The following is a 144179-nucleotide window of genomic DNA, read 5'->3' on the forward strand; positions in this document are numbered from 1 at the left end:
AACAGTGTAGAAATCACTTTTCCATAGATCACATAGATAGTGAATTTTAGGATCAGATATATGGTCCTAAGTTACAGGACACAATTTCCAACTATTTCTACAATATAGTCTGTTTAACAATTTTCTGTATATTATTATCATATATTCTCAATTCTATGCATTCATACATTTTTATCCCATAATATACAGCAAATTCTATATCAAAAGGGGGGAATTAGGCCATTTCAGGAATATGCTTAATTTAATAGTTTCTATTGGAAAGTAATATTAGAATTAATTTTTTTTAGTTCATGCTGATTGAGCAATCTGCAATGACTGTACATAAAGTATGTAGACTTGCATTACAAATAACATAGCAAATATAACTATGAGAGGTGGAGCCAAGATGGCAGAGTGTAGAGTGGTCTTTGTTTAAACTCTTCCTGGCTTTCCTCAGATAAATACCAGATAAAGCCTTGAACTGGTTTTGGAGTGACAGAATCCACAAATATTTGGAGTATAACAAATTTCCAGCAGAAGATATTTAAAAAAAAACATCAGGAAAGGTCTGTTTCAATGGGGAGGAAGGGGAAAATGGCACAGTGCAGACACAGTATAGGGACATAGGAAGGAATGACCTCCCCATGCCAAGGGAAATCTACTGGGAGACTCTTAGCCAAAATACAGCAGTGTTGACTACTCTGTCCTGCTTCAGAAGTCAGTGAATCAGCAAACCAGCTGTGAGACCTCTAACTCAACCAGAATGTAAGAGTTAGCCACTGGACCCAAGCATAACACAGGACTTGGCCACACCTACTCAGCCTGAGAATGAAGCAGTGTGAAGCTGCTGTAGCCTAAAGAGGAAGCTTGGGACAATTTCCCCTTTGCCCTAAAAGTAGACTTCAACTTTTGAAAAAGAATAACCATAGATAGTTTTTATGGAGACAGGGAAGAACAGACCTCAAACCCTAAGGACATTAAACGCAAAATGATTCCAGATAAAGCTGCAAAGGGTGATATGAATTCATCTCCATCTCACAAGGGTCTCTTGGAAGAATTCAATAAGCATCTTACAAGAGCAATAGAAGAAAAATGGGAAAATTAAATGAAAGCTTTGCAAGAAAATTTGGAAAAGGAAACACATAATTTATCTGCAGAAAACTCCTTAAAATATATTTGGTGAAATGGAAAAAGAATATAGCAGGAATATAAAATAAACTCCCACAAATCATTGACATTTTTATATATTACTCATAAAATTCATCAGCAAGAGATAGAAAGAGAAATTCTATTTAAAATTACTGTAGACACAATAGATTAGATATTTATGACTTATAATCAATATGATCAAAACTTATAGCAATATAATATTGATTATTTGATTAAAAATTTCTGGGAAAACTGAAAAATAATATGCCAAAAAATTGGCACAGACCTACATCTCACATCCCATACCAAAATAAGGTCAAAATAAATATATGAAATAACAAATTAGGAAGGCAATAATTAACTTACCTATCAGATTTTTGGAGAAGAGTTTATGACTAAAGAAGAGCTATAGAACATTATAAAAGATGAAATTGACAACTTTGATTACATTAAATTAAAAAAGTTTTTTGCACAAAACCAATAGGAACAAGATTAAAAGAGAAGTACAAAGCTGGGGAAAAATCTTTACAGACAGTATTGATGATAAGGGTCTCATTCTAAAATATATAAAGAATTGTGTCAAATTTATAAGAATACAAAGTACTCCCAATTGATAAATGATCAATGGATATGAACAGACAATTTTCAGATGACAAAATTAAAGCCAATTAGTTATAAGAAAAAATGTTCTAATTATTGATTAGAGAAATGCAAATTTAAAACTGTCTTTCAATTTGGTTAAGATAAGGAAAAGATAATGCTAAATGTTGGAGGGGTACACTGTAATCTTCCACAGAGGCTACTGGTTGCCAGAGACATATATACCAATCTTCCCCGGATACATGTGAAGACGAGCCAGTGTTAAGATGCCAAACAGTCTTTCTTTATTCGAAATCTCAGCAAGGTTTAGCAGGAAGCAAGAGCAAGTATATGTATGTCTCTGCATCTCTCTCTCTCTGAATCTCTGAATCTCTATACATCTCTGCCTCTCTCTACTTCTCTCCACATCCTTGCCTATGGACTCAAAGCTGGTTATTTATATTTACTTTCTTCTGGGATTACCCCATGCCTACCCTACTCAGCATTGCATACATGGATCCACAGAAGGGAGACACCTGAGGTTAATGCTTTGTCCTAAGAAAAGATCTAGCAAGAGGACACACTCCTTTCATGTCAAGGAACCTTTAACACCTGTAAGACACAACTTTCTGCTTCACAGACCAAGCCCCTTTTTACTTCCACTCTACTAGGTGACATGGCATAAATGGCAATTCTCAGAAGGAAAATCCCTAATGCACACTAATGCATTGTTGGTGGAGTTGTGAAATGATCCCATCATTCTGTAGAGCAACATGATACTATGACTAAAGGGTTATAAAACTAGGCATACTCTGTGACCCAGTTGTGCTATTACTGGGTCTATACCCCAAGGAAATCCTAAAGGAAGGAAGAGGATTCCCATATGCAAAAAATGTTTCTAGCAACTCTTTTTGTAGCAAAAAATTGGAAAAGGATTGGATGACCATCAATTGAGGAATGGCTGAATAAACTGTAGTACATGAAGGTAATGGAATATTATTGTTGTATAAAAAATGATGAATAAGATAATTATAGAAAGGCCTGGAAAGATTTTAATCTTTTTTTTAATTTAAGCTTTTATTTTTCAAAATATATGTGTGGACAATTCTTCAGCATTAGACCTTGCAAAATCTTGTGTTCCAATTTTCCTTCCCTTCTCCCACACCCTCCCCTAGATGACAAATAGTCCAATATATGTTAAACATGGTAGAAATATATGTTAAATCTAATGCAATCATATATATTTATACAATTATTGTGCTGCACAAGAAGAATCAAATCAAACCAGTAAAAAAAAAAAAAAAAAAAAAAGCAAAATAAAACGCAAGCAAGCAACAACAAAAAGAGTGACACTGCTATGTTGTGAACCACAATCAGTTCCCACAGTCTTCTCTCTAAGTGTAGATGGCTCTCTTCATCACTAAACAATTGGAACTGGTTTGAATTGTCTCATTACTGAAGAGAGCTACACCCATCAGAATTGATCATCATATAATCTTTTTGTTGCTGTGTATAATAATCTGTTTCTACTCATTTCACTTAGCATCAGTTCATGTAAGTCTCTCTGGGCCTCTCTGAAATCATCCTGCTGGTCATTTCTTACAGAATAATAATATTCAATAATATCCACATACCATAATTTATTCAGCTATTCTCTAATTGATGGGCATTCATTCAGTTTCCAATTTCTTGGCACTACAAAAAGGATTGCCATAAATATTGATGCAAAAATTTAAATAAAAACATATTACAAAAGAGATTACAGTAAATTATCAGCAGGATAATACACTATGACCAAGTAAAATTTATATTAGGAAAGCAGGGCAGGTTCAAAATCAGAAAAAGTATTGCTATAATCAACCACATCAATAACAAGAACAACAGAAAACCTATGATAATCTCAATAGATGAAGAAAAAGCTTTTGACAAAAGTCAGCACCCCATTCCTATTAAAAACATTAGAGAGCATAGAGATAAAGGAAGCTTTTCTTAAAATAACAATCAGTAATTATGTAAAACTGACAGTAAGAATTATTTGTAATAGAGAGAAATTGGATACATTCACAATAAGATCAGGGATAAAACAAGGATGCCCATTATCACCACTATCATTCAACATTGTAAGAGAAATGTTGGCTTTAGTGATAAGGAAGGAAAAGGAATTACATTAGGCAGTGAGGAAATAAAATTATCACTCTTTGCAGATAAAATCATGATAAAATTAGAGAATCTTAGAAAATCATCCAAAAATCTACTGAAAACAATTCAGAGCTTTAACAAAGTTGCATGATATAAAATAAACCCACACATAGAATTAGCATTTTTATATATTACTGAGAAAGCCTATCAGTAAGAGAAAGAAAAAGAAATTCCATGTATAATTACTATAGACAAAATAAAATACTTGGGGATATACCTACAAGACAAATTCAAGAATTATATGAATGTAATTACAAAACACTTCTCATACAAATAAAATCAGATGTAACCAATTAGAAAAATATCAATTGTTCATGGCAAGGCCTAGCTAATATAATAAAAATGACAATTCTGCCTAAATTGGTTTACTTGTTCAGTGTTACAAATCAAACTTGTTTTTATTATTTTATAGTCCTAGAAAAAAATAATAACAAAATTCATCTGGAAGAACAAAAGGTCAAAAATATCAAGGTATTTAATGAAAACAAATGCAATGAGTGGTGGCTTATAAGTACCAAATCTAAAACAATATCATAAAGCAGCAGTCATCTAAACTATCTGGTCCTGGCCAAGAAATAGAATAGTGGATCAGTGGAATAGATTATATATACATGATACAATAAGCAAGACCTATAGTAATTTAGAATGTGATAAGCCCCCAAACTCCAGCTTCTGCAATAAGAACTCACTATTTGACAAAAATTGCTAGGAAAACTGGAAACTAATATATCAGAAAATTGGCATAGATCTCCATCTTACACTCCATGCCAAAATAATATTAAAATTGGTACACAATTTGGAAATAAATGATACCATAAACAAATTAGGAGAACAAGGGATAATTTGCATATAAGATCTTTGGAAAAGAGAGGAATTTATGACCAAATTAAGAATTTAAAAACATTTTGGAAGGACAAGTATGATTACATTAAATTAAAAAGTTTCTAAAAAGGTCTCATTTCTAAAATGTATGGAGTTGTGTTAAGTTTATGAGAATATAAATCATTCCACAATTGATAAATGGTCAAAGGCTATGAACAATTTTCCAATGACAAAATTAAGCCTGCTATAATTATATGATAAAATGCTCTAAATCACTATTGATTAGAGAAATTCAAATTAAAACAACTCTGAAGTAACACTGCATACTTCTCAGATTGGCTAAGATGACAGGAAAAGATAATGATAAATGTTGGAGGGGATTTTGGAAAAGTGGTACATTAATGTATTGTTGATGAATTATGAAATGGTCCAACAGTTCTAGAGAACAATTTGGAACTATACCAACAGGGCTATAAACCTGTGCATATCCAGTGCCAGTACTGTTTCTATATCTCAAAGAAATCTTAAGGGAAGGAAGAAGATCCACATATGCAAAAATGTTTGTTCCAGCTCTTTTTTGTAGTAGTAAATAATTGGAAAGGATTAGATGCCCATCAATTAGAGAATGGCTAAACAACCTGTGGTATATGAAGGTAATGGCATATTATTGTTCTATAAAAAATAATGAACCAGCTGGTGTTAGAAAGCCTGGAAAGATTTACTTGAACTGATGCTGAGCAAAACAAGCAGAACCAGGAATACAATGTTTATAATAACAGCAAGAATGTGTGATGATCAACTGTGAAAGTGTCCCTTCTTCTCAATGGTTCAGTATTCCAAAGAAATCCTAACAGACTTTGGACAGAAAATGTCATCAGAATCCAGAAAAAAGTACTAAGGGAACTGAATGTATATCAACACATTCTATGTTCACTTCTTTTTTCTGTTTTTTTATTTGTTCCATGATTTTTCCCTTTTGCTTTGATTTTTCTTTCCCAATATGATTCACAAAGTAATGTGCATTATAACAAATAAATTTACAAGAAAAAAAATAAAAGTTCAATTGGCCAAATGCAAAAGACGATAAGAAAGCTAACTAGAGAAAATAATTCACTAAAAATTAGAAGAGAATGAATTAATGAGACATCAAGAATCAGTTACACAAAATCCAAAAAATGAAAAAAATGGGAGAAAATGCAAAATACTTCATCAGAAAAACAACTAACCTGGAAAATAGATACAGGAGAGAAAATCTAAGATATAATGAACTAATTGAAAATTATGATGAAAAAAAGCGCCTAGGCAACATCTTCCAAGAAATCATCAGGGAAAATTTTCCTGTTTTTCCTAAAATTGGAAGGCAAAAAAGCCATTGAAAGAATCCACCAATCACCTCCTGAAAGAGATGTGAAAATGAAAACTCCAAGGAACATTCTAGCTAAATTTCAGAATTATCAGATCACGGAGAAAATACTGTAAGCACAGAAAGAAATATAGAGGAGCCACAATGAGGATTACCTGGGACCTAGTAGTTTGGACTTTAAAGTGTGAAGAGCCTGAAATATGGAGGGCAAAGGAGCTTGGGCTACTGTAGAGGGCCAATGAAATTTGGCAAATGTATGTGACTCATTATAAATCTTTTGATTATCTGTCTTTTATCCATATTGTGGTAGACACTTTTCAGGATTTACTTTTTCAATACCAGCAGCAAAATGGTGACTGAGTGTTTACTGAATTCCTTATACAAGCTTTTGCAATTATGGGTGTGCCACAAGCAATAAAAACAGATAATGGACCTGCATATACTTCTAAATATTTTGCACACTTTTGTGCACTGTTTCAGATTTTATACACTACTGGCATACTTTTTAATCCTCAAGGACTGGCAATAGTAGAGAGGAGAAATAGAGACATCAAGACACTCCTCCAAAAAAGAAAGGGGGGAGCTACAGGTAACCTTAGAGAACTTCTAAATTTAGCTCTCTATACTATTATTTTTTTGATTTTTGATAAAGATTCATTGACTCCGGCAGACAGGTTTTATAACCCACTTGAAGGATAGTGTCCAATGTGAGCAGCTCCATTATTTTCAGATGATGTGGAGAGATTCAAAAAGTGATGAATGGAAGGGACCAGATAGGTTAACTGCATCGGGGAGAAGGTTTGCTTGTATCTCTATAGATGGAGAAGGAATCAGATGGGTGCCAATGAGTCATATTCGCCTTGTCCATTGGAGAGAAATGGCGAAGACTCTTGAAACGAAGGGTGACCCAAGAACCATTAGATGGTTCCATCGCTGATTGTGCCCCCCACTGAAAGAACCTGACAGTTATGGCATTTGACTCATGGGCATCAAAAATTGTTACTGAGACTAATACTGGTCTTTAAAACCAGCAGGAATCATTGGATTCCCTGATATGTGAAGTAATGAACAATAGATTGGTTTTGGACTATCTTTTGGTTGCTGAAGGGGGTTGTATGTGTGATTATCATTTATATACCCTCCTTCTAGGACTTCTGGACATGTATAATTCTTTGTCCATTGATCAAAAGATGGGTCAATTACTGGTATTAATACACTTAGATTGGTTAATCTAGATTATAATCATTTGGAGGTTGTTTTATGCTCCAAGGTCACCCCACCAAAGACTATAACTCAGTGGCTTATACAGTTTGTTCGGGTGGGTTGGATAGTAGTATGTGTTGAGTTATGCGACTTGTTGATTCATATTATTTGTTACATCCTTACTAACCTGTGTTATATTACTATGTGCTTGTGTAACACCACCCATGCTGATGGATTTATGTATACTTGTTTCAAATAAGACCCTTTAGCCTGGAGGAAACCTGCTAACAATATCTGGTTTGGTGTTCTCATCTTTCTGAGAAGTCAGGGAGGGCATGATCACCTCCTTTTTTCTGTTTTCACCTCTCTTCCTGAGAGAGAAAGAGAGGTTCTCTAGTTCACATATATGCTTAGTACCTAGTATGTGATGTAATGGTTCTCTAGTTCACATATATTCAATATGCTGTAATGATATAATTGAAGTAAGGTATATAAGGGCTGAGAAGGACTGAAAATTCATTCCATTTTTGACCAGCCTCATGGTGGCTGTTCTGCCTTCATCACTTCTTCACTAAGACCAAGGATTTGGGCTGATCCTGAGGACCTCCAGAAAGCTATCCCAAACATTAAGACAACATTCAAGAATCAACTATCTAGCAAAATTAAGGCTTGTTTTTCAAGAAAAAGAGGGATATTCAATGAAATAGGTGAATTTCACTTATTTTTTGATAAAAAAACTGGACTGAACAGAAATTTTATCTTCAAATGCAGAACTCAAGAGAAGTATAAAAAGGTAAAAAGGAAAGAAAAATTTATGTTTTTTAAAGGTTAAAAGTTTACATCCCTATATGGAAGATGGTATGTTTAATTCTTGAGAACTGCATCTTTATTAGGGGTATACTTACAAGTTGTAGGTATAATTTGAATTTATTGTGATGATATAAAAAAGAAACTAGGGGTGAAAAGTGATTATACTGCAATAAGAGGAAAGAGGAGGTAAAATATAAAAAATTATATCACATGAAGAGATAAAAAAGATCTATTACAATTGAGGGAAAGAAGGGATAGGGACAAACATTGTGTGATCCTTTAATATTAGATTTAGCTCAAAGAGAGGCATATTTAATTTGATAAGGAAACTTATCTCACCCTATAGGGAAGTAGAAGGGGAAAAACTGAAAAGAAAGAGGGAGGCTAATAGAAGGGAAAATAGAAGTGGAAGGGGAAAAGGATAAGAAAAGGGGGGACTGTAAAAGGTAAGGGAAGTGTTAGTCAGAGAAATAACTATGAAAATGCTCTTTTTATCTGCTGCTTCATTATCCTTTGTTTGACATTTTCTGTATAGTAGCAGTCCAGTAATATTTTCGTGTAACCCTTTAGTAAAGGACTCTGAGATAGCACACAATGTTTGTGTTTTTTTTAATGCATTGAGGGATGTTCCATATATCTGATATAACCCAGAATATCTGGGCACTTCATTATAGGATAGCACTTTACATTTTATCAATTCCCATTGCAAAGACAAAGGTAACAAAGAGAAAGAAAGAATAAATACTACTATTTCTACTACTACTACTACTACTACTACTATCAATCTATCCTCTATCTATAGTAAATATCTATCTATAATAATAAACATATCTATAGAATAAATATAATAATAAAAAGCAACAACAATGACCTTTTATTAAAGCTTACTAAAAATATCAACAAATGACAATGTGCAAACTATCTCTACTAATCCATCTAGCCTAAGACATTTAGAGTTCTGTAGTTTATAGGACTCTCAAAAAATATAATGTTCTTCATAGCATGATATTTATTATGGCTCTATGTCCCAGTAGAAAACAATCAACTTCATATTTAGCTCTCTCTAGTTTTCAGCTTTCCATATCAGTCAATCTTCAGTCTTACTGTTCTCCATTTGGTGTCTTCCTTCCATGTCTTTTTCTTCAGTTCTTCACAACTGCCAATACCAGGTGTAGTGCAGGAAAAATATTCATTTGAAGCCCATCTTAGTATAGAAAGAGGTTAACATTTCAGAGTTAGCTATCAGTTTTGTTACAAAAAAAGCATGATTAGAAAAAAAAGATCTTTACTCTGAAGATTTTTTTCTTGTTCCTTGCATTTTATTTACATCTGGCATCAAAGAAAAATTCCCACAGTAAATCCATCCTATCATCTTGGAATAGGGCTCTATCATTGACATTTGTTTGTATCAGAATAAACCCATACTCTTTTTTTCCCTTCTTAAGTCCATGGCCTGTGGTATCCAAAAGTCATCCCTTTTTAAAGGTCTAGAAACTTGGTAAAATACTTCCATTTACTCTAATTCTCCTTTTAATATGTGTGTGTGTGTGTGTGTGTGTGTGTGTGTTTTGATCTGGACCTGTGATTTTATTTGTGTGGGGAAATTTGGGTAAGGAAAATTCCTCAATCAATCCAGGTCAATATTTATTCTGATTATTATGTTCCATTGGGAAGTTTGGTGCTTAGATAACTTGTCCAGGATAACATAGCCAAAATGTCTGAGGCAAATTTGATCCTATATTTGCTCGACTCAAAGGTAAGGTCAATATCATATTATTTGATTTTCTCTTTACAGAATATGGTGATTACAATGACAGAATCTACTTATAATTAACCAATAAACTTTCCAGAAACATTTATTAAGTATATGTATCAGTTACTGTGCTAGGTACTTATACAAAAATAAAAATGGATTAACCCTATCCTAGAGGAACTTGCATCAGACTGAGATATATAACTATATACAGGACCATATCAAAAGAGGAAGTCAGATACCCACACTTACTGTGAAATGTTGATGTAAAGGGGGTAGGAAAAATTTACAGTCTCTGCCTCATGTTTCATTTAATAATAATAATAAAAAGAATTAACAGTCCCTGTAACATTTGTATCTTTGTAAATTTGACTAATGTTTCTAGAATTCATTATTCTTTTCTCATCATTTTTCTGTACTGTCTTATCCATATATTTGTCTTATTGTTGGTTTAATTTGTTCTTTTAAACAGTAATGTGTTGGTGTTAGTATAAGATAATTTGTATTTTCACAAGGTAATGGTCTAGCAATTCAGGACTCAGGTTTAGATAATTATAGAGGTAGGGTCATAGTGTAACACCATTTTGTTACAGGAAGTATTCATGAAAATAAATATATTTTTAATGTGGGCAACTTTGGTGAAAGAACTTTTGACCACAAAAGCCTTGGCCTGTCTGAACCTCAGTTTCTTCATTTTTAAATGGAAATCGGGAATAGATAATCCTAAAACAATTTGTTCAGATATGGGAGTCTAGTTTTCTTATATTCCACAGATTAGGCAACAATCCTTTTCATTCTTTCATTATTCTGTCAACTGCTGTAACTAGGTAGTAGCAGGTTTATTGATTTCAGTTGATTGCACAATAAGTAGGAGCTGGAATGTGCTTTTGGTATATGTTAAAAGGCCTAGGCAAAACTTCTTAGGATCTTGGGGAAAGTAACTCAGACCTTGTAAAAAGTGTCCTTTTGAATTCACACAACAATGCAAGTCTAAAGTACAGTCTGAAGTGTAAGTGGAGAATGCCTTTTCTGTGGATGACTATGTTCAATCTTTTTATAAAAAGTGATTATATTCCAGTTTAGGTAATTATATTCTCTTTAGTTACATTCCACATGCAGATTCAATTTAGTCCTTCATTCTTTTTAATTTCCTGTTTCAAACTTTTGAATAGGCTTATGTTTATGAATAGCTTTGGATGAGGTGATCCTTGCAATGCCTGTGGTGACTCGAATCACTTGTGAAGAATGAAAGAAAACATATATCTAATTACTAAAAGGATGCTTTAAATCACTTGGGTCTCATAATATTGTTTTTCCATCTTGTTTAACCAATTTTTCTTCCAGATCCTATAAGCCTCTGGAATCTTTTTCCCTCCTGGTAGTATTGGGAATGAAGCCAAGTCTACTTGTAGGAAAAAAAACTACCAAACAAGCATCTTCCTGTCTCTTAAAATTAAGGTCTCATCATTCTTGATCTTACAAACAGGGTTTCTCAGAAAATGACAGAAGTTCCAAAAGTGAAAGGGAGATGGATGAGAATGTTGAGAAAAGTGACATTTTTTCCTTAGAAGATGTGGGAGATTCTGATCAAATCCATCAATGAAAATGGAGTGTGGGCCAAAAGGAAACACATGAAACTATCCTGATAACACTCTAAATCACAGTGATATCTGAAACAGCAGGCTTCACACAATTTAAATCAGAAACTTCCCTTAACACTAGGCAAATGTTATTTAGTGAGAAGATATTCAGTCTTTCTTCTTTTTATGAACTCTTTTGGCAGAAAGGCAATCAAGAAAGGAACTTGATGGGATACTATATATAGCAAGAGAAGATACTGAAAACTCCCACATTGCCTTCCTTTCTTTCTCTTCCTTTCACTTTTAAATTGTCCTTGATTTTGTCCAAGGTGGAGAAACAATATAAGGTAGTAGAATGTATGCTTCCTCTGAAGTCAGAATATTTAGTTTGAACGCCTAAACGTACCTCTTATTTGGGGGGTTTGTAAAGTACTTTATATGTATTATCTTCACATCAACTCTATAGGGTGGGTGCTATTATGATCCTCATTTTATAGAAGAGGAAACTGAAGTTTTTAAAGATAAGATAACCACCCACACTACTAGTAAATAATTGAGACAGTCAATTATTCCTGACTCCAAGTATGGAACTGTATTGATTATACTACCTAACTAGCATTTAATTTGCTCTGGGACTTAAATTTCTACCTGGAAAATTAACTTGTATATTTGGATTCTAAGTTCACTTCTAGTTACAAATCTATAATTCTAATATTTATTTCCCTAAAATTTAACTAATAAGAGTATGCTTGCTTATTCTTTTCAAGAAGATTAGACCTAAGGATAAATTCTGGCTTGGTGTCAGCACCAAAGAAGTGTGATCTTCCAGTTGCAACATTCTTGGAATAATTGTTGAATGATAGAATGATTGAAAATATTCCCTTTTCCAAGATGATTGGTATAGTAGGAAGTTCATGACTACCAGACATTGGAATTAAAAATTTCTTCATAAGAATATCAATTATAAGTAGTTTTGAATATTTGTAGAAAACAATAGCAAAATAATAATTTACTCAAGTAAAATATAGTTTGCTCTTAACTGAAAATATGAATTATAAAATCTTCAGTGAATAAATGAAAAAATCTACTTAATAGGTGACAAGGACTATGCTAAGTTCTTGTAACACAAATAGAAAAAAATCAAAAGAGCATTCTTCCCATAAGGAGCTATCATTTTAAGAGGAAAAATAATACATATTGCATATTGGTAGCAAGAAAGGAAGTTTTGAACTGGGAAAGCATGTGGATTGTGAGTCATAGGGCAATTAATTGAGAGTCCTCTCTATGAATAACTTTTTTTGATTGGATTAACATTTCCAGAAGATAGCTGGAATATAGTATGATGAATTTGAAGCTTGCTAGATATAGTGAACTCCTTTAATATGCAAAATGTCAATTATAAATTCCTGTTTAGAGATACTATAAGGGAACTATGATATATATATAGATAATTTGAAAAAAAAATGTACCTAGTTCTATAAGGTAAATGTTGGCAGAGCATAAATGAATTGAGACCAAACCTGATATCCACCACTGGGGAATTCTTGGTAGATTCTAGGAGGTACTTGAATTTGGAAGGAAAAAAATGCATTGTTTTTCTAATTTTTGGTCTCCTTTGAAATTCTTTGTATTTTATTTCATACATTTAAAATATTAGTTTCAGAAGGAATCCTTAGGTTGCACAACATTATCAAAGGGATGCTTGATGTGAAAAAAAAAAAGGCTAATAAATCCTGAGCTAAATGGTCTTTTGAGAGAAACATCACTGGGTAGAAAAAAAAGAATAGGGATATAAAATGAAAAGCCCTGGATCCAGCTCTGGTTTTATCACAAACATAAAATTTGACAAATTGTAAAACATATCTATCTGTGTACACAATCAAGTTTTATATATAATTGAGTTGTTTCATAAAGATAAGTAGCAGTAAGAAACAACTAGGTGGCACAGTAATGGTCCTGCAGTTAGGAGGACCTGAGTTCAAATATAGCCTCATAAATTTGACAAGTACTAGCCATGTCACTCTGGGCAAATCACTTAACACCAATTGCCTCACCAAAAGAAATAAACAAACAAAAACACTAAAAAAAGAGATTAGTAATAATAGTTGTTGTTTTAAGTAGTGCTAGTAGTACTTATAATAGTAGCAGTAATACTAAAATCCTTTTAGTCTGTGGGAGGAGATGCCAAAACCTTTTCCACCACTCCTCCATCTGTACAAATCTGAGATTAGAACTTTATTTTAATTGTTATTGTTCAGCTTTATCCAACTCTTTATGACCTCATATGGAGTTTTTCTTGGCAAAGATACTGAAATGCTTTGTCATTTCCTTCTCCAATATGTCAATGCAAATAAGCTAAGTGAGTTGCCTAGGTTCACACAACTAGTGAGCGTGTGAATCTAAATTCACACACTCAGAAGCAGATCTTCCTGCCTTCAGGTCCAATGGTCTATTAGGTTCCTTGGTAGAAATAGTTTCTCAAGTTATAATGTTTCTTTGTTTTGTTTAGTTTTTTGTTTGCACTTTATTTTTAACTTCATATGACTGATCTGTTTCATTGTGAATTTGGATAATACTTAAAACACTTTACTTACCAGACCAATGGACAATAAAACTTTTTTTTTTTTAACAGTCCTTGAAGTGTGCTTTTTAAGAGAGGGAACTTTTGCACTTTTAAAAAGCATTGAATAATTAATGTAACATAACACTAAAACATTTGTAGGACATGAAATCTAGTACTCAAATGATCTTGAATGAAGTTTATAAAAGTGGGGAAATCAGTTCAATCTGACCTTGTCTCTTCAGAGTTAAATGTTCTAAGCCTTAGAGTCAGTATAAATACATAGGCACAAATAATTGTCACAAAATGAAACCACATAAAAATTCTTTCTTTTTTAAAATAATTGATACAACCATAATAGATAGAAAAATGTGGCAAAATTGTGTCTTTTTCTATTCCCCCAAAACTCTCCATTCTAATCAGTATAGTAAGTTTGTTAATATACACATAGAGTGTGTATGTTTGTATTTTAGACTGAAATACGCTTTATTTATTTTTTTTTAAATCAGGAAACAATGCTTTTAGGTCTTGAATGTACTGTAACTTTTAATAATCAATTACATGATTAAATTATCTACTATTGGGAATCATTTGTGAAAATCTGACTGTTTGCTTCTTTTATTTTCTTTAAGGCCAGTTTTGGCAATGACATGAATGTTGACAATAATCTTACTTATTATTATTTTTTTTTAATAAGGAAGCAGGCATAGAAATAGGTAATGTTCCTATCTTCTTAATTGTCTATGTCTCTTTATCCATTTATAATCATTTTCTCCTAGAGATAATCCTGTAAAAAGATGTTTTACTGTTTTTAATAATATGTAGTTTTCAACAGAGCACACATTTTCTGTACTTACACATATCTTCTAGCTACTTTTTCTGATTTTTAATTTATATAATAATAATCATCTGTGATTTAAAAAAAAATCCTTTTCTTTCAAGGAGAACAATGAACATTTTAGTAGGATCCAGTTAAACAATATTCCATCATGAATGAGAACTTCCTAAGTATTTTTATAGTTCTGGTTCTGAATGGCCACCGGGCATAGTTTTATTTAGAAACTGAGGCTCCCTAGTCTTCTAATCTGAGCTTTTTCCTATTGAATTGTTAAAGTTTAGAATCAGGTGGATAAAATCAGCAGTAGTTTAACCAAACACTTCAAATAGGTTCAGGAAAAGTTACCAATTTTATATTTGTAGGATTACAGTATTTTTGAAATTTTTGTACAATAATTTGTTTCATTTTTTTCTTCCTCTAAAGTTATTTGCTGAATTAGCCCTATCTGAGCCTAATTTTAGCCATGATCTAGATAATAATAACTAAAACTGAAAACAAAAGCTCTCCAACCATATAGCAATTCCTAAATTTTACCTTACCTTCTTTTCCCCAAAGACATACTTTTAAGCAACAACAGAAATACTTAAGAGGAGAGAAATACTACAGTCTTATTTTTATTTTGGCTTGATATGTGATGAATCAAGAGCCTAAGAGACAGTTTCTGAGAAATTAATAAGCAATGTATTAATTTGGCTAGCTAATAATCAATGTTGATAGTCAGTGCTTCTCTTGGAAACCAAATACATGAATAAATGGAAAACTTATCATACTTTTGGAAAAGAGGGTGCCCCTGACAGATGAAAATCCACCCTGATTGGTGAAAATGTAATTAGAAAGTTGTTAAAAGTCTTCAATTCCAATTTCTGAGAATGTAGGTTGCTCATGAGACTCAGCTGCATCCAGCAATTGGACCAAAAAAATCCATTTTCTCCTAAAGATAATTCTGTAAAATCATGTTTCACTTATGTGAAACTCATGAGTATGTGTATACACATGGCATATGTGTATACTCACATTCGTTTTTTTTTTTTTTCTCAGATTGGGTTTTTTTCATCATGAGCTCCAATGGCTGGGTGCAAGGGCATAGGCACATTGCTTTGAGGCAGGAATTAACCTTGATTAGATTCTTTTTACACTCTAAACAGAAGTAAGGCCTAGTTGAATGGGGTTCTGCCCAAGATCTAGGACCATGTACCCTGAATATTAGGGCAATTTCATCTATCAACCATGGTCTTCAGAGACTGGCTGACTTACATATAGAAACTGATTCTTGAAAAAGAAAATAAAAAGCCTGAATCCTAATTAATAATTTGTTATTAATAAGATAAAAATAATCATTTTTCTCAGATATGATTTTGTTTGGAGACTGGAAAGGAAAGCAAATGTTTAGTCACTTGGATGTGCTAATGCTATAGGGATAGAAACCCAAAATTTTTTCTATCATAAGGAAACAAAATAATGTTAATGATTTTAGGTCCCACTTTAATTAATTGCTCTCTTCATCACAAGATCATTGAAACCGGTATGAATCATCGTATTGTTGAAAAGAGCCATATCCATCAGAACTGATCATTAGATGCTTCTTAATATGCCTACTCCTGCATGATAGTAATTTATTTACAAATCTTAAATTTCAGAAGGCAAAGATGTGATAACAATGATATTTGATATTGTTTCCTGGAGTGAATTAATACAGAATTTTGTTAAGGGTGAATAGATTTGAAAATTAGAAACATTTTCCTAGCCAAAAATGAAACAAAACAAAACAAAATCCTAACTGAATGAAATAACTAATCATTTTGATTCAAATGGTAATATCATGGCATAGAAAAATTTATTTCAGAATCACAAGTGATATTTTCATTTGAATCAAAATGGTAATTTTATCATATTGGTAAATTAATTTTGCATTTATTAGTAATCATTTTGTTATTAAATTAGACAACTATTTTAATTGCTTGTCCCCTTCTGAAGAATTGTAGATTAATGCTTAACTAGTAATTATTAAAATGGCCCTAGATACCTGACCTTGCATTTAACAAGGGTTATATGCAATTATCATGTGGAAGAATCTGAGTATTCATTCCTTTTGTACTCTTCAAAAGATTTTCATTAAAAACCTGTTCATTTTAAAAGGACTTGAATATAGATATGCTAATAATAATAAAATAAAATGATTTAAAATCCATTGGCATTATTATTTCAGTATCTATCTATCTATATATATATCTGTATATTTATGTATATATGGACATTCACTATGTATATGTATATGTGTATATATATATTTATATGTGTGTGTGTGTGTGTGTGTGTGTGTGTGTGTATACACATACTCGTGTATTTCTCAGCATATATATACTTGCTGTGGTATTTCAAGGTATTCTTATAATCATGTAAATTATCTCACTATCAGATTCACAGAATACTTCTGTAAATCCCCCACAGATGATTTATTCAATACATTAAAGGCCTTCTTTTAAAATAAGGGGTGCTATTTAATCTTTTTTTGTTTACTGAACTTTTCTGGCAGTCCAGTGAAGTATAAAGACTCCTAAGTGCAATATGTTTGATTTTTTATCCTTATTAAAGGACAAATTGCTAGATTTCAGTTAAATGTTTCCTTTTTTTTTTCTCATCTGAGTTTACATACAGATCCACCGAAATCTATCCAGGGACACTTACTGGTCCATTGACTCTGATTAAGAATTTCTGCTCTAAATATTTCATACTATAATGAGTTAAATTCCATCATTTAGAGTTGCCATCTGTTCTTACTTGCTATCTGGATATGTAGTCAATTTGGTTTTCCTTTAATGAAACCTTAAAAAAGTACTTGTTGAATTCAAGTAATTATTAGTCATATCATAAATGTTAATTCATTATATATCTTTAATTATTGTGCTTTAGGCCATATACTATTTTGATTCTCAAATCTTTGTTTTTTATGATTTATAATTGTGAAGATTCACCAGACAAACCTGTTGAAAAAAGATGAAGCTGTTTGTTAGTAAATACCTTAGGGTATTTGAAAGTAGAAGGCTGCACCTATATCTATTGAATAATTATGAATACTATTGACAAAGTTCATCACAATGTACATCTTTGATGATTATATATATATTCACAAATATCTAAATACACACACATATCTATAAAAATACATAGATACATATGACTATATAATACTTTGTAGTTATTTTTTTATTAGATCCTTACAATCAATCTATAAAGAAAGTAACATCCATTATATGTAGAGAAAAAATAATATCATAGAAAAGAAACTTTCTGTTATGGAAATTATAACAAGTCTGGAAAACAAGTCATGAATAAGGATTGAACAGTGATATGCAACTTTATTCAACCATCTCTGCAGTTCTTTTCTAAAAACAAACCAGAAAGACCAATGGCAAAATGAAGAGATAGCAGTGGAGATAGGACTGGGAGAGTAGAGATGGAAGATTTAACATCATGTTCCATTAAACATAAATACAAAACATTAACATTTTCAGAGAATATAAACTCCTTATAGGCTAATTTTTGTCTATCTATATGGCATCTAGCATGGGACCTTACTCAGTGTTTGTACATGAATTTATTATTCTCAGTCTTTAGAAATGTGATATCAGATTGCTCCTTTTGGGAACTAAAGATTTTTCTCCAAATTATTTTTAGCATAATGTACTCCAAGTGATCCCATTGTGCAGTAAAAAATGAATGGCTTTTAATTTCTAGAAATCTAAAAATACTAAGAACTACCAATCACAGTACATAAGTACATAGAAATGTATCATTTTTACATTATATTTGCCAATTGAAAACCATAAACATCTTTGAGTGCTAATTATCTTTTTTTCTTCCACTTTGCAGAGCACACTTGCTGGTCATTCTTGAGCAAGGATGGAGAAATGAATCTTGATATATTCTCCTCTCACATAGCTCAATGCATCTGTTCCCTTCAGTCACACCTTTGTTTATATGGCTTTCAAGTTATCTAGACATCCCTACTGAACAATGCATTAGCAAGAGAGGCAACTTAAATAAATAATAATGATGATAAAGAAATACACAACATCTCGATTTCATTTCTCTGAGTAATAAAATTTGAGAATTTGAAAAAAACCTAATGACCTAATTTTTTTCCTATCCTTTATGTGATGATTTTCAGGGTGGGGTCTCCACCACCTCTTGATATAGTGCATTTATTTTTAGATTTTTACTTGGTTAAGATTTTTTTTTTCTGACATTAATACTCAATGTGCCTCCTTGCCTCCTTTATCTGTTGCTCCTGGTCCTAGTCCTTCCTCACATAGTAACCCTTAATACACTTAAAACACTTGAAAATAAATAATTATTGCACTGTCTTCTGAGTCTGCTCTTGTCTTGGCTAAGTATTCCCAGTTCATTAAGTTGATGCTCACGTATTGAATTGTAGTATCTTTTTATCATCATAATTTTTCCCTTCGGGATAGCGGAAAGCTTGCCAATATTGTTTTTAAGACATTGTACCTAGAAGTGAATGAAAATAATATTGCAGATGAAGTCTGAGGAGGTCTAGATCACAGATTAGATTAATTGAGAACAGGATTGTATTGTTGATTCAAGTGGAACCAGTAATCCATTAAAACTTCCAGATCATGGTCTTTCTAAATACAGTCATCTTGAGTTTTATCTTGCCACTGAACTTTGATGACTCAGGAGGAGATTGAGGTTGATGACTTTGAGCATCTCTGCTTCACTTAAATTCAATTCATATACAAGTCAGAATTCATACTCTTAATGTCATTGATTCTCTTTGAAGACAAAAGGATAAACAACAATAACAACAATAAAATAAAACTTCCTGATCTTTTTCTCTTGTTTATTCTTCCCCACCCCAGATCTCATACTTGTGCAAATTAATTTTTTTCTATCCAAATTCAAGATGACAATTATCCCTATTTTATTTAATTTTATTGGATTCAACCCAATATTTCAACCTGTCAAGAGTCTTTGGTAAATTCTCTTATCCATTATGTTAGCTATACATTTCAGCTTAGTATCATCTGCAGATTTGTTAATCATACCATCTATGGCTTTACCCAAACCATTGATAAAAATATCAAGCAACACAGAAAGCACAGATTCCTGAAGTTCTCTGGATGGAGATCCTCCTGCCAAAGTTTAACATCTACATTTTGAGTCTGACTTTTCAACCACTTCCGAAGCCATCTATATTAACACATTGTCAATAATTTATAAAGGAAATTTGAAATGTTATATTAAAATATTTCACTAAAATCTTGCTGTATTATATTCATAATATTCATCTCATTTGCTAATTTAGTATTCTTGTCCAAAAAAAAAAAAAAGGAAATCCAATGAGTCTGAGATGACCTGGTCTTGATGCCATACTAACTCATTATAAGTGCTACTTCCATTTATTAGATGTTGCCCAACTATCTATCTCTTTACAATTTCCTTATAATTAAAGTCTAGTTCACTATTATCTGGTTTGTAGACTATTATTTATTTTTTCTTTTTGAAAATTGAGATATTTGTCCTATTATCTCATGGTACATCCCCCATTTTTCAAAATTTTCAAATATTGATTTCTCTACATTTAAGATCATAGAATACTGGTTCAGAGCTAGATGGGATCTTTTAAATCAGTTAATCCAATCTTATCTTTTTATAGATATGGAGTTGATAATAATAACATGTCAATTATTTAATTAACATTTACTTAATACCTATTATATGTTAGGCACTGTACAAAATGCTAGGGATACAAAGAAAGGGAGAAAAATAGTCTCTACTCTTAAGGAGCTTTACAATCTTATGGAAAAGACAAGATACTGCTAAGTGTCAAAAAGATGGAGCTTTTTATTTAAATTTTTATTTATTCATTTATTTTTTATTTAAACTGAGGTTCTTCAGTTCCTAAAGATAATTTTCAACATTTATTTTTTAGTTTTTTTTTTAATTAAACATGTACTTTTTTTTTTTTTTTTTTACATATTTCATTTGTCATGTTGGGAGAGAAAAATCAGAACAAAAGGGGAAAAGTATGAGGGGAAAAGTAAGGGGGAAAAGGTGAAAATAGGAGGCTTTAATCTGCATTGAGTCTCTATAGTTCTCTCTATGGATGTGGATTACATTTTCCATCCTAAGTTTATTGGAATTGCCTTGGATCACTGAATTGCTATGTACAATGTTGTTGGGTATAATGTTTTTCCTGGTTCTGCTTGCTTCACTCATAGCAGTTCTTGTAAATTTTCCCAAGATTTTCTAAAATCAGCCTATTCATTATTTTTCATAGAACAATAATATTTTTTTTACTTTCATATACCATATCTTACTTAGCCATTCCTCAATTGAAAGGTATCCAGTCATTTTCCAATTCTTTGACACCACAAAAAGAACTGTCACAAACATTTTTGCATATGTTGGACTTTTATCCTCTTTTATAATATCTTTGGGCCTCAGACTCAGTAATGGAGCTTCTGGATCAAAGAGTATGTACAGTTATATAGCCCTTTGGGCAAAATTCCAAATTGCTCTCCAGAATGATTGCATCAGTTTACAACTTCGCCAGCTGTGCATTAGTGTCCCAGTTTTTTCACATCCCCTTCCACATTTATCATTATTTTTTCCTGACAACTTAACCAATCTGACAGGTATGAGGTAGTACCTCAGAATTGTTTTAATTTGCATTTCTTTAATCAATGGTATTCAGAGTATTTTTATATGACTATAGATGACTTTAATTTCTTCATCTGAAAATTGTCTGTTCATATCCTTTGACCACTTATAAAATGGGGAATGACATATTCTTATGCACTTGACTCAATTCTCTATATATTTTAGAAATAACGTCTTTATCAGAAACACTGGCTATAAGTTTTTTTTCCAGCTTTCTGCTTCTCTTGGTTACATTTATTTTGTTTGTGCAAAAACTTTCTTTTAATTTAATGTAATCAAAGTTATTCATTTTACATGCCATAAGTTCCTCCCTTCTCCAAAGATTTGTTAGGTAAACTATCCCTTGCTCTTCTAATTTGTTTATACTATCACCCATTATAACTAAATCATGTACCTATTTCAACCTTATTTTGGTATGTGGTGTGAGATGTTAGTCTATGCTGAATTTTTGACATACTATTTTCCAGTGTTCCCAGTAATTTCTGTCAAATAGTGAATTCTTATCCCACAAATTATAGTCTATGGGTTTATCAAACAGTAGATTACTATTGTCATTGATTATTGTGTCTTTTGGACCTAATTTAGTCTATTAATCTCTCTGTTTCTTATCCAGGTTTTGATGATGACTACTTTATAGATATTTCATTTATTTTATGTATTTATTCATTTATAGATATTTTATACATATATACATATATATACATATATATGTATATATGTATAAAATATCTATAAATGAATAAATCAGTATCAGACATCTACAAGTATATATATATATATATATATATATATATATTTTTTTTTTTTTTTGAAAGAAGAATCATAACAAAAGGAAAAAAAACAATATGGGTAAAAAAAAGTAACAAATTTTAAAAAGTGAAAATAGTATAGTTTGATCTGTATTCAGACTCCATAGTCTCTGCATATGGATGCCCTTTTCCATCACAAGTATTTTTTGGAATGGTATTGGATTACTTAATTTCTGAGAAGAGCTAAATTTATCATAGCTTGTCATTGCTCAGTGTTGCTGTTGCTATATACAATATTCTCCTAGTTCTGTCACTTCACTCATTATCAATTCATGTAAGTTTTTCCAGATTTTTCTAAAATCCTCCTTCTCATCATTTCTTAGAGCACAATAGTGTTCCCTAACATCCATATTTCATAACTTATTCAGCCATTCCCCAATTGATATACATCCCCTCCATTTCTAATTCTTTGCCACCACAAAAGAGCTGCTATACATATTTTTTAAATCTAAATCCTTTCCCCTTTTTATGATCTCTTTGGAATTGTGATTTAGTAGTCCTATTGCTAGATTAAATGACATGCATAGTTGTATATATATGTATACATACATATTATGTCTTATACAGTATTATGTCTTTATATATATATATATCTTAAAACATAAATACATAAATATATATATATATATTTTAAGACATAATTCCAAAATTTTAGAATTTTAGAATAAAGATAAGAACCTTTAGAATTGTTGGATCAGTTCATAATTCCACCAACACTGAATTAGTTTCCCAGTTTCCCCATATCCCCTCCAACACCCAACATTTTCCATTTTTGTCATATTAACCAATCTGATATGTGTGATGTGGTACCTCAGAGTTGTTTTGATTTGAATTTCTCGAATCAATATTTATAGAGCATTTGGAACTATAGATAGCTTTAATTTTTTCATCTGAAAAGTATCTGTTAATATATTTTGACCATTTATCAATTGAGGAATGACTTTTATTCTTAAAAATTTTATTCAGTATCTATTTTAGAAACGAGACCTTTATCAGAAAAATGGCTATAAAAACTGTTTTTCATGTTTCTGGTTTCCTTCAAATTTTGGTTGCATTGATTTTGTTGTGCAAATCCTTTTAAATTTAATGTTATCAAAGTTATCTATTTTGCATTTCATAATGTTCTTGATTTCTTGTTTCCCCATACATTTCTCCTCTTTCCAAAGATATTTCAAGTAAACTCTTCCTTGCTTAGCTAATTTGCTTGGAGAATCATTCTTTATGTCTAAATTGTGCCCATTTTGACCTTTCTTGGTATAGGGTATAAGGTATTAGTCTATATCTACTTTCTGACATATTTCATTTTCCCAGCAGTTTTTGTTAAATAGTGATTTCTTAGCCTAGAAACTATAGTTTTTAGGTTTATCAAACCTAGTAGATTACAATTGCCATTTATTACTGTGTCTTGTGTCCACTGGTCCACCACTCTATTTTTTAGCCACTTCCAAATGGTTTTGATGATTGCTGTTTCATAATGTAGTTTTCAATACGGTGTAACTAGGCTATTAAGGCACTATGAATAAGGAAGACTGGGAAACAGTTCTTGAAGAAGATGAGACTTTTACCTGAGGCTTGAAGGAAGCTAGGGGAACTAGGGGCAGTTAGGGGGCACAATAGAGAAAGTATAGGGCCTAGAATCAGGGAGACTCATCTTTCTAAGTTCACATCTGGCCTCTGACATTAACTATTTGTGTGAAGCTGGACAAATCAATTAGCTATGCTTTTGTTGATTGCTCATTTGTAAAATGAGCTGGAGTATGATCACTCTAGTATGATTGCCAAAGAAATCCCAAATGGGATCACAAAGAGTTGGATATAATTGAATAACAACACTGGAACTAGGAGATGAAGATTAGGAGAGCATTTCAGATGTGGGGACAGCCAATGAAAATGGTTGGAGATCCATCCATATATAAGAAGAACAAGCAGTCAAGTGTAAACAGATTATTAAATACATGAAGGGAACTTATATATAAGAAAACAGCTAGATAGAAAGAGATCAGGTTATGAAGATATTTGAATGCCAAATAAGATTTTACAACTGAGGGAACAAATTGTTAAATAGGAACATAGAATGTTGGTCACACCTGTATTTTAAGAAGGTCAATTTGACATGAATGGTTCATGTTTAAAAAGATTTTTGAATGCATAGGATAAAGTAGAAATATTTATATTTAAGTTATAATATAAATATCAACATTTTTTATAAGATAAAAATTTCCAAGTTTAGAAGCCCTGGTCTATTTAATGTCTAGAATGTTATCTATTAGGCTATGAGCTCCTTGAAAGCAGGGATTAAGTTTTGTTTTTCTTTATAACCCTAAAGTTTAGGGCAATGTCTGACACTTAATTGGTGCTTAATAAATGCTTCTTGTCTCCAACATTATTATTCTTTTAGCAACCTCTGTGAAATCAAAATGTGTATTCATAAGAGCTTGGAATTTAGAATTAGAGGAAACTAGAGAAATCCTCTTTAATTTTTTATAAATCTTACATTTATTAATTTTCTTTTCAACTCTATCCTTCTAAATAGCACGTATGTTGATGGAACCTTGGACTATTCTAAAGCAATGCTCATTCTCCATGTATTAGAAAGGGATAGAAAAGTGAAGGGTAGGATTAAGATGAAAAGTCATTATCCTACCTGAAAGGTAGTTAGTGCAAGTTGCAGCTATAAATAAATAAGTAAACAAAAAAAAAAACAAATTAATTAAAGTAAATTAATTTTTTTAAATTAAAAAGCTTTAAAGCTGCATACTTCCAGTAATAAAATCCCTTATGGGACAGATAATAGATGTTTCTTCATTAATTTCATTTTCCCGGCTACTGAACAGACTGAGAAGATACATACAAAAATGTGTTACATTCATTTTATGAGAATGCACATTCTTGAATTTCCAGTTTCCATCATATTAATGAAACATAAAACCAGAAGTACATTATTAACAAAAGATATTAAAAATAGATTTCATCTATTTAATTTAATAACAAAGGGATATATTCATAGACATGTTTGCCATCTGGTGGACATATTATTTAATAGCAATTCATTTAAAAAATGCTGCAAAATTAAGAGTGCCCTTAGTGTAGATGTGTGTGTAGATGCATTTTGAAATTTTGAATAGCTAGTAAAACATCCAAATGTCTCATAATTTTAAATAACCAAAATTGAACTATATCTTTACAAAATACACCCAATGAATTCAAGTCTTGCTTATATTTCGACATTATAAAAAAAATCTGTAATTTTCTAATTGAGCATGATTAAGATTGTAATCCCTTAATCTATGGTACAAGGTTTCTAAATCACTAGGGTAGAGAATTTCTGCAACCAAAATATCATATCAACTATTCTGCAACTTAGAATCTTGGAAGGTGGAATGGGACATTGAGATGGTAAATGACTTTCACAAAATCAGTACTCAATATGGGTCAGAAGCAGAATATGAATCAACATATTCTCAAATCTAAATCTAGCTTTCTAACAGCTATGTCTTCTTCCTGTGATTACGAATATTTATTTCATTTAAGTGTCTTGAAAGGACAATGTGTTGATTTGATAGTTTTCTCCTATTTTACAACTATGTATGCTATCTTTATTTTACAGATACAATCATTTGATATGGGTAAAAGGTTTCCTACTCTTATAACTGATTAAACTTGACCCAAGGATATTATCCTTTAAAGTGATACAAAAAAGAAGAGTGATCATAAAAGTATTACCAATTGAAAAATAATTGATATAAAATGATAATACTTCCTCCTCTCAATATTTGTTTCCTAAAGTATGATAAAAACAAAAAGTATGCATTTGAAGTTAGCAGAACTTGAAATAAATTTTAATATTCAGAATCCTGAAGTCAAGGGAAAGACAACGGAATAAAGGATGTTTATTTTTCTTACAAGATAGCAATGAAGAAGAGCTCTGTGTCTTCAGTTCTTCCATTTAAATATGCATTTTTTTTGCTTTCAAATGAGAACCCAAATAATCTTGTAGCAACTGTTAATAATTGTTTTGAAGAGAAAGGAAGGAAAGATGATATGGGGAAATTAATTCATCAACAACTTTAAAGTGGGTATATTTATGTATACATATTCACATATACATAGGCATATGTGAGTGTGTTTGCTTTCTTCTCTATTTTTTTAATCTGCCCATAGATTTATTGTTATACTATATCCTAGAATATTGAAGTATAAGCCAGGGATCTAAGTTTCAGCTATTTTACTAATTTGTGATCCATAATGAGGGTTCAGCTTTTCACCTCTGAATAAAGATTCCATTTAAGAATAAACTGTATACTTTTTTATAGTAATACCATCTATCATTTTTTTTAATTGGGGGGAAGGGTCATCTTTGGAAAATGTCCCTTTCCACAGTTTTAATTTTCTGTTTTCCCAAATTTAAAAGAAATTCAGTGGAAACAACTCTAGCCTGATCTGTCTAAATAAAGTATTGTTATTGTAAAATGTTGCTGTAAAAATGTAATAGATTAAGATAATGTAATCAATAAATAATGGTTTAATAGTAAAATAACAGTTTAACTGAAATAAATTCTCATAAATACAATGCCAAATAAATGAAGAAATTTCACCATCCAGCAAATACTTGATTTCCTTTCCAGACAGAAATATCTCAGAATTCAAGTTTCAATAGGATAGGGATGGGGGTGGAGCCAAGATGCTAGAGTAAAGTCAGGACCTCTCCCAGTTTCCCTCAAAAACTATGAAACCAAACTTCTGAACAGAGTTAGATAGAATGAAACCTCTCTTCAGCACTAGGTAGATTGGAAAACATTTCCAGAAATGTCAGTCTCTCTGGGGAGAAAAGGTTGTGCAGCTCAAATCAGACAGAGTCAGGGAAAGCCAGTGAGAGGGTCTTAATTATAGCAGATCAGCAAAGGAGACCCTCAATCCTGGCTCAATAAAGGAGCAAACTGGTAGGGCAATGCATAGTCCCAGCTCAGAAGGCAAATTCAGGAAACCAGGTTGTTTCCTGAAAAAGAGTGGATAAAGCTACCCCTGCAAATACAAGGGAGTGTTATGCTCAAAGCCAAGGCTCAGAACTGCCCAGGAAGCTTTAGACAGTGCCCACTAGACCTGAGGAGCAGAGCTCAACCTTAGAAGTAAAAAAAGAGGAAATAACAAAAGAAAAGGAAAGAAAATGAGAAAGAAATAGAAAAGAACCTTGACCATAGAAAGCTATTATGGTGACGAGGCAGAACAAAACACAAATAAGGACAGAATGTCCACAGAGGAAATCTCAAGGAGGGATAAGAATCTCAAGCTCAAAGAGGCTTCTTGAAAATGCTATAAAAGACTTCAAAAGGCAAATAAGAGAGGTAGAAGAAAAAATGAGAAAGGAAATGAGAGGTATGCAAAAAAGAGTCAATAGCTTGAAAAAGAAGGAAAAAAAATTGTCTGAAGAAAACAACTCCTTTAAAAGTAGAATAAGCCAAATGGAAAAAAAGAGATAAAAAACATAACTGAAGGAAATCACAATTAAAAACAGGGCAAATGGAGGCTAATGGTTTTGTTAGAAAGCAGAATCAGTCAAACAATCTAAAAAGAATGAAACAAAAGGAAGAAAATGTGAAAACCTCATTGGCAAAACAACCAACTTGGAAAATAGATCCAGAAGAGACAATTTAAAAATTATTGGCCTGTCTGAAGGTGTGACCAAAAAAATGAGCAACTAGATAACTTTCTTCTAAAGGGATGGCCAAAATTCAAGCACCATAACTTGACAAACTTCTTAAAAATAAGCAAATAAATGAATGAAAAATGGCTGAGAAATACCAATAATTACAATATTCTCATATGCATTGAAGGCATTCTTCATGAAACTATAAGAAATTAGGTATACCTTTGTCAATTATAACCTGTGCTATTGTACATCATGATAGTCACAAATGTGACTGAAAGATAACAAGAATATATAATTTCATTTTTTGTTGATTATAAAGAAGTCATTTCATTCATTAGAGCAAAACAATGGTTTAAATGCAATTTCCTCCAACATGGTATCTTTCATGCTGGTATGAAAAATCATATAAGATTTCTTGAAAGATATAAAAACATAGAACATTGTGTTCAAGGACCTTATTAATTTTAACATAGAGCGAAATCTCAATCACAGATATTTTATGAACTCCTTAATAGTTTTTTTTTGGATAATGAGATAGGAATTGGATAGGAAAGAAAGAAATCATAGACCTTGGGACTTTGCTTGAAGTCTAACTAAATTTATAGTGCCAAATTAGTCCTCAAGAATTAGGGAAACCCACAATGAGTCAGGTGGTTTATCTTAGTCATACTTTGGAGAGGTAGGTCAGCCTCTACATTGGCCACTGCCTTTTCATTAGGGACTAAGAAAACCTGATAAAGCATTTCTTCCTATCTAAGGCTATAATGATTATAAAATTCTTGATATCTCAAATCTAAGTGGAGATGATGAGAGGAAGTGGGGATGGGAACTGGAATATCAGTGACTAGTTTCTCCTCTTCTTTAAACATCCCTTTTATGTAGAGGACCGCAGATAAAGGGGGAACTCTCGGAAAGGTATACTTGAAGCAAGGATGCTTACAGCAGGGTGTTTACTCAGTATGATTGATGAGATAATGATTCTCTAGTTCACATGTCCTTAGTGTGATATGTGATGTAATGGTTCTACAGTTGGCACATGCTCAGTGTGCTATAGTGATGTAATCATACTAAGGTATTTAAGGGCTGAGAAGACATGAAATTGACAGACTCCAGATTCCATCCTTGACCTTGGTGGTAGCTCTCCTACTTTCATCACTTCTCCACCTAAGACCAAGGCCCATCCAGACATCCTCCAGAAAGCTGGACATCACACTTTTAGGATTAAGTCCCTTACCTATAGCAGAGAGTAAGTTATTTTAGGATTTCTCTGAACTTCGGCCTTCTAGAATCACGTTCATGTAAAATACAGCTTGACCTAGCCAGGACATTTTCTCCAGGAAGAGAGAATATGAGGTGTGTCAACATTTTTTAAAAATTCAGATATTGTAACACCATAACCCAATAATAACTGCCATGAAAGGAATAGGCCCCAGGTCTTTCCAAAATTGATATGAAAAGACACATGCCCAGGTAGGGATAGATATTGGCACAATTGGCTTTAATAAGTGAATTGAGATTTACAATTGACTTTCATCTTCTACCCTTCTGCTTTTCTGAAAACATTCTCTCCTACTTCTCCTTCTAATTATTATTTCTTAAATGTTTCTTTGCTTGATAAACATTACCACCACTGTCATTTATCATTTCATTTTATTATTCTTTCCATTTATACTATTGTAGTCATTCCATATGTATTTTTCTCTAGTTCTAGTTAATCTTTTTTATCAGAACATAAGTGATTTCTTACAAAGAAATTCTATTCTGTTAAATTTTTGTACTAATTTGTTCGGGTATTTCCAGCTCATAGGTGCCAATTCTAGTTTCTGCTCTTCATTCTTTGTTTCTCATAAAAAGTACTGTTGTTACTTTATTTGACTATATCTGGCTTTCACCACATTAAGGTATATGTCCATAAGTAAGATCACTGATTAAAAGTTGTTTTCACTTTCTAATTTAATTTCAAATTACTTTTGATAATGGTTGATCAAATCACAACTCTACCCATAGTATTTTAGTGTGCTTGTACTTTGATATATATATATATATATATTTCTATATCTCTCTATCTATAAAGAGGGAGACACACATACACACACACACATATGTGTATATATATTGTTTATTTATCCTATTTATTAATAGCTTAATGCTATAATTAAAGAAATAAAGTGCTATTTACCCTTTCTTGCTTGCTTTTAAAGTGTAATTTGCTTCACATTCCAGACCTTTGGTACTTTTCCAGTGAAACTCTTTAAAAATTTGATTCTATTAGTACTAAAGTAATTTTTCAATATTGATAAGATATTCATAGTAATGAACAATAGTTATTCTCTGAATTATTTAAATTTATTTTGTAATGATTGTTTTATAATTATTTTAAAGTTAGAGTTGAGTATATTTTGCTGAATTAATTCCTATATTCCTTATATAATTGGTAGTTGCTTTAAGTAGAACACCTATTCCCATTATTTTGTCTTCATATGATACATATTTCAATTATCTCATTCAGTTATGCCAGAGTGGATTTTACCTTTAACATCTCAGCAATGGAGTTAAGGATAAGGGGATGGAGACAGTCAATATTAATATAATTTGATGATATTTCATGTGACTTTTACCTTTGAAAAATATATGTATTTTCTTATCTTATTTAGGTTTATTTTTTCAGTTTTAGTGCCTTATTTTTTTTCTTCCTTCCTTTTCAGTTTTAATGCCTTTCTTTTTGTTCTCCTTCCCTCCCTCCCTCATTCCTTTTCTCCCTTCCTTTTTTCCTTTCTACTTCCTTTCCTCCCTCCCTACTAACTTCAAGAAATATGTGGAATATAGCTCTAACCATCTTATAAAATACTTCTAGCCTTTCACCCTCACCTCTAAGCATATTAAAAATACATTTAAAGATATTACTTTTTAGAGTTTATTGTGAATACAAATTCCCCAGATGTTGTACTGTCAAGAACCTAGAGGTAGTCACTAGGAAGTTTGAGATAAGATTTATTACTAATAGAAATCTCATCCCTTTGTTGGATGTTTGAAAGAAAACAATTAAGTTAAATTGTTTGATTGATTGGATTAATTGTCTTTTTTTTTTCTGCCCTGAATGTGACGCACTATGTGTTGTGCGAGATATTCTTCATTATCCATCTATTCCTTTTTTCACCTTCCTTCTCCTCTCATTATTCTCTTCTTTCTTCCCTAGAGATAGCTAGATAATACAATAGAATTGTATTAGGAGTTAGGAAGATAGGAGTTCAAATTATACCTTACATATTTACTAACTAAGTGACCATAGGCAAGTCACTTAACCTCTGTCTGTTCCAATCCAAGTAGAAAGGGGATAAAATAGCATCTACCTTTCAGGGTTGTTAAAGAAAACAAATGAAATAAAATTTGCAAAGTATTTGGTCATAGATACTTTTTACCATTTTCTGATCCTCTGCCCAAGCAATCCTCTGCCTTGGAAATAGTTGCTGCTTCATTTTGAAAGGAAAAGATGGAAATGAAACCTGTGGTTGAGCCTCCACAAACCAAGTTTCTCAGACAGACAGACGGCAAGACTTAAAATGATGTTTGTCCTTCATTTTAAAGAAGACCAATGACATCACAGATGAGGCTCTGAAGTGAATTGGATTTAAGTGAGACAGATTCCATAGACATAAACCTAACTCTCTTTCTTCAAGAGTCATTGAAATCCAGTGGCAAGATAAATGTCAATGACCTTGGAGTCCTGGATGTTTGATCAAGCTCTAAGTGCTTTACAATGTCTACTTCAATTGCCTTCATGACACAAATTATGAGAGAGAGAAAGAGAGAGACAAAAAGTGACTGGGAGGGAGGGAGGGGGAGAGAGAAAGAAGGGAAGAGAGAGAGGAAAAGAGAAAGAGAAACAGAGAGAGAGAGACAGAGATAAAGAGAGACAGGGAGAAAGGGGGAAGAAGGAGAGTGAAGGAGAAAGGAAAGAAGGGAGGGAAAGAGAGAGACAGAGATAGAGAGACAGAGATGGAAATGGTGACAGACAGAGACAGAGACAAGAGATATATATAGAGACAGAGAGAAACATAGAGTGAGACAGAGACAGAGACAGAGAGAGATAGAGACAGACAGACAGAGAGAGACAGAGGGAGAGAGAGGGAAAGAGAGAGAGAGAAGAGAAAGAGAGAGAGAGAGAGAGAGAGAGAGAGAGAGAGAGAGAGAGAGAGAGAGAGAATATCTAAAGTGAGGAAAAGACCTATGTTTCCTGTCTCAGTAAATAAAACTTAATGTATACATTTTCTGCAGAATTGATTGATTGTCTGTAAGAAACAGGAATAAATTCAGTTTTTACTAAAAACTAGAGTATGTATGAGAGGATGTGTGAGTTACCTAAGCACACACAGCAGTTATTACAAAAATCTTTCTACTCAATTTTATTGAGAAGATCTAGCGGCAGAAACTACTTGATTTAAACACCAAGGTCATATTAAACTGCCAACCCCTGAATAGCAGTCAAAGTTCAGTAAAATAAACATCAAATAAAATTATAGGTAGTTATATTTCTTTCATGGACATTGGGGTGGTGGACTGAGAAATCAGGAAGCCAAAATCATACATTTAACCTATTCATTCCACCTCCCTTCCCTTTTTTTTTTTCTTTTCTCTACCTGCTCCCTTCATCTTTACCCTACCATTAAAAGCACAAATATGGGCAGGGTTGAATGGATGTGTAATAGAAGTATGATATTAAATCTATATATCTTTCTATATGTGTATCCACACACACATACAGAGACAAATAGATAGTATGTAGATAGATAGGTAGCCTATATTTTTGTCATTGAAACTCTGATTTTAAGAGACACATTAAGTCCCAGTAAAAGTTGAATAATAGTCATTTTGCTTCTTCAAATCTTTGGTTTTGCCTTTTCTATTTTCTTTTTAATATCTTTCATTAACCAATCATCTTTCTCATGTTAATTGACTTCCCAGAGATACTTACTGTAGTAAATCCTGAATCAATCGTTCTTGTTATTTAATATTTCAAAATCCTTTCAAAAATCAGGCATGATTTCTAATTTTGTTGGGAAAACATTATAGTGTTTCATATATTAATATATAACTGTTAATTTTTTCTTTATGTTTGGTTTTATAGATTAAAACCACATTTATTCAGGAAGCAATACCATTTTTTGCACTTTAACAAATGCATAATTCATGATAGCTATAAAATTGGTCTATCAGGAACATTATTATGGGTTCTTTTACAGATCTAATTGAGTGAATTTCCAAACATCCAAGCTAATGAAATTAATGTGTTACCAAATAGGTTAGTAATATACAATATTTCAAACAAAATAATACAAGACTCTATAAGATGGCCAGAGACCAAATTTTAAAGTTCACCAAGGCCTGCTTTTTATATCTTGTTATGGACTGACAGCAGATATATATAACTAGTAATTTCAGCACATAAAACATGTGCCATAAAACATGTTGGTAAAGATGGAGGCGGAGGGTGGGTGCTACAACACTGTAATGCTACTTATAATTAGGTTACCATATGAGGAGCAATGAAGATGAGCTTGCCATTCACAAGGAAAAAAACTGAAGTTTCTATCTGATAAAATTACAGTTCCAGGGAATTTCAAGTATTAGTCTTGGAGTAGCTTAGAGTATCTTCATATATTAAAGAAAGGTATTACTAGCTCATAGTCTCCAAAAAAACTGGGCAATGCAATCTGCAATTTTGTTCAGTTTTTATCTGAATCTTGGCTAGGTTTTAAGTACAGCAAAAAAGAAGAAAAAGAAGGAAATTACCTACAAAACCATAGGGTACTATTTTTCCCTTTTACTTTGCTTTTATGCATGGAAAATGAAAGTCAACTAAAAATATTGAAAATCATTTATAAAAGCAAAATTTAATAATTTAAACTTTAAAATTGAAGTTAGTGCAAATTTTCTCATCTTTTAGGTAAAGAGTGCCACCCAGTGGTCACTCTTTTGAATAGTTTTCTTCTTTATTTTCCTTTTAATTTATAAAATAAGTATTTCCATAACATGACAGAAAAACAAAAGATGATTGCACATGAAATTGAAATCTATTATATAGAACTTGCTATTCATTTTTAATAGATGATATATTTAACCTATCTCCCCCTTTCCCCCTTATTCTTTGCTCACTACCTGCTCTCCTTCCCCACTCTTAACTCTTCCATTAAGCATAAATATAGGGAAGAATATATGTATGTGTGATAAAAGTATGATAAAAAGTGTTAAAAAATATATGGCTATATATCTATACATATATGTATCAATATACACATATAGAGGCAGAAAGACAGAGATAAATAAATAGATCATACTTTTATCATACACACACATATCTACATCATGACCTTAGTAGTTAATTTGACTAGCTACTTTCATTTATTTCCAGATTGCCAAAATTGTCCCACATGAATTTCATAAGGGATTTTATTTTGCCTTGTTCTAAGAATGTTACCTTATTTAGTATAATTAATTTATAGATCTAAGTAAACTTACACTTTCACAGAAAACATTTTCAAATGTCTTTTATTGAAATTTTTGATGAGAAAGCGTTAACATTGAGACTTTGTTCATTCTCTTCTTAGTTCCCTTTAAAGACTAAACTATCTCTATGGCAAGGGACAAGGGACATGATACTGGTTTATCCAAATAATCTTTGCAAAACTTTATAAAATTTGAATTTTATTAAAGCATCTATGTGTCCATGAAATGATAACCAAACTTTTAAAAGGCAAATATATATATATATATATATATATATATTATATATATATATATATATATATATTACCGTACTATCCAACATGTCTTATATTAACAAATTTCAGTTGAAAGTTTTCAGAAAGAGCACAGAGAAAGTAGAAGACATGCCTTATATTATAAAATTTTGGAAAGTAGCTTACTATATTTTTATTTTTTAAACAACATATGCAATGATAGTTTTCAACATTTATCTTTGTAAAACCTTGTGCTCCAAAGTTTTTCTTCCTCCTTTCCTCCTACTCCCTCCCCTAGACAGCAAGTAATAGCATATATGTTAAATATGTGCAAATTTTCTATACATATTTCCACAATTATGTTGTACAAGAAAAATCAGATCAAAAAGGGAAAAAATGAAAAAAGCAAGCAAACAACAAAAAAGAAAATACTATGTTGTCATCCACGTTAAATCCCTATAGACTTCTTTCTGGATACAGATGGCTTTCTCCATCACAAGTCTATTGGAACTGGCTTGAATCACTTCATTGTTGAAAAGAGCCAAGTCCATCACAGTTGATCATCACATAATCTTATTGTTGCTGTGCGTAGTGATCTCCTGGTTCTATCCACTTCATTCCACCTCAGTTCCTGTAAGTCTCTCCAGGCCTTTCTGAAATCATTTTGCTGATCCTTTCTTACAGAACAATAATATTCCATAACATTCATATACTATAACTTATAAAGCCACTCTCCAACTGATGGGCATACATTCAGTTTCTAGTTCCTTGCCACTACAAAGAGGTCTACTAAAAATATTTTTGAATATGTGGATCTTTTCCCCTTTTCTATGATCTCCTGGGAATACAAGTCAAGTAAAGATACTGCTGGATCAAAGGGTATGCACAGTTTTATAGCCCTTTGGGCATAGTTCCAAATTGCTCTTCAGAATGGTTGGATGTATTCACAATTCCACCAAAAAGGTGTCAATGCCCCGGTTTTCCCACATTCCCTCCAACATTCCACATTAGCTTCTCCTGTCATCTTAGCCAATCTGAGAGGTGTGTAGTAGTATCTCAGAGTTGTTGGCATTTCTCTGATAAATAGTGTTTTAGAGCACTTTTTCAAATGACTAGAAATGGTTTTAATTTCTTCATCACTTACTATATTTTTAATAGAGACATAAAGATGGACACACATGATGTGATTTCATTAGTATTCACATTCCAATGACAAAACTTCTTTGGCTAATGCAATAGATAATTATTTTTCAATATAATTTTAGAAAATTGTCACTAAGAAGTTAAGTGATTTGTCTAGGGTCACAAGTATATCATGAGCCAAGGCTAATCATTTTGATTTTGTCTTGACACTAGAAATTTGATGACTCTGGAGGAGAGTCTGATGACTTTGCACAACTCTGCCTCCCTTTAATCTCATTTACTGTAAGTCAAAACATCACCTTTATGATATCATTTGTGCTCTTTGAGACAAAAAAATGAACAATAACAACAAACTAAATATAGCTAGGATATATGAGAGGTAGAACAAGAATCCATGTTGTCTTAATTAGGAGTTTGGATCCTTATCTATTATCATGGAGTTTCTAAACAATCATAGACATATACACAGGCATACATCTACATGTAGGAGCCTGTAATTGGGCATACTTGTAGAAAGACAAAATAAGTCCTTTGACTTTATTTCTCAAAAGTAAAATAAGTAATTGTTTGATTAAAATTTCAAAATGACATATACAGTAGAGTGGTTGAAATTGGGTTTAATTAAAATAAAGTTCTCTAGACCCTCATTTTTATAGTTGTTAGAATATTTAAGATTGCATATGCCGGACATCACATTCATACATTTACTTTTCTTCTACATCAGAAGGTAAGCTCTATGCCATTACAGAGTGTTTCATTCTTTTCACTTTTATGCCTAGAGTGTGGTATGTATCTGGCATATTATAAGTATTTAATCAATACTTTTTTATTGATTTATTAATAATTAATGATTAATAAAATCTGATATAATTATTTCATATATATGTATATATTAGACTTCCTCAGAAGAAAATAGCATTTTCTGACTTTAGGGCTTCAAGATGATCCTGAAGAACTTTTGTTAAGTAAACAGTAGAGGGAAATTCTATTAAAATATAGACAATACTAAGTGACTTTTGTAGTCCCTCTGAACTGAAAAATATTCTATTTTACTTATGTTAGCTTTTTACTACCATCCTATTGCTCTTCACATATATAAGAGCTTTGTCCTAAAGACAAGCACGCTGAGCAGATTTTGACTGTCTCCTTTTTGTGTTTCTAAGAGAATTTCTCAAATCTTATCATATAAGCATCAAGGCTATTTGCATAGTCTTTTATGCTGTGGGTTGTGAGGAAGGACCAAATTGGGAATTAGAAAGAAAAATGGAGGGAAAAGATGAGTATTTGTCCTGTGCCTCAGAAAGATGCAAAGGGAACTGATTATTATATGGGAAGCATGTGAAGAGAACAGGGGAAAGGAAGAGGTGAACAGAATTTAATAATTTACTTAGGCAGAAATAAGGACTATAGACTTTTCTTAGATAGAGTCAAGCCTGAAGGTATTTTGTGCACAGGTAGCTTGGTGTTTGAGGTTTACTAGCACAATGTTGAAAATGTGTTGATTTACCTAAAGACGTGTTAGCTTGTAGTCTTTCATTCCGAACAGTTTTATTTCTAGAAGCATCCAGCAGTAATGTTTGTGGAGTGATACTTCCATATATAAAGTGCACCAATAATAGGAAGGACAAGATAGAGCTTCAGGAGAGGACCATTACACAAATTGAGAGTTAGAAGAGCATGTGAGGCTTTCAGCATATGAGGCAGTTATAATTATATGCCTATATCTATGTGTGTGTGTGTATATATATGTATATATATACATATATATAGTCAAGATAAAAATAAATATATGTGTATATATATACATATATATAGTCATAATAGTTTATATGAGTTATAGAGGAAGTATAAAGAAATAAGTTAATTTACTTACAGATGGATTGAAGAGGCGATAGCAAAGGAATCTGTGCAATAATAAAAGTTCATATTTAATAATTACTGAAGACAAAACTGAGATTCAGTGGGACAGGTTTAGCTTCTAGGAGATGTAACTTGAGCCTTTTGGCAAGAAAAATTCCCCAACCACAAAGGGCATTGAAGTTCCAATCCTAGATGGCATTTTTAAAAAAATTTGTTTATCCCAGGTTCTTTCACACCAATGTGTAAACTGTGGGAAACTTTATTCATTGATTGATTTCTTAATGGGGGACTAGAGGTGATTCTACTACTAGACTTTCCTCAGTCATTTATTTTGCTATCTTGTTCCAATTAAATACTATTTTTCACCTGTTCTAGTACCTCAAATCAGTTCCAATCAAGGCCCATTTTATTTGTTACTTTTTGATTTTCTTCTCACCGATCACTTTGCTTTTGAATATTTTCCCCTCAGGTCCTGCTATTTCACACTCAAATCAACTCTATCATTATTCCTGAAAAGGTTATGTTAGCTTATCCTTACATGACTCATTTGCCGTTTCTGCAGATTTCTTACCAGGTTACCACTTCACTAGGTGTTGACTCTTCCAAAGAGTAGGAAATGTCTTTAAATTGAATGTGAATCCTCAGCACTTAACTGTTCTTGGCACAAAGAATACACAATGACAAATGTTAAATTTTTCCTTCCTTTTCTCCTTCTTTCCTTTCTCCCCTCTTTCCCCTTCTCTCACCTTTCCAATCTTTTAGTTTTCTATAATTACTTGAATATTAAAATGAAACTCCAAAGCCTGACATTTGAGACTATTATCTTTTCTAACTACCTAATTATTCTCTTTCGTAAAGTCTTGCTTCATAGAAAAGTACTAATGGTTTAAAATCTATCCCACAATTATGGATTGTGGTTAAAGCAAATTCCTTTTACATGTTTACCTCTTTAAAGATACCTGTTCCTTAAAAAACTCAGAATGGCTGATACCTCTTACATGAAGTCATCCCTGATTTCTTCAAGATAAAAGTGATTTCTTCCCCCTCAATTTGGTTTATCATTTTATTTAGACTTCTCTTTTTCACCTGTTCTAGTACCTCAAATAGGTTCCAATCTAATAAGTTGAATCTAACTTATTTTTGCCTATTTCTTATCCCTATCAAAGGTGAGCAAAGTTTTGAAACTAAAATCTACATTTTTCCATCTTTCTATTCCCCTCCCTTAAGCACTTAATAAATGTTTGCTGTTTTAATTGATTTTGCAATGAATATTTATTGGTTATTATTAACCAATCAATTGATTGATTAATTATCTAGTTTGTGGATTTTCCTTAATGCCTCAATTTTTTTTTCTCTTTCCACATTTCATTTTTTCATTACAGATTAATGCTGCCTAGTAATCCACTCACTCATTTACCAAAGGATTAGCCACAGTCTGATTTATTAGAATTAGCTTCATTCACTAGTCTTCATCAACTTCCTATTACAATGTTTGTGTTTATCTTTTATTTCCTATCCCTGCTAACTCTTATACTTTAATTCTACTCCTTAACTTGGTTTGCTATTACTCAACCTCTTCCAAACCATGGATCTCTCTTATTTTCTCCCTCCATCTTCCCCTATTTTCCTTTCCTATTATTCTATATCCCTTATCCCAGTGCCATAAATTTACACATCCTTCAATAGCCCACCTTATCCCTTATACCTTTCTCATTAATTTGTGGACTTTGTAGGGACAACTTTATACATCCTTCCATACCTTGCCTCCTATTCCCTAATACTTCATTTCTTTATAGATTTTGGAGGGTGTTTTATTCTTAATGATATATATATCTGTGTTATTCCGTATTTAACCCACTCATGTGAGTAGGTTTTCAGAACAACCAGCCTTCCTCCCCCCGCTAATGGGTCTGTATCAATTCTTCCTCTGTACCTCATTAATATAGTAAATACTATTATTTTTTACCTTTTCCTAGACAGTTTTGCTTTTTAGAGCCAGATGATACTCAGCTTTGCCTCAGTCTATCTTTTGAGCAACATAATTAGTGATTTAAAACTAAAAGATATGGTATATATTTCCATGTAAAAAAAAAATTAACATTTTGTCCCTGTTGAGTCCCTTGCGAGTAATCTTTGATATTGGCTCTTATATACTAACTTTTCTGTCAAATTCTGGTTTGGTTGAGACAAAGTCCCGAAAATCTGCAAGTCTGTTTAATGTTCTTTTTTCTTCTTCTTTGCAATCACTATTATGGGTTAGTTTCGCTGGACATATTTTTGGCCACAGGCCTAGTTCTTTTTTTTTTTTTTTTTTTGTAATTTATTTTTTATTATAGCTTTTTATATACAAAACATATGTATGGGTAATTTTTCAGCATTGACCTTTGCAAAACCTCCTGTTCCAATTTTTCCCCTCCTTCCCCCTACCTACTCCCCTAGATGGCAGGGTAGTCCCATACATGTTAAATATGTTAAAATATATGTTAAATACAATATATGTACAAAATATGTATATTTATACAGTTATCTTGTTGCACAGGAAAGATTGGATTTAGAAAGAAAGTAAAAATAACCTGAGAAGAAAAAACAAAATGCAAGCAAACATTAACAGAAAGAGTGGAAATGTTATGTTGTGGTCCATATTCATTTCCCAGTGTTCTTTCTCTGGGTGTAGCTGGTTCTGTTCATTACAGATCAATTGGAACGGATTTGGATGCTCTCATTGCTGAAGATGGCCACATCCATCAGAACTGATCATCATGTAATATTGTTATTGAAGTGTATAATGATCTCCTGGTTCTGTTCATTCCACTTTGCATCAGTTCATATATATCTCTCCAAGCACAGGCCTAGTTCTTTAGAGTGTCACTATATATTATTCCAGGACCTGTGATCTTTTATTGTAGCTGTTCATAAATCCTATACAATTCTAATTGTAGCTCCAACATATTTTAATTGTTTTGTTTTGTTCTGTTTATTGTAGGTTTTTCTTTTTGATCGGGTGTTTTGAAATTTGGAAACAATGTTCCTATGTATTTTCCTCATAGGATCTCTTCAAGATGGGGATCAATGAATTTATTTTTTTAATTTCTATTTTTTCCTCTTGTTCTATCACTCCAGGACAATTTTCTTTGATTATTTCTTGAATTATTGTGTCAAGATTATTTCTTTTTTTTGGTCACAACTTTTAGTTACCCCAAATATTCTTATATTTTCTCTACTTGATCTTTTCCCCAATTTTGTTGTTTTTCTTACAAGATGTTTCACATTCTGTTCTATTTTATCATTCTTTATATTTTGTTTTGTTATTTCTGGGTCTCTTATACTTTCACTGGCTTATCCTTGCCCAGTTCTAATTTACAAAGAATTATTTTCTTCTTTAAGACTCTGTATTTCATTTTCTAGCTGGTCAGCTTTTTTAAAAAAAATAATCTTTTTGTTTTTCTTGGATGATTTTTATTTTATTTTAGTTTTTAGTTTTTCCCCCTCTCTTTCCTTTGATTCTTGAAGCTTTTTTACATACTTCTTCAAATTTCTTTACACATAGCCATTTAATATTACTCTTTAGGTTAGAAGAGACTTCATTTACTTCACTATTTTCTCCTGAAGATGAACACAAACTTCCTATTCCTGTAGTAAGTTACTATAGTTAGATTCTTTCTTCTTTGCATGTCTTTTTTTTTTTAACAAGAATTATTAGTTTTCACATGACTAAATGCAATTCAATGCAACAAATATTTTTAATGTAACTACTGTGTAGGAAGTGTTGTGCTAGATTCTAAAGGCATAAAGACCAAAATAATTGCTTCTTTCAATTAAATAATTAATTAGAACCAAACCATCTTTCCTCAGAGCCAGTGTTTTAATTTTTGGTTTAATGTTTCAATAACTCATGAAGATCTTTATTAGTAAATGACTATTTACTTTTTTGTGGAAAATATATTTCCTAGAATTTCATGTTATAGAAAGGATATTAAATTCAAGTCCTAAATCTTAGATTTAAATCTTGAATCTCTCATGTCCATCAATGAATTAAGTATGTAATATGTTTCAGGCATCTTGCTAAGTACTGGACATGCAAAAAGAGGCAAAAAACAGTGCTTGCCAATGCTACTACTGGGCTTATACCCCAAAGAGATATAAAGAAGGGAAAGGGACCTGTATGTGCCAAAATGTTTGTGTCAGCCCTGTTTGTGGTGGCTGGAAACTGGAAAATGAATGGATGCCCATCAATTAGAGAATGGCTGGGTAAATTGTGGTATATGAATGTTATGGAATACTATTGTTCTGTAAGGAATGACCAGCAGGATGAATACAGAGAGGCTTGGAGAGACCTACATGAACTGATGCTAAGTGAAATGAGCAGAACCAGGAGATCATTATACATGGCAACAACGATACTGTTTGAGGATGTATTCTGATGGAAATGCATTTCTTTGACAAAGAGACCTAACTCAGTTTCAATTGATCAAGAATGGACAGAAGCAGCTGCACCCAAAGACAAAACACTGGGAAATGAATGTAAACTATTTGCATTTTTGTTTTTCTTCCCGGAATATTTTTAGCTTCTGAATCCAATTCTTCCTGTGCAACAAGAGAACTGTTCATTTCTGCACACATGTACTGTATCTAGGATACGTTGTGACATATTTAACATGTATAGGACTGCTTGCCATCTAGGGGAGGGGGTGGAGGGAGGGAGGGGAAAAATTGTAATAGAAGTGAATGCAAAGGATAATGCTGTAAAAAATTACCCTGGCATGGATTCTGTCAATAAAAAAGTTATTAAAAAAAAAGACAGTGCTGGCCCTCAAGCATATATATATACCAAAGTAGAAACAAGGTATATAAAAATGACTGATAGAGGGAATTAAGAGTAATTGTAAAAGACTTCATGTAAGGAAAAACACTAGCTGAAGATTCAAAGGACTTGGGTTCAAAATTTCCTTTGTCACTGAATTTCTTTTTCTTGAGCTCTAGTTCTTCAACTTTGAAATAAATGAGTTAAAACAGATGAAGTATGATGTATCTTGTAGTTCTAAATCTATAATCCTATTGTATCTTAAAGAGGTTACTGAACCTTTCAGAAATTCATTTTTCTCATCTTATTTCTCATCCTTATTTAAGGAAAATTGGGAAAATCGATCTATCGATCTATATATATATATAAAATCTTTCTAGCATAAGTCTGATAATTTTGTGTCATGTGATTAACAGGTGGCTTTTATGTGTATTACTTCTCAGTATGATTGTCCACATATTATTTGATTCACCTATTTTGTTTTCAGCGTCACTTTCTGTGACTCACATTTTCTTGTTTTTTTTTTTTATTTAGCTAAAATCTATTTTATTTTAGTTACATCCCTCCTTTCCCATCATTTAAGAAAAGTTTAAAAAGATACATTTGTAATAAATATGCCCATTTGAACAAAATAAATTCCTGTATAGGCTATGTCCAAAAAATATATATTTTTCATTCGATGTCCTGAGGACATCACCTCTCTGCCAGGATTCATTTTTTTTTTTTTGAAATTCACCTGAATTTATTTTGTCTTCTTCCTTGCTCTACCAGAAACATGAATAATACAATTAGTTTTCTTTACTGGGAGAGGTAAAGTCAGTTTAGAATTAAACTTCTTCCTTCAAACAATAAAAAGTAAAATAACTCAGGAAGAACTCTTTGGACTCTGTATTTTCTTCTTCATATGGTAAACTATAGCTTAATTCTTTTATCTTTCTTTCACTCAATGGTTGCTTATATAAATTTCTATCTCAAACAAATTCAATTTATCATTGGTAAATGTTTTAGTTTGTAACTGAATTTGGGCCCAAGTATTCTGAATACCTTTCTTTATTTTGTTGTTGTTGTTGTTGTTGTTGTTCAATAGTGTCTGACTTTGTGTGATGTCCCCATTCAGAACTTTCTTGGTAAAGATACTGAAGCAGTTCGTTATTTTCCTCTCCAGATCATTTTACAGATGAGCAAACTAAGGTAAACAGGGTGAAATGATTTGCCCAAACTCATTCAGTTTGTAGGTGTCTGAGGCCAGATTTTAACTTAGGCAGATGGGTTTTTCTGACTTCAGACCCAGCACTGTATTCACTATGATACATAATTACCTTTCTTCTCTATTGTTATTTCCATAATTTATTAATATGCACTCTTGATGACATTTAATTTTCTGCTTATTTCTTATTTGCTTTTTTTTGGTTGTTGTTTGTACCAATTCATCTAAAATAATGTACAAAAGCTTTAAATATATCTAATAATGCTAAATGATATATATATCAATTGGTCAAAATTTTGCTTTTCTTTGCTGCACTGAAGTAAGAGGAAAATACAATACCATGAAATATTTGTCAAAATTATTTAATAATTAATATTTTTTTGCCTTGTATTTGTTGATTACTTTTCATGCATTCCATAAACAACTTGCAGGCAAGAATTCAAATTCCCCTCAATATAATTTAGTTTTCTTGACAGCAGAGAATATTTATTTTTTCCTTTGCATCAGGATTATTATTCCATGAGAGTAATGAAGATTTAATTAAATTGAATGTGTTATATTTTCTGTATGACCACCATACAATTTAATATGGTATTTTGCACACATCAGGCAGTTAATAAACATGCTCTTGTTGTTTTGATAAACTTCTGAAACAAAGACTTACTATATTCCCTGGAGTTTTGGAGTGAATACATTTTTTACTGTTTTTCATATCTTTTTAAAAAATATTTGTCTTGGACATCTCATTTCAATACCTTAGTGAATCTGACTTCATTCATATGAACATTCCTTGCAATAATGAAAATTATTTCCCATCCATACCTTCTTATTTTATTTTGAGCAACATTTTTTCCAAGCCTTCCTTTATATCTTTTATACAAGGACTGCCTAATATACTGAAAGTCTTCTTTTCATTTTCCTGACATTGTATGCATGTCATCAGTTTTTTGACTCATTTTATTGTCCCACCACCATTTCCTGTCACATATCTCCCTGATGCTTCTCTCCTTCAATTCCATTTTTGAAATATCTTGGTAATATGCTTGACATATGCCCTTCCTTTGCCTTTTGGAAGATTCCAAACTTTAATATAAAAGGCTACAATATTCTGTCACTTTAAGGGAAAAAAAGTGGTTGTGAAGAAAGATTGGCCTTCATTTCAGAGCAAAGGTTAACATGATTAAAATTACTAGAAGCACCCTAGAATGTTCCTGGTGCTAACTAGGTGATTCTTTGAGTTGTCCTTCTATTTGGAAATTTCTCTCTTTCTCTCTTATTTTTACACCATTTAATTAACTCAATGTCTTTGAAATGATGATAGATCTCATTTTGGAGCTTTATTAAATATTCAGAATCTTGATGCAATTAGAACAATGAGAATTAACTAGGAAAAGCATTTGGAAGTCCTCACAGTCTACAAGGAATGCTCCCTCCATTTGTCCCATATCCTTGCATGGGATATATTCAATGACTGTGGAAAATACCTGTGGTGAACATATAGCTTCACATTTAATCCTTTCTTGATACTAGTCATCATAGTGGCTTTGGGAAAAATATATATTTCTATGAATACGGAATGACTAACTTACAAATGAGGGATCTGTTAAAATTTCAAGGTGATGATTTGCTCTATTGAATCAATATCTTTTTTTTTTTAATGTTTTAAACAAAGAAACAAACAAACAAACAAAAAACAATCACACTACAATCTTGATTCCTGTTCAACTTTGTGATTTGATGGAAACTATTGGTCAGGATCAGCTGGGTGGCCCAATAGATAGAACACTGATCCTAGAGTCAAGAGGACCTGAGTTCAAATCCAGCCTCAGATACGTGATACCTGCTAGCTGTATGACCCTGGGCAAGCCACTTAATCCTGATTGCCTCACATATAGAAAATAGAAAATGTAATTAAAAAAGAAGCTATTGTCAGAAAATATTCCTATTTCACTCTAAAACTTGAAGAATGATCTCAATGTACATATGATTGTTCTCACAAAATTAAAGTAAAGATATAGAAAGAAGGATATAGGTCACTTGTTTTTAATATTTGCTTGATCACTTTTTAGGGTTGATCAGGTTCACAATTTTTTACTCAACCTTTGTTATGTTCTCCTCTTTAGATTTCTTGCAGAGTTCAACAGACCCTCTCTGTGTATAGTTCAACTTTCATTCCCATTTTTTAATTTTCTTATCATAATTTCTAGAGCACATTTTCTAGAAAACATATAGATTTTTCTAATTTGTATCATTGTTATTTGTACTTACAAGGTTGGTAGGTAGAACAATGGCTTGCCTTGTAAATTAGACCTAAATTCAAATCAAACTTCATGTACTTAGTGGCTGTGTGAACCTGGTCAAGTCACTTAAGCTTTGCTTTTTCATCCGAAAAATGCAGATAATAATAGTGTCTACCTTCAAAAGTTATGAATATCCAAGGAGGCTTAGCACAGTACCTGACACATAGTAAATGATTCATAATTATTAGCTATTCTTATTATAAATGCATGCTTTATAATAACATCTCTTTGAAAGCTTTTCTTTTTATTCATCTTCAGAAATGCTGAGGTATACAATACTTTGTACCTAGTATGGCTTAAAATTTTGTGAAATTGAATTGATAAAGTCAGGATAGGGACTTAATTCCAGCAACTGGTAACAACTGTGGCTATTATACTTATGTAAGTTATCACTCACATACCAGCATAAAAACTTCAAAAAGGCAGGGATTTATATGTTCATAGAATAGTGTATGATATTTTTGGTAATGGTATTGTAATTCTTTTTTTTCCCTTTTTATATATCTCCATTAATCCTAATAACAAATATTTTATTTCCAGCTATAGTTTTATCATTCTACTTAAATATAATATCGTTGTATCATTGTTTATCTTCATTGGCAAACATAATAGGGGAAAAAATAACTCCAAAGAAATCAGAAACTTTTCCTCAGTGTTCAATTGTCAATGAGCACATAGATGTTTGCATAGATAGAGCTCTTTATAGTAAACTATTTGGGGATTCTGCACATACTACTCATAGTTCTTCCCTCTCATAAATGGGGTATTTCCCAAAAAAACTCCCCAATAACTTGATTAATTTTGATATAAAACATCTTGTCTTATCTTAATTTTATTTTAAGATTAATATAAGATCTTATCTTATTAAGATTAAGATCTTAAGATCTGTTTTATATCAAAATTAATCAAGTCTTTGGGGAATTTCTTACTATTTTATTCTTAGAATATCATATGTGCTATAATTTAGTTGGACATAAGTGCAGAGGTCATTGGGCCATACTTTTTTTCCTTCTTCCCCTGTCTGCTTGTACACATACCTGTCAATACCAACACCTTAGTATTTGTTCCTCCACACAATTGACTCTATTAATAACATATGTTGCCTGTATATGAGCGAAGCTGTTCTGCTTTCTCTAGAGAGGCATGCATTTCCATGGAAACCAAGCAGGAAAAAGAAGGGATACGTGCATGAAAATCACTCAGCTCATAGCAAACAAAGCTGGATGGAGACCAACTGCTTCATCAGTATTCAGCCAGAAAACATCTGAATCTTGCTTGACCCTTGCCTGCTGAAGACAAACAACACATGGTGATTTCAGCAGTGAAAGGTGGTTTTTTTTTTCAAGTTTTTGAACTGGTTCTATTTTAAAGATAGACAAATCAGGTTGTTAGGTGTTGTGGTTTTTTTTTTTTTTTTTTTTTAATGAGACTAAATCTTTGGAAACAAACCTCTATTTTTAACTCTTGACACTGAGCCAGGTGGAATCCTTAAAGAAAGTGAATTTCTTTTGTGTCAGTTTTTCATATTACAAAATGAGGGTCATGGAAAAAATAAAACAAAAAACACCCCAAACTTCCTTTATTATTTCATAAGAATGTTGAAAATATAACTTAAATAATAAAAACAAACTTTGCAATACAAATCAAAGGTACTGCAGGATAGATCTTTGTTCATAGCTTCTGTGGTTGGAAGAAAACAAAGCTATAAAGATAAAGTCTAAGCCTCTAATCTTACAGAGAATAGGAACAAAACAAAACAAAACAACAAAAATATCATGTAGTCCAGAAAGTTAATATGATTTCACCAAGGGCAAAAAGGTAGAAAGCAGTATAAACAGCAGTCAAACCCACATTTTCTGAATCCAGGTTCAAGGCTCTTTCCATTATGGCAGCTCAATCAGGTGAGAAACAGACAGACACACAGAGAGAACATTCTATTAACATCTGCTTTGCTATTTTACCCTAAGAATTATAGGATATTACCATCTGACTTACAGGTTAAAATGTGCAGTGAAGAATTGCCTTTTTTTATACTTGTTTCTTCAAGGCTTATCACAGTTCTCTGAACATAGTAAGTGCTTCATAAATGCTTTTGTGTTCATTTACTCAATTGATATTAATATTATACCTATAAGATATGAACCAATCATATGTAGAGATTCAGGGCAGCTAGTAGATAGAGTATGTGTTTATTTTCAGGTACTCACTAATTATATGAACTTGGGCTAGTCAATTAATTTCATTTTCCTCAGTTGTCTTACCTGTAAAATTACATGGACAGAGAATTGGCAAATCGCTACAGTATTTTTGCCAAGAAAACCCCATAAGAAGCACAAAAAGTTAGAATAATTGAAAAATGACCAAACAACAACAAACATCATCCCATGCCTTACATGGGCTTACATGGGAATTGAAACAATTCATTTTTAATCTAGTCTTTTACAAGAAGCATTCTTTCCTTCCTCCCTCCTTTCCTTCCCTCCTTTAAAGCCTCCCTCACTCTTTCCCTTTCTTCCTTCCTCCCTCCCTCCCTTCTTCTCTCCCTCTCTTCCTTTCTCCCTCCTTCTCTTCCTTCCTCCCTCCCTCTCTTCTTTCCTCCCTCCTTCTCTTCTTTCCTCCCTCCCTCCCTTCCTTCTTTACTCCCTCTCTCTCTCCCTTTCTTCCCCTTCCCTCTCTTCCTTTCTTCTTTCCTTCCTTCCTTCCTTCCTTCCTTCCTTCCTTTTTTCCTTCCTTCCTTCCTTCCTTCCTTCCTTCCTTCCTACGTTCCTTCCTTCCTTCCTTCCTTCCTTCCTTCTCTTCCTTCTCTTCCTTCTCTCCCTTGTTCCCAGAAAATGTAACAAATAAGTTAAAGAAATGAGTATTTATGCAGAAATGTGTCTTGCATTCCAGGAATTGGACAAGTGCACAAGAGTACAAAAAGTTGGATGATCAAATAAAGGAAGTGCTTAGTAATAGTATTTTGCTAGAATGTAGCAGGAAAGAGAACAACATGAAATAAAGTCGAAAAGCTGGTTTGAAGACAGACTGAAGAAATATGAGACCACATAATTTGCATTTTATCTAATAAAAGGAGTTACTGCTGGTTTGCTTATTCATTTATGGGCCACAAGGTGGCATAGTTGATAGTAAACTAGACTTGGAGTCAGGTTGACCTGTATTAAATCCTATCTTGGATGTATTAGCTATGTGACCCTAGGCAAATCACTTAAGCTCTCTTTCAGTCTTGGTTTCCTTAGTTACAAAATCATATTTAAATGATATATGGTATTTGAGTACATATTTAATAAATATATAAATATAAATGATATTTAAGTGATATGTAAAATAAGTATTATAATAATAACATATACCTTCCAGGATTATTTTAAGGAACAATTGAAATATTGTATAATGTTTTATAAGCATTGAAACTTTATATAAATGCTAACTAGTATTGCTATCTTGCTACTTCTGTTTGTTCCTTTATTTTTGAACAGAGTGAAGAAGAGTACATTCAAAAAGCTAGCTTGACCACTGTATAAAGCAATGGTGTCAAATTCAAATAGAAATTGGGGCCACTAAACCATTTATATGGATATTTGTGGGCTGCATATTGGCTTCACAAACTACTTATTAACATTACTTGTGCTTTATTGTATTTTTATTTATTAGATATTTCTTAGTTAAATTTATTCTGGTTAAGGCTGAAATTAAGGGTGTCATGGGCCACATTGTAATCTGTGAGCCATATGTTTGACCCTTCTGATATAAATTTCTTTAAAATGGAAGAGACTGGAGACTGATAGATGATTTTCAGAACACTGAAAGAGAATGATGAAGAACTGGATTACATGGATCTAGTGTAAAGGAAATGAAGAAGAGGAATTTAAAAGATGTTATAGAGGGAGAATTGAAATAATTTAGCAATTGATTAGATGTGGGGGGAACAGGATTAGAAGGATAGAGATAAGAGCTGTCACTTCTTGGCCTTTTAGATTTGCTCTTTTCTAAGCTAAATATCTTTAGTTCCTTTATATAATCTTCACATAAGAATTAGTCAATGCCCTTCAACATAGTTCTTGCTCCCTATTTTATCATTGTACTTCTTAAATTATAAAACTGAATAAAGAAAGGTGTGACTTAACAAGGGTAAAGTATAACATGATCATTAACTCATTCCTAGAAGCAATGATTCTCTTAATACCACTCAAGATCACTTCAGTTTTTTTTGACCCTGCCATTGCATAATCATTTCCTATCGGGCATTTCACTTTTGTTCCACCTTTTCTGCTTCTGTGTAACATTAATCATTTCCCTTTTCTAGTTCTCTATTGCCCTTTTTATAGTAGGCACATGGCTGGGAAAGGAGGCAATATCTGTAATTTCTGCTACTGGAGGAAGCTAAGATTGGTGGATCATGTGAACTCCTAAATTTTGACATACAATGGAATTAATTAGATGGTGGCACTAAGCCAGATATCAATATAGTGAGTATCTGAGAACCAAAGGCCACCAGAGTATTTAAGGAGTGGCAAATCTACTCTGGAAAAGAAACAGGTCAAAACTTCCATGATAATCCACAGGTTGAGCATTTCTGTGAGGATCCCCTGTAGTTTTAGCCTGACAGAGAAAGGTAGACATAGTCTTAAAGTTCAAAGCAAAATTTCAAAAGAAAAGTGAGATGTGTAAATTTAGTGACATCTTCACTCCAAATGTTCATATGAACTATATGTATATGATCTGTGCTAGAGCCTTTTAAGCTTGTTATTAGTCTAACTACCTTGCTCCAATATAGTGATATCATTTTTTCCTTTTTGAAGACAAGGGACAACAAGAACTCTCAGAATATTGATAATGTTAATAATAATAATAGTTGTTATTATTGGTCTTACTATTTTGTGGGCACAATGCTACCTTCTAAGGCTGAAAACAATATTGAACCAGGTAGTACTTTTAGGACACTTTCTGGTTTTCATGCCATGTAATTTATGTACATATAGATCTAAGTAAAACATGATGGAAGAAATAAATATACAATCAAAGAGTAATGTGAGAAATGTGCATATGAATTTATGTTTGGTAGAAAATTATTATAAAAATCTGTGCTGATTTATTATTTTTTGGAATGTATAAGAGAACACTAAAAGTATAAGGCAGTAATTCTTCTTACCATTTAGTAACTGATTTTGTTAGAGCATATCCATTTCTAAAATTGCTGTCTGACATACTTTATTACTTTGAGGAAACATTTTATCAAATTGACTTTTAACCATTGGGTATTAGGTAACCCATTCACCACTTCTCATCAAATGCAATTTGCTTTTTATTTGTCTGTTTTTATTTTTAGAGGATTTTGATAAGAAAATCTTTCTATAAATTTTTCATGCAACATCTACTCGATACATGATTCCATTAAGTGTCTTACTATTTCAAGAACAATAGTACAAGGCTTAAATTGTCATTTATGCTTCTATTGCTACATTACTATCCCACAATATTTTTTGAATATGTATTTTCTTTTTTTGGGTGTATTTTTTGGGGGGGGGATGATTAAGTGATTTGCCCAGAATCACAGCTAGTAAGTATTAAGTGACTAAGACTGTATTTGAACTCAGGTCCTATTGAATTCAGGGCCAGTGCTCTATCAACTGCGCTATCTAGCTGCCCTGGAAAATGTATTTTCTTAATGATTTTATGCATGCAAATCATTATTGATAATATTCTGTGATATAGTCAGATCTAACGTGAATTTCTTCATTGCCTTTAAATCTGCTATACTTTTGAATCTTTGAAGATGATGATAGTCTATGATTTATGGCTATCATGATGTGATTGAAAATATTAGCTTTTAGATCATCAATCTAAAATATCAATACATATATAAATAAAATATTTAGATATCAATCAAAAATAATGCTGACTGGTTATATAACAAGAGAGGGATAAAAGACAATTTAAGTATTGCACTCCTATTCATGAAATATTGGATCATTTGTGTCAGGGAGTAATTTGGGGACAATGAAACTGCTGCATGATTTCTTAAACACAATCCATTATTCAATTCTGCCTCTAGCACTAATATTTGGCTCTCTATACAATCTGTCTATGATTTGTACATTCCTGGACTAAATTAATGGGCTGTTCATATCATAACCTAGACAGCATAAATTTGTATCTAAGTAGTTGTGCAACTGGGGCTGTCTAGAATGATCTCTTTTGAGCATCTTTGAATCTCATTTAAGGGGTCCTGTAGAATTTGGTGATTTGATGCATTTAAAACAATATTATCTTCTAAAGTAGTATACAGAGGACATTACTATCTTCAGAAAATCCATCTTCTCCTTATGTTTTTAACAGTACCTAGCTTTAATCACTGAATGGGTGCAGCCTCAGTCACAGATCTGTTGAAGAACTTGGCTTAAAAAGGCCAATGTCTCCCACCGCATCCAAGGCCATCTCCTGTTATCCTGATCTATACCTGGCCACTGGACGCAGATAGCCCTGGAGGGATAAGTGAGGAAGGTGACCTTGCACAGCCCTCCCTCACTTAAATCCAACTCATTTGCATGTCATGACATTCCCTGCCTGATGTCACAGTTCTTTAAGAACTAAGGACAAACTGCATTTTGCTTTACCTAGCCATATACTTTCTTTTCTTCTCTTTGTTTTTTTTTTTTTTTTCTGTAAATGTAGAGAGTTTCCAACTCTGAGACCTTAACTACTGGAGGATATACTTTGTCTATTGATTGCGTTCTAACATGTTTGTCAAGAGTATTTTCAATATGTGTGTGCAACATTAATATAAAGTTTTATGGAAATTAAAAGTAGTCATATAGAATGACAAGCTTTGATGTTTTCTCAGTCCTTTATTGCTATAATAGAGGGCTCTGTGACTGATCATTCTCCAGAAGGATGAAAAAAATTCTGTTAAGTGATACATCTATCATATGTGCCACTTTTCACCAAACAATATTTAAATATAACTGTCAGGTAACTTCTGTTTCTCAGAGGCTGCCATATTCTTTTATTTCCCTGTCCCTTTGTGGGAGTCTTCAATTTTTTGCTTATAGATCTAGGTTTGATATGCATTATCCAATCAAATTATGCCCTGCTTTCATCTTATCTGAGATAACTCTTTCTCTATTCCTCCCAATATTTTCCAACAACTGAATAAGTATCCAATGGATAGTTAGAATAATGTGAATCAGATTAATAAAGGAATATTAAATCTGTAAGAATAATAGCATTTACATGATCCAGAAATTATTACAGTTTATTCTTAATATTTCATTTTCTGACTATGCTTTAGCTATTTTGGACTCAACTCATGTCTAACATTGCCTTCAAAGCTGACCAACTATTCAGCTCATTTCATTGCATTCCCTCTCAACTCTTTGATCTTATTTATATCTCCAAAGATAATCTCACTATTAAGTTAAGATAGATAAGAATTGGGAAGGCATAAAAGATTGGATACATACTGACCATCATGTTTTATTTTTTCCTATAATTAATTTCGAGAATCTGTTCCTTAATCCATATCTAATTTTCCCTTTCCTGTATCCATTCACTAAAAACAAAACAAAACAAATAAAAAAACATGCAGATAAACTGATAGAAAAGATCAGAGTCATTGAAAAAGTAATTATAATGGTAATAATAATATTGTCGATGACATTTTTAAGAAAAAATGTTTGATTTTTTCTCATCTTTGGTGTAATTTACAAATAAACTCCTTCATAGTCTCATTGTCTCTAGTGTACATTTCTTCTTTGAGTACCATTTAGTCAAGTTTAAGCATTCCTCTCAAGTATCATTTTCTCATCTTTTATAGCCTATTCAGCAATGGTGAGTAAAAGAAGTGTGCTTTCAATATTGGTGTAAATTGGTCACTTTAGAAATGATGGCAAATCTGTTCCCCTTTGTGTTCTTTTGTTATTTCCATTACAACTTTATCTAAAATGATCTCTTTAGGATCTGTTTTATTTTAATCCCCTTTCAATATTTCTTCAGATTTAATATCCTTCCACTGCTTCTTACTGTTTTCTGAAGTATTTGGAACCTCTAATTATTCCCTAATGTTTATCTACCTTGAATTTAATATAGTATTCTTTTAAATAATGTTTCTTCTCTTTGTAAGGAAGGTAGTATTTATTGGACCAAGTTGTTTCTGGGTTGTTTAGATCTCATCACTATGATGATTTAAATTTAAAATTTAAAATAAATTGAATGGATTTATCAAAATACAAAATGGTCACAATTAAAATGAATATTTTTACTCTTTTGCATTACTATTTTTTTAAAAATTGTTTACATACATCCACCTGTAATAGTTATACTTGCAAATATTTTCTTTTTATCTTTATACTTGTTTTTAATATGGCACAGACTGGTGTTTGTTGTAATTAGTTAATGGCCTAACCACATAAAAAGGTGATTTTGAAATGACTTCTATACGATACTTATTGTTCATTATAATAGACAATTCCTTAATTTTGTATGTTACATTATTTAGTGCATATTATTTCTAGTGTTTCCTGATTCTCTTCTTAAAAGAAGTATTCATTATACATGGGTTTCAAACTAATCTGCAAGGCTTTGAACTCTTTTCTTTCTTTAATATTGAACCATTTTCTGTATAATTTTCCATTTCTAGATATGTCTACTTTCATGATAAAATCAACAGTTCTGATGACATATGTTTACCTGATATGAAGGCTCTTGTGAAATATTTAATAGAATTTTAAAAAATCAATTATTGTACTCTATATTACATAGGCTATATAGTTTTTCTTTATAGTGATATTTCTGTTATACTCATTATTATCCTTGAAAAGCAAAGGGACCAAATTTCCAATAAAATGATAACATTTTGGGGTTTCTACAAAAATACAATTCACCAAATCTTTTATTTTATTCTCCCAGAAATTTTGAATATCCTTCCTTTCTCATTTTATCTGTGCCTTGTCATTTCATGTTTCAGTAAGAATGTTTATTCCATTATATTTAACTTTCACCAAAAATCATTTGTCACTGGAAAATAAAAAGATTACTGTTAGTGAACACTTAGCTAGATGAATATCTACAATCAAAAACTTTGTGATTATTTATATATATATATATATATATGTGTGTATATATATATATATATATATATATATATATTCTGGCGCCCTGTCTATCACTGTTCTATTATTATGACCATAGGGCCATATTGTGCTTATATGCCTGGGTCACTATGGATGTAGTTTCTTAATTTCTTGGCTTCATTAATTTCCATGGCAAAAACATTCATAATGTAATGACTAATATGTTAATGATTATCGTCTCCATATTTAACAAGTTTGATACTGAAACATTAAGTATCATGTTCCCAAAATTTTCTATTAAGATAGAACCTATCATAACGTGTGGTCTCTTCACATAGCTTTTAAAAACCCAAAGTCAGATCCATGCTATAAGGGTGCATTGAGATAGTACCTACAAGATGGGTTTTTAAAAAAGTAAATTAAAAACAAATTTAAATGTTCTACTCTCTAATTCCTTTCTCAGATATCATGAAACTATAGTTCATATTTTCTCTATTAAAGAATTATGATACTTATTCATTTTTTATCCAATGATTATTTTGGCCATTTTTCTTAAATATTTCAAAATCCTATATATTAAATCTTTTTACTTTTGTTTTCCTTTTTGAAGTTGTATATATACATATACATACATATATACTCTCAATAAAATAAAACAACTTCAAAATAGAAAAATAGAAGTAATCATATATGTTTAATTCCATTGAATATGGGAAGGACTAAAGACACTAATCTAGAACATTTCCTCTCCTTAAGATATAGTAAAATAAAGGAAATTAGCATACAAATAATAAAGAAAATTAATTGGTTATCAAAAAGAAAGAAATAACTTTTAGTTGAGTAAATCAAGAATAGTTTATGGATATGTAGCATCTGAGCCAGAACTTAAATGAAGGAAAAAAATAAGGGAATTTAAAGAGGTAGGGGGAGTCTAGACGAAACAAGAGCATACATACTATTGAAGAACTTAGAGAAGAATTGGTTTGAGGAAAAGTGAAGGTTGAAGTTTGGCTAGAGTGCAGTAGCATAAAGACAAAGAAAAGTCCCACAAAATGGAGTTGGAAATGTAGATTGGAACCCTGCTCCAAAGGGTTTAAATACTTGCCCAAGGAACTTGTATTTAGAGCTAAGGCAATATTGTTTACTGAAAGTTGTTGAAGAGGGAAATATTATTTGAGAATTGTTCTAAGGAAAATGATTACTGCAACAGCATGAAAAATGAACCAGATAGGATCTAGAGGTGGGAAGAATAATTTCAACAGGACAGGAAAAAAATAATGAAATCCTGAACTGAAATGGAGGGATATAAATACATGCAAAAGATTTTTCAAAATAAGAATTACTAGGATTTAAAAATAGATTTAATTTGGATAGTTAGGGAAAGGAATGATGATTACAAGATTTAACCCACATTACTAGGAAAATATGAGTACCAAAATTAAGAAATAGTAAACCAAAATCATCATCCTAGCATGGGGAGTGGAATGGTATGAGTATGAGATAAGTTGTTTATCTTCTATAATTTGACTTTTTGCATTGCAGTTTTCCCTGCCATCAATTTTCACTTTAAAATGATATTTGCCTTTGGTTTCCATAGACTATCATCATAATCTTCTGCTCTGGAGCTCCTATATTAGGCATTGGGTAACTATGAAACAATACTATATGATCCCTGACTATGTGGAATTTGTAGTTCATTTAGAAAAAAAGACATATTGTGGTATATTCTATGGATCAAAAACCATTGGGACTAACAATAACAATTACTGGAATTCAAAGCAAGAAGCTAATAGCTGTGGTCAATTAAGCATTGCTTCAATAACGAAGCAAGATTTGAGAGGAATCTTGAATTGAGGAGTGCCTGTCAGACAGGGAGAAGAACTTCAAAAAATGTGAAAGAAAAATTCCAGTCAAATTGATTTAATCATTCATTGTTGTCTGAATATGTCTTGAAATAGTCTATTAAATTTCAAGACTGAGTTTCTGGAAAACTAGTATGTTTATGGTAATTGGAAAGTATTTGGAGGGTTAAGTGGAAGGCATCATGTCTGGTAGCTATGAAATATTGAATTTTATATTCCAAAATTACTTTGTGATTTCCTCTGTCAAAGGTTTACCACTCTTTTATTTTCTTCCCTCTCTGTATATGTATATATCCATGTATATTTGTATGTATATATGTATCTATCTTTCTATTTATTCTATTTATACTTTTTTTCACAACAGTAAGAATACAGAGACTGGGGAGCTTTTTTTTTTTTCTTTAATTCTGTACTGAAGTGGATAAAGAAAACTGATTAATGAAGCTTATTATTTTAGAGATGTCAGTAAAAGTGTCAGAGTGGGGTGTTTTATTTATTTTTAAAATGGAAACTGGACAGCCCCTGGAAAAATTATAGTGTGTTATAGGACTTTATGTCAAAGCTCAAATAAATACCTGGGTCATATTTCTCTATAAATTGTTAGTTTTAGTTAAACCATATAACTATTCTGGACTTCAACTTCCTCATCAATGGGAATGAAAACAATAATAATTACCTAAAGGTAGAATAATGAACAGATGATCCCTTAAAATAAGTCTTACATTCCCAATACAGCATTTCAGAATCAATCAAGGTAGTACAAGTGAAAAGATCAGCCAGCACAAGCATCATCCTTTTAGCTTTGGTTACTTTCTTGCTTCTGTTTCATGGTCCCTGGAAGCCCAGAACTCATTCAATATGCTTGATAGCTCACACAGCTTGGATCAAATGAGAGTCATCTGTTCTATCCCTTCACTTAAGTTGCAGGACCAAAAAGCCTTATTGTCTATTTGCCCTGTCATAGACTCAAAATCCTCTAGCCTTTACCACCCACATTGATCACTGTTGTCTGAACTACTTATTATGTACTCTAGGGACAAATAGTCCTTCCTATCTCCCTTGTTGGTAGATCCTTGGGTTTTCTAGGCTTTTATATCTGAGGAAAATTAACAGAGGGAGTTCTCTGTAGGTAAACTTTCTTTTAGATGTTATTTCTGCCAATTAGAAAGTAAACTGAAAAGGGATTATCTCACTATGTCTCTTTGTATTCCTAGTACTTAGCACAGTATTTAACTTGTAGGAAGATCTTAATAAATATATTTTCCATTAATTAATTAAGAAAAAATATAATCAAGGAAGTAAACCTACTTACATTTTTTTAAATATAGGAAAAATTAGACTTATTTGTTGTTATAATGCATTTGTTTAGATAATAGGAAATTACCTCATGATAAAATGATTTCAAATTATCACATACATACACATATGTAAACATGCATTTATATATGGATATTTATACTTTATATGCATTTATAAAATATGTTATTTCCCCCCTTTTTCTAATAGAGAATAATTTAAAGAGCATTATGTGTAACCCAATAACTTGGAAGCTTCTGGACAGAATGGCTGATCATTCTGTATAATTTTCATGATTTTATTCTATAAGTAGGTGATAACATTTTTAACATATGAGGACTTTTACAACTCTAAGATACTAGGACTTTAGATTCAAAGAAAAGTTAGTCCCATGCTATTATCAACCAATCTTAACTAAGGCCATTCTACCTGCTTCTTTCAAAACCTAAGAATCTTAAAATGAAACAAAAAAATAGTGATATACCCAGATTTAAGTTGGAAAACTATTTCCCATTATCTTCAGAATCAATTTGAATTGTTGTGATTATCATACTGTCACTAAGATTTCTACTCTCCCAATAATAAGGCATATAATTTTCAAATAATTGCTTTTTCACCAGTTTGCCTGTTAACTGACTTCAGATTGAAGTTGAATGTTTCTACCTCATTTTTCTCCACTACCACATACTCCTGCTGCCAAAGATACAGAGTGAACAAAGAGCTTTTGCCTGCTTAAAAAAAAAAAAAAAAAAAAAAAGCTAGGCGAATTCAGATAATTAGCCTTAATGCTGGAATACAGGAAGCAGTGTTTTGCAAGAAGATAAGGAACAATATGTTTATTGTAAACTAATACTAAAAAAAATGATAGATTTGTAAAGGCTTTGGGAAGAAAAACAACTTAAAGGGATACGGTTACTATGAACAGTGAATCAGTGTCTAAAATATTATAGAAAAATTGCTTTATGCAACCCAATGATTTCAACTGCTGCGCAGAAAAATAAATACATAAAGCTAAAGAAGAATGAGGACTGAGGAATAGAACTTCTTTTTAAGACTGATCTAGTATGAAGGTATATATACCAAGAAGTGCTGCTCAATCTTCTGAAAACAAGAGATGTTTCCAGAAGAAACATAATGAACAGTCTTAGTGTGTTTTGTCTCTTGTTAGTCAATCATTCATCAGCATAGTTTTCATTTATTTATTTTACTAAAATAATATAGAGCTACTCTGTTGATTTGAAAAATAATGACATTGACAGTCAAAACTGTTACCTGGCTAATTCTGCATTTTGATTTTATTTAAGAAAAGAACTGATTTGTTTGTTTTAAACTTTCTCTAGGTAACATAGATTATTATTTAGAATAATTAAAAATGTTGTTATTTGCTCATCTATTAATCACATAAACATAATATTGAAATAATCATTAAAATAAAATAAAGTAATTAAATAATAACATACCCATTATTACTTAGCAGTCTTTGACTTTTAATATGTACATAAAGATGGTGAAACTATGCTCTGACATTCTGCTTCTCAAATTTACTCTAGTTCTTCCAAATAAAACTTGCGCCAGAGGGATTTAGGTAACAGGCAATTAGGTTAAAAGGCAATAGGAGATGAGGATGAGGATGAGATGAGGAATCCTTCTTGCATTCTGCTTTAGCCCTATGGTCAACAGTCAGCAGTCTAAACCAAATCTGAGCAATGATCCCCAGGAGATAACACATGTCAGCCACAGAACCCTTATCCTTTTAGCCTTGGGTATTGTTGATAATGCTTTGCTATTGTGTCCTTATATGTTACCTAGCCCTGAATTTCAGGGTTAATAATGAAAAAGGCATCAAGGATGTATCTTTCATTATTGTTGAATCATTAGTTCAGGATTCACAACTTATGGGACAGATATCTTTCACGAGTAGGAATCAAACGTGGTTGATTGTAGTAGTTATATTATAGTTATCATTCAGTCATGTCCAACTCTGACTTCAATATGAGGTTTTCTTGGCAAAGATAAATAGTTTGCCATTTTCTTCTCTGTTAGATTAAAGCAAAGAGTGGTTAAATGACAATGCTCAGAGTCACAAAGCCAGTGAATATCTAAGGTTAGATATGAATCTATCCATTGAAATACCTAGCTCCCTAAATATTTTATACCAAATATATATATATATATATATATATATACACATACATATAATATTTATCTATATATAAATCTAATATTTCAATAATATTTATATATTATAATATAAAACATAACATTAATTAATAATTAATATATTGATACTTATTAATTAATAATTAATTGTATGTATGTGTATATATATACACATATATATACTGCCTGCTTTCCTGTACTGAATACTCTGAATATGAACCACCTTTTATGGAGAGTGTTAAGGCAAGAGACTACTAAAAGAGTGACCAAGAAAAATCAACAGTCTGATTCTAGTAACAGGGAAGAAGGATCGGTGTAGGGATTTCTATCTTTACCTAGTTTAGATAATATAATTAAAAGAAAGAATATTCAGGCAGAGCTAAACAAAATGACTGTCAATTTCACTTGGAATTTAGGAAATTAATGTTCTAATGAATAACTTCTAAGCATTTTAATATTAAATGATAAATAAAAGATGGTAGATCACTTTTCTTTTGAGTAGTACAAAATATCCAAATAAATGAATTTTGGTATGCAAAATTTTCTACATGTTTCTTTTCCACTAAATGTGATCATTATAACTAATCTAATTATGTGGAACAGATTTTTAAAGTCAATATGAGAGTAGAAAAGCTATGTATTTTTTGTTTTAGCTCAGTTAAGATGTACCATATATGAATATCATTTTTAATTTATTTACCTTCAATCAAAGCCAAAGCCAAATATTCAGTGAAATTAAAACTGTCATATTCATAAGGTTTGTTTTTTTCCCCTTTAAACCATCTGTTCCTTCTTGACAGAAGCAATAAATAGGGATTTGGTCATGTTCCTCCTCTAATTCAATTTCATTTAATTCCCTCTCTCTTTTCCTATCCCATCAGGAGTTGAGGAAGCAGGTATAATATCTGTACCAAAAGATATAAAACTACAAAAGAAGATACTCTGTGCTTCAGATTATTGTGAACTTTTAAAGTCTTAGTCTAGTCATTTTAGATTTTTTTGACATAGATATACATAAGTAATATAAAGTATATTTTCCAATATGAAGATGGAGAATATGAAACTGAAAAGAGTCCTATCTTTAGAGCAAGAAGACTTGAATTTGAAAAAAGTTCACCTATTGGGTCACTTAAGCCCTCTCTCTGGGTCTCAGTTTCCTAATCTATAAAATAGTAATGGGGCAACACTAAATGTTTTTTCTTGTGTTTTCTAGCTTTGAATCCTCTGATCATAAGCTAATGCTTCATGCAAGGTTTTGATGAATATTTTTTTTGAATGGCAAACTATTCTGAAATTTTATCTTAAACTTATAGAATATCAGATTCAGAAAGAATAGAGGTCATCCAATTCTCTCTGAAAGAAATTAAGAACTTCCTTTACAGTGTATTTGATTAAATAGTCTCTATCTATTTAAAATTTAGTTTATATTTAGTATCTATTTAAAGACTTCCAGTGATGTCTCTCTTCTTCACTTACCACCTTTAGATACATCCTATTCTACTTTTCATCAACTCTAGTTGTTAGAAATTCCTCCACCCCATTTTTCTTTACATGACAGAAACATCAGCTATCTCTGAATCTTTTTCACTTATTCTTAAGGCCCCTAAAAACATGTTCAGTATTTTTTCCATATAACAGTTGTTATATGGGAAATGTATTTCTGTTATGTCTGATGAAGTCTTCTCCAGACTAAACATCTTTTAATAATTTCATCTTATTCATAAAAGATGGAAAAGAATCCACATATACATATATAAACAGTTCCAAAAATGTTTGCAGCACTCCTAGTTTTAAAGACACTGGAAATTGAGTGGATGCCAATCAGTTGGGAAATGGCTGAATAAATCATGGTATGAATGTAATGGAGTATTATTGTTCTATAAGAAATGATCAGGAGGATGATTTTAGAAAGGCCTGGAGAGACTTACATGCATTGATGCTAAATGAAATAAGCAGAAGCAAAAGAACATTGTACATAATAACAACAATATTGTGATGATCAACTGTGATGGACTTGGCTCTTTTCAACAATGAGGCAATTCCAATAGACTTGTGATGGAAAATGCCATCTACATCCAGAAAGAGAACTATGAAGACTAAATATGGATCAAAGCATAGTATTTTCACCTTGTTGTTGTTGTTGTTTGTTTGCATGTTTTTTCCTCTAATTTTTTTCCCTTTTGACCTGAATTTTATTCACAACATAATGAATATGGAAATATGGTTAGAAGAATAGCACCTTTAACCTGTATTAGATTAGACAGCTGACAAGCTGTCTTGAGCAGATAGAAGTGAGGAAAAGGGAGACAAATTTGAAACACAGAGTTTTGCAAAGGTTAATGTTGAAAACTATCTTTGCATGTATTAAAAACTTGAATACCATTAAAATTAATTAATTAAAAAGTCTTTTCATCTCATCCTCATATAACATAGTTTTTGGTTTCTTATAAGATTACCTCATAATAAACACTTGTTTCTATTAATATAACTTAGGCTTCCATTCACATCATCATTGTCATCATCACTATCTTTATTATTAAAAATTGGGTCTCCCAATATCTAGGCTGGGAATGCAGCTACTACTCATACTTTGATTCCATTACTGATGAAGAGAAAAGCTTTGACTTACTTTATTTCTGACCTTGATTAATTTGTCCCTTTTTAGCAAGATTCTTGGTTTCATATTGAACTTGTACTCCACTAAAACTCATAGATAATATTTTCCATCAACTATAACTTAGCTACATTTAGCTTATTTTCTATTTGTTCACTTGATCCTTTTTAAAATTCAAATATAGGAGTTTAACTTTCAATAGAATTTGATATAATTTGAGTTGGTCCATCATTTTGTTCTATTAGCATAATTTTGAGACCAGTTTTTTTTTCATCCAAAATGTCAGTACCACTCTCAATTTCACATCACATGTTAATTTAAAAATATGCCATCTCTGTCTTCATGTAAGTATTGATAAAAATGTTAATCAAAATTGTACCTAGGATTAGAGTGTAGTTGGAAATACAAGAAAGGCATAAGCCCTCTAAATTGCCTGTTATTTTCAACATTCCTATCTGTTCTTTTTACTCAAAATCTTTGTTCAAAATTTATAGTCATTTTCTACTCTTTTCTCTCACTTTTCACTAACCACCAGTCATTTGGCAAGCACTGTTAATTATATTTTTACATCTGTCACACCCACCCCATTCTTTTCATTCACATGACCAATACCATATTTAGATCCTCATCATTTCTTGCCTTGAATAATTTAATAGTGCCTAACTGAATTTCATAGTTACAGTAACTCCCTTCTCCAAAGTTATCTTCCTAATATACATTTCCCTCTATATTACTTACCTAATCAAAACCCTTCACTGGGTACCAATTGCCCACAGGATAAATGCAAATTTCTTAGTCTGACATTTAAAGAACTTCACAATATGGCTCCAAACTAGGTAGTTATTTCACATTACTTTCTTTCCACACACTGTATGTTTCAGTCAAATTTAACTATTAGCTATTGTTATTGGACAGTGGCATCTTAATGCAGCACTCCTATCTCTGAGGATGAATTGCAGGTAGTTATCCATGACCCCTTTGTCTTTCAAAATCTAGGTCTTCCTTTAAGGGCTAGGAACCTGTCTCTGATTCTATCCTTCAAATTGTTCTTCTTCTTCTTCTTTTTTTTTTTTTTGGTCTAAATATTGCCTTTCCTCATCATATTCTAAATTGTGTTGTACTTGATAGTGTGTATATTGTATCTTCTTAAAAGAAGGTAAGCCTCATAAGGTCAAGAAATATGCCAGTGGTGTCTTTGTATCCCTTAGAGCTAGCTCAATATTTTGTACCAAATACTTTCTTATTACTTATTTGTTAAGTTGTTCTCCTCAAAAAAACAAAACAAAACAAAACAAAAACATCGTGACTTTCCAAATGAGTTATTTGTAAAGTGCCTTGCAGGGTGATATAAATGCTAGCTATTAATGAACGTTCTTGATGTTTCAAAATTTAATTCTACCAAATATTTGTTCATAACATTAGGAACTAATTTTTTTTTGTATTACTGTCAAATATTTCTTTACAAACAAGTTGTTTAGCTGGCATTATAATAGTTTTTTGTTAGTTTGTTTTTTATTAATTGATACCATTAATTATCAATTATTTTTCATGCATTGAATATATATGTTATATAAATATACATGTCTATTTATATATTAATACACATACATATGGAAAGAAGAAAATTTTGAACCAGTTATGAATTAATGGACTTAAAACTTTCCTTTTATCCCCAGAAGTCTATTTTTAAAAACTCCATTACTAACATGCACACACACACACACACACACACACACACACACACACATGTCTCCAGTACTTATACTGATGCATTTATCTCTGATGGATGCTAATGTTTTCTCCCAATATTTTAGTTTTCTTTTCTTCTTTTTTTTCTTCCTTTATCTATCTATAGTTGACTCATCATTTTCTTCTTAAAGGTTCCAGTGGCTTTTACAGATTCAGTATTTAATGCAGTTTATTAATTTTCCTTTGTGTCATTTTTTACCTTTGAAACTAAATTACCTCAAGCTGATGTACCTCTCTGTAGTATAGGAAGAAAGGAAAAGCAGGAAGAATCAGCGATACGATTCTCAACAATTTTGTGCTGTGTTAAATAGTCAAAGTTTTAACTGACATTTTATTACATTAAAGATAGTAAAGTTTCTAGCATGTCAATTTAAATATTTTGTATTTTCACATTCCCTAACTGCTTATTAAAAGTTATTTTCCTTTTTTATATAAAACAGAAATAGATTTCTGTCCTACTTTCTATTTCTGAACATTTTTTATTGTACAGTAGATGTCGCTCTAAGGCTACCACACTGTTGTTTATGTGACTATTGCTACGATATTAGATTCAGAACTTGGGATGTTCAGATCAAAATCTCAATATTTAAAATAATTAAAAATGTTAAATATGCTATAATTTGGGAAGAAGAAAAGTTGAAAAATAGGTAACATGGGCTGCCATAATGAAAAAAATCCATCATTAAGTGGGCAACCTATCAGTGGTAATGAGCCACTTGGTATTTGGCTAGGCCAGCCCTAAAAAAACAGACCCATCTGTTATTGGCACAAAACTTGAAATTTTTCCAGCGTGGTATTGCTTGCTAGGGCTGACATTATATATACATAGCCATAGAATACACAGGGTTATCTCCATGTTATAATAAGACATTATAGGAGGAATTCATTTTCAAAATTTCAGAACAATGTTCCTTTTGAGAGCAAAATATATTCATTTTTCAAATATATTTACAAACTTATTTTGATAAAGTTATGAAGTATTATGAAATTATTCAATGACTTTGACTAACCTTAGATATGCAAATCTTTCATCTATAGGAGCAACAGATTATGGGAGTAGGAAAGCTCAGAAATTTACAGCTTCTCTCTGTTCTACAATTTTGTTTCAAAAGAAACTTTTCCATATTTTTATAATTCTTCAACTCTACTGAGAAAGCCACCATTCATTCCTTGGCAGAAGTTTGGCTGGCATGTATCTGCATAATATTGTCTTGTGTTTTTTTTTTTTTTCCCTTTTTTTTCTTAGCCAGGCTCCCTAATTATAGGATCATAGATTTAGAGCTGAAAGTTACCTTAAAGATTACTGAATTTAGGGCCTTTATTTTATAGAGAAGGAAAGTAAGATCTGGAGATGATAAATGACTTTCCCCATATACATAACACATGTCTGAAGTAAAATTCAAACTAGATTTAATAAACACTTTCTCTTCAGAGATTTTGAGGCTATCTATCTATCTATCTATCTGTTTACCATCTATCTCTTTACATAATCATTTAGTCATGTCTAAATATTTCTTTGAATGATTTGTAACAAATATTTTTTAATATTAATTAAAACAAAATTTGTAGTAAGTCATTCAGCTAGCATTTATTAATTGCATATCATATGTCCAACACTATGTTAGGTACTGGGTATTCAAAGACAAAAAGGAAATACCCTTTCATCCCAAGGAGCTTATATTGAGCATAATATATACAAAATAAAAATAAGATTATTATCACATGGAATAAAATATTAGCAGCTTTATGACATCAAGAAAGTCTTCATGAAATATTTTTATTATGTCTACATCTTAAAGTAGGATGGGATATTACAAAGGGAAGATATGTAGATGATGTGGAACAATTAATGACAAGGCATTTTAAAAAGAGAGTGTCATATATGAAGAACACTAAAAAGACTAGTTTGACTGGACCATGGAATATATGAAAAGAGGTTTTGTGTTATAATGTTAGAGGTGGAAAATTTTTCTTAGAAATGAATTATGGTGATCACCATGTGAAAATATGGATACTATTGCATATCTAAAAGGTATTTCTACTGACCCTATTGTCTTCAACTAATAATTCTCCTTCCTTTTGTAATACTAATTTGTAATTCTTAGAGAATCTCCTGATAATCAGCAATACACTATCACCTTCTCTCTTTAACATAAGAAATTTTCCATACAAAATGCCACCTGATATTATTATTAAAGCTTAATCACCCTCACATATTCTTTTTGCTGATCATTTAAATGTGTGCTAGAATTGTACTGAACTACTGTTCTTTTACCAATAGAAGTAATGATGAAGTTGACTATAAAAACTCATATTCTTAAATTGATAGAACTAAACATGGGCTTATACAATTCCTTTATGGTCAAAGCACCTGCTTGTGCAAAGTGAGTTACTGCTCATTCTTTATATAAGAATCATAAAATAAAGGATACTGCAGGATGTTATTTTGCATACTTGTATAAAAATATTTATGTACCCTAAATCTTTTATATGAGTTCAGTACTTGTAGACCAAGTGTTTATTTGTAATTAGTATATTAAAAGATATAGAGGTTGTACGTGTGTATCTTGCCAATGTAGGTTATGTGTATTTTCATGGATCTAACTAGATGTAACTTACAAGAAGACTTGCATAGTTGTATTCTATTTTCTTGAAGAAACTATATTTATCCTCTAGAATTATATTTGTTATTTTCTTAAATATTTTTATTCTAGGAAAAAATAATTTTGATATTCATATGTTCTGATTGCTATCTATTAATGGGAAGGAGGTTCCCAAGTTTTGTTGAAGGTTTACATTCTTTACCACCAAATACCAGTAACACAAAGACCAGATGCAGTGAATTGAAAGTAAATTTATCTAAGTCAATAGAAAACTGAATCACAGAAGTTACAAAGATGAGAAAATGCTAGACAATACAGAGAGGAAATTAACTTTCCTCCAGAGATTAAGATACCTCATCTCAATCAACACAGTGCCAGATGTCACCTAAAGGGAAATTCCCAAAGTCTACTATGAAAGGCTAGTGATAAAGACATGATTGAGAGACTGATTTCTCTACATTTATTTCTTCTGAGAGCCTTTCTTTCCCTTTAGTAACTTCTCCCTAAAGAGAATCTGGAACCTCCGTTCTTTTCTGAAATTGAATGCCAGAACACTAGGCTTTCTCTTCTTCAAAGCTCTACACTTTTATACTGTCATGGCACATTAAGTTATCAAACTTCACCAATTAGAAGAGTCATATACAATTGGATATCAAGTCCTTAGATATAGATATACCAATGTACATGCATATATGTGTGTGCATGTACAGTTTTCTATCTATTGATATAGATGATTGAAATAGCATATAAAAGCACATATATGCCATTTGACGTTAAGAACAATAGGATCTGAATTTTAGCTTTTCTTTTCCATGTCCATAAAAAGAGAGGAAGAGAGGGGAGGAAGAAAAGAGAGAATGAGGAAGAGACAAAGAGAGAGAAAGACAGAGAGACAGAGAGAGAGACAGAGAGAGACAGAGATAGACAGAGAGAGAGAGAGAGAGAGAGAGAGAGAGACAGAGAGACACAGAGAGAGAGAGAGAGAGAGAGAGAGAGAGAGAGAGAGAGAGACAGAGACAGAGACAGAGAGAAAGAGAGAGAAAGAGAGGGAGAGGGAGGGAGGGAGAGAGAGAGAGACAGAGACAGAGACAGAGAGAAGTGGGGGGGGGGGGCGAAGAAAACAGAGATAGAGATGCAGAGACAGAGAAGCCTCAAGCAACTGGTTGTTTCCTAAAGTTTAGGTCTCTTCCTACCCTCTCTCACTTGCATATAATAAGTTGTTGTGAAGAGCAGAGTGTCCCTTAACAAACAATACCAGCCCAAAGAGAAAGAATAGTTTTTAAGGATACCTGATTCCTATGAGTGTCATTTGTGACTTGCTTCAGCACCTGGTAAATCTCTGATTCAAGACTTAATTTCATTTTAAAGGGATCACAGATCCAGCATTCCTAGATCTATTCATATCTCCTAAGGCACTGTTTTCTCTAGCTACCCTGGTGATGAGAACATATGGTAGTGAGAGAAGGGTTATGTGACATTTAAAAAATTTGAGAGACATAATTTTTGGATTATTAGTCATTTTTTAATGATACCAATATTTTAATAAAAAGAGGTCAATTGCAATCTCCAAGTGCTGAAGACAGTTTATAGCAGGCTTACAACTTATATACCCTTGGAAGAGGGATGTTCCCTAGGGTGACAATCAACTCTGACTGTTTAACAAGTAATGAATGAATAAATATTGCTAAAAGGTTCTGGACCAGTTCTAATCAACTTTAATTATGCCATTTAGTTCTAAATTGCCTAGCCTTGAATAATCTAAATCTATTGAAAGAATTTATCTCCACCCCAAACTGAGTAGAAGGTTGGGAGGCATCTGATCAAAGCTGAGGAGAGTTAATTCAACTCTCATTGTCAGCAATATCCTTCAAAAGATTTAACTTTGAAAATGAAGACTGTAGACAAAGGGCCAAACTTCTTAAGTCATTGGTCATTAATAATTATTACTCTTAGTACTACCAAATCCTAGATTGTACTCATCCTAAAAAAAAAAAAAATAGCAGTAATAATAAATAATAATAATACTTGGCCCAAAGAATAGAGTTCAATTTTTCTTTATTTGTAATAAATTAAGGAAAATAAACGAAAAAATTCAAGCTAATTTTACTTGCATTTCTTATCTTTGATATTTTTAAGCTCTTTAAATACTCTTAACTCTTTACTTATAAAAATGCCACATATATTTTCTCCCTAGCTCTTTAAATCAGTTATTAGCATTATAATCATTATCTTCATCAACATGACCCTTTTTATATCCCATTATCTTTTAATTACATGATTCAAAAGGAAAAGGGGTAAAATTCACTAATTCATTGGAAACTGCTTAACTAAAGGATGAACTATTCATTATCTTTGTTTCCAAATTAGTTTAAGCTTTCAAAGGAGTATTTTCTAATCTATCACTGAATTTCAAAAGTATCAGTCCTCCCCAACAAAAGTTTTAATGCTAGGAAAAACACTAGCATTAGGTTTTGCCCATGGTAGATTCTCAATGAATATTTCTTGATTTGTTATACCACAGTTCTCTTTAACTGTCCTAACTCAGTTTCCCTGTGAGTTTCCCTTTTCTCACTTTCTTTAACTGTTCTTTGTCAATCCCCTAAATTGTAACCCCCCCCCCCCTGGTCCATTACTGAGGACTAATTACTCTAAGGTTATAAATTGTTGGTCTAAGATAAACAAGAGAGTAGACCTCCTGACTCTTTTCTGTCCTCAAGAATTTACAATTCCCTCTAAAATATTCCAAGATATTTCACTGACATCTTTATCTCTGTGACATCCGGTCTCTGGGTTTTTTGGGGTTTATGGCCTCTTCCATCCTGACAGTTTTCCTGCACTTCTCACCCCTTCCTTTGTTTAGAGAAAAGGTATTTAAGAAGTTGGGGTTCCTGCATTCATTGCTGGAGGATGGCGGCTGGCGGCTGGATGCTGGATGCTGATTTCTTTGAGATGACAATCTCTTCCAGCCCTGGGACCAACATGGATTCCTTGGTCCCAGTATATCTTTATCTTTGTCTGACTGGATAATTTGAGACGAGAGTCCTATCCAGTCAATCTTACTCTCCCATTAATAAAATATTAAAAACTCTCTAATCTCTCTCCTGCCTCAGTTTCTCTGGCATTACAGATTTAATTGAGAAGTTCATTGGCATGGATTGGAAATCACAAATGTTTAATTTCCTTATTCATTTGGATTGGAATGGTATGTATTTTGTTCAGTAAGATTTATCAGATTTATATTCCATCTATATGACCATATCTATATATTAACATCTATATAGAATAGATAGAAGACAGATATGGATACACATATTAAAAACAGGAAAATTTTCAGAGGAAATTATACTTGGAAATTTATATTGCTGATAAATACTTGCAGGTCAATTTTTTTGAGATGAGAGGCTGGATCTTTCTTCATTTTATTCAGGGGGACCTTTCTTTTTTGGGGGTTCTACAGAGAAACTTGGAGAAGTAGCCTTCAGCACATTGGACAAACATATGTTCTCAGAAGACTGTCAGTTCCCTCTACAAAGGGTCAATTTACTTTGGAGTTTGTGTTCAAGGGTGCCTATAATCTTCTTTTCAAAATTAAATTCACATTTATGGACTCAATAATATTGCTTGATAGTAGCATTATTTTTTGTATCCTGGTCTAGAAAGGGAGACACAGCAAGAAGCTCTCAGAAGTTACAGGACTCCTGTGTCACTTGTAAAATTACTTCTTTCCAGAGGCAATACATCTATAAAGTACAAAAAAATATAGTACCAATGTCCACTAGGAATTGTTATAGCCTCTTGTAGCTACCTAAAACACCTGTTTTTGTACATCTGTGTTGCTTTATTTCTGAAGTTATAGCTTCTAAAATTTGAAGCTAGACTTGAACAACTATCTGCAAAAGATATACATATTCATGTAAGCATATTCATATTACCATATATCTACATATGTATATATGTATATTTATTTGTGTAAATAGAATGATATGTATATCTATCTCTATAATAACATAGACTTTTTTAGAGATATCTTTACTATATCTGTAATGCCAGAGAAACTGAGCAAGACAGAGATTAGAGACTAATTTAATAGTTTATTAAATGGAGAGATATACTGGGACCAATGGATTCATTTTTGGTCCCAGGGCTGGACAAGACTATCATCTCAAAGAATCCAGCCGTGAATATCAGATAACAAGTTTCTTTTATCAGGTAACAAGAACACTGACATAATGGGGGAGGTACTTGGGTGGAGATGACCTAATGGGGGGAAGCATCTAGGATGACATAATGGGAGATACTGTAGAGGCTCCTGATATTCTAATGATGTCTAAAATGGATAAAGACCTTTATCCCATTAAACATTAAGAGGGAATAAATGTAGCCTAAAGTCTAAGATATAAGACTTTTATCCTATCAAACATTAAAAGAGGGAATTATTATAACCTGAGGCAGAGTAACTAAATCAAACATTAAGAGGGAAAGGTTATAACCTGAGGCAGATAGGACAATGGGGAAATTGGGTCAGGACATTAAAAGGGAACTGTGGCACAACATATCTATATATGTCCCTGTGTAGAGATATCTAGAGAGGGAGACAGAGAAAGAGAAATAGAAAGATAGACAGACACTAAGAGACAGAGGCAAAGAAACAGAGACAAACAAAGTCAGAGACAGAGACACAGAGAGATAGGGACACAGAGCTGCAGAGACAGAGAGAAACAGAGAGAGAGACAGAAACACAGAGAGAGAGAGACAGACAGACATAGAGACGGAAACCGAGAGACAGAGACAGAGGGAGAGACAGACAGAGACAGAGAGACAGAGACAGAGCAGACAGATATTTAGAAGACCTATGATTTTATCAGTTTAAGGAATCTCTTATGAGGAACTTTCTTTTCTAATACAGAGCATCACCCCTGAAACTTAAAAATCTTAGCAATTTCCTTTAGTCACTGAGGACTTAAATCCCATGTCCACAGTCATATAGCTCGTGTATGTGACTACACTACACTATTAATTACACAATTTAAACCAAGGTTTTCCTGTCTCTGAGGTCAGTTCTATACCTACAATGCCTTGCTGCATCACCAGTAAAAAAAAAAAAAAAAAAAAGAAAAGAAAAAATCTATTTCTATATTTCTTTAAATACACATATTTTATATAGACATCTCTTTGAGAGCCCATATTTGTATCTGGGTCCCTTCTGTCTACCCTGACTGCTTCAGCAGAGCCTGAGCCTGAATCTTCAATCTCTCAGGCTTCTTCTGGTATTTGTTTCCCAAAATATAGGTGACTGAATAAAGATACTGAGGTGGGCGTTGCTAGCCCCAGAGGTGACCCTTTGAATTTGAGAGTTGTTTAACAGATTTGTTCTGCAGGAGCTGAACTCTGAAACAACTTCCTGGAGGAGACATTGAAAACTGCTGGGAAGCTAAGCTTAGACTTTTTTCTAGGTTGACAGATAATATGCATCTCCAGGGATTGCTCTGGCCAGTGCAGAGCTAAAGTAAAGCTGAAATGCCTATTCAGCAGTCTTCCAATGGTTTTATGTTTCAATGTTTTAAGTATTCACCTTCTAGGAGAATATAACACAAGCAGTAGATTATGAAATCATGTTTTCAATATTTCTAAATTATTTTAAGCATTTGTAAATCAAACTTTTGAGGCTAATTGTATTTTTTTTTTTAATGATGGAAGGAATAAAGTGTGGTTTCATATGTGACTACTTTGTACATTGAATACTTTTCTTCAAGGGACCTTGTTAATACTACTTGCAAAGACTCTAGACATAATCCATGTATCTGTGCTTTAAGAGATTTTTTTTCTAGAGCTCTGAGATAATGTGCATAATAAAAATAAAAATTAAAAAATAAACCTGACCCTCTCACTTCTGGGTTATGGGTCTTATTAATATATTTAAACATATATATTACACACACACACACACATACACATTTGAAAGACTGCATATATATGTATAATCATATATATAAATATTGTATAAACATTTCTTATAATATTTTAAGTATTAATCATTTTGAGACTATTTGCATTTTATGTGTTTGTTTTTTATGGAGAAAACAAAGAGTTGTTGCATTCTGATGTATTTCATCAATTGAATACTTTGCTTGAAGATATCTTGTTAATTTTTTCTGGCAAGAACCCGGATATAAACTAAACTTATGCCTTAAGAGATTTTCCCTAGAATTCTGGTGTAGGTACATAAAAGCCCCATAATTAAAGAAAAATCCCAATGTACTATTCTCCTCCTTCATCCCAGGTCATAGATTTTCTAAATATATTTATCTACACATAGACTTATATATATGTATATATCATGAATTTTTGTTTTTATTTAGTCATTTTCAGTGAGACCCAACTCTTGGTGGTCTCTTTGAGTTTGTTTGTTTTTTAGCAAATATACTTGAGTGGCTTGCCATTTCCTTCTCCATCTCATTTACAGATGAGAAAACTTGAGGTAAACTGTTAACTGATTTGCTTCGGGTCATTCAGCTAGTAAGTGTCTGAGGCTGCATTTGAACTCAAATCTTCCTGACTTCAGGCCCAAGACTCTTTCTATTATGACCGGTAGCTGCCCATGTATGTACACAACACACACACATACACATATTTGTATGCACATGTACACATTTCTGTGTACTTGCACATGCATGTGTATTAAAATAATGTTTGTGTACTTTATGATCATCTTGATAGTCAACTTAGGTAAAAAGATCTGGGTTAAATTTTCAGTCCTGCCACTAGCTATCATGAACATGTTTCTTACTGCATCTAAATGTCACTTTTTTTCCTCTGTAAAAGGGTATTAATAATAATACCTATAATCCATGAGCTCATGAGGTTGTTGTGAGAATCATGTTTATTTATATAATTGCTTTGTAAACTTCAAATACTATGAATGTCTATAAGAATAATAAAAATGTTATTATTAAATGAAAATGTCCATGCAAGTGTAAAGAAAACACAGAAAGAGATTGATTGCAGCTAATACTTAAAAAAAAAAAAATTCTTCTGTAGTCACTGAGGACATGATTTACTCTATTATTTAGAAATGAAGGAAAGTTACAGAGAAGGAATCTTTTTAAATAGATATTTCTCACTTTATAGACCAGACTTGTGATTTTATTGGTCTAGGAATTTCCTTATGAGGAAACTTTTTGTCACCTTTTATTCAAAATACATATTGTCTTACATATTTTCTGGACACTTAGTGGCAAAGTGACTCAGCCAGAATTGCACAGTCAATATGCTTTAAAGCTAAAACTTGATTAAAAAAAAAAAAATCATCCTATTACTCTTAATGGAGGTAGGGAGAAAAGAGATAAACATGATAGAAGAATAAACTCACCTGTAAATGTTTCCTTGGAAATTGTTTGTTTTTCCTCAGGAGAAATGGACTAAGTGGAAGCAAGGGCAGCATGCTATACTGGATAGTGTCATCTTTGGAATCAAAAAGACTTAGTTTAAGTATTATCTCTGACATATACTAGCTGTATGATCCTGGGAAAATCTTTTAATCTCTTGTTTTCCATTAAAGTAAGATGCTAAATTGATCATGTTAACAGTAAGATAACATTTTAAGTCATTTTATTCAGATACTCCTTACTCTTTAATTCTTTTTTTTAAGTGTTCTTTTCAAGAAAAAGAAGTTTCAGTTGAATCATAGAATGAAGAAGACAAACTTCTTGCAAGGTAAAATCCTTGTCAATTTGTACAAAAAAATATTAATTCTTAAAATACTCAGTACTCTTGCCATATTAGTTTTCACACTTTCATATGAAGGACAGAATTAGGCATGTTTCTGAAATTCCTTGTGGAATCTATCCATATCTTCCTGTAGAAGGCTTTCTTTTCCAGAACAACACTATTTCTTTTCCTATCCCGCAACATTCAGCAGATATTAATTCTATTCCACCATATAAGGGAGAAAGAGGTTGAGGAGTGCATTGTAAGCATTCTGCCTTCCAAAGCATTTAAGGACTTTTTAAAACTTCAAAGATCTTTCTCCTATTATGTCTTACCTACTGCAAACAAACAAAGAAACAAACAAATAAATAAATAAAAGGCAAATTCTCATTCAAATCAGCCTTGTGGTGTGTTGTCTCAAAGTAGAAGAAGCAAAACTAATTCATTGCAGGGACCAAATAGAGATTTTAAAAAGATGAAAATTAGAGGAAAAATACCTGAAGTTTAAAATAAAAGAAATAAAAAATAAGACTTTTTCATAACTCTAAAGGCTTAAAAATGAAAATTAAATGAAGACAATAAAATGGAAGACCATGGCAAAATATATAAGAGAACAAAAGCCTACAACAATCTACTGCTTGAAATAAATGCATCTTTAAATATACAAAGATGAAAAATGAAAGGATGAGACAAATTTTTTATGCACTGGGTTATTTTTTTATATAAAGTAGGCACTGTAATCATTCTATCAGACAAAAAAAAAGTGCACAAGACAATATGAATAAACAAGGACTTGAATCATATTGATAGAAAGCTTAGAAAATGTATCCTATCATACTTTCTGCTCTGGCTTATCCTTCTCCTTTCTTTTCCTCTGAATTTGAAAACTATCCTTTTTTTTTGTTCTTGGGTTATTAATATGCCTCCAATCCAGTTCCCAGAAATCTCTACAATATATCTTATGTTTCTAATCCATTTTTGTCTTCCTCTTCTAAGAACATTAAACTGCATTTTTGGGCTCCTCAAATAAAAGAGATAAACTTTCATCTTATTTTGGTGTATTCCAGTTTTTAATGCTATTTCTCCAGTTTCTCCTCATCATACCACCTAAAACATATCTCTTTTTTTAAATAATAGCTTTTTTGTTTTCAAAATAGATGCAAAGATAGTTTTCAACATTTACCCTTGCAAAACTTGTGTTCTAGTTTTTTCTCCCTCCCTTCTCCTTACCCTCCTCTCCTAGATAGTAAATAATTCAATATAGCTCTCACTCTGGATACAAATATCTCTTTCCATCACAAGTCCACTGGCATTAAAAAAATATCATTGCTGAAAAGAGCCATATCCATTAGAATTGATTGTCCCAAAATTTTGTTGTTGCGGATATTCCATAACATTCCTATATCACAACTTATTCAGCCATTATCCAACTAATGGACATCTACTCAGTTTCCAGTTTCTTACCATTACAACAAAGCTGCCACAAACATTTTTGCACATGTGGTTCCCTTTCCCTTCTTTAAGATCTCTTTGGGATATAAATCCAGTAGTAACACTACTGGATCAAAGAATATGCATTGTTTAATAACTCTTTGGGCATAGTTCCAAATTGCTCTCCAGAATAATTGGATCAGTTCACAACTCCACCAACAATATATTAGTGTTCCAGTTTTCTCACATCCCCTCCAACATTCATTATTATTTTTTCCTGTCATCCTAGAGGATCTGAGAGGGCTATAGTGGTTCCTCAGTGTTGTCTTAATTTGCATTTCTCTAATCAATAGTGATTTGGAGCATAAAACATATCTTTTCAAATGAAATTTGTTTGTCCTCAATCTCCATTTGAGTATCAATCCTAGAGAACAAGGGTTGTTGCCCTTAATTTCACTTGTATCCCCAGGGCTTAGCACAATGCCTGACACTGTAAGGGCTTAATAAATGATCTGTCTATGTACTTATCTAATCATCCGTTTAATCTAGTTATCAGAAATCAATGAACCAGAAAGCATACAAAGTAACAAATAAAAGTTTACTAAATTAAAAGCAAAATGGAAATGGAAACACAAGAATAATAATGAAACTTTAATTTTTTTCTTTCAGAGCTGGTCAAATCTAATAGATAAACAAAAGGAAAAATCAAAAACTGAACAAATTATTGGCGACTTTAGAGGTGAAAGACATGACATTTTTTCAATTGGGATATGAAAAAATTAATCTTATTTTTCATTAGCAAATGGTACCTTTAGAGATATAGATAATGACTAAGAATAAGAATAGTATCTTCATAATTATAGGTAAGAATAAGAGCTAGAAATAAACTAAATGCTAAACATATGCTTTTAAAAATGTTATGTGATAAAGTACTAATTAATCCAGTGAATAGAAGTAAAAGACACAAATCTAAATGGAGACATGGAAACTGTTTATTTATTTTTGCTAAGGCAATTGGGGTTAAGTGACTTGCCCAGGGTCACACAGCTTGGACGTGTTACGTGTCTGAAGCCAGATTGGAAATCATTTTAATATCCTCCTTATACAATTGGGGAAACTGAGGCAAACAGCTGTTAAGCAATTATCTCAGAATCACACAGCTAGAAAATATCTGAGGCCCGATTTGAACTCAGGTCTCCTTGTTCCAAGCCCAGTGATGGATCTCCTGCTTCCACATAATCAGGAGTAGATGGCAGGCCTTTTGTTAGGCCATAGAAGTATTCAATAAGATTTAGTCCTGGCTCCCTTCATTGCTCATATTTCAGTCTTTTTTTTTTTTTTATTTGCTCTGTTTAACAAATTGATTGATTAAATTAATTGATAAGTCTATAAGTTAATGAAAGATAACCTATAAAAGGAGTGGTCTTGGTGCCTTCAGCTATTAGAAGCCAAGTGGTTCCAAAGGTGTTCTTGATTTTTACTTTTTGCTTTTTTATTTGCTGTTTTCCATTCTAGGTAAAAGGTGTGCTATCTCTGACCATATGATTTTGAAAGATCAGAAAGCATGCCTCAGGAATGTGGAAGTTGGCATTCCGGTGAGTTTGCAAGTAGCCCAGTATTGATGTCCCAAAGGACAAGGAGAGATTTTGGGGGGGTGACCTTCTAGACTTATGGCAGCCAAGAACTGACCTGATAGTTATGCTACATTTGGGCATGAACTTGGTAAGACCAATGCTGTGGGGGAAAAAAACCCCAAAACCCTAAAACTTAGCTATGTATAATCTATTCATCATGACCACAGTGACCACGGAGATGTAGGGGAGATCATGGTCCTAGATATTGGGTAAAATGTTTGAACATTTGTTCTAGTTAATACTAGTATTATTACAGAATTATATAGACTATATAGAATAGAATAATAATAGACTAAACATACTTTTGTAAAGTTAATCGATGTAAAATAATTAAAAGGATCTAAAGAAGTAGTCATTAGCAGGGAACAAAACTCTGGACAATGAACAATGGAGACATGATAAGTAGAGATATTGATGCTGTACAGAACAGATACATACAGCCTTCAGGATATACAGAAACTCTGAGGGACAGATGGACCTGGGAGAATGGGACAGAGTACACTGATGATACTTATAAAGACCACAAACTGATGAAACTTAGAGAATAACAAATAATAATTTATAGGTACTGGACTAAAAGCCAGAGTCAAGGGGGAAGTGATTGCTGCAATATAAACCACCTTCCCATTTCTTACTTATGTATTAGGGTCTTAGTCACTCAAATTGTCCTATTGTATTATATGCATAGATCATTCTCTTCTTGGACAAATTGTAGCAGTAATTTTCAGTATATGAAGGCCTTGAGGGCTCATGTTCTCAGAGGTTAGTCTCCTTTTTAAATGACTGTTTCAAGTCGCCAAAGGGATTTAGGAACTGGATGGTGAGAGTTAGCAGAGATGAAAAAATCTTTTCTGTATGCAGATAAAAGGCAGACCTTTTCTGAGAGGCAAAGATTCAGTGAAAGCAGCTACTCCTAAAAAATAATGCCTTCTGTAAACCTGGTCCAGATATTTTAGCATGTGTATGAGTCTTGATAAATCAAAAGTATAAAGTGAGTTCATTTTGGTCCAGAAGCACTTTGTCATCCTTTGCCCTCATTTCCAACAATATCCAAGGCAGTTTAAAAGTTTCCAGAGGGCATGGACATAAAGTATTATAAATGATACGTCTATAAAATCATGAATATAAAATGCTTTATTGTTGTGGCTTTTTATAACTATAAATACATATGATTATTGCCCACTTCAAGAAAGTCCCATGTGGGTGGATGAGGGCTGAGTACAATACACTTATTTTGATAATCCTATCCTTGAAAATATTTTTAAAACTCCTATTGAAAATGTCTTCAGAAACAGTTTCAGAGTAATTCAAGAACATTAGTCTGGATAGTAATGCCCTGTTTTTGACCAATGAATCTATTACTCAACTTTTTCATCTATCTATTCCTTTCATAAACAAAGGTACCTGAGGCTGCCATGAACACAAATGGAAGCTTCATAAACCATACTGCATTGTCCATAGAGAAACAGCCAGGAAAATTATTAGAGTTTAGGGGAAAAGGAGCTGGGGCAAAAGTCCTTCATATATAACAAAGTTGTGGACATTCATTTAGCATTTATTACCCATAAACACCAATTACCAACCAGAGAATAAAACCCAGTAGGAGATATTAAATTATACAGTTGATTTGCATATCTCAGACCACTCATTATGGTATACAAAGTCAGATTTGGCTCTAAATACTACTGATGTTTGAGAGGCTTTATATTTTCTGCTAGCATGGGACTCAGGAGATTCTCTAAACTCACAGTGGTTCAGAGGAATCTTTAGCTACCATTCACTTAGTATGGTTCTGTGTATTCCTGAAGTCTTGACTGTATAGGGCAACCCAAGGACAATCTGGCTAGTCCTTAAATGTATTTATAGAGGCAGGTACACTGCTAGAGTCAGTTAGTATGCATTCATTTATATGGCAAGGGAGTTATAATTGGTTGATAGTTGCAGAGATTTCTGTGGGAAAGGGATGGATATGAAGTAGACAATTGTTCCAAGAAACAGATGTTTGATTTAATTCTCCCAAAATTCCTCCTGTATGTACTGAGTAAAATTCTGAACATTTATATAATGTATTATGACATTTATAATTTGTTTATATAAAAATTTATATATAAATTATAAAATTAAATAAAAAATATAAATTTATTTATTTATAAAATAATAATTTATATAATTAAATTGTTACATTATTCCAATTTACTTTTACAATAAAAAGTATATTCCCTGAAGAAAAGCTTACACAATTTAAAAATATAAATTCAACATGAATTTAATATATACTTACTATGTGCAAGGTGTCTGAGATAAAACATTTTTCTTTTTAGAATGACATCTGCATGAAAAAAATCACTGAGGGGAGAGGAGATAGCATGCAAATAAATAAATACAATATAGGGTTAAGCATAATGGGGGAGGAAGAGATCCAATAAAAGTCAATCCAGGGAAATTTGAAGGGAAAAATAATTCCTTTAGTTTGGGGAGAGCAGGAGTATCAAGAAAACATTTATGAAGGAGTTGGGATCTAAGTGCAGAAGTGAGGAAGTAAAAAAGATTTTGCGAGTTAATGAAGCTGGGGCAGCTAGGTTGTGCAGTGGTTAGAGCATCAGCCCTGAGTTCAAATGTGACCTCAGCCACTTAACATTTCTTAACTGTGTGACCCTAGGCAAGTCACTTAACCCCAATTGCCTCAACACCCCCCCCAAAAAAAGAAGGAGAGTTGATGAGACACCATTTAGAGAGCTCACAGGGTGTGAGTAGATGTGAGTAATGTTGAATGAAGTTGGAAAGGGAGGTTGGAACCAAATTGTGAAGGTTTTTGAATAATAGGCTGAGAAATCTGCATCTTATCCTTTTTGCAATAAGGAACCATTAAAGATTTTTGACAAGGAAAAGCTGTGGTATATTGGTATAATATAAATATCATCTTGTTGATTATGTAATGGATAGTTTGAAGCAGAAAGAGAAGGAAGTTATTAATATATCATAGTCCTAATTTAATTGGATAACTAAACAAAGGTGCTGGCCACATTAGTGAAGAAAAATAAGTTGATATGTGTTGTGTTGGGGAAGCATTGTAAATGAGATTTAAATGTAACTGAGCAATATTTAACAAAACAAATAAAATACAATAAAATATAGATAATGGTAAAATACATTTTAAAGTCAATTTGTGATGGCAAGGATCTTTATGTATGATTTAGTGGCCCTGTTTCTATATGAATTTGAGATAGTATGGTAATTCAACACAAAAACCAATTTTGCCAACTGAAGAGCAAAGAAATAGTTATATTTTAATGATTTTTAATTACCTAGATGCTTCCTATCACATTTAAGTTATTCCTATTTCACATTAAACATATTGATAAAGCCTTTGAAAAATCTTATAACTTGAGAGTTTTTTAAGTTTATTACACCTAACACTTTTTAAAAAGACCATATCATCTAAATATAGAAGTGTGCAATTCTTATAAACCTTACCATTTGTTTCCCTACATTTGAGAACTAAAAATTGCTCTGGGAATACAATTGCTTAACAACTCAAGTTCAGTGGATTCATTCAGGAAATAGAAAACACCATTTGCTCAGCTTTTCATACAAGATATAAAAATAAATTACCTTTATGCTAAACAATACACACACACATACACACACACACAATGTACAAATATAGAAAATGTGTATATATTCATATGAGAGTGATTCTATCTTAAGAATCACTGTGAGTAATTAAACTATCTAACTCACCAGTTGGAACTGGAACCTTTGTGGTTTCAGCATAACCTACAAAGGATACTGAGTTCAACCACTGTGAACTCCCTTATGCACAAAGTGGATTAGGAAAGTACTGTGAAAAAGAATGACATGGGGGAAAGTTAGAATGAAAAGGTTGGTATTAAGATTGGCAACTGAAAAAAATACAGTGAAAGAATCTATGTTGGTCAATGCAAATTGTTTACAGAATAGAAATCTTATCTTCAGTGAAATTTAAATAGGAATGAATATATTTATTTGCAAGAAATATGTCTCCAAGAAATCAAAAAGATAGGAGGTTGTGGAGCTTTTACAACTGACATCAAAAAACAAAGTGCTCAAGAATACAAAGCAGTATTTAGTCCCATAGAGAAAATAAATTTTGAATGACCCTTATATTATCATCATTTTCACACAATATTTGTGACCCTTTCTGAAAAAATCATTTACCTTATCATCAAATTACCCCAACATTTATAGAAACAGGTCACTGATGTTCTTAATCTTTTAACTGACTTCCTTGGAAACTGTAGGTACATCAAGGAGAAACATTATAAAGAAAAATAATGCATCACTACGTAAAGATTGAGTTCTTTTAAAACTCGCTGTTTTTTTTTTTTTTTTTTCTTTCTTGGTGCTTTTTCATTCTGACATCTAAAATTGCTTTTTCTCAAATCTGCCAACAACTACAGATACAACATAGTTAAATGAGTTTCAAGGCATTTGAGGAGATGATAAAGTTTGGTTAGCAATAAGTTCTAACTTTAGGGAAGAAAACAATTTGAAGTCCTTCATTCTATGATTCCATTTGCATTCCTCATCCTTCCTATCTTACTCTATAAAGGTCACATTTGGGGATTTTAAAAAAATGGTTTTTAAACATATGGCATGAGAGAGCAAAAAGGGAATATGGAGAAAGGTTTGTTGTTTATGATGTTTCAAATAGGTTTCCTATGGATTATCATAAAATCTTAGATTCAAGGCACTTTAGTTCAACCTCCTAACTTTATGACTGAGGAAACTGAGGCTAACTTTTTTCTTTCTAGGTCATAAAGCTAATAAATACAAAACAGAGCTGTACCTTTTCAGTACAACATTGCATATAGAAAAAATGTAGACAGATGGACAGAAAGACAGAGAGAGAGGCAGAGACAGAGACAAAGAGAGAGACAGAGAGAAACACACAGAGAAAGAAACAGAGAGATAGAGAAACACACACACACACAGAGAGAAAGAGAGAGAGAGAGAGAGAGAGAGAGAGAGAGAGAGACTAATGCTGGAGAAACTGAGGCAAGATAGAGATTAGAGAGTTTTCAAAATTTTATTTGAGAGGGAGAGATTGTGCTGGGGGCAAAACAAGATCTATATTGACCCCAGGGCTGGATTGGACTCATGTCTTAAAGCATCCAACAGTGAATGAAGAAATCCAGGGATTCTTATAGGGATCCAGTGATCAGGGAATCAAAGGAGGATGGGGTTAGAGCTCTAGGTTAAAGAGTATATTTTTGAAATTCTCAACTTAAAATTTCTTCATTTTTTTCTTTCTTGATAGTAGATATCATTCCATAGCAGAAAACTCAAATCCTCATTCATTATTAAGGAGAAAGCTTTAGCCATTCAAAACAGTCAGGATATAAAGCACAAATACAAGACTCATTGGTTGTGAGACATATTAGGTACTCACCTAATTGGGAGTAAGGTTGGGAGTAAGGAAGGATCATAAATCCTGAAAAGTTGGGAGGGCTAGGAGCCTCTCAGTCTGAGATAAGAGGTACCCTCCCCCCCATCCAAGATTAATCATCTGAAGTTTTGTGGCTATATGGAATGCTAGTGGTCAGGCTTCCCAGCCCTAATTTATATCAGTCCTAATGGTCAGGAAGAGGAGTTGCCACCAGGGGGATTGAGGCAGAATAATTTAGGGAAACTTAAGAAGAATAATTCATGGAAACTGAGGCATAGCAAGAGAGAGAGAAGAGAGAGAGAGAGAGAGAGAGAGAGAGAGAGAGAGAGAGAGAGAGAAGAGAGAGAGAGAGAGAGAAAGGAGGAAAGAAAGAAAGATTATTATAGAACCAAATTTAAGTGTGGCTTGAGAATAAATTTTTGAAGTGGGCATGGGGAGGTAGGAAAGGAGAAAAAGAAAAAAAAGCCTTATCTTTCTACAACCCAAGTTCTCTAATCTTAGTAATTTAGAGACAAATTCTGCAACTAAGATGCATCCCTATATAATTTTCAGGTAACAATAGGAGTGAAGAATTTGCAGTCTTAAATGTTTGAATCTACCTTCCTATATTTGCTGGAAGTAATCCAGATAGGAGTTGGTATCAAGGGTGTTTTCTATTACAGCTGTTTTTGTTTTACCTTTATTGTCTTCCTCATGCTATGTTATCAACTTAAAACAACTGAAAACTGAGGAGTCAGTGCTTTTAAAATTCAAATCTGATTTAAACCAGTGTGAGAGTAGGATTGAAATTTCACCAGTTTTATTCAAGTTGACATCAATATATTTTTATATTGAAGAGAAAACTGAAAACATTTTATAACCAAAAAATACAGAGATTAGAAATACATACACATTTAATATCTTTGTGATTTATAATTTCTTCCTCACAATATCACAAATTTTGTATTGGATGAAACCTGAACATGACTTTAAACATAATCAGTCTAATTGCTATTGTGAGTTACTCACCATACTTGAAGAGATAGTGATAAACCTTCCCAATTATAAATTAAAAATTTCAATGAGAAATTAAGCACACAGTAGAACACTGGATGAACCTATAAAGTTTTTCAATAGTAATAGGTATCAATTTGAAATTATGCAAGAAAAATGACTAAAATGTACATACCCTTTAATTCAGTACTAGATATAAACATCATGAAATTCAAAGACAGAAACTAATGTCTAAAACATTCATGCCTGTACTTTTATTATAGCAAAGAAATGAAAAGAAAATATGTATTCATCAATTTGGGAACAGTTGCAAAATATTAAATAGGGAGATACAGATATATTTGAAAGACAACTTCTGTATCTTAAAAAAGAGTGAATACGAAGAATCCAGAGACCTATGGGAAGAGCTATATAAAGTAAGATAGAATGAAAATAAGGACAATCAAAAATATACATAGAAACTTCAATTTAAATTAAAAAATCACAAGAAAATAGTCAAACTGTTTGAAAAAAATTCACCTAGTGTTCAAAAATAGTTAATAAAATATACATCTTACTTCATGACAGCACAGTAAGGAACCATTAAACATACAATATTACATTTCCATATGTCTTCATTGTATTGAATATTTTTTAATTAGTTCTGGCAAAAATAGGATTTGATGAAGAGGAAATAAATGTAATATTAATACAAAAGATATTAAGAGAGTCTATTTAAAAAAATACACACACATAGTATTATGGAAAGAAAAAAAAATCCTATCTTTAACTCCATTTCACTTCACTAATACTTTAGTCTGTGAAAGTCCTTTGACACTGATCAAAGAGCAGTAGAATTTAAAGCAACTGCCATTAGCCAATTTGTCATATTATTTTTACTTAATATCAATTGTGAAAGCCATTAAGATGAAAGTGTTAGATAGTTTTTACTAGTATGTTATGTATAAATATTTGCTACTAAGCTATTTAACATTAGTACCTAATATGTCTCACAACCAATGAGTCTTGTATTTGTGCTTTATATCCTGACTGTTTTGAATGGCTAAAGCTTTCTCCTTAATAATGAATGGGGATTTGAGTTTTCTGCTATGGAATGATATCTACTATCAAGAAAGAAAAAAATGAAGAAATTTTAAGTTGAGAATTTCAAAAATATACTCTTTAACCTAGAATCTGGAAGATTAAATCACTCAATATCTTAGTGGGTTAAAGACAATTACAATTACATGCCTCTTTTACTCTACTTCATTGATCCCATGAGTTTTTGTTATAAGTAGGAGTACTTGTCTCCCTTAGCCATCCCCAATTTTATTTTTCACTCATTTTGACCATGGTGAGTCAAAATCACACTCATGAATGCCAGATTTATTCTTTATTTCTGATGGAGTGTCTACAACAAAGAATGGTTAATAGCAATGAAGATGGAAATTCAGAAAAAAATAGCTCATATTTCTATAGACCTTTAAAACATGTAAAGTATATAGGCAATATTGTAATTATTTTTCAAATGAAGGAATCAAAACTGAGAATAATTGGTCCTATGTTGGAATCCTTACTAACTGCTAAGTAATTAGAGTTGATCTAATCTTACAAGAAGTTGTTTTGGCCAGAACCTGAAACAAGGTACTAAGTAGAACTAATCAAGACAAGGCTTGTGTTCCCACCTTTACTCAAAGTCCACACCTTAAAGCTCTTTGGGCCAGAGACCACTATGGGAGAAAACCCATAATCCCATTCTCTCAGAAGGTTCACATATAAGGCGAGACAGCCATTCCAGAATACATTTTTTCCTCTTGGCTGGCTGATTCGCGCTAGACTCGAGAGAAACGACTCTGCTATCCTGATTAATCTTTCTGCACTAAATGCTGATTCTGTGTCAATATATATAACAGACCCTTCTAATCCTCCCATAACTGTGGGCAATGTAGCTAAAACACTCATCATCATACAAAACTGGGTTTTGCCACAACCTGATCGACCTGTAACGATTAATGAAAATTCCTCAGCCAAATACTTCAATAATGATGCTTCTCTTGCCAAAAAATTACTTCTCTCTCTCATATTCCCTTGAAGTTGTGTTCTATTAAAGGCCATTAAGCGAGCAGTACAATTATCTGGGACAAGACCTGACAAGATATATACCTTCTATACAAATGCACAAATTAATGTATGCTGTGAAACCATCCCAGAGTGGCAGATTTTATTGGCCATGGCTCCAAATTTTGCACATGGATCTCCATTAAAGATAAACAGACTACTGCATAATTGGCAATGGATTTTTGAAGAGAAGGTTTCTAAGGTTCCTCTTGAAGGACCAACCATCTTTACAGACGCAGCCAAACAAAATATTTGTGCTGTATACTCTCATGATCTAACCTTAAAAAGAGTAGTCAGAACTCCTTTTCAGTCTACTCAGCAGAACGAATTATATGCGATCATGCTAGCTCTCACTTATTACCCAGGCGACATAAATATAATATCTGATTCAGCCTATTCAGTAGGTGTGGTACAAAGAATTGCCACAGCCCAAATAAAATTTGCAGCTTCTAATATATATCAGCTCTTTAAGGAACTTCAAGAGCAAGTGAGAAAGCATCCAGGAAAGATTTATATCCTGCATGTCCATTCACATAGTGGACTTCCAGGTCCTATTTTTGATGGAAATTCAAAGGCAGATAGCCTTTTAACTATGTTGGCCAGTACGCCTTTATTTCAGGAGGCCAGGAATCCCATTCTAAATACCATCAGGCTGCTCGAGCTTTGCGTTTACAGTTTGGGATTACAAAAGAGGAAGCTAGGAGCATAGTAAAAAGCTGTACAGCTTGCCTTCCCTTCCACGCTCCTACACTGCCTCCAGGGAAGAACCCTCGTGGTTTGAGACCAATGAAATCTGGCAAATGGATGTGACTCATTATAAATCTTTTGGTCGTCTGTCTTTTATCCACGTTGTGGTAGACACCTTTTCAGGATTCACTTTTGCCATACCAGCAGCAAAAGAGACAGCCCGAGTGGTCACTGAATTCCTCATTCAAGCATTCGCAATTATGGGTGTGCCACAAGAAATAAAAACAGATAATGGACCGGCATATACCTCCAAACATTTTGAACACTTTTGTGCACAGTATAAGATTCTACACACTACTGGCATACCCTTCAATCCTCAAGGTCAAGCAATAGTAGAAAGAAGAAACAGAGACATTAAGACACTCCTCCAAAAACAAAAGAAAGGAGGAGCCACGGGTAACCCTAGAGAACTTCTAAATTTAGTTCTCTATACCATTAATTTTTTAATCTTTGATAAAGATGCACTGGCTCCAGCAGACAAGTTTTATAACCCACCAGAAGAGCAGTGTCCAGTGCGAGCAGCTCCACTATCTTTAGATAATCGCCAGGTGATGTGGAGAGACCCAGAAAGTGGTGAATGGAAGGGACCAGATAGACTAACTGCTTGGGGGAGAGGATTTGCTTGCATCTCTACAGGTGGAGAAGGAATCAGATGGGTGCCTACGAGCCGCATTCGCCTTGTCCATCGCAGAAAGATGGAGCAGACCCTTGAAACAAAGGAGAAGACCCAAGAAATATCGGGTGGTTCTGTTGCTGATTGTGCTCATAAGAATTATTAGATTCCTGGCACATGAACTAATGGACAATGGAATCCTATTGGACTGTTTCTAGGACTTATGGACATGTGTAAATTTTCAGATTGATTCTTGTTATTTGTTACATTACTACTAGCCTGTGTTATATTGCTATGTGCTCATGTAAATTATGTATAATGCCTCCCATATTGATGGATTTATGTATACCATGTATATCTGTTACAAAGTTCTGGCCCATATTGATGGATCTATGTGTACCCCTTCAGAAACCCCCTATGTTTTAAAACAAAAGAAAGGGGGAGATGTTGGAATCCTTACTAACTGCTAAGTAATTAGAGTTGATCTAATCTTACAAGAAGTTGTTTTGGCCAGAACCTGAAACAAGGTACTAAGTAGAACTAATCAAGACAAGGCTTGTGTTCCCACCTTTACTCAAAGTCCACACCTTAAAGCTCTTTGGGCCAGAGAGCACTATGGGAGAAAACCCATAATCCCATTCTCTCAGAAGGTTCACATATAAGGCGAGACAGCCATTCCAGAATACATTTTTTCCTCTTGGCTGGCTGATCGCGCTAGACTCGAGAGAAACGACTCTGCTGCAGAGAACACTTTTGGGATTTCAGTGGAGCTACGCCAGAAGCCCTCTCTCCGCGGCAAGTTGGTGCTGGGCTCCCCAGAAGGAGATAAGAGAGATCTTCCATCTCTGTTGGAGGCAGAAGAAAGCAGAGGCAGAGGCTGAAGGGCAGAACCTTTGGATTTGGAGACATCCGAAGGGCTCTAAGCCTCTAAACCGGCTGTGCCCTGAGAAGAACAAACTCCAACGTTTGAACCCTTAACAGTCCTACAATCCCAAAGCTAATATATTTTGGACACAGAAATGGATCTTAGATTTTCTGATTCCTTAAACTCTGGTCTTTTAAGATGTAATATAAAAATATCAAAGACAATATGCAGTATTATACTGTCTTCAAGGAAAAGTGATTCCCGTGGGAGATATGTGTAATAAAAGGCTCCATTTTAAGTAGGACTTTTGAAAATTAGGCACTTTCAAATAAATGACCATATTATTTTCCTTGTTAGTGTTAAATGAAATGAGACCAATTCACTACATGCTCAAATAACGCTGTATAGTCTGACAACACAGTCACTGAGCTCTTCATGATAAGAGAAGTGTGGATGAGAAAGCATCTTCACCAGCTGAATGAGACCCTTTGTAATCTTTTGGAATTCAATTTCAGAACTTGCAAAGTTCCTGTACCAGCTATGTTGCTCTTATTCATAGTCTAAGGAATTGAGGGGAAAAAAAATAACAAAATAACAAAAGCAAGACCAAAATAACAAAACTAAAGCTCCAGTTCTCTTTAATCAAATAACTACTGACATTTGCTAGTATTTTTTTTTTTTTCTGAGACAATCCAGGTTAAGTAACTTGCCCAGGATCATATAACTAGGAAATGTTAAGAGTCTGAGACCAGATTTGAACTCAGGTCCTCCTGACTTCAGGATTGGTGCTTTATCCACTGCACAACCTAAATATCCCTGCTCGTCTTTTTTTTTTTTTTTTTAATAATTGTTTTTATCTTCAAAATACATGCAGAGTTAGTTTTCAACATTCACTCTTGGGAAACCTTATGTTCCAAAATTTTCTTCTTCCTTTCCCTCCACTTCCTCCTCATAGTAAGTAATCCAATATATGTTAAACATGTACAATTTTTCCAAACATATTTCCACAATTGTCATGATGCACAAGAAAAATCAGATCAAAAAGAAAAGAAAATGAAAATGAAAACAAAACAACAAAAAGGGGTAAAAACATTATGTTGTGATCCACATTCAGTTCCCACAGTTCTTTTTATGGATGCAGATGGCTTCTCTTCATTACAAGTCTATTGAATTGGCCTGAATTACTTCATTGTTGAAAAAAACTAAGTCCATGAGAGTTGATCATTCAATCTTGATGTTGCTGTATACAATGTTTGACAACTTCTAGTCTTAACACATATACCTGGTGACATAAATGCTTGCATGAATAGTTAGACTTGACAGAACTTCAATTTATGAAAAAATTCCATTTATAAAGAAGGTGTTCTTATTTTTCCTAATTAACAAATAAAGAAAATAATTTTAACAAGAGTGAGTAACTTCCCCAGGCTCACACAGCTATTGAGTCTCTCAGACAGGATTCAAACTCAAGTATTTTTGACTTCAACACTCTTCTCTACAGAACCACCCACTCAGACACTCTATCTTGTCTTTGGAGCTTGCAAAGTTCTTTCACACAAATTTTATCTTTTGATATCCAAAGTTCAAAGTGAAGTTCAAAGAAGATAGACTCACCTCTATCTTACAAAAACAACATTAGAGTTAAATGAATTTAAGGCTCCCATACAGAAATCCAACCTAGTTTGTTTGGTTCCTAGTTTGTCTCTTTCTGTAGTAGTATTGAATTTCATATCCTGTGACAACTCAAATCCCCTGCCTTTGGGAAATTACAGCTCATTAGCTGAGGGTGGCTTTTTTTTTCCTAATGTCTCTCTGAAACTCCCATGGTTTTCAACTGTCAAGATTATTTAATGAAAGGAAATATGATAACACAATAAAATGATAGTGTTTGCTGCCAGGAGAGTGGATAAATTGAATGATATTTGGGAAAGCAGTAATATTACCAGGGCATACTACCTACTGTAGCATGCTTTTGCAAATGGCCTAGAAGGAACTCTGAAATTTAGTGACTACAGACTCTGAGAGCAGAGCAGAGTTACCAGTTCTGAAGCATGATGGTAGCAGCTGGGAAAGGGAATGACAAGAGTTTGCTGCAGGGGAAATTCAGCTAAGCTGGCAGGGGACCTATTTTTTTAGATCAATAGCAAGGTCCCCTATACCTCAACTACAGCTGAGGAAGGCAGATGCTCCCAGCTAGAACAGTGAAAACACATGGGGAAAAATGAACTGGAGCAAAGTAAACATTTTGTACCAGCAAAACTTGTTTTGTTAATCATGTAAAGCTTATGTAAACTTGGGAAAATTTGGGTTCCAGAAATGGAATAAGTCTTTTTTAAAATGCTTCACTCTACTTCCAAACTACTTCAATATCAAACACTGAGATACAAGCCCACTTAAACCAAATTTTACTCTTATATTTTCAAAGGAAAAGAGTCAACTTCTGAATAGCCTAAAATTTAACAAAGCTTGTTTTCTTAAAAAAAAAAAAATTAGAAAGAAACTTCATCACTGAAGGGCCTGGGATAGATACATAGAAGAAAACTAGTTTAGAGTATAAGAGAACGAACAAATATATGTGTGAAAAAATATAGCTATCTAACTATATAAACTGAACCACATTAAACTAAATACAACTATGTAAAACAAATATAAAACAAGTAAGATTATAAAGCACATCATTATTTTTATCATATTTGAGGCAGCATGATAAAGGGTGGGCTTTATTTGTGGTCAGAGCACCTGAGTTCACATCCTGATTCTGTTCCTTCTTACTTGTGTAGTTTTAGATAAGTAACTTCATCTTTCTACACTTGGTTAACATAAATGTAAAATGAAAGGATTTGACTATTGTCTACTAATATTCTTTTTAGCTCCTAATCAGCTCTCAAAGTGATCTTCTTGTAGTGCAGGTTCAACTATGTCAATAACCTTTAATGGCTTACTATTACCTCCAGGATCAAATACAATATAATAATATAATGTAATATAATATAACTACATAATATAATATAATATAATATAATATAATATAATATAATATAATATAATATAATATAATATAATATAATATCCTCAGGCTTTTTAAAGCCTTCTATAATCTGATCCCTCCCTATCTTTTCACTTTTCTTGCATTTTATTATATGTCATATAATCGACAATCCAATCGACTGATGCTTCTTGCTGTTCCCTTGCTCAGAATATCTCCTCTCTCCAGAATGCACTCTCTATTCCCCCTGTACTTAGAAAGTTCTACATTGTTCTACCTCCTGGATTCCTTCAAATTCCAGCTAAAATCTCAACTTCTTCATGAGGCCTTTTACAATCCATTTTTTAATGGTAGTGTCATTCCTTTGAGCTTATCTCCAGGTTATCTTTCAGATGTAATCTTTCAGTTAAACTTCAGATTTATACACAGTTGTTTACACATTATCTGAGCTCCTTGAGAAAGGAATATTTGCAGAGATCATTTTTACCTTTATCTATAGTCTCATTATTTTGCACAGTGGCTGCCACATCAAAGGCACTTTAAAATGTTTATTGACTAATGAAATCTGTGATTTAATTGGAATGCCTCATCTTAAGTCATGCTCCAAATATTGAAGTTCCCAGACAGTTGCTTACTATTTTGCCTTCTTTAGGGTTCTAAAACTCAGAGGACTGAACAATAGACTCACTTTCTTTCATAGACTGATACCAACCACTTCTTCTTAATGATTAAACAATGTCCCTGGTTAGTCTCTCTCTTTCTATACACACACACACACACACTCTTATATATGTATATACTTGTATATACATATATACATGTGTGTATATATGTATATGTATGTGTATGAATATATATATGTGTGTATATATATATATATATATATATAATATATATATATATATAGCAAGAGGAGTTTCTATAAACTATTCTATCCAAACCTGGATCTCATTCTTCTTTTTCGCACATGAGAACATAGGGGAGAAAGTAGGCTCAAACTTAAAAGTATAAAGTTATTTATTCAAGTTACATAAAGAAACATAGGGAAGAGGAAATCTTATTACCATTCACACTAGAGGTTCTTTACCTTCTTTTGAAGACATCCCTTTATTACTATTTGTGGTTCATTCTCTGTTAAGCAGGCTGTACAATGTGATTCTAAGGGTTATGGACCACTGTTGAGTCCATAGGGCAGTCACTCCTTTAGTATATCCATGGAACATCTAAGTGTGACCCAGTGGACAGAGCATTGGGCCAAGAGCAAGGAAGACCTGAATTCAAATTTGATTTCAGAAACTTACTAGCTAGGTGACCTTGGACAAACCACTTAATCTCTGTTTTAATTCACTGGAGAAGTAAATGACAAATGACTCTAGTATTTTTGCTTAAAAAAAAAAAAGCCTATAGATAGCATGGAATACGGGGTAATGAGGAATCAAGACATGATTGAACAACAACAAACATTTTCTTGTAGCTTAGCAATAGCTCTATCATTAGGTCTTGGCTTTGAAGACAATAAAAAGAGATTTCATGATTACATTGACTTTATAGTGTGCTCAAGGTCATAAAGACTGAAATTAGACAAGCTATGTTTATACAACTCTAATGATGATTTCATGTTAACCAATCCACACATACTGCATTATAATTATAGGGTTTTTTGGTTGTTTATTTATTATCACATATTTACAGTAGAGCTGGAAGCAAATAACTTCAAAAGTCATAGAATTCAATTTTTAATTTTATAGATGAATAAACTGAGGTCCAGACAATTAAGTGATCTACCCCCAGGTCATACAAGTAGAACTAGGATTCAGATCCAAGTCTTCTATCTCAAAATTCAGTGCTCTTTCCAAAGCAGTATTTTACCTAGTAAGAAAATAACAATAATAACAGCATAAACAATAATAAAACTAATTTTTGCTTTCTTGTTCCTTTGGGCATTGATTCTATGTTGGTAGCCAAACCTGAATGCTGGGACATGAAGTATCTCAGCAAAGGGACACCGGGTGTTTCACTTTTCTGATCTTTCCAAACTCACATGGTTAAGGTCTCCAATTGCTTCACAGGAGAGGGAAAGGGAGGAAGAATCAAACATAAAGGCAAAGTATTTTAACCCATTTCAAGGGATTTCATGTTGACTCAACAAAGAAAAGGCCCAAGACCAGTTTCTCCCTTTACTACAATATTTGTCAATGAATCTAACTAGGGAAGGAGTCAAAACAAGGAAATTCTGGAAGAAAAAAAAATCAAGACTATCTAATCAGGTTCTTTTTGAATGTCTCCATAGCCGGAAACTTTTTTTTTTTTTTTTTTTTTTTTTTGTATGCAGTTTGCCATACAGAACAAGTTAGAGAATGTTGTGCTATCTTTCCAGGATGCTTCTACTCACTGCATACCATCTATACTATTCCAGAATCAGGCTCCTCAGCCTCTTCTGTGTCTCTTGAGAAGATATTGTCAGAAATATTCTGTGAATCTGCCAGTCTATATTACACATATACAATGCCCAGAAGACCTTGGATTTCCTATTAATATAGCTAAGTTCAATCGATTCAATAATCCATGATAGTTTCCACAAAAGATCTATGGTGATTGGTTGACCTTTTCTATTTCTACTTTCCCCTCCTATTCTATTACTCTAGGACGATTTCTAGCATTATTATGTCAAGATTCTTTTTTTTTTTTTTTGGTTATAGCTTTCAAGTAGTCTTATTCTTACATTTTTCTCTTTTTGATCTGTTCACCAGATCTGTTGTTTTTCTTACAAGATATATCACATTATGTTCTATTTTTATTCTTTATATTCTGTTATTTCTTGGACTTAAAGCTTCACTGGCTTTCCCTTGCCCAATTCTAATTTTCAAAAAAATTATTTTCATTTTAAGACTCTATCTCCTTTTCTTGTTAGTTAACTCTTTCATAATTTTTTTGTTTTCCTTGGATGGTTTTTATTTTATTATTTTTTTCCTCAATGTCTTTTATATGATTTTTAAATCCATTTTTGAATTCTATAAATTCTCTCTGGGCAGGGAGCATACCCTTTAGCATAAAAGAAGCTTCTTTTTTTTTTTTTTAATTTCTGTGTCCTTCTCTGAGGATGAATCCTGGTCTTCTTTGCTTCCATAGTAACTTTCTATGGTTGAGTTCTTTCTTCTTTGCCAATTATTATTATATTTTTTAATAGAAGTATTAATGTAGTCACCTCTAACTATGGGCTGGAGAGTACCTCAATCTTGACTTTTGCTCTTCCCTATGCTATGGAACACCAAACCAAAAGTTCCACCCTCCTGCATACAGCTGTACCACTGCCTCCTGTTTCTGCACTAAACCAGGTGTGGTAATTTCTTTTTGCCCAGGACCATATTTCTGCAGCACAGCTGGGTCTGGTGTTCCTAATCAGAAGAGGTTGTCTCTTCTTCTCAACCCTGATACCCTGGCTTGAAGGTGAAAGAAAAGGTCTATAATTCCTGCTGAGCCTCCAAGCAAACCCAATCATCCCCAGGGGGGCTGTTTCTACAGACCTAGCCTGGAAGTGTTTGTACTTCACAAGGGTTAATCACCAACCGAGGGTCTTCAGATTTTTTTGGGTTGTCCCAGGAGGATCCCTGCTCTGCTTCAAGGTTTTTTTATTTTTATTTTTTTATTTTTCACCAGTCTATGTTTGCCCTGAGGCATACATTTGTTCTATTTGTGGGAGAAATCTGGAGAGCTTGAAATTTGCCAACCTACTCTGCCATCTCTCCAGTATCCGCCCTCACAAAGCATTTTCATCAGATGAATCCTATATGGCAGATAGTGAACATCTAATTTATTCTTATTTTTCAGATAAAAAATGTCAGACTTTTAGAGATTTATTTGTCTATAATTATGTAGGTAGTGTCAGCATCTAAGAAAATAGCACTGACTAAACTAAAGACAATGAGAATTCCTACCTATTGGCTTAGGCTTGCTCACTACTAAGATAACTAAGACCCATTTCCACTTTTCTAGATAAATCATGTTTTTCTAATCTTCCTATTGTTGTTTATTTTTTTTTTCTTTTTATCTGATTCCCTTCCATTATTCTCAGGAATTTTAATCATTTAATAATCCCATACTTCATGATACTTGTAAAGGAAGAAGAGAATGAAATCTATTTCCTAATTGAGGACTTGTGGCTGTTTGTTAAGCCTTTGATCATTTTTGTTGACTCAGTAAAAAAAAAAAAAATCCAAAATTTTTTTTTCTTTTCTTTTGTTATCACAATGCTTTCCAATTCCAGTGAACTCAATTTTTAAGTGCAGAAATTTTTCACCTACTACAAAATGCATTTGTCATGAGCTCCCATGTGTAACTTGATAAACATAATACTGTAACCCATGATGGTACTTACAAATAGCAACCAACAAAACACATTTTTTCCTCAGCAACAAAAAGCCAGAATTTAAATGAGTATCACCCTCTTTTGATTTCTTGATGCAACCAGACTTTCTTTTTTCTTCTTTTTGAGCGCTGGAAACAACTAATAGATCTTCTTTACTTAAAAAAAAAAAAAACAGAAGGCATATACTCCTCTAATTATTACATGAAAACATATGTTGGGACAAAATAAGAAAAATTATGGTGTATTTATATTAGTTTTATCTTTTTATCTTCATTCTATATCCAGACATAGAGTCAGAACTGGTTCTCAGTTTCTCCTTAATTTTCTGACTGAAAATCTCTCTTTGCTACCTAGGCACAAACCTAACATTGGTGTTTCTTTATTTTTTTTAATCTCTATTAACAGGTTTTCCTGAACTACTGCCTCCATTTTTAGAAAGTAGAAAAATCCGAATCCCCTTCTTCCCTCTCTCTGGAGCTTTTTAAGTGACACAAATCCCCCAGAGACTTTGGAAGAGAGTTCATTCACAACTCAGAGGGACTTTACATTCCTAATTTCAGATTTGGCTGCATCGAATACCAATGTATTCTAAGAACTAGTTCCGTTAAAAACACAAGAAGGCACATTCATGTTTCTTTTGTGTTTTAGATATAATTTGACTATGTTCATATGGATTGCATATTACATTTCTGTAATAAAAATAGATATTTATACAATATTTGAAAGTTTAAAAAAGAATTTTTATAAATTTCATTTGAATTTCACAGAAATCCTCTCGTAAGCACCCCATTTTTAAGGAGGAAAACAATGAGGCCCGTGAGAGGTTAAGTGACTTGCCTAAGGCCACACAGCTATGATGTATCAGAGGCAGGATTTGAACCCGGGGGTGCCTGACTTCAAAGCCTAATCTCTCTCCACTACACCATAGTGCCTCTCAAGGAACAGGGGTGTCTTTTGGTCCTTATAATATTTATAGAGAGTAAAAAAAAAAAAAAAAAAAAAAAAAAAACGGCAACTATGTAGCAATTGTGTATTTTCTCTAGTCAATTGCGTCTTCACCTGAAAGATCACACTGTATTTAAGGATGCTTATAAAACGGAAACCTGCTTCAGAATTTTCCGGTTCCCCTTCTTCTCTGTGACATATTTGGTGCTATTAAAAAGAGAATAGATTTAAGGAGAAAGATCCGGTTTTAAGCATGGCTTTGCCACTTACAAATTGTGTAACATTGGACAAGAATTTTATTTTATTTTTTAAAATGTTAGGTAGGTATTTGTGGATTCTAGTCCAGTTCAAAGGTGGCCACAATCTGCCTCTAATAAATTCATGAACATGTGCTGTAGGCATTATCCAGGTCCATCAGGAAGAGAAGACTAAACCAGGTAACAACATACCTCAGATTTCTTACAGTAAGAAAGTCGATTCTTCTCTTCATTTGTTGTTGTACATATCCAAGATTCCCCTGGCAAGCTTGTACAGGTTCCCCAGCACTGATAAATATTGAAGTTTTGGGTAGTCTCCTGCTCTCTGAACAAAATCTAGCAGAATTTCAGTAATTCAAATGAGAAAAATTACAAATTTCTCTCTTTCCTTTGGAGATGTGGGGGTATATACACGAATGTTGCATAAGCTGCCAATCTTTTGGCTGTGTCTGATGGTTTTATTTATTTATTTAATTTTCTTTGTTTTAAAGGAATGTTCACGTAGAAGGGAAAAGGAGTGATTCATTATGTGAAAACAAAAGAAAGGAACATCCCTCAGCATTTTAAATACATACATACATACATATATATATATATATATATATATATATATATATATATATATGAGAAGGGTATGGGGAAAGAAGAGAAATTTGGAATACAAGATTTTGCAAGGATCAATGTTGAAAAATTATCCATGTATATGTTTTGAAAATAAAAACACTAATAAAAATGAAAATATATATACATGTGTGTATGCATGTGTGTAGAGATTGGGACTCCAGTTGCTGCTGCTGTTGTTGTTTTTAATTTTTCTTCTTTAAAAGTCATTGAGTCAGTTAGGACTTGGTTGTTCAAGAGACCAAAAAATCTGAATGCTCAAAGTACAAATTAATGGTGGGCCATTATTTGTGGCCAAAGAATACAATAGCTATGAGACCTTCATTTTTCTGTTTGGTTGGAGCAAAGGTGGGTAATTCAGGAAAGAAAGCTTTTCTCACTAAATTAACCTGAGATGTCCTCAATACATGTCTTTGTTTAACATCTTGTTATGACTAAATAAATCTCTTTCTTTTGCTAATAGTTGAATGACTTGTCAGTGTCAAATTTTCTTCCAGGATTGAACATCAACTACCAGAGGACTGGACTGAGATAGGTTCAACCCACAATAAGCTATGTAATCCAGATGAAAAAATGTCAGAGAATTCAAACAGGCAAATGAACTTATTGTCCTTCAGGAGTGAAACAGTTATATAAAGCTCTCCTGAGATAGCTTTGTGATGTATGCTGCTTGCATATTTTTTTCCTGTGCCTCTTTTCTGGATCCTTTGGGGTCAAAAAGAGATAGTAATGCTAAACTGAAAAAAAAAAAAAAGCAAGGGGAGGAGAAGGGAGTGCTGTAAAACTATCAGAAATGATGCTTGTTAAATATTGCAACATTTTCCAAGCATCACACATGCTGCTGAGAATGGTTTGCTAACTCATTTTCAGTGTATATCTTCTCATTGAGAAAAGTATATGGAGGAGAGTAGATAGAATTAGATTCCAGATAATTCTCCCAGCAAGCCTGTCAAGTTAAAAAAGAAAACCACTATATTTTATTTGGCAGGTATCTAGATGTTAGTCTTTTTGAGGTAGATAGAGTTATGTCTTAATGATTTCACTAGCAATAAAATCTGACTATATGAACTGCATTGGGGCTAGCTGTGGCAGCCTCCCTGGCCTCTTACTTTTAGTATTCCTTCCTTTAGAGGAAGCAGAGGTAGCCTGATAATATAGTGAACAGGCATTTCAGCACTAAATCAACTTGTTTCCATTTGTTTAAAAAAAAAAAATCTAGACCTTGTATCAAGAATTGAGTTTAAATCCAACCTGGGATACTTCCCAATGTGAGTTCTCAATCATATTTATACACAATAGCTAAACAAAGGCAGGGGGGTGGAGTCCAAACTCTGGTGAATGGGAATCCCCAGGCAGAAACCATCGATCTGTTCTGACAGGTTGAGGGGTAAGATCATAAATTGTTAAAGATGTGTCCAGGTTAGAGCCAGGAAGTCTGGACTCCCCCTTATCTTGAGCTTACACATTGACAATTTATAACCTCTGATTTATATCAGTCTTAATGAACTGAGGGGGGAGGGATTGGGAGGGAAGAGAGGGTTTGCAACTAAGGAGAGTGAGGCAGAACAATTAGGGAAACTGAGGCAGGACAAATACGGAAACTGAGGCAGGACAATAAAAGGGAACTGTGGCACATCTTCATCTGTGAAATGGGGATAATGGTATCACATAATTATCAGATTTTTTTGTAAGGATCAAATAATACAATAATTATAAAGTGCTTCGCAGTGCCTGGAACTGCATAATTACTTCTTTCCCTCTTTCCTACTACAAAGACACTATTGTTGTGGGGACCTATAAGAATTGCAAGTACTGATTTTCAAAAAAGGCTGTGAGAAACTATGATATCAGTCAGAAAAGTGACAAAAGAATGTAAGAGAGAGGATAGGGGACTGGGAATTCAAGCTTTACCACAAATCTACTTAAGCCACTTTAGAAATTAATATTATTTTCTTTAGTGAAAATTTTCACTAAATTCAGTTTTCTTTAATATATTCCCTTTACTCTAAATGACTAAAAGTGGGTATTTGGGTGAGAATAGGTGATGAAATTATTTGACAAATCATTTTTTGGGAAATTAATTCATTTTCTTAGATCTAAATCTGGATTGGAATTAGTAGGTACTTCATAAAGATTGGAGTCTAGAGACTAGGAAACTTAATTTGAAAGCAGTAGTCCCATTTTTAAGCAATGATTTTGGCTCAGAAAGATGTAATGCCAAATAATGGGACAGTATATTTCTTATATCTATTCTTTGAGTGTCATATTGGCATTCAATGCAAAAATTGTGGTAAATAGTTTTTAGTTCCTCTGAGGTACCAGTGTAATAACTTAAGAGCAAGTAACCAGAGAATACAGATATTAAATTGAATTACCCAGATTTCCTAAGGATCAGAGAAATATCAAAGAAGGTGAAGATCAAATAAGTCAAAGATCTCTAAAGTGTACACTGAGCCTTCATATCAAAAGGAGAAAATGATTAAGTGTTCAGTATAAGCATTTATGTCAGAAATCAACATATGCTACAAGTCATGCCTTGATTTATTGTTTTGTTAGTTATGAGAAAATGAAGGACAAAATTAAACTTAAAAGCATGTCATATCCTAATATGGAAATATGTTTAAAATTCTTGTACACATATAGCCTATATCAGGTTGTTTGCTGTCCTAGGGAGGGGGGAAGTAAGATGGAGAAAGGAAAAATTTGGAATTTAAAATCTTACGAAAAAGAATGTTGAAAACTATACATATAATTGGAAAAAATAAAATACAACAAGTTTCGAAGACCTATGTGTAACAAGTAAATTGGTATAACTGTATTGGACAATATAATTATAAAAATAGAATTATAGAATGCTTTAAAGTTTTTTTTTTTTTTTGTAAGTTTTATGTATTATCAAGGCAGCTAGGTGGCATAGTGGATAGAATAAAATACATAGGATTGTAAAGAACGAAAAACCAAAACAAACATGTGTCATATCCTTTAGTTATTTATTCATTTATTCATCTATTTATTTATTTGTTTTTTATTTGCTTTTATTTATTTATTTGTTTGTTTAATTATTTTATTACAGAATTAGCAGTTAAACAGTTACCAGCACAATCCTGCAAGGAAAGTCCCTTTTTTCTTATTATTCTTCTATTGTGAGATCTCTTCATTATCAAATATTCTTCTTGCCCACTAACACATCCATGAATTACAGCATCAAAGCATCAAGATTCTATATGAAGACATCGCAAAAGGTAATCAACTCCAATCCCCTCTTTTTACATATCAATAAAGTTGGGCTTAAGTGACAACACAATAGATGTATAACTGGAAAACTTATCAACTTTCTAATATTATAAACCTCTCCTGTATTTTTGTCAAGAAAACTCAAATGGATTCATGAAAATTCAGATATACCTGAAATGACTGATCAATAATTTTACAGACTGGATAACTGAGGCATAAGGACTCAGTGTCTTTTCTTAGGCCATTAAGATGAACTATGTTCTCAAAGTATCCCATATTAGGCCTTTCTTAACTTTTCATAAAATTAATTTATCTATGGATCACAATTATCAATATCAAAAACATGGAATAAGAAGATTATAGCATCATGCTTTGAGAACTCGTGAGCAATAGAACATGAGAAGCTCTTTGAAGGGAAGATGAGTCTAATGGAAGAAAGAGATGAAAAAGGAGAAGATTCTAAACATAGTGACTATCTTGTGAAAATTCACAGGGGTAGAGATGAGACATACTATTTGGGAAATATTCATCTATTTTTTAATGAAGAACATACAGTAGAAAATAATCATAGATAAAGGTAGAAAGGTATACTGAAGAGAGCATGAACAATCATTAATTCCACAAGCATTAATATAGATTCCACAAGATTAATACAGATAATATATCTCAAAACATAATATTACTTTCAGAATTGAGTTTTCCCCAACTGTAAGCCTTAACACACAGAGCCTAAAAGACCAATTTCAGGGAATTCTATAGAAAGGAATCTTTATTCAGGAATATTGCTGATTCTCTAACAGTCAGGAATTTTCTGATCCCATATTGCCTTTTCCATACCTAAATTCTGGGCATGCAAGGCTGAGTTTATGTAAATGATATAAAATGTCCCTATGAGAACTATGTGGGGTCAAAGTAGTATAAATGAAAATGCATTTCAAGGCTTTTTGGCCCATGTAGGTTATAGCCTAGTAGCTGTAAGTCTGTGAGAGCAAACACTTTGAAATACAGGAAAGGAGATAAGAAGGGTATGAGCTCAGAGGTATAGTTTTATGGCATTTAAAGTCAGTCAGCTCTATGAAATGTTCTGGGTTTGCCATAGGCTACCTCACCTAATTTATTTTTCTATTTTCCCCCTATCTGTATTTTTTATACAACTGGAAAAAAAAATGTACAAGTATATAAAAAGTCAGGCAGAGATTTCACCTTTCTTCATATAAAAATATATCATTTAAAAAAGTAAACCTAGCTTTTGACAAATTTATCTAAGGAATAGTAATGAATTTTACTAACTTACTGTGTGGAAAAAATATAAATTTATTATCCACTCAGAATATTAACTTGAATATCTTAAGAATTTCAGGAATCAGATAAACCAAGTTCACTTTTATTACCTGTTTTACTTTGGGTAAATCATATATTTGCTGTGCCTTAGTTTCTTTATCTAAGAAATGAAGGATTTGGATTAGATTTGTGGTTCAAAAGAAGTTCAGAATCAAAATTCTGGTAATTATAATAAACATACTAGTGTAATAAAGGCTGAGATTTGCAATAAAGTATAATTAATAAATCACTATACCATAATAAGTCATAATAAAAATGAGGGTATTGTTTATGGACAACTCCACAGTTCTTCATTTTAAAATGTGCTTTATATGCTTTATTTCATTTGATTAAAGATCTGTATAAGATTTTAGGTAAATTATTTCACTGAGATGGTATTTTACCTATTTAGACAAAAATGATCATCTTTAAGATTCCTTATTTCCCTTATATTCTGTGCTAGAGCTCACAATAAGTGAATAATCCAACTTTTTGCAAATCAGAAGGTAAGTTAATTTGCAAAAGTCTTTCCAAAATTTTTATTTTTGGCAAATTTTCCCCTTACTATAATTTAGAGGCAACTGGTGGCTCAGTGGGAAAGCACGCTCCTGAAGTTAGGGGAAAATCTGAGTTTAAATCCTGCCTCAGGCAATTCCTAGATGTGTGACCCTAGGCAAGTCACTCAAACTCTAAATCCCAGACAAAATTGTTCTACTAGTTACAATGGAGAAGGAAATGCCAAAAAACATTCCAGTATTTTTACCAAGAAAACTCCACGAGTTTGAACAATACTGAAATAACTGAACAACTATTTTTTCATCCTTCTTCCCTTCCTCCCTCCCTCCCTCCCTCCCTCTCTCCCTTCCTTCCTTCCTTCCTTCCTTCCTTCCTTCCTTCCTTCCTTCCTTCCTTCCTCCTTCCTTCCTTCCTTCCTTCCTTCCTTCCTTCCTTCTTCCTTCCTTCCTTCCTTCCTTCCTTCCTTTTTTATTCCACCCTTCTTTCTTTCTTTCTTTCCTTCCTTTCTTCTTCTGCTTTTCCTCCTTCTCCTTTTTCTGTTCTTCCTCCTCCTCCTCCTCCTCCTCCTTCTCCTCCTCCTCTCCTCCTCCTCTTCTTCCTCCTCCTCCTCCTCTCTTCTTCCTCCTCCTCCTCCTCCTCCTCCTCCTCCTCCTCTTCCTCTTTCTTGTCCTCCTCCTTTTTCTTTTTCTTCTCTCCTTCAGCAACATTGGTGAACTTCCAGATCTCATATTATGGTTTTGAAGCCTATAGTTCTTGTCATCTATCTATCTGTCTGTATGTATGTATGTCTGTCTCTGTTGGTGTCTGTCTCTTTCTTTCTTTGTCTGTCTGTCTCTCTTTCTCTCTCAGTCTCTGTCTGACTATCTTTCTCCCTCATTCCTCCTTCTTCTCTGTGCTGAGATGTTTCAGAATCTTCATTTAAAGGAGAGAGAGTGTTTGGGTCAGCAACCTCTTCATCTGCATTCACTCTTTTGAACATCATCATATTCCCTAGCTAGGTATCTTCTTTCATCTGCTCAACTCCAAATCTTCTCAGTTTTCTTTTATGTGTTATCTTCTCTCTTTAGATTTTAAAGTCCTTCAAGGGCAGAGATTATCTTTATCACATTTCTATCTCTAGCATTCAGCACAGTGGCTGGCCCATAGTAAACACTCATAAATATTTATTAATTGAATGATCAATCTAAAATGTCACATTTTCCTATTTATTTATTTGCTTAACAGCTTTAGATACTTTCTTGAGCTAATAAATGTTTTCAATTTGTTGTGCCAGTTTCTTTTTATTTTCCTTCCTCAGTTTCCCTAATTGTCCTGCCTCAGTTTCCCTGAACTGTTCTGCCTCAGTTCCTTGAATTGTTCTTCCTCAATCCTCCTGGTTGCAACCCCTCTTTCCTGACCATTAGGACTGAGATAATTAGGGCTGTAGCTGGCCACTCTGGCATTCCAAAAGATAAAATTCCAGATGTCTTATCTCAGATACCTAATTGGTATCCTCTATCTCTAAGTTCCAGACTTTATGTCTTGGTTAGAGACATAATTCCCAGTTTATCAGAATTTATGGTCCTAACCCCAATCTGTCAGAACCATCCAGAGGGGATGGTCTCTGCTTGGAAATTCCTACCATTTACCAATGCTCATACTACTCCCCTGCCTTTATCTACCCTGACCTATGGAAACATATATATATTATTGGAAACTCACATTGCTTGCTTCCTGATGCTAAGGCTAAAGCTGCTGCTGCTGCTGAATGCTTTGACACATCATCCCTGGGACCAAAATGGATCCTTTGGTTCCAGAAAATCTTTCCCTTTCTGAAACCCAAATAAAACATTATTAACTCTCTAATCTCTATTTTGTCTCAGTTTCTCCAACATTATATTTCAAACATTATTACTATTTGAATTTGAAAGATAGTTTTCCATTGGAGTTCATGATTATAACATATAATATTATCAATTTTATTTTTATCAAAAGTATAACATCTGCCCCATCTCAGGCCTTGAAGAAAAAACTGTGGCCAAAGCAGATATGTGTTCAAGGATTGAGGGATTAAGATTTGCTTTAGTAGAGGGACTATAAAAATAGATAAAATTAGAGATCCTTGATTTTGTGAAGTATTGTTATCTCTAAATTACAACAAAATCTTGAAATTTTCAGAGTGGTTCATCCAGTTGATCTTTGTTAAGCTAAAATTGCCATTTACTTTGTACATAAATACTTCATTTTCAAAAAATTATGAATGATAAAATACTCTGAATTTATTTAGACCATGTTATATAATGCCTTTTACAACTAAAATGGAATTCAAGTTCTTCCCTGTTGTAGCCATCTGTTTTTGTGTTCATTCATTTATTGATTGAGCATAATTTTCTAAGTCAGCCATTGTGTTCAGAGCACTATACCAGGCACAAAAAGAGATGCAAAGTTTATATATAGAAGTTCCATGCTTGCATAAAGCTTATAGTTAGTGAGGAAAATAGTACAAAGATAATCATAAGATACAGTATTATATGTCAGCATGCCAGATAGTTGTAAATGCAATCCTATTTGATCTCCAAGTGGAAAACCATTATCAGCCTTGGGGATTAAGAAAAGTGTCCAGAAGTTGAATTTAAATTCATGACTATTGTACTAGAAGAGAAGGCTAGTTAATAAATATATCTAGTTTTTCAGTTGTGGGATCAAATAGTTGTTACTATATGCTATTAGAGAGTAATTCCGGACTGCATCAACATAAGTGGATTTTTTCCACTGCATTTAATACATTTTTACTTTATAGTGAATATAAAATTCATACTACCATAAAACTAGGAAGACCTTTTATAGAATTTTAAATGTGATAGAGGCTGTATGTACTTTTGGTAAACTTTCCTCTACAGTTTCTATAGATCATTTAAAGAGAAAAACAAGGACTATGTTATTGCTACTTTATAATAATACCACCATGGGTTTTCACAGTGTCTTCCTTCTGAAGACCTCAAAGCATTTTCATACATATTTGCCTTTGCTCCTGCATTTTCATAAATTGAATCTTCATGTATCATTTTTCCCTCTGGGCATCACATATAAGATTTTTCTGTCTTATTATTTTATGAGATGAGAAAAAAAGTCCTTTTTTTTTTAGTTGTTTTACTTTTGAGGTTTTAGATTCTATTTCTTCTATCATTCAATTCTTTGCAGGTTGGGTAAAATTTCTCATAATATTGGTTATCATTGTATCCAATTTAATAAAAAAAGAACAATCCCCTAACTTAAAGAAAAGACTTTTTCAGTTCATATTTACATTTTAAAAGCTCCTTTGAAATAATGGACTCCCCATTGTTCCCAGAGCTGCAGTCTCTGTTGTTTGGATTTCCGGCATAAAATTTCATTCCCTCTTCTCTTGATGCAATTTTTGTCTTGTTAAATTCTTTTCCTAGTATGTCTGATATTTTCTTTTCAAAATGTTGTCTTTTTACATCTTTTATCTCTACTTTCATCATTTTTCCTATCCCTTTTCATAGATAAAGGTCGGTTAAATGGAAGCTTAGGACATTTTAAGAGTAAAGAAATCGAAGAAGGAAAGTTGTCACTAAACACTGGCTTGGGATTTTAGCTCAGGTAATTGGCACCCTGGGATGTTTACAAAGGGTTTGGAGATTAACTAAATTGGAGATTTTTTAGACAGTAATTAGGTTATTTACCTAGTGTTTTCCCCTCTTCCTCACAATAAGTCATAGAGAACCTAATTCTTTTTCCTTTCATTGCTATTTATAAATCAACAAAATAACTGAACTTCATAATGAAGGAATGTTAATTATGTGAATCATTTGCATAATATTAATTGAACTTTCCCACCATGTAAAAGTGCAAATTTGGTTTAATTCAATGTAAGAAGCCATTATTAAGCATCTACTATATTTCAGGCATTAAATGTGCTAAGTATTAGTTATACAAAGGCAAAAAGGGTGATGCCCTACCTTCAGAAGCTTATGTAAATTCCTCTAGAAGAGGAGGAGGCACAACACATACACAGATAAATAAACAATATCAAATAGACATCAAGGTTCATATAAAGTAATTGGGAGTGGAGGGAAAATTAGCAACTGGCAGAAAATCTGATCCAGTTTCCAAAGGAGTTAACAGTTTAGTTGAGCTTTCAATGATATTTAGAAATCTATGAAGTAGAGATGAGTAGAAAATAAGTCCCAAGATAGGACTCAAAAAAGCATGGAGTTGCAAAACAGGGTGTAATATATATGAAGAAGAAAGCCCAATGACTGAAACCTAGTCTACTGGAAGCTGATCAGTCAATGTATTTATTGAATGCTTGCTGTGTTCAAGGTAGCAAGTGAAAGATAAATGATAAGGAACAGTCGCTGTTCTAATGTGTGTGTGTGTGTGTGTGTGTGTGTGTGTGTGTGTGTGTGTGTGTGTGATGGGGGAAGGAGTTGGAGAAACAAAATATAAACAATTATTGATATATACAATTTAGGTAATTAAGAGAGAAAGCAATAGTGGGAGGCCAGAGGCCAAGCAAAGATCAGTGAAAACAGAGTAAGATACAAGTCCAGAATAATAGATTGAAATCAGAATGTATAAGGTTTTAAAAGTCAAACAGAGAAATTTCATTTTCACAGCTTCTTTCAAATGAGGCTCCCTTCTCTTTTCTGTCACTGACACTATAAGTACAAGTCCTCATCACTGGACAACTGGATTATAGCATATTGGCTGTTTCAAGTGCCTCAATTCTTCCTGTTTAGGCAATTCATTCAGTTGCTAAAGTGATTTTTCTAAAGTATAGGTCCAATCATGTCACCCCTCATTACTCATTAATCTCCAGCGATTTATTTTTACTTGTAGGATCAAATACAAAATCCTCTGATGTTCAAAATTATTCATAACCTACCCCCATCCTAACTTTCAGTCTTCTTCCACCTTAACCTGCCACACAGATTCTCTTTGATCGCAGGACTCTGGGACTCTTTTATGTTCAATGAACAAGGCATGTCATCTCTTGACTCCAGACATTTATTCTGACTATCTTTCATTGTTAGAATGCTCTTCCTTTTCATCTCTATGTATGGACTTCCTTGTATTCTTTCTTGATACAACTAAAATCCTCTCTCCTATACAAAGATTTTCCCCCAATTTCTAAATTCTAGTGCTTTCTCTCATTTAATAATTTCCTCTTTTGCTACATATAGCTTGTTTGTATATATTTGTTTGCTTGTTGCCTCTTTCTTTAAATTGTGAGCCTGTGTGGCTAGGCAGGGATTACTTTTTGCTACTTTTAAAAAATCTCCAATATTAGCAGTATAGGAGGTACTTAATATACTTATTAGCTGACTGAATTTGTGTTTTCTCCTATTTCTTTTTTCTAGATCTAGTAAGGAGGCATTTTTTTTTCTATTTTCTTTTTTCTCCTTTTAGTCAATATCGTCTCTCAGAAACATTAATTAGCAGACGAAGTAAAGAGAAGAAAGGTTATTATCAGTAAGATCAACTGGGAATCTGCAGGAAAGAGGTAAAGAAGTCCTGAATTAGGGGGATAGTAATGAGTAGAGAGAAAAATTATGGGAGTAGAATTGGCAGCACTTGGCAATTGACAGGCTGTGAAAGGTGAGGTGTTCTAATAAATGTTTAACAACCTGTTCTCCAGAAAAAAAAAAATCTACACATAATACATTTTTAAATGGGCATTATTAACATTTTTACTACTTCAGTTTCTTAAATTTATGCAATCAACTAAAAATAATTAAGCACTGTTTTGTAACATTTATTTGTTTCCAGAATATGAATGCCCACACTAAAAATAAATAACAATTTAATTAAAACTGCCTTCAGGAATAAAAAGATGAACATTATTTTCAAGTTGTGAATTTAGGTAAATGGAAAGGTGATACTACCCTCAATAGGAATAGAGAAATTGGGCTATAGGGAATATTTCTGAGAAAATCTAGAGTTCCATTTTGTCTTTTTGAATATGAGATAACTATATGAGAGGTAGTTGGAGAGATCCATAGACATCCAAAAGGCAATGCAGGCTTGGAGTTCAATGACAGGTGGGATATAAAATCTAAGATTTTATAAGGTATAAGAATTTGGGCAAGTCACTTAATTTCAATTGCCTCAACCAAAAAAAAATAAATTAAAATAAAATCTAAGAGTTGTCTTTAAATAAATTTCACACTGCCTTGCTATATGAACCTAATTTTTTTGTTTAAAATAATCTCTCTCACAAGCAGTTTTATTTCAAATTCACTTTTTAAACTTTTGCAATTTAGTTTACAATTCATCAATCACCAATTATAATATTTGTTTTTGGGGGCTTTTTTGTTTTTGTTCAGAAATAATCAGATCAATGAGAATAAATGACTAGTACAGAGATCAAGTATTCAAGAGAGAGTCTTGACTTATATAATAGATAAACTAAATATTATAATTCTGCAAAAGAAACTGAGAATGAAGACCCATATAGAGAAGAGGCGATCCAGAAAGAAATACTCATGAAAATAGAGTGGAACATTTTTCTAGGAAGTGGTGGTGATTATTTTTTAATAATAAATTTTTTGTTTTTTAATAATAGATTTAAAAATATATGCAAAGATAATTTTCAATATTCACCCTTGTAAAACCTTTTGTTCCAAATTTTTCTTCCTTCTTTTCTCCCTTCCCTTAAACAGCAAATAATTAAATATATGTTAAAATTCTTCAATACATATTTCCAGAATTATCATGCTGCACAAGAAAAATCAGATAAAAAGGGGGGAAAAGAGAAAGAACAAAAAGGAAGTAAACAACAATAAAAATGATGAAAATATATGTTGTGATCCACACTCAGTCCCCACAGGTCTCTTGGAGGCAGATGGCTCTATCTACCACAAGTCTATTGGAACTGTCCTGAATCACCTCATTCTTGAAAAGAATCACATCCATCACAGTTGATCATCGTATAATCTTGTTGTTGTGTACAGTGTTCTCTTTTCATTTCACTTAGCAACATGTAAATCTCTCCAGACCTCTCTGAAATCATCCTGCTGATTGTTTCTTACAGAATGATAATATTCCTTAACATTCAAGTACCATAACTTATTCAGCCATTCCTCAACTGATAGACATTGTTTCAAATGATGTAGAGTTCAGAAAGAACATGCACTAAAAAACAAAAAAGCCCCCCAAAACAAATATTATAATTGGTGATTGATGAATTGTAAACTAAATTGCAAATGTTTGAAAAGCGAATTTGAAATAAAACTGGTTGTGAGAGAGATTATTTTGAACAAAAAAATTAGGTTCATATAGCAAGGCAGTGTTTTGGAGTAGTCAAATAAAAATAAGAAATATGATTGTCATATCTTTTGTGACCATAAAAAGATTTCCCTGTTTTGGTGACTCTCATTAGTAATAATTTTAACAGGGAACTCATTATTCAGAAATGAAGACAAAATAATCCTTGCATTCAAAGATTTTATATTCTAACAGAGAAAAAAAAAGAAAACAAAATTATGGGAATAGAATTGGCAGCACTTGGCAATTGATAGGCTATGAAAGTTGAAATGTTGTAGTAAATGTTTAACAATCTGCTCTCCAGAAGAAAAAAAATCTACACATAATACATTTTTAAAATGGCATTATTAATATTTTTCCTACTTCAGTTTCTTTCTTTTTTTATTTTATTTTTCTTTTTTTATTTTATAATAACTTTTTATTGACAGGACCCATGCCTGGGTAATTTTTTTACAACATTATCCCTTGCACTCACTTCTGTTCTGATTTTCCCCTCCCTCCCTCCACTCCCTCCCCTATATGGCAAGTGGTCCTATATATGTTAAATATGTTGCAGTATATCCTAGATACAATATATGTGTGCAGAACCGAACAGTTCTCTTATTGCACAGGGAGAATTGGATTCAGAAAGTAAAAATAACCTAGGAAGAAAGACAAAAATGCAAGCAGTTTATAATCATTTCCCAGTGTTCTTTCTTTGGGTGTAGCTGCTTCTGTCCAATCTTCATCAATTGAAACTGAGTTAGGTCTCTTTGTCAAAGAAATCCACTTCCATCAGAATACATCCTCATACAGTATCATTGTTGAGGTATATAATGATCTCCTGTTCTGCTCATTTCATTTAGCATCATTCATGTAAGTCTTACCAGTCCTCTCTGTATTCATCCTGCTGGTCATTTCTTACAGAACAATAATATTCCATAACATTCATATACCACAATTTATCCAACCATTCTCCAATTGATGGATATCCATTCATTTTCCAGTTTCTAGCCACTACAAACAGGGCTGCCACAAACATTTTGGCACATACAGGTCCCTTTCCCTTTTTTAGTATTTCTTTGGGATATAAGCCCAAACTTCAGTTTCTTAAATCTATGCAATAAACTAAATAATTAAGCACTGTTTTGCAATATTTATCTGTTTCTAGGATATGAATGCCCACACAAAAAATAGATAAATAACAATTGGATTTTTCCAAATTTTTGTTCCAATTTTTCTCCCTTCCTTCCTCTCTTCCCTTAGACAGCATATAATCTAATATATGTCAAACATGTATAAATCTTCAATAGATATATAAAGATATATAAAACATGAAGTATTAACAAAACTTTAAAAAAGAAAGTGCTGGTATTTGGAAAACTGGAAAGGCATTCTGCAGAAGATGACACTTGAACTGTCTTTTTTTTTAAAAAGTGTTTATTGATAACTTTTGCTTGGTTTGATCTTGTCTCATCATAATTTTCCCCTGAATCCCTCCTCCTACTTCCTCCCAGGAAGTCATTCCATATAAAAATAATATTTAAATACAATAATTTTTCTCTTCATTTATTTTAGTTTAGGCAACTTTATTCCCACCAGCTCTTCCCTACTGACAAATATACCTCCTCCTTTTTATTACCATTTTCTTTAGCTTGGAGGTTTCGATTAATTTATTAGTTCTTCCTTTAATTCTACTTTCTAGTTAATTTAATTGTTTCTCTTGTTCCCTTTTCTGTCATGTAATCAAGAAAAAATTCTTCTTCCTATCCTGATTTGCAATTTTTTTTTCTAATTTTAAAAATTTTATTTTGTTTTTTGTTTTTAAAATTAATGTATTTAATATTTTATTTTCCCAATACATTTAAAGATATTTTTACATTTACTTTAAAACATTGAGTTCTTGATTCTCTCCTTTATTCCCACCCCCAGCCTCTATTAAGAAAGCACATGTGAAATTATGGAAAATATTTCCATAAAAGTCATGTTGTGAAAGAAAACATAAATTCTCCCCAACCACCCCACAAAAACAATCTCAAGAAAAATAAAGTTTAAAAAAAGAAAGAGTGAGTGTGTTTCAATCTGTATTCAGAAACAATCAGTTCTTTCTTTAAATATGGATAGAGTTTTTTATCATAAATAATTCAGAGTAGTCATGGATGATTGTACTACTGAGAATAACAAAAGCCACTTATAGCTGGTCATCTCAGAACATTGCTATTATTTTATATACATTACATTTCACTTTGCTAGAGTAGATGGAAGACTTTCTAGGTTTTCCTGAGTGCATCCTGCTCATCATTTCTCACAGAACAATAATTTTCCATCATAATCACATACCACTATTTATTTAGCCATTCGTCAATTGATGGCCATCCTCTCAGTTTCCAATTGTTTTTTTCCTTGAGAAGAAAACTGTTATAAATATTTTTGTGCATATAATTCCTTTTCCTTTTTTTAAAACTAATTTTGGAATTCATGCCTAGTAGTAGTATCAAAATGATATGCATGATTTAATAGCCCTTTGATCATAGTTCATATATTTTGATCATTTATCAATGGGGCATAGCTCTTATTTTTTATAACTTTGACTCAGTTCCCTATATGTTTGAGAAATGAGGCCTTATCAGAGAAACTTGTAAAGGTCTGAAACTCGTAAAAGGTGTGTTTGAATCAGACAACCAAGCACTTAAGGCTAATTAATTACCTATTAGACAATGACTATTAACATTTGTTTGGAATTGCTCCTCTCACAATTAATGCTGGCTCAACGTTTGGGGTTAAGAAAATTGTAGGCAAGGTTTAGGGGGTGGGATGACAGAGGCAAGAGAACTGCAATTAGCCACAGGAAGAGGAGGAGAAAAATGTGGAGATTCTGGACTCTAGAATCAAGGAGAGATCCTTGGCAAAACTCTTGGCAGTTTTGTCCATCTCCTTCACTTCTCCCCCTAAAGACCAAGATTATTACTTATCCTGAATCTGACTGTTCTTGAGGCCTCTAGGGAGTTAGCCCGAACTTTACAGAAACTTGTTTCAGAATTCTTTTTATAATTACTATTGATAACTACATGGTCTCCCATTTATTCTATCCTCTTTTTCCTTCTACCATATTCTTACTCAAAATTGTTTGCTACTCATCATTTCCTTCTCCCAATATGTCCTCTCTTCTATCATCATTCCCTCTTTCCAAATTCCATTCCCTTCCTACTTTCCTGAAGAGTAAAAGAGATTTCTATACCTATATTGAGTGTATATTATTTTATCTTTGAGCCATTTCTGATGAGAGCAAGATTTACTCACTTCCCCTCTCCTTACCCTCTTCCCTTCCAGTGCAAAAGCTTTTTCTTGACTCTTTTTATGGCAGATAATTCACACCATCCCACTTCTTTCTTTTAATTTCTCCAAGTGCATTCCTCTGTTATCCATTAATTTCATTTTTTAAAAGATATTATTCCTTTAATATTCAATTCACATCTGGACCCTTTAACTCTACATTTTCTAACTGCCCTAATAATGAGAAAGTTCTAATTAGTTATAAGTATCATCCTCCTCTGTAGAAATTTAAACAGATAAACCTTATTATGTCCCTTAAGATATTATTTTTCTGGTTACCTCCTTATATTTCTCCTGAGTATTGTATTTGAAAATCATATTTTCTATTCAGCTCTGGTTTTTTCATTATGAATGTTTAAAAATTCTTTAATTCATTGAATTTTTGCCTTTCCCCCTGAAGGAATATATTCAGTTGCTGAATAGATGATTTTTGGTTGCAATTCTAGTTCCATTGTTCTCCAAAATATTATATTCTAAGTCTTCCACTTTAATGTAGAAGCTTCATATCCTTTCTGTGATTCCATTATATTTGAATTGTTTTTTTCTAGATACCTACAACATTTTCTCCTTTATCTGGGAGTTCTGGAATTTTACTTTTTTTTTGAGTTTTCATTTTGGGATCTCTTTGAGGAGGTGATAGGTGGATTCTTTCCATTTCTATTTTACCTTTTGGTTCTACAATATCAGAAGAGTTTTTCTTGATAATTTCTTGAAAGATGATGTCCAGGCTATTTTTTTTTTACCATCAATTTCAGGTAGACCAATAATTTTTAATTTGTCTCTCCTGTATCTATTTTCCAGGTCAGTTGTTTTTCCAATGAGATATTTCACATATTTTTTTTTATTTTTTTTCATTATTTTTGTTTTGCTTTATTGTGTCGTGATTTCTCCTAAAATCATTACCTTCCATTTGCTCAAATTCAATTTTTAAGGAATTATTTTCTTTGGGTAGCTTTTGTACTACCTTTCCCATTTGGTCAATTTTGCCTTTTAAAATATTCTTCTCCTCATTAGCTTTTTGTATTTTTGTTTGCACCACTCTCAATTCTTTCTCTAATTTTTCCTCTTATCTCTCTTTTTTGATGTTCAAAATCACTTTTGAGCTCTTTCATGGCTTGTGCCCAATTTTTATTTTTCTTGGAGACTTTGAATGTAGGAGCTTAGACTTTGTTATCATTTTCTGAGTATGTGTTTTGATCTTTCTTGTCATTCTTAGTAACTTTTTATGGTCAGAATTATAGGATTATCACATAAATTCATGTTGAGTAAGGATTGTTTCATTTTTCATTTTAGTGTCTCCACTATCTAGCACAATGTACCTAGCAATCTGGCATAAATAGTAAGCACTTAAATACTTCTTGACAGTGGCATTCTAATAAATGTTTAACAAGTGGTTCTCGGAAAAAAAGTATGTATAATAAATAGATGTTTAAATTTAATATCCATCACTTTCTGAAGTTCATACAGTTAACTGAACAACAAGGCTTGATTAAGCCTTTTTTTGTAGCATTTGTCAATTTATGAAGTATCAATGATAACTAAAAAAAAAAATTAAGAAGCAGTTCCTACTCTCAACCACAATCCTGCTTGTTCACAAAGAATTAAAAAAAAGGAAAAGGCAAATTTAAGCAAATAAATTAATAAATCAACTAAGCCTATCACTACATGCAGTGTTCTGCATTGATAGTCTTTAATTTTGCAAAAGGAAGGGTAGTCAGTTTTATACCTTCTTCCGAGCTTGGTCACTGTAATCTCACAGGATATAGTTTCATTTTATTTATTTTTTTTATTTTGCATTACATTGTTATATTCATTGTATATATTATTTCCCTGATTCTTTTTAGTCCTAGCAACAGTTTGTCTTCCTATAATGTAGCTACAATCTCCAAATTCTATTTCTAATATTCCTTCATACTGAAACTTTCTAGAGAAAGTTTCTAAGAATGAATTATATATCTTTCTTTTCACAATCTATCAGTTCCAGTGCAGTAGCTCTATTTTGAAAGCTGACACAATCATATAAGAAGTGAGTTTATTCAGTAGACCTTATTGACATTGAAGATAACTGTCTATGTCTCAGGTAAAATTTTAGGGGCACAAAGGAGCCCTAAGCACTTAAAATTTCCTCCTTCAATCAACACTCTTCTTTGATTTTAAAAGTTTCTAAGTTAAGACTTCCTGTCATCTTGGCATATTGGACTTGGGCTATACTTGATATATATATATATATATATATATATATATATATTTCATTGTAAAGACTGTCTTGAGCCCCAAGTCATCTAAAGATCCCTGGGAGGGACATTTAAGCTTCTACTGGTCATTTGCACATGAGAGTGAATAAATACAGCAGAGAACTAATTTTGAAGCTTTTAGAGATCTGGCTTTGATTAGGGCTTAGAAATAAAAAAGAGAGATGAAACCATGAAGATGTACTAGATGCCTGAAGGGGAGAAGAAGTTAAAGAATATTAGAGTTGAAGATGTAGAAGAGATTACAATTTTGCCTAGGGCTGGCCCTGTATGCCATAACAAATTACATTTGCTCTCTTTCATCTTTGACTTCTTTTCTGAGATGACATCTAGTCTTTAAAATTTTTCCAGCTACATTTAGTGGCTTAACCTTCAACTTGCTATGCTAGCTACACACTCTGGGAGGGTAGGGGGGAACAAGAAGCCTAATTGCTATAGAGAGTTGTTCAATAGATAGTAAATGTGTCTCATGAAAATGCTATTCAGTAACTTTAAAGAAAAGCTTAATGACCTGCTAACCTTGGAAGATGGCTCAATGGTCCCCACAGGGGAAAATGTTCAGAGAGAGACTGAAAACCAGTGCATCATACCTGGCTCCAGACTGAAAAGAATCAGTACAAAGCAAGTGGTGTTTGAATGATGTCAGATTGCTATCCCTGGGACAGCTTCCAGGGTGCAATGCGGTAATTCAGAAAATGCTGTCCTAGTACAAATAGTTCACTCTCACCTTCATGTAGAAGCTGCCTGCTTTTCTTCATCTCTGGAAGCTGTGTAGGTTAAAATGTGAAAGCTCAAATAAAAATAAGCCATTAGGCAGAATTGAATAAAATCTGATTTTTTAAAGACAACTCACCACTGACTTTTTAAAGGATTCCAACCACTCTAAAGGTACCTGATAATGAGAGAAGGGCATTTTCAGAAAAAAGGAAATATATTCTGAGATCTCCCTGTGCAGGTAAGAGCAATATTCATAAATGGGAACAGGCAAGTTCCCTGGTAAAATGAAAAGGGGCCTAGAAACCGAAGACCTGGGATCAAGGACAGCCTCTTATCCTTAGTACTTGTGTTGTCTTGGAGAAGTCACAAAATACTGATACAGTGAAAAAAAAAAAGTGTTGACTGTAAAAAGAGACTTTGGGAAAAATCTAATCTTCTTGTGCTTACAACCTGCACAAATTATGGGTTTGTCTCCTTATTTGTAGACTGAAAGTATTGGGCTGCATGACTTCTGAGGTTTATTCCTTCTCTAGATAGTATGAACTAGGTAGAAAGATTATGGAATTGAATGGACTAAAGATGGATGATGGTGATTAAATTGGAAGCAGGGTCAAAATCAAGAGTAGCAACAAAAGCCCAGATGGGGTTATCAACAGTTTCAGGTTCCTGCTGGGATAGTTTGGCCTCTGACAACTAATTGGTTGTTGAACAAGAAAACTACTCTCTCAATTTGTCATACCCAGCTGGTGTTTTCATGCCCAGCCGTAGGCTTCTGGCCCCATCCTCCAGTTTCTTCTGAAATCTCTTCAGCTGGAGAATTCCTGCTGACCTTGTTCTCTATGGCAACAGCTGAGGCCGCATAACATTGGACAATGTCGCTTATCAGTATAAAATAAAATGGCAATCAGGCAATCATTTGACTAATTTTATAAATGTGCATAATTCAAAAAAATTAATTGATACCCATGGTACTTTTTATTTTTCATTTTCCAGTTTGTATCCATTGAACAAAATATCAAGCATCTACTTTATTTTTTGTATTGCTAAGTATAGGATAATCAGTTATAAGGCATATTTTTCTTTGAAGTAATTATCTCTCATTTTTGTTTTTATTGCAGAACTCAGTTTTTACATATTCTTTATTTCACTTTAGCAAATTCCAATGAAATAAAGTAGATTTCTTTCACTTGAGAGATGGGGCTTAATTCATGCATAAGAATTCCAGAAATATTATGTATCTCTGTATATAGATATATATTTAATGTGTATATATACACATATATATCCATATATATATATATTTGTAAGTACATATAAACATGTTATATATATTTATATATATATATGTATGTGTTGTATATATGTATGTCAACATGTATATGTGTATGTTTGTATATACTGAGAGAGTGAAAGAGAGAAAGTCAAGCCTGAAAACAAATGATCAAAGAATGATAAATATTACAAAACTGTTATTAAATCTGAAAATATCAAACAGCTCATGTAGGTTATCATACCACAGTTAACTCTGAAAAATAAAATAAAATAAAAACAAAGAACTAATAGCAATTATAAGCTTTTTGCTTTCTTTATTCCACTGGAGCAGAAAACTAGACATGTATTGGTGCCTCCTCCAGGAGGAAGCCTGCTTTGGTGAGGTCAAATTTTAATACATATAGCAATGACAATGCAGTAGGCTGTGGCCCTGACAATGGGGGAAACAACCACAATGAGACAATTTTGACTCACAGAGATTCTTTTTTTTTTTTTTTGGACATGATGAATTTTATTTATTTTTTAAATAGCTTTTTATTTACAAGTTATACGAATGGGTAATTTTACAGCATTGACAATTGCCAACCTTTTGTTCTAATTTTTCTCCTCCTTCCCTCCACCCCCTCCCTTAGATGGCAGGATGACCAATACATGTTAAATATATTAAAGTATAAATTAAATACAAAATAAGTATACATGTCCAAACCATTGTTTTGCTGTACAAAAAGAATCAGACTTTGAAATAGTGTACAATTAGCCTGTGACGGAAATCAAAAATGCAGGCGGGCAAAAACAGAGGGATTGGGAATTCAATGTAATGGTTCTTAGTCATCTCCCAGAGTTCTTTCTCTGGATGTAGTTGGTTCAGTTCATTACTACTCCATTGGAACTGATTTGGTTCATCTTATTACTGAAGATGGCCAGTCCATTAGAATTGATCATCATATAGTATTATTGTTGAAGTATATAATGATCCTGCTCATTTCACTTAGCATCAATTCATCTAAGTCTCTCCAGGCCTTTCTGAAATCATCCTGCTGGTCATTTCTTACTGAACAATAATATTCCATAACATTCATATACCACAATTTATTCAGCCATTCTCTAATTGATGGGCATCCACTCAGTTTCCAGTTTCTGACTATTACAAACAGGACTGCCACAAACATTTTGGCACATACAGGTCCCTTTCCCTTCTTTAATGTCTCTTTGGGGTATAAGTCCAGTAGAAACACTACTGGATCAAAGGGTATGCACAGTTTGATAACTTTTTGAGCATAGTTCCAAATTGCTCTCCAGAATGGTTGGATGAACTCACAGGGATTCTTAACTGGAACATGGCTTCTGCACGAGTTTATCCAAGCTTAGGGACTACCTGAGGCTGATGTGAAACAATTCTGAGATTTTGCTGTGGCAGATATCATCCAGAGCATGAGCTCAAAAAATTATTGTTATGCAAAGCTTGGGCAGTTTGCTTTCTGGGTACTCACTGGGGAAACAGGGTATCTCCTAATTGCTTAATAGTAAAAACTAACTAAATACATAAAAAGGGAAAAGTTACCTTGGTTTGAGAATCCTGATTACACACACATATACACACATATGTATATCTATCCATACACAAAAATGTATACATGTGTATATATGTAATATATATATATTATATATATACATATATATATTTGCAAGTGTGTGTGTGTATGTGTGTGTGTGTGTGTGTGTGTGTGTGTGTGTGTGTGTGTATGTGATATAAAACTGAAAAAAGATCTTAAGAGGTAACGTGCCTTTTTCAGGATAAAAGGGAGATTAGAACTCAAGTTCTCCTGACTCCAAATCTAGCATTCTATTTACTACATCTACCTTTGTGTCCTTACCATTTATCATAGTGTCTCTGTCTTTCACCCTCCTCTTTAAACTCCAGAAGGTCTGGGGGAAAAGTATGGAGGGAAGTGAGGAGATACCCTTTCAGTAAGAGAGGAATTAATTTTCTGTTTTTGTTTTTTTGTTTTTAATTTAAACTTTTTTCTCTCTCTTTTTTGTGTAATAGTATTTTATTTTTCTAATTACATGTAAGGATGATTTTCAAAATTCACTTTTTTAAGATTTTGAGTTCCAATTAGTTTTCTCCCAACCTTCCTTCCCTCCTTCTTCTCCATGACAGCAAGTAATTATACATAAAATGTATAATCATTTTAAACATATTTCCATATTAGTCACTCTGTGAAAGAAAAATCAAAACAAAAAGGGAAAACCATGAAAAAGAAACAAAAAATGAAAACTGTATGCTTCAATCCACATTCAGTTTCCATGTTTTTTTCTGTGACTGCAGATGACAATGTCCATCCCAAGTCTATATTACTTTATTGCTGAGAAGAGCTAAGTTTGTCATTGTTGATCATTATTCAGTCTGGTTTTTACTGTGTATAATATTCTCTGGTTCTGTTCAATTCCCTCAACTTCAATTCATATAAGTTTTTCTAGGCTTTTCTGAAATCAGCCTGCTCCTCATTTCTTATATAACAACAGTATTCCTTTATTTTCAAATACCACACAATATTTAGACAATCCTCAACTGATCAGCATTCATTCAATTTCCAATTCCTTGCCACAGAATGATCTTTCTTCCACTAGGCCTCCCAGGCAAAACTCTATCTGGGATATGGTTGCTTCCTAATTTTTTTTCTTTCGTTTGATACTAGATTTTTTGATATCTCAAAAAGCAGCTGAAGTCTTTCTCCTTCCCCGACCACTAAGGAATGTGGAATTGGCTACCAGAACAATTGTCAGGGAAAGAGCTTCAGCCTAAATGGTAGAATTATCAAGTCATAGTTTGAAAGAGAAACTACGGGAAGAATTACCTTTATTTTAAACAAATAAATTAGCTAATAAGCCAATTAATACTATTATAAAAGTTCTATAAATAAATATTAGTTTCTCAAATGATTATAATTATTTTGATTTTCCATTACTTACCATTCCACTTCTTATGTAGGAATTAAATTATCTGTTCCATACCTGATTCATCTTTGTTTTTATACTTTTAAAACTTCTTCCTTCCTTCCTTCTTCAATCCCTCCATATACTCAGATTCTTTGTGGAGGCTAGAGGTAAAAAATAAAATTATTTCTCATAAACCATTGCTAGGGATAAAACTGAAGTACTGGGGAGCATAGTTTCCCTTCTGATGAAGACAGTACGTTCCCAGCACTAAATATAAAATAAAATACATATGACAGGTACAAACCAAGGTCTTTAAACTCTATGTCCTTATACTAGCAATGTCTGGTTATCTACTGTGCTAACACTCAAGATGTGCTAGGGAGGGAAGATCTATAATATATATGTCAGTAAATATAAAGCATATTCAAAGGAATAAGTAGTAATTTTAAGAAAGATAATTTGAATAACTGGGAAAATATCAAGAAAGGGAGTTATGTATATAAGATGAGATATCTGAATTGTGTTTTGAGCAAAAAAATAATTCAATGAGGTGACCATATTGTAAAACTGTATTTAATATGCAAATAACATTAAAAAATACATTTCCTTAATATATTTGTTTTTACATCAACTACATTTTCAAATATATTCTTCTTTGCTCATCCCAGAGAGCCATCCCAAACATAAAAATAATGAAGATAATGATGTTGATTATGAAATAACAATAATGATAATTATAATTTTAAAATGGGGAATTCAGTTTAACAAAATTAATAATCATCTCAAAATCACTTCATATCATTCATAATATCCTCATTTAATAATCTTTTACCTTGGCAAAAAAAAAAGGTGTTTTATCTCTATTTTGTGGTTAAATTTGTTTATTATTTCACAGAATTCTGTTAAAAATTATTTTTGTTCTTTCTATTTGGATTCATGTAGTCATTGCATATAGTACTTTACTTTTGTTTAAACTCCATTTTGCTATAATTCATGTAATTCTTTCCATGTTTTTCCATATTCATCATTTCTTACAACATTTTTGTAACACTATTACATTCATGAAAAATTGTTTAGCCACTCCCTAATTAATAAGAATCTATTAATTTTTAGATTTATTTCTGCTGCTTTAAAGCTTATTGTTATCAACAAAAATAAGTTGTGAGTCAATGTCAAATTCCAAAATACTTCATGTTCACATATCATCCCACATACTAGTAGTCAGTTCAATTTGCATGAATACTCTGCTGCTATTTGTGTTTTTGGAGGTCTTTCAAGAGTTTGTTGCTTTCTATTAGGCAAAAATAATGACTAAAGGTTTAGGTCCACAGGAAATGTGTTCCCAAACAATACCGTCTTTATTTATTTTCCTTTTATAAAATTTGTATCTTTCTTAGTTTGATATTCCTCAGTGACAAAGTATTTTGCTATTCAAAGTTGTAACAATCAGAAATTGTAGAGCTGAAGGACATTTTGTATTTTGAGTACATAAACTCTATCCTAAACATGAATCTGCACTCCACTAAAAAAATCCATGTAATATAAAATCCAGTTTAGAGATAGAGATAAGAACTAGACTTTTAAATTTATTGGCATAAGATATCCCTTTGTAAGAAAATTACCTCTTAATTCTACTCAGCAGTTTCTATTTCATTTATAACTGTGGAGTATTGCCTGATAGGTTAAGTGGCTTTTCTAGGTCACATGATATTTGTCAAAAGTAAAATGTTAATCTAGACTATTTTGGCTTCAAGACAAATTCTCTCTTCAATATTCATATTTTGAAATAAAAGTTTCACAAAAGACAATATTGGTTTTTTTTGTTTTTTTGTTTGTTTGTTTTAATAACTTTTTATTGATAGAATCCATGCCAGGATAATTTTTTGCAGCATTATCCCTTGCACTCACTTCTGTTCCGATTTTTCCCCTCCTTCCCTTTACCCCCTCCCCCAGGTGGCAAGCAGCCCTTTACATGTTAAATAGGTTACAGTATATCCTAGATACAATATATGTGTGCAGAACTGAACAGTTCTCTTGTTGCACAGGGGGAATTGGATTCAGAAGGTATAAATAACTTGGGAAGAAAAACAAAAATACAAGCAGTTTATATTCATTTCCCAGTGTTCTTTGGTTGTAGCTGCTTCTGTTCATCCTTGATCAATTGAAACTGAGTTAGATCTCTTTGTCGAAGAAATCCACGTCCATCAGAATATATCTTCAAACAGTATCGTTGTTGAGGTATATAATGATCTCCTGGTTCTGCTCATTTCACTCAGCATCAGTTCATGTAAGTCTCACCAGTCCTCTCTGTATTCCTCCCACTGGTCATTCCTTACAGAACAATAATATTCCATAACATTCATATACCACAATTTACTCAACCATTCTCCAATTGATGGGCATCCGTTCATTTTCCAGCTTCTAGCCACTACTAACAGGGCTCCCACAAACATTTTGGCACATACAGGTCCCTTTCCCTTCTTTAGTATCTCTTTGGGGTATAAGCCCAGTAGAAACACTGCTGGATCAAAGGGTATGCACAGTTTGATAACTTTTTGAGCATAGTTCCAAATTGCTCTCCAGAATGGCTGGATGTGTTCACAATTCCACCAACAATGTATCAGTGTCCCTGTTTTCCCACATCCCTTCCAACATTCCACATTATCTTTCCCTGTCATTCTAGTTAATCTGACCGGTGTGTAGTGGTATCTCAGAGTTGTCTTAATTTGCATTTCTCTGATTAATAATTTGGAGCATATTTTCATATGTCTATAAACAGTTTTAATTTCTTCATCTGAGAATTGTCGGTTCATATCCTTTGCTCATTTATCAATTGGAGAATGGCTTGATTTCTTATAAATTAGAGTCAATTCTCTATATATTTTGGAAATGAGGCCTTTATCAGAACCTTTGACTGTAAAAATGTTTTCCCAGTTTATTGTTTCCCTGTTAATCTTGAAAAGACAATATTGTTTTCTCGTATGAGATACTATGGTTATAAGCACAGATCCTATTGATATTTTAATTATTTTTTAATCACAAAGTAAACATGTGTTTACGTTCCTGTCCAACACCTTTTCCACTGGTAAAATGTAACAAAACCCATTAAATATATGGCTAGATAAGCAAGAAAAATTCTCACATTGGCTATGTCCAAAAACATGGGTTTCTGTATAGTCTATTACTTTTCTTTAAGGAGTAAGATAGCATCAATCCTTGCAATCATGCTTAGTTCTTAGTTGTTTTGGCTAAACAAATTTTATTATTTATATGTAATTGGACTATTGTATCATAAGAAACAATTATGGTCAATAAAATTATAGTTTTGAACTAAAATGTATCTGTTAATTAGTCAGTGATTAAGTATATTATCATAGTAAATATTTCTATTTAAAATAGATACAGCAGTGGCACAGCAGAGAGAGTGCTAGTCCTGGAACCAAGAAAGCCTCCTGAGTTCAAATTGAATTTCAAACACTTAGTAGATGCATTACTCTGAGAAAATAATGTGACCTACTTTGCCTCAGTTTCCTCATCTGTAAAATGAGATAAAGAAGGAAATGGAAAACCATTCCCATATATTTGCCAAAAAACCCCAAATGGGGTCACAAAGAGGGTAAGTTTCCATTACATGAAAACTTCAGTCATTCAGTGATACCACAGAGTTTCCAATTTTGTAGGAAATTAATTAGTTCTGAACATTTTTACTTTCTTGGACTTTTTATGCAGGAATATTGATTAAGGATCTCCTAAGCAGAGAAGGATATGAAGTCTATAGCCTAACCATTGGATATAGAAAAGTTCATCCTCTAAGATTCTAGTCTTTTCTGCCATTTGCTCAGAGAAAACAAAGGGAAAGTGGCCAGGATCTGGATGTCCAAAATTTTTCACTTTTTTATTAAAATGTTTTAATTTTCTTCTACAATCATTATTAGTGTTCTGAGGTGAAGGCAGAGAATGTTATCTCTAGCTGCCCTTTTCTATCTCTCCCTTTCAAATCTAGAAGTTCATCAAAAGATAGAGCTGCACAAAAAGCATATACCTTTTATAGACCATAAAGAGGGAGGCTGCTGTAACAAAAATACATCCTCGTGGGTGAATTCAGTTATCAATCAGTAGTCTCATTGACTAGGACCCGAATAGAAGACTTCTCTGCATTCTCTCATGATTCCAAGGTACATGCCTAGAGCCATATGAGGAATATATTTAAGAAATGTAATATCTATGTCATATAATCTCATCAGGTTGTTACAGAGGATTCATATAAATTATTTAGAAACTCCCTTAACATGCTCTCTTCATAAAAATTTTAGCTATCCTTCAAGGCTTAGCTCAATAACCCATCTCTTCTTTAGGTGCTTCAACAAACAGTGATTATTTCTTTCTCTGACCTTGTAGGATGGTTACTATTTGTAGCTAACTAATCACTCAATAACCTTTATTAACTGTCTACTATATGCTAGGCACAGTGCTAAGTGATGTTTGAAATTTTATCATATGTTCCTTCATAACAATATATTGTATTTCTGGTTCATATAATTTTGTGCATTTGCATTTGTTGTTTCCACATCTAAATTGGAAACTCCTTCAGTGCAGGGAATATGTGTTATATTTCTTTTCACTGTTACAGGGCATATATTGCTATACCTAAAGTGGATTTAATAAATATTTGTGGGAAGAATTGAAATTAGTTTGGTTTCTTGTGTCCAGCCTGAATTTGAGTTGATAAAATTACATTAATATAACTTATCACTAAATTAATTGTCTATTTTCTTCCTGTCTCTATAAACATTAATTGTTACCAGTATATATCATCACTTTAGAAGTCCTGCTTCATTGCTTTATCATTCTATAATGCTAACTTAGGATTTTTTAATATTCATGTCAACGATATAGAAGAGCTTTTGGTTTTACCAATACTAGAATATATGAGTAAATCCCTGCCAATTATTAGAATAGGAATGGTATGATTAGATATAAGTACAAATATATATATATATATATATATATATATATATATATGTGTGTATGTATGTATATATATATATACATACATACACACACACACACACACACATATATATATATATATATATATATATACACATACACATATATAATTCTGGTAGTAGCATGACAAATAGATTACTGTGTCCTATAGGTAGACTTCCAAAAAGATATTTATTTGTTTTATTTTTATTTATTTATTTTTTTGGAACACAGTGAGGGATTTCTACCATGTGGTAATGAGGACCTGCAATTTGGACTTTGGTATTGCAATAATCATATAGAAAAGAGGAGAGATGAGAGAATTGTTGATTTGATGGTTAAATGGAAATGAGAGAAAGAGAAGGATCAGTGATAATATCAAGATTTGATACCAGGAAAACAAAGTGAATGAGGGTATGTAGACAGAATTAAAAAGAAATATGGAGAAAATTTAGAGGTAAAGAGAAAGATGTTGGATGTTAGACATCAGTGATTTGAAGAACAAAGTAATGAAGCCTCAGAGAATGACCGCTAGGTGAATAGTATTAGAAAAAGAAAGGATCAGATGGTGCTATATATCATGATTTCAAACTTATCTAAAATCAATAAAATTGTTCTCTGATGTATAATCTTTGTACACTGGCAAACAAATTGCTAAAACTCCTAGAGGAAACAAATTGCATGTATTTTTACAGGACTCCCATAAATAAAGGCAGACGATATAATGAAATTATATCCAAATGGAAGAACAGCTCACATATACTTCTCAGAGACAAATATGAGTTGATGGAATTCATTCCAAACAGGCCAATTAAGGCAGTAAAAATTCTTCCTCCTACTCATAATAGGAAGAGGTAATAGGAAGATCATCTTGAGGATTATTCTTACTTAGGGTATCCTCTACTTGTATATCCTTCAAATTCAAATAACCAAATTCAAATAAGCTCATTAACTTTATTTCTAATCTTTACCCACATTCTAATTGCCTATTTCTATCTGTAATGCTATCATCATTCATTGTATCCTATGTACAAAACCTCTAGATTTATCATTGACTCCTCTTTTTCTCCCATCCCTCATATTAAATGAATCAACAAGTCCTATTGATTACAATTCTGCAACAACTCTCATCTCTTTTTGGTCATTGTCAAAGTATATTCTTTCATTGCCATTTGCCACATATATTTTAGTAAAAATTAGTATAAGCATAAATATGGTCATGTTTTTCTTTGAAAAAGTCTTCAGTGATTCTCTGTTAATTCTTAATTAAAAGACTTTCTTGGGCATCATTTTTTTCCAAACTTAACATCACATTACCTTTCTATGTTTATGTCATTACTTCTCCATATGGAAAGAGCCATTGTTTTTGTTTTTTCAATTGTAGCATTGAAATATTTTTTGGGAGGGAGGGGAAAAACATGTTGGGTGGAGGTAACTATGACTGTCAATGATATATAGAATCAGAAAAAAGACAGTTTGTCACTCATAGACTTTACTCTTGGAGGGGCTAAGAAGAAAGACTTCGACTGGAACAGATATATCAAGTACTTCATTAGTTAACAGTGTGCCAGAATGGAAAAGAATAGTTTTAGGGATATTTCCTCACTAATAAAATAAAGTAAGTTTCAGCTCACTACTGAGGCAAATTTATGAAATTCCATAATCAAGGATATAAATGATAAAGCAAGTAGTCAGGCCACATAAGGATTCTAAATGATGACAACAGGATAAAATGAGCTTGATATAGGTACCCATAAACTACTTAAAGGTAGAGAGGGAGAGTATTAGTATAATAATTTGAATCAAATTAAAAAAAATTACTGAGTATCTGTAGTGTGCCTAACATAGGATGGTTAGAAAGTACAGTGAGTAAAGCACAGGGCTTGGAACCATAAACACTCATCTTCATGATTTCAAATATAGCTCAGACACTTACCAACTGTATAACCCTGGGAAAGCCAATTAGTCTGCTTGCTTCAGTCCCTTATCTATAAAATGAGTTGGATAAGAAAATGATAAACCATTCCAGCATCTCTACCAAGAAAACCTCAAACAGGGCCATAGAAACTCAGATGTTACTGGAAAAATGACTTACCAATAACTTAATGTGCCTAAAACTATGTTAATGGATAGGAATAAAATGACATAAATAAGATACAATAAATAATAACTAAAGGAATAAAGTATTAAGTTCTAGTCCTCAAGGAGTTTATAGTCTATTATGAGCGGTATAATTTAATAGATTGAGTGATAGAATTATAATTAGGAAAACGTGGAATTGAATCCTGCTTAGAGCATTTCTTATTATGTGATTTTGGACAATTTGTTTTCTAGACTGATGCATCCAATAACATAATGTATGCAAGGTGCCTAGTATACTTTAAATTAATAATAATGTCATTATTTTACCAAACCTAATTCTAAGGCAAATTTATAACTCATGGAAATATTATAGTCTTAAATGATGAACAAACCATATTCACTGATGAAATTATAGATCCATTTAACTAAGGAAAAAATTAGTATGAGTTAAAGTTTCTTCCAATATACTTTCTTTATTATCAGGAATAAAAGTTAATCCCTAGGACAGATTCAAGGGCAAATAATCATAACACTAAAGTACAGCAAATGGGACGTTGTGGACTTAACTTGCCTAAATTTTTGGTCAATATTTGATGAAGTATCTCTTATAATTTTCTTGTGAAGAAATGGTAGATTAATCCTGTGGATTAGAGGGTAATACAATTAAATGGATTCAAAACTGGTTGAATGACAAGACTCAAATAACTATTCATTGATGATCTAACATTTGTCATGTAGCAATTCGCCAATGAAGTAACCTAGGCATGTGTGTTTGCCTATATATTGTTTAACAACATTATTGATAATTTGGATTTAGATGCAGATCCAATTTTCAGATAACACAATTCTGAAAGGAATAGCTAATACAATGCTCGACAGAGTTAGCCAAGAAGACAACAAGCAATTATTAAGCATTTATTATTTACTAGAAATTATACTAAGTATTGGGAATAAAAATACAAATAAAAGAGACAGTGCCTGTCCTTGAAAAAAGAGATGGGGAAATTTTTAAATGAGGGAAAGAAAGGTACTTACTTGAGGGTGAAATACAGACTAGAGAATAATGAAACATAACTATTGTGAGTCCATTGCCAAAATGAAGATCTAGAAAGGAACTCATATATTGTAGCAGGGAGCCAATATGATGGAAGCAAGTACCAGGGTAAGACTATAATGAAGTCAAAAAAGACAGCAACATATCAAAGGCGGCAACAAAGAATAACCAGTCTAGCAATACCCCAAATGGGGGCTCCTGAAAGAACTCAACAATGGGATGAGTCATTATCTAAAAGGATTGAACTGAATATAAGTCATATGAAGGAAGAATTAAACTTATTCTATTAGTCTCCAGAGAGCAGATAAAAGCAGCAGTTGCAAAAAGATCAATTTAGACTTATTTGATAATAAAAAGAAAAAAAAAACATTCCAAATAGTTACATCTATCCAAAAGTTTAATAGGTTGTTCAAGATTTACCAGGTTCTTTCTCCTTGGAGATCTTCATGCCTAAGTGAGATAATTTGTTGTATTTTAGTGGGGATTTCTCAGATTACTGTGTGCTAAAAATGGGCATTTTCCCCCTTCTGTAACATTAATTAGCATATTTTACATTTTTGTTGGTAATACTTCATTTCTTTTTAATCAAAATTTTTCATAGTATATAATTATGTGTATTACACTGTGATAATCTCATGATTTTGCTTTAATTTTTGCGAGATGTCTTTCTAGTGATCAAGATCTGTCTCTATATTAAGTCACCTGACATGAAAAAGGATTTTAATGTTTGACATACCTAAAAAGCTATACATCACATCCTAAGGCTATGTAAAATATCTGATTTTTAACATCAGGCTGACATATCATACTCCTCAGTGCAATAAATGAGCAAATGCTACTACCTATTTCTTCTGCTTTTGATAATATGGAATGACCTTTTTTCCTCCAGTAAAATAAACATTTATTTACGTCAGACCATGTCCCCTAATAATGAAATATTTGTTATAGACTACCAAATAATATAACGTTTGTGTTTAGTTGTTTCTTAATAATTAAGTTGTTTTTTGGCTAGCATGTTTTTCCAGCTTTCATAAATAGCTTTGCTGATTAAGGAATATTAAATTTCAAAAATACTAGGATCATCAAAAATCAGCATTCTTTCCCTCTTCAATAAAAAAGTGTCCTCCTTTATATTGTTTTAGACATGTTCATCAGTTTGTTTGTTTTTATGGTCCTCTGTATAAAAAGATGAATTTTGCACCAGAATACTAGGTCCTGGTCCTGATCATGCTGCTACATAGATCGGTCACTTTTCCCAACAGTATAATAAAGAGTTTGGATCAATATTCTCTTAGATTCTTTCCAGGACTAAAATCTCATGATTTGAGATATTCTATATTATTGCTTATTTTCAAGCTTCTCAGTGAGATAGTTCATCTTTATCAAATCTAAATCTTATATATAATAGTTTAAGAGCATTCCCACAAGCTTATTAACTTCATCTAAGAAGCATCTTTTATTTGAAAAGGCTTAACACTTTTTCAGACTAAATGATCCTACCTAGCATTTTTCTTAATATATCTTACTTTACAACCTATAATCATTCATGTTATTCTCTTCTGAAACCACTGCAATTCCTAGCATTCTTCTTCAACTTTATACCCTAGAATTAAGCAGAGCTTTAGTAATGTTTTGACCAGAGCTTGGTAAACTAGTTTAACAAAGCTACTGAGCAATTTCAATATTTTTTTTCATGGTTGACTATTTCCCACTTCAAATCATTTTTTTTTCTTCATTCCCCTATGGTGACTCAAAATTGTCTTACAGATTAATTATGATTTACTGTACTTCAGTAAAATTCAAATAATAATATTGTATGACTTCATTAAAATACATGTTTTTCTGTAGCTGTCTGTCATGTGAAACAAAATTGAAGAAGAAGAGAGGAAAACATATCTCAGGAGGAAATGTTTAACATCTTATAACAACAGATATTATTTATGAACAACAGAATAAAATTACATTCTTAGACACTAATATATATTGAATTATTTGTGTTTGCAGCACATATTGTAGTTGGGAAAATAATAATTCAGAAGTTTAATCATGAGTCTTCTACCTTTGGTATAATTTTATATCAGCACAGGCTCAATTATATGATAGATTGTCTTGTAAAATATTTTGGATTGCTCCTATAATCAATGTTTTATAATATTCTCTGAGGACAGTAATATAAGGTTCACAGACCTGATTATATTGATTCTTTCACAAAAAGCCATGCTTTTAATGCATTTTAAATCAGAACCTCTAGTTGTGTTTCTATTAGAAACAGAAAACTGCCTTTTGTGGTTGTCTTTATAGCAAGCCATAGTGTATTTTGCTAATACTTTTCTGATTACAACCTGCTGCAATGTTTTATAAATCAAAAACAACAGTGCAAATCCTATAAATAGAAATTATATAAACAAAAATCACTCCTGTTCTTTTAACCTTTTAAGGTAAAAAAATATCGATTTAAGTTTTTCTTATGTGAAACTCAGAATTTGAGGCATATATTTAGAATATGCTTTAAAGTAATGAGAAGTGAACACATTAACAATATTTTTACAATAATCTTTGAATATGAATGTAGAAAAATGGTACTCAAATATGTGGATTTTTCTAGCAATAGAAATATTTTCAAATATAAAAAATTCAAGAAAAATATTATTTTAATAATAGTTATAAGATAGAAAGTGTTCTATTTACCAAACACATTATTTCATAATATTAAATTATTCATATATTGGGGGAAAGCTTAGTTTTTTTAAAACTTTAATTCAAAACTTTAATCTATTTTTCTTGGCCCTTACGATTTCCATTATTATATAATAATGGAAATAATTCAAGTTCTTCATCAATTTATAATTTATATCTAAAGATAAATCTCTTTAAACTGATCAGTTGCAGAAGGATTGCTGATCTCTCCTAATAGACAGAATGTTATCACTGAGTATTTCTTTCACCAATGAAATTAGTTCCAGGCTTTCCTTTTCACCTTTTCCTCATGCCTCCTTCCCCTAAGAAAAAGTTGCTAATATGATGAAGACTTTCCAAAATTGATTTAAAATGTATAGTATCACTTAGCATATGAATAGATTTTGAGTTAAAAGATCCCAAGAATTTTTAAAGTGTCAGTTTCTAGTCAAATCCTTAGTTCTTCTAGATATGTATTCTGTTTCTGACAGATGCCAAGTAAATTGACATAATTTCCTTTGATATCATATTTACATTTTGATTTCCCTGAGAAATTGACATGGCCAATATTTGTTTTGAAAATTTTGTTTGAAAAAAACTCCTTCTTTAAGCTTTCACTCTCTTTTTTCAGCTTTTCAGTTCTAAAATACTACTGTGCATTGTGCCAAATATTTTTATGTTTATCTGTTCTAATGGTACCATGCTCATGCTTAAAAAACACTCCTGCAGCACACTACAGAATTTGCTGAATCACGTCTCACTGACTTTTTATCCATGTCATCATTTATTTGGGAGATTTCAACCTCATCTTTTTTTTTTTTTAATCTTTCACCTCTTCAGCTAAAATAATTTCTGTTTTCTAAGTTGGCTGTAAAACTACTGTCTCCAGTTTCTTCAAATGTTCTCATATTGACCTTCCCTAGTTCCATTAATTCTCTTTTGAAGTACACTGACTGGAATTGGATGCAGCAGCCATTAATAGTTTTTCTCTGTGTAGACAATATAATATAATATGTTTAAAGGGTTTTGCTTTTATATTATCCTTTCTGATGACAGCTATCATTAATATTGGCTAGATTAACTTTAGCCACACATTGAGCCAATTTTAATTATGCTATCTCAGTATAATCCACAAATGTACCATCTCAGTGTTCTAAAATTACTACCTTATCTAACCAGAAACTATTGGCTTCCCATCTCTCTGCTTTTCCTTAACAAACTTTGTCTGTCTAACAACTTCTTATCCCTTCACACTTTGGTTCTCTCCTAAGCTGATATTCCTGCACAAGACAGTCTCTACTTTTTACTATATGACAGCTTGGTCAATCAGTTCAACTCTACTCTTGAGAAAAGTTGTCTGATAAAATTCAGCCTTAGATCTCCTACTCTGTCTCTTTCACTTCTACAAATATCTATCAAATTACTTTCTCTGAAGCAATTAATGATATCTTAGTTGCCCAATACAATGTTTCTTTATTCTATCTTCATTCTCTTTGTCGTTTCTGAAGCCCCTAACACAATTGATTACATTGCCTAACATGATTCTATCTTTTCTATAGCTGTCTGGTTCTTGTTTTACCAACCTGACTTCTACTTTTTTTTTTCTCCTTTGATGGATATTTTTTCTAGATCCTGTCTCTTTACCAAAATTGTCCCCAGGGTTCTGTCCTGAGCCTTTTTCTCTTCTCCCTCTGTACTATTTCATTAAGTGATCTTATCAATTCTCATGGATTTAATTATGATTTCTATACTGATGATTCCCAGATCTTCCTATCCTGTCACCAGGATTTCTAATTTACAATTTTGTTTCTAACTTACAATTTTGCATCTCCAACTATCTTTCAGACATCTAGAATTGGATGTCCAGAAAATAAATTCAAAATGCATCAGATTAAATTGGAGATCTTTCATTCTAAAAACTCTTCTATATTCTCAGTTCCTCAAACTTACAATTTAGGAATTATCCTGAATTGCTCATTAATTCTTATCTTTCCTAGTCTTTGCCTGTCATGTATAATCTTTTACTAAAGCCTGTGGATTTCACCAACGTAATATCTTTTGAATATGCTCCCTTCTTTCCTCTGACACTGTCATTAATCTATTGCAGATTCTTATTACCACATACATATAATATTCAAATATCCTGCCTCAAGTTTACCCCTTTTCAATTTATGTTCCATTCAACTCTCAAAGTGATTTTCCTAAATACAAGTCCAATTATGTCATGCCACTACGAAATAAAACCCAATGGCTATTCTCTCAATAATCAAATACAAAATCCTTTGTTTGGTGTTAAAAACCATTGACAATTTATTTATGGTTCATATTTCTAGGTTTCTTCTGTGTTAAAAGCCATTGACAATTTACTTATGATTCATATTTCCATATTTCTTCTGTCTATAGTGGGACATTAGGAGTGGGAATGAAGATAGATTAGAAATGAAGAGTAGGAATGGTGTTTGTACCATGGCATTTGAAGTTTCAGAAACTCTAAGAGAGAGAGAATATGACAGAGTAGTAGTATGCTCATCAGTAAGGAATGAATCCATGCAGAATATCTATTTTGGATAGTCTCCTTAAGGAAATCAAGAGACAGAAAGAGGAATATAAGTGGGATTGTAACTGTGAAAATTAGTATTTTCAATAACCTCAAAATACTTAATATCCTTTAAAGATGGGCAGTCCATATTTTCACTCTAGTATTATTCCAGCAATAACATGGCTTGTGAAATGTGGAATATTATTTTATAAGAAAAAATTCAAGATAATTCAAAGGACAGCAAGAAGATGTATAGTAAATTTCAACTACAGCATATCACAAAAGACACAATTGAGTGATATAAAAGAAATCATCAGGTAAATATATAACAAGTAAAGATAGTGAGCAAAAGTAAATGATAGTAGAGAAATCACAAATCATACATGAAAGCGTGGTGAGTAGTAATGGGTACTTAAATCTTGAAAATGAAAGAAATGGTGAGTAGGTCTGTGGGGTTATAGAATGACATATTGTATCAGTGAAAAATGACAAAATTTATTTAATCATGATGTGTTTCAAGAACTTGAAAAAAGAGAGAAAGCTGTATTTTTATCAGAGGCTTTTATGAAATCTCAAATTTATTAGTTCCAGGCCAATATAGGTATATGCATATTTGTGTATAGATATATATTCTAAAATTTGAATTCTTACCCTTCCTCTTGCCCCACTTCTTGAGAAAATAAGCAATATGATAGTGCTTATATGTGTGAAGTCATTCAGAACATACTTCCATATTATTCATGTTGTGAAGGAAAATATACACTTACACACATACTTATACACACATGAGAAAAATAAAAATAAAGTGAAAAAGTATGCTTCAGTCTGCACCCAGAATTTTTCAGTTCCTTTTCTGGTGGTAAACAGAATTATTCATCATGGAGATCTTGAAACTCTCTTGGATCATAATATTGATCAGAGTAACAAAGTCTTTTAAAATTGATCTTCCTTAAAATATTACTTTTACAGTATATATTATTCTACTGGTTCTATTTACTTTACTCCAGGTAAATGGTTTTTTTTTTAATTTATCACCAAATTTCAGTCTATTTGACTCTGAATTTGAAGGAACAATTTGAGCATATTCCAAAGTTGTGTTTGGGAAGCTGGATAATATGGACTGAATCTGGGTTGGTGCCTGTTTTTTTTTTTTTTTCCTGTCCTGTAAGATAAGAACAATTCTTATGTTTTTAATTAAAAATAAGGAAATTTTATAAAGAAGTTTAAATAAAAATATTAGAGACAGAATTGGCCACTGGGCCATAGTTTGACATCCCTGTTCTATAACAAAAAAGGAACTCAATATGTGTATTGTATATTCATTGTTAAGTTGGTACTTTGTGTCATCATTACTGCACTCTCCTTTTTGTAATGGAGAAGAATAAGACAGAACTAATCTATTTGTTTTGGAAACTTTAACAACTATCAGTCAGCCAATTGATCAAAAATTATATCTGTAGACATGGCAACATTATGAGGGCAGACTTTGGTCTGCCAATATTTTTTTAAATCAAATTCAGAATTGAACAGTATAAAGGCAACAAATATAAGAGTGCTTTGATTACTCAGAAAATAAAGTGATTTTCAAGTATCACTCCAATGTGATTGCTTCAATTTCTTCTTTAGAAGAACCTTTAGAAAAACTATTTAGACTTCTGAGATCTTGGAGCTAGGATGGCAGAGTAAAGTCAGGAAGCTGCTAGAGTCTCCCAGTTTCTCTCAAAAAACCACATGAAAGAAATATACAAAGAAAAGAAAAGAAAATTCGGAAACAGAAAAGAAAGCTGACAGAGCAAATCAAATCACCAACTCAGACAAGTACAAGATGTCCACAAATCAAATCTCAGAGAGTGATATAAATGGTACTCAAACTCAAAAAGGTTTCTGGAAAATGCTCATAAAATACTTTAAAGGCAAATAAGAGAGATAGAAGAAAAAGTGAGAAAGGAAATGAAAGGTATCCATGAGTCAACAGCTTGGAAAAGGAAGGAAAGTAAATTGTCTAAAGAAAACAACTCCTTAAAAAGTAGAATTAACCAAATAGAAAAAGAGATACAAAAGCTAACTGAAGGAAATCGCACATTAAAAATTAGAGTAGAGCAAATGGAAGCTAATGACTCTGTGAGATAGGAAGAATCAGTGAAACAAACTAAAATGAATGAAAAGAATGGAAGAAAATGTGAAATACCTCCTTGGAAAAACAGCTGACCTGGAAAATAGATCCAGAAGAGATAATTTAAAAATTATTGGCCTTCCTGAAGGCCATGACCAAAAAAAGAGCCTGGATAGCAGTTTTCAAGAGATTATTAAGGAAAACTGCCCTGATATACTATAAATAGAATGGGAAATACTCATTGAAAGAATTCATTGATCACCTTTGGAAAGAAATCCCTCCAGGAAAACCTCAAGGAACATTGTAGTTAAACTCCAAAAATATAATCTGAAGGAAAAATACTGCAAACTGTCAAACAAAAGCAATTCCAATATCAAGGAGCAACAGTAAGGATTACCCAGGTTCTTACAGCTTCTACAATAAAGGATCAGAGGGTCTGGAATACCATATTCTTGAAGGCAAAGCACCAGGAGTTACAAGCAAGAATTAACTATTCAGTGACACTCAGCATCATCTTTCTGGGAGGCCATAGATCTTCAGTGAGGTAGGAGATTTTTACCCATTTCTATTGAAAAAAAAAAAAAAACCAGAATTAAACAGAAAACAATCTACAAACATAGGACTCAAGAGAAGCATAGAAAGGTAAAAAAGGGGAAAACATATAAAAAGGTTAAACTATAATGATGAGAAAATGATATCTGTAACTCTTTAGAAGTGTATTTATCACTGGGGCAGACAAAGGGGGGCATCACACAGACTGAAGGTGTGGTAGTGAATGATCTTGGATATGATGACATCAAACAAAAAGAAAAACTTTAAGTGATGGAAAAAAGATCTGTTCTGGAAAAAGAGGAAAGGGGAGGTATAATGGGACAATGAGTTTACATGACTAGGCACAAAAGACCTATTACAATCAAGCCAAAGAAGGGAGAGGGAGGAGCATTATGTAAAGCTTGATTTCATCAATTTTGGCTCAGGGAATAATTGACTCATTCAGTGTAGTATAGAAATTAATCTAAGCCTATAAACAAGTAGGAGGAGAAAGAGAAAAGAAAAGGAAAGGACAGAATAGAAGGGAGGGCAGAAATACTGAGGAAAAAGAAAAGGGAGGAAGGCATGATGGAAGATAAGGTAGTGGATAGGTGGTTAAAAAAAAAAAAAACAGGACTAAAGACAGAGTGGAAAGAGAAAAAAAATTAAACACAGGGAAGAAAATAGTATGGAGGGAAACACAGGGCTGGTAATCATAACTTTGAATGTGACTGCAGTGAACTCTCCCATAAAACAGAAGTGAATAGCGAATGTATTAAAACACAGAATCGTACAATATGTTGTTTACAAGAAAAACATTTGACAGAGAGAGACACAGAGAGAGTAAAGATAAAAAGCTGGAATAGAATTTATTATGCTTCAGCAAAAAACAAAACAAAACAACAACAACAACAACAACAACAACAACAGGGGTAGCAATTCTAATGTTAGATAAAGTAAAAATAAAAGTATATCTCGTTTAAAAAGATAAGGAATAAGCTACATCTTTTAAAAGGATACCATAAACAATGAAGTAGTAATGATATTAAATGTGTATGCAACAAGTGGTAAAACAGTCAAATTCCTATGGATTTGAAGACAGTTTACAGAAAGAAATAGACAGCCAAAATATACAAATGGGGGACCTCAGTCTTCCCTTTTCTGAATCAGACAAATCTAACCATAAGATAAAAAAGAAAGAAACTAAGGAGTTTAATAGAATCCTAGAAAAACTAGATATGATAGACCTCTGGAGAAAATTGAATAGGGACTGAAAGGAATGCAACTTTTTCTCAGCAGTACTTGGCACCTACACAAAAATTGACTATGTATTAGGACATAAAAATCTCATAATCAAATACTAATTACTTCTTTTTCAGAATACAATGCAAAAAAATTATATTCAATAAAGGGGGGAAGGGAAAGATAGACTAAAAGCAACTGAAAATTAAATAATCTAATTCTTAAAAAAAAACCAACTGTATCAAATAATAAATCATACTAACAATATATAATTTCGTCCAAGAAAAATTGACAATAATGAGATAACATACCAAAATCTATGCAATGCAGTCAAAGCAGTTGTTACGGGAAAATTAATATCTCTAAATAGCCACAGGAATGAAATAAAGAGGAGGTCAATTAATTGGGCATGCAACTAAAAAAGCTAGAAAAAAGAACAAATTAAAAACCCCCAATTAACTACAAAATCTCTCAAAGGAGAGAATAATAAAATTGAAGCTAAGAAAACTATCGAACTAATAAAATTAAGAGTTGGTTTTGTGAAAAAAGCAACAAAATAAATAAAACTTTATTTGATTAGAAAAAGGAAAGAAATAACCCAAATCTCCAGCATCTAAAATGAAAAGTGTGAACTTACCTCCAGTGACAAAGAAATTAAAGCAATAATTAGGAACTATTTTGTCCAACTATATGGCATTGTCTGACATTCTAATTGAAATGGGTGAATATTTAAAAAAAATATAAATTGCCCAGATTAACAGAAATGGAAAGAACTTACTTAAATAGCCCCATTTTAGAAAAAGAAATTGAATAAGCCATTAATGAACTCCCTAAGAAAATTGCCAGATAGATTCATAAATGAATTTTACCAAACATTTAAAGAACAATTAATTCTGTCTCTATGCATACTATCTGGAAAAAAGGTAAAGAAGAAATACTGCTAAATTCTTACTATGACACAAATATGGTAGTGATAAATAATCTAGGGAGAGCCAAAACAGAGAAGGAAAATTACCAACCAACCTTCCTAATGAATATTGATGCAAAAAAATTAAATAAAACATTAGCAAAGAGATTACAGCATTTTATCAGCAGGAGGATATACCAAGTACAATTTATACCAGAAATGCAGGGCTTGTTCAATATCAGGAAAACTATTACCATAATTGACCATATCAATGAAAAAACCAAGAGAAATCCTATGATAATCTTAATAGATGCAGAAAAAGCTTTGGACAAAATAAAGCACCCATTCCTATTAAAAAACACTAGGGAGCATAGAGATAAAGGAAGCTTTTCTTAAAATAAAGAGCAATATTTATCTAAAACCAACAGCAAGCCTTATTTGTACTGGAGAGAAGCTGGATGCATTACCAATAAGATCAGGGGTGAAACAAGGATACCTATTATCACCACTATTTTTCAACATTGTTCTAGAAATGTTAGTGTTAGCCTTAAGAAAAGAAAAATAAATTAAAGGAATTAAAATAATCAGTAAGGAAATAAAACTATTCCTCTTTGCAGATGATATAATAATAAATTTAGAGATTCTTAGAAAACAATTCCTATTTTAGAAAAGTTGTAGGATGTAAAATAAACCCACACAATCATTAGCATTTCTATATATTACTGACAAACACATCAGCAGAAAATAGAGAAATTCTATTTAAAATTACTGTAGACAAAATAAAATATTTGGGCGTCTACCTGTCAAGACAAATTCAAGAAGTATATGAACACAATTACAAAATGCTTTTCACACAAATAAAGTCAGATCTAAACAACTGGAAAACTATCAATTGCTCATGTGTAGCTGAGCTAGTATAATAAAAATAACAATTCTTTCTAAATTGTTCTATTTATTCAGTATCACACCAATCAAACTACTAAAAATTTATTTTATAAAATTAGAAAGAATAATAAAAAATTCATCTCAAAGAGAAAAAGGTTAAGGATATTAAAGGAATTAATGAAAAAAATACAAAGAATGAAGGCCTATAATAATCTAGTATTTGACTAAATCCCCAAACTTCAGCTTCTGTAATAAGAACTCACTATTTGACCAAAACTGCTGTGAAAACTGGGAAATAATATGTAAGAAACTTGGCATAGACCTATATCTCATACCAAATATGAGGTCAAAATGTATACGTGATTTGGGTATAAAAGTGATTTTGGTATAAAGGATGATACAATGAACTAATTAGAAGAGCAAGGTATAATTTGTATGTCATATCTTTGGAGAAGGAAGAAATTATGACCAAAGAAGAAATAATGTTATGAAAGACAATATGGACAACTTTGATTACATTATATTAAAAAAGTTTTTACACAAACAAAACCAACAGAGACAAGATTTTTAAAAATCAAGATTTTAAAAAAGGAAATGCAAAGATAGGAAAATATCTTTACTGCCTGTATTTCTGATAAAAGTCTCATTTCTAAAATAAAAATAAAAATAAAAACCATGTTGAATTTATAAGAATACAAGGCAATCCCCAATTGATAAATGGCCAAAGGATATGAACAGATAATTTTCAGATAATGAAATTAATGTCATTATAATTATATGAAAAAATGCTCCAAATCACTATTGATTAGAGAAATGCAAATTAAAACTACTCTGAGCTACCACCTCACATCTTTCACATTGAGTAAGATGACAGGAAAAGGTAATGAGAAATGTTGGCGGGGATATGGGAAAACCAGGACACTAATGCATTGTTATTGGACTTGTAAAATGATCCAACCATTTTAGAGAGCAATCTGGAACTATGTCCAAAGAACTATACAATTGTGCATATATAATCCTTTGACCCAGCAGTGCTATTACAGGATTTTATTCCAAGGAAAGCATAAAGGAGGGGAAAGGGCCCACATGTGCAGTAATGTTTGTAGCAGCTCTTTTTGTGGTAGCAAAGAATTGGAAAATGACTAGATGCCCATCAATTGGGGAATGGCTGAATGAATTGTGGTATATGAAGATAATGGAATATTATTTTTCTATTAAAATGGTGAATAAGTTGATTTTAGAAATTCCTGGAAAAGTTTACATGAACTGATGTTGAGTGAAACAAGCAGAACCAGGAGGACATCATAAACAATAACAGCAAGAATGCTGGTTCTTCTCAGTGATTCAGTGATCCAAAGTAATCTCAATAGACTTTGAACAGAAAATCCCATCTTTATCCAGAAAAAAAAATTAAGGAGATTGAATGTAAGTCAATACATCCTATGTTCACTTCTTTTTTCTGTTTTTTCTTTTTGCTCTGATTTTTCTCTCCCAATATGATTCATAAAACAATGTGTATTAAAAATAAATAGAAAAAGAAAAAAAACAAAAAAACAAAAAAACCCTGTTTTGAACCAGCATCAGTAATGCCAGCATTTAATTAAGAGTATGTGCCATTCATTGGGCTAAGTACTATGGAAACCAAGAACAAATTAAAACAATAGCAACAACAACAAAATACAATCCCTGTACTCAAAGAGATTAAATTCTAATTATAGAGACCACAATACATATAAAAAATCATGAAATATTCTAGGAGGTCATTAAAGACAATATTCACTTAAATTTAAACTCAGTTATAAATTGTTCTCATAAGTATAATTTAGTTGCTTTATGTTTTATACTCAACATTTTATCAATTTTTTGTGTCAACTATTCCATGTTCATATTACTTAAGATGAATTAGCTTTTTTTCCCTGAGTGGACCAATAATATCATCAAATTTCTGTCTCCCTATGAATAGCAGGGCCTCCTTCTAAAACATCCAGTCTAGTATTTGATCACTCCGTGGAATTCTAAATTTTACATCTTCAATTCCTGTTCAAAAAATAAATGGACCTTGAGTGTTATTTCACCTAAGAGATAAGCACCAGTTCACTGATTCACTTTCAGTGGAACCAACTTGAAATAGCTACCATTATCCTGTAGTCCTTTGAAGAGCTAACCCCAGAGATAAGCTCAGAGCAAGTTTCAATTTATGTTGTTTTGCCAATAGCCTGAACTCTGAAAATGACCCTAAATGCAGAAGTAAATAACATTGGCCCATACATAATAATAGTTGAATGATGAAATTCATTTTCCTGGAAGTCCAGTGATACAAAGCAAATATTACTTCATTGCTTTATCATCTCTGTCCATAACTTATGCTATATTCCTAGAATGACACAAATCATCAAAGTGCTCCATTTTTATTCTAGTCTTCAATAGTAAGTGTAGTTGAAAAACAAACCCAGAGGCAACAAAAGAATATCAGGTAAGGAAAATAATAAAACTACAATATATAATCAGCTTTTCCTAGAGAAATGTGGGGTTTTTGGATTGCTTAGGTAAAATTGGCCAGAAGCCCACTCTTTTATTATTAGAAATTTAAATCTGAGTTTATGATACACTCCACATAACCATGCAATCTATCATCAGAATACTTTAATGTATTTCTGGTTTGTGAATTATATATATGGGTGGAAGGTAAGGAAATGTTCTATGACTTTCTCATATCTACTTTTACTTTGCATGTTTTTTGTCCTGTTCCAATGCTGTATAAATTCGGTTACCTGAGTTGAGTAAATGAGTGACAAGTCTTTTGCATAGTGGATAAAGTACCAGCTTTTGAATCAAGAGAACATGAGTTTAAATCTGACCTCAGACACTTAATACTTTCTATCTGTGCGATCCTGTGCAAGTCACTTAATCTCAATTCCCTCCCTAATAATAATAATAATATAAAAATAAAAAGGATGACAACCAAATTGCCCTGGCCATTGCTCAATAAACTTAAGAAGCCATAGTTTTGATTTGTAGATTTTGAAAAAAATTTCCTGAATAAGTTGAACAAAGTGCAGCCTTAAAGGCTTTTATTTTCATAATATACTTATATGTGTTTATTTTTTTTTACTAAAATATAAGTTACTTAAAGATAACCATTTTATATTTATCTTTGCATTTCTTGCACTGAACACAGTGATTGGCACATAGTAGATATGTAAAAAATGTCTGCTAAGATATTTCTTTCTCTTGAGCTCTACTGATCTGTGGAGTGCCTATAAGTGTAGGTAGTGGGGTAAATATGGCTAAATCAAAGAACCATTCACCCTCAATAAATCACAAACATGGCACAGTAATAGCATCAAGAAACCTGAGGAAGGGGTCGACAGGCCTTTGCTAAGAAATATAAGAAGAGATATAAGAAGCTTTAGGCCATCAATACCAAAGCCATCAAAGCCCAAGTAGAAGACACCAAGATTTCCATAGTCAAGCTCCTTGGACCCAAGATCTCCATGACTACTGCCAAGAATATAGGCCCCAAGATGGCCACCAACCATCAAGGATCTATGATTGGCACCAAATACCCAGGAACCAAGATCACAAAGTCTGACCAATAGACAAAACTACTTCTCTACTCATTTCCCCATTCAATATGCTCATCTTTTGTGCTGTCAAAAGGCAGTTCTTTACTCATCAAGCTAAAGCCAAAACTAAATCTGTCATTTTCAGAACTTTCCTGTTCATCTTACGTTCTTTTGGCAGAAACAAAAATCACAGATTGGTAACTTCAAACCTATGTAGGACTGCTCCCTTACCTGAGCTCTAACATATTTCAGTATATCAGGGTGTCTGTATTTATGCAAGTCAAACATTCCATCTCTAGTTGGATTTTCCCAAGCAATAAAGTTTAGGCCTTTTCCTCCAATTACTTTTTTTCAAGTCAGTGAAAGATAGGTGTCAGTGAAAGCTTTAAGGTCTCTTCTCAGATATTCCCAGTTTTCACCTAAGTTCAATTATGTTCTGAGTTAAGCTCTGCTTTGAATTTTGTTCTTCTCAGCTTAAACATTATGTAAAACCAAAACTACTTTTCTGGTTCAAAGTGCTGAGAATTAATTAAGATGAACATTTCATGACTAAGGAAAATCCATATTTTTGCCACCTTCACTAAATCATAAATATTTGTCCTAGAGATTATCATTTCCTAGCCATTGACTTCAAATTTTCTCATCAGTAAAATGCATAGATATGAGGAAACATTACATTTTAACAATTTGGGGACTAT

This window comes from Antechinus flavipes, chromosome 1, assembly GCF_016432865.1.
Source record: "Antechinus flavipes isolate AdamAnt ecotype Samford, QLD, Australia chromosome 1, AdamAnt_v2, whole genome shotgun sequence".
Classification (NCBI taxonomy): Eukaryota; Metazoa; Chordata; class Mammalia; order Dasyuromorphia; family Dasyuridae; genus Antechinus; species Antechinus flavipes.